At 43.8% G+C, this 144,179-nt stretch overlaps 1 protein-coding gene across 1 annotated transcript; it reads right to left on the bottom strand.

The window, feature by feature from the left end:
• Nucleotides 1–62,645: 62,645 nt before the first annotated feature.
• On the bottom strand, nt 62,646–142,324 carry LOC146197331 (carotenoid-cleaving dioxygenase, mitochondrial-like). Its single transcript, XM_084596465.1, has 12 exons — nt 142,264–142,324; nt 73,980–74,116; nt 72,199–72,323; nt 71,493–71,634; nt 70,558–70,699; nt 69,384–69,592; nt 68,126–68,283; nt 66,860–66,953; nt 66,179–66,290; nt 65,221–65,321; nt 63,540–63,654; nt 62,646–62,893 (listed from the first exon to the last, which is right to left on the bottom strand). Exons 1-12 carry the CDS (start codon nt 142,322–142,324, stop codon nt 62,739–62,741), a joined length of 1,551 nt encoding a protein of 516 aa, XP_084452591.1. The 3' UTR covers nt 62,646–62,738.
• Between the last annotated feature and the right edge of the window lie 1,855 nt (nt 142,325–144,179).

Raw genomic sequence — 144,179 nt, 5'->3', positions numbered from 1 at the left:
TCGAATTCGAGGACGTCCTCCACGAAAAACATTAGTTCATTTATTTACTTTTTGAATACTTGTTTTCCAAGCAGGGTGATTGGGGGATGGGGGACGGGAGCTTTTGGGAGCTTTTTTGTCAGAAGTTTTTCGGGCAGGATTCAAGGTTTACATGGCACTTACTCAGTCTTTGGCATGGTCCTCATTTCACTCATGTTCTGCGTTGCACTAGATGTGCGTAAATTTGAGAAAAAAGAAAGAAAATATTTACGTTTTTCTTGTTAAGAAGTGAGGAAACCGGACTGCTTTCTTCTTGCAGTCAGAAATTGATCAAACACAGCACGTAGGCGCGTCGAAAACATTAGAGAAATCTCGCCTTTTCACACGTTGAAAGAGCGTATCTATAGCCTTGCACGCTTTGAGTGTCACCCTCTCCACATCACCCGGAGGCAGCGGCGGTTTCCCGGCGGAGAGGTGAATAACGCAAGGAAAAGGTTAGGTTTGGCTCACACTATTGTTAAGCGATCACAACAATGCAAAGAGAGGTTAAAAAGAAGAAACGCGCGCGTGAATGCAGTTGAGCCCGGGAATCGTAACAGACTTTGGTAACACTTCCACAAAAACCCAGCCACTGCGAGTACTATACAGTCGCTCCCGAGAACGGAAAAAGCTCTAAAAATGCGAGAAGTGGGACTTTCTAGTCTTTAAGGTCTATAACACAAGCCTTTCAAGATTATTAGCCTAACGATCGAAAAGAAATTCCCATACGCAGGTTATTGGCGCTTGGTTTTTTATTAGCTTCAAATATTGATATTGGGATGACAAAGAACTGCTGTAATGTGGATAACTTTGCAAATAAAGTTACTGCGGCATTTATATAGGCTTTTCTGGTGATAACACGAGCACGAAATTATCGCATGAGACATAAATCCTCGCACTAAGAGAAAGAACTTCATGTGTTTTACGACACATGGAGTTACGACCCGCACTGTCTGCGTTGCTTCATATTGTATTTATATTTTATTGAACATCATTAATGAGGTACTTTTATGGACTCTGAAACAGCGTATAAGAATAAGGTCTTGACATTGTTCATTTCTTACGTTTTTAAAGTTGACACCACGGGGATAATTTGTTCTCGTAGGGGATGCATGACTTAAAGAGCTGCTCTTGAAACTAAAATTTAAGGCTACATTTCCGCGACTTCTATCCGACTCTGTTACACTTATTCATGCTTCCCTTTAGCAAACTGCAGAATTGAGTCATTAACTATAGCGCATCGCTATAGTGGGCTTCATGACTCCGCTTGGTGTAGTCGAAATGTAGAAGGCGGCGTTTCTCTCCGCTAAGTATCCTTGCCTTGGCACTGAGTAGGAAGCGCCGTTAAAAGATAGCACTTGGTCTAATTAGTCGGAGCCAAGTGGCAGCACATTTGCCCGGGGAGAAAGCAGCAGACGAAAGCGAGAAGCCAAAATGCGGACCCCGGGGGCGCGAGTGCACTTATCTTAACGAGATCTGTTTAAAGCGGTGAAACAAACGAGTGCGTTGCGAGCGGCATTTGGGCAGCGTTTTGAGAGGACACTAACCGTGCACAAAGTGAGGGTACAGATCGCATTCCCAAACCAAAGCTTCTTCTACACATCTGCTCTTCTGAGCCAGTATTCCAAGCTGTATGAAAATCCCAGTTAAACCAACGTAAGTTCTGCTAAGCGTGGCTTCACGGTTATACTAGCGTTTCTTGTCTATGCGAGCTTCTCGCCCTTCGTCGGTCTCTGCCTCGAGTTGATCACGCTATATATTTGCAGCTGATTTTCGGCGAGATACATCGGCTGGATGATCAGGCTGAATCCTGCGCCGAAGCGTTGACGCACTCTTAGCGGCACGCTCCTCATCCATGGTGAGGCTGAGAAACAAGGCGCCGGTGATGCAGTTGTTAAGCCCGTCACCTACGGTATCACAGCGAGAGCCTGCGTGTCCACAATCTGGACGATCGTTTGGTGTCCCGGGGTAGTGCAACGGACGAGGACAGCCATAGAGTAAAAGAACCACGTTAATAAGCAAAAAAGAAAAAACGTAAGCGTAATGGCTGCTCTTGCGACGAGTCCTGCGACGACAACAAAACGTTTCGAACGACCCAGCGCTGCCACTCAAAAACATAAAAAAAGAAAATGCCACCTTAATCAAATAATTGCGATTCTAATTAACAAGATGTCGCAACAACACTTCATTGAACAGTGAGTCACTACCTGTGTAAAAGGCTGAGGGCTACTGGATAAATGTGACAATTCCAGTTTAATTACAGGGCATTCTAAACTTCCATCTCTTTTTAAGGCAGAGAGCAGTACGTAAAGATTATTTCTGTTGATAGTTTATGCAGCCAGGAGTGCTTAAACTGACAAAATGATCTTGGAAACTGTGTTTTGTGGGAATGGCAATATTGGAATTTGATTAGTTATAGTGAGCATCAATGTTTAAATTTAGAGCCATTGGCGGTTGAAAATTATTCCATTTTGTACAGCTTTACTAACGCCCCAGGCTGATTGTCTCCCCTTTTTTGCTATATATTGCTGACGAAGGAGGGAGAGAATTGGATCTTTCTTTAGCCTCGCGATGGACGTATGAATAAATAGCTACAAACAAGAATCGCCATGTATGTGTATAAGTGTTCTACAGACAAGGTACAGGACAGTCGGCAGGCAATTTTGTTTAGGTTATGCTGTCTTTTCATTGAAAAACACCTTTGAGCTGATTACCTCTTTTTCTTGGCATTAAAGCTTAAGCGGTGACAAAAAAATGTTTAAGTTAGGAAGGAAAACGAGACGACGACAAGGTCGAAAGCATGTCCACAATACCGGCACGCACAAAGGGTTAGACGCAATAGTGGGGTCCATTCTGATCGCATCTTATGGCCGCAATCCCCATGAATGGCTGATCGACTGGCTGCTTAGAGGTTGGCGTCGTTATCATAAAGGAGAAAAAGAGCGGTTTCCTCGCATGCCCGAGGCGCGACTACACAATAGCCACAGAGCGCAGTTGCTGAGCAGAAATTGTTATTTTTTTCTTGTCTCACTGCCGAATAAAAACAAGAAACGCACTAATTTGCTCAAGAGGAAATGAATGATAGCAAAATGAAGTTGTGGCTGGAAAATGCTTACGAACCTCATACTAGCCCTGAAGATATCTCACACCAAGAGAGAAAACAGAGAACTTTGATGTCTTCAAATGTCAATTGCATCACGCTTCCCACATCAGCAGTTTCACTTACATTGTGAGGAGAAAAGTGACGCAACACCTGGTCACACGCAGCACAACATTAATATACAGCTTAAACTTTGAGCGATGCCAGTGCGGCTCACCCATCAAAATTCGGTGATTCAGATGGCACGAATTAAGGGTAGGACGCAACAGTGTTAGCGGCTATCGTTTGCGACTTCCCTTGGTGATCCTCTTTCGCTTTACTTCTTTCTAAATCACTATATCCTTTCATTTGTTTGTCTAACACCTCGCACATAATTTTTACATGTGGTCGTAAGATGCCACGTTAATTCAAAGACAACCCGACATATACGCATTGTGTAGCTTTAAATAGGCAGTAGGAACGTGTCTCTGTGGCCTACACTCTTAATCGGGTTCCACATAAAGTTAGTAAGCGGGAATTTACAAAAATGTTCCGCTTATATATGTGGGACAGTGTTCCAGATAAAAGTTGACTCGGGATCCAAAGAGCCCCTCGATTCTCTCCTCACTATCTCAAAGTAGTTACCCCAGTTAGCAGCTCCCTCCCAAATCTCCCATCTCGCTTACGTCGTCTCATGGCTCACGCAATCTGACGACCAGAGAGTGCCGGGACATGTCAGCTGCAGGTTCGGGGCCCAAGGCATCTTCGTGATGATTCGCCGACATCAGCGACACCGACCACGATGCGTTGGAGGACGGGACCTTTAAAGCTATCGCGTTAAATACCGTTCGCAGAGACCTTTAATGCGCTGCGGGCTCCTGTGCACTTGTTTAGCTTTGACTGCGTTAAGGTTTGTACTGGACGTATGCCTGTTTGGAATTCGGTCAGGAGAAAAGGAGGTAGTCCGGTCCCGTCACTCGCGTCCCGTTGGAAACGAAGCGGGTGAATCGTTTTCAGATCTCTCCTGCTGCGTATACCCCTCCTCACTGTGTAGGTGGTGGAAGGAAATGTGAGCTACTCGAAGTACCTGCGCTCGCCTTTTTCTACCTATAACTCCGGTTCCTCATATAGCTTCACCATCAGCTTTCTTTCTTTCTTTTTTTTTGTCAGTCCTGGCGAATTTCTACTCAAGAAAAGCAAATGAAGGCTGGAATCTATTAAAATGATTGAGCTGACTCCTGACCCAGAGTAAGTGCGCGACGGTCTGGATCAGAGCCTCCGTTTCGTTTGGTTGCCAAAGTTAGCCTTACGAGGAGAGCAGAGCTCAAAGTATGGGGCATGCTCGAAGGCAGTCTTTTTGCTCTGTTGGAGGGAACGCGTACCGGTCGTCCCCAACGACAGCGAGAGCAGTCTAAGCTTATACAGTTAGCATTTTAATATATGTGCAAAATTATATGTGCTAACTTTTAGGCTCACTAACTGGCGTTCATCACATTAACGTGGGTACTCAAGTGCTGTACCAAGGAAATTCCATTGCTGGTGTTCTTTTCGCTGCGGAATTAAGGTCTTCATGTGCTCACGCCGCTGTCCGTCTTCCAGCTCGAAATTTCGATTACAGCTGTTAAGACCGCGTTCCTTGAATTTGGGGCGCCGCTAGAATTGCCACACACCAGGTTCAATGCGCCATGATGACTAGTAAATAAAGTGACGTCATTCAAAACCCCATCCTATCGGCTAACAAGCGGTCATGACACTACGCTGAACTGAGCGGCCAGACTGTAGTGCATGATGTCATAAATGTCGCCATGAAAGCCCGTTACGCTTATTTTCCAGATTATAAAGTACTAATTGTTCCGAACACAGTAAAGCGATTCATAACTTCAAGAGCTCGCCTTTTTCTATTTTTAGGTGTTGCTTACTGCGCCAAGGCGTGAACTGGGGATGAGTTTCTTGTCGGAGAATCCAAGAAAAGGTGTCGTGCCTAATAGAGATAACATCCATCATGACTGCGTCTGAAAGCAATATATTTATTTATTTATTCATGATTCACAAGTTTCAGAGAAACTTTTGTAAAGGTGAATGAAGTTTATTTAATCATTTGCCACATTACTGGGAGTTAATAAAGAGACGCGATATTATCAATGGCAAAATATTTTTGACATTACTGCACATCTTTAGCGAAATGCCGCTCTCTGCTGACACTCTTGAGCTCATTAAAACAGCTTTCCAGAAAAAGAGCACACACTTCGCGTGTGCTTGAAAAAGCCACACAAAACGCTCTGTGCGATGCACAGATGAAATTGTAATGTACCAAAGTTATCACATTTTCACATCCGTGCAGTCACGTTCATCGCAAGCAACCTTTTTTTTTTTTTTTTACCTCCCTGAAGTAGGAATCTCCAGGTGTTTTCTTACAAAGAGGCTAAGTGTCAAATAAAATGAGGTTAAGTAAAGGCAACACAATGTGAAGAAATTCATCTAACTTAGGTTTGTTGAATTGAGAACATAATCCAGCAAGTTTGTGAGAACATTAGGGGACAAGAAAAGAACTCTAGACACAGCTCTAGCACTGTGCCCTGTAAAGAATCCTTTATACTGATCTCGTCGTCATTAAGTCTGTACTTTTCCTCTATTGCCAGCGGCATTTCTTCATATAATAACAGTAAAGGTTCAGTTCAGTTCAGTCGTTCTGTCGTGTCCGACTCTTCGTGACCCTATTGACCATGTCACGCCACGCTTTCCGGTCTCTCGCTATCTTCCTAACATCACATAACTTCATCTGCAGTGCCTCGAGGATGCCATCTAACCATCGCGTTCGCTGCCTACCCCTTCTCCGGCGACCCTCAACCTTTCCCAACATCAAATCTTTCTCCAGCGACTCCTCTCTTCTCATCAGATGACCAAAGTAGCTGAGCTTTAACTTTAGAATTTGACCCTCCAGTGAGCAGTCAGGGTTTATGGTCGACAAAATTGACTGATTTGATCTTCTGGCAGTCCAAGGAACTCTCAAGAGTCTTCGCCAGCACCACAATTCAAACACGTCAATTCTTCGGCGGTCAGCCTTTTTCACAGTCCAACTCTCGCATCCATACATCACAACTGGAAAGACCATAGCACGAGTTATACGGATCTTGGTTGACAGACTAATGTCTCTGCTCTTTACTAGGCGGTCAAGGCTAACCATTTCTCTCTTTCCCAGAAGCAGGCGTCTCCTAATTTCATGGCTGCAGTCTCCTTCCAAGGTAATCTTGGAGCCCAAGAAGAGAAAATCTGTCACAGCTCCCACTTCTTGTCCATTGATGCTCCAGGACTTGATAGGGCAAGACGCCATGATCTTTGTCTTTTTAATGTTCAGTTTAAGCCCAAACTTCTCACTCTCTTCTTGTACGCGCATCAGAAGTCTCTTGAATTCCGCTTCACTTTCTGCCATTAAAGTGGTATCATCCGCATATCTAAGGTTGTTGATACATTTTCCAGCAATCTTCACTCCAGCTGAAGACTCGTCCAGACCGGCTTTCCTCATGATGAACTCTGCATATAGGTTAAATAGGCAGGGCGACAGTATGCAGCCTTGCCTCACTCCTTTCTCAATCGGAAACCAATCAGTAAGACCATGCCCAGTTCTGACTGTGGCCTCTTGCCCTTCATACAGGTTCCTGAGGAGACAGATGAGGTGAATTGGAACTCCCATCTCTTGGAGAGCTTGCCACAATCTGCTGTGATCTACGCAGTCAAACGCTTTCGCATAATCAATAAAGCAGAAGTAGATGGGTTTCTGGAACTCTCTTGCTTTTTCCATGATCCAGCGAAGGTTGGCAACTTGGTCTCTAGTTCATCTGCCCTTGCGAAACCCAGCTTGCACGTCCGGAAGCTCCCGATCCACATACTGCTGCAGCCTACCTCGGAGGATTTTCAACATCACCTTGCTAGCATGCGAAATAAGCGCGACCGTGCGGTAGTTGGAACAATCTTTGGCACTGCCTTTCTTTGGAATGGGGATGTAAACTGACCTCCTCCAATCCTGTGGCCACTGCAGGGTTGTCCAAATCTTCTGACATAATGTATACAAATGTTAACAGCGTCATGGTAGAGGTTTTGAAGCAACTCAGCTGGAATGCCATCAATTCCGCTAGCTTTGTTCTTAGCAAGGCTGGCTAAGGCCCATTCAACTTCACTCTTCAGGATGATCAGTGACCATAACCGTCTTATGTTGGGTTTGCACATTCGGGTTCTTCTTGTACAGTTCTTCAGTGTATTCCTGCCACCTCTTCTTTATCTCTCCGGCTTCAGTGAGTTCCTTGCCTCGTTTGTCCTTTATCACGCCCAGCTTAGCACAGAAGCTTCCTTTGATATCTTTGATTGTCTTATACAGAGCTCTTGTGTTCCTTAATTGGCTGTTGTCCTCTTGACAACAGCCAATTAAGGAACAACAGGTTGTTTTCTTGACAAAACTCTACTAGCCTCTGCCCAGCTTCATTTGGCTCACCAAGACCGAACTTGCCTGTAATTCCGGATATTTCTTCACTCCCTACCTTAGCATTCCAGTCTCCTATGAGAAAAACGACGTCTGATGATGGGGTGCGGTCTAAAAGGCATGTAGGTCCGCATTAAATCTCTCAACGTCAGCTTCTTCAGCAGTAGTGGTGGGTGCATAGACTTGGATAACTGTTATGTTGAAAGGGTGACCTTGGATCCGAAGTGAAATCATTCGGTCGTTTTGGGGGTTGTACCCTAGCACTGCTTTGCCCATTCTTCTGTTTACTATGAGAGCGACCCCATTCCTTCTCTTGGATTCGTGCCCACAATAAAAGACATAATGGTCGCCGGAGTTAAATTCTCTCATTCCGGTCCACTTGAGCTCGCTGATACCCAAGATATCAATGTTCAATCTGTCCATTTCTCGCTTGACGATATCCAGTTTACCTTGCGTCATAGATCTTACATTCCATGTTGCTTTGTGATACATCTACTTGCAACATCGGACTTTCCGGTCGCTTCCCGACACATCCACAACTGAGCGTCCTTTTGGCTTTAGCCCAGCCGCTTCATTCGTCCTGGAGCTACTAGGAATCGCCTTTTGGTCATCCCCAGTAACATGTGGGACACCTTCCAACCTGGGGGGCTCATCTTCCGGTTTCATATCATTAATGGTATTGTGACTGGCCATAGGGTTTTCTTGGCAGGAAATACTGGAGTGGGTTGCCATTACCTTCTCCAGTGAATCACATTTTGTCAGAACTCTCTGCCGTGACCTGTCTATCTTGGGTGGCCCTACACAGCAGAGCTCATGACTTATCGAGTTTCGCAAGCCCCACCGCCACGACAAGGCAGTGATCCATGAAGGGGGAGAAGAGTTTAGCTCGCCAAACATTATCCCCCAGGCTTACATGGGATCGCCCAGGCCGAGCCCCTTCCCAAGAGCTAAGTCCCACAAAATGGCGGACACCCACGCCGGGAACCGCTCTTGTCCCAGTTTACGTCTGGCATATGTCTCCTCCCATGCATATGTCTCCTCCCAGCGGCTAAATGTTACATCACGTCTTTAAGGTCAGCTAAGTTGTCTTTTTTAAACACTACTCTTCCACAGTTACTAAAGGCTAATCCAAAGCGATTTTGGAATGTCATACGAGGGAACACTAATAACGCTAATAACAACACCTTATCATTGCTCACTAATTCAGGGGACTCAGTGCCGTCTCACCTCTGATCAAAAGTACTTAACGACACATTCATTCAGTCATTTTCATCCCCTGTACCCACCAGTCATATTCCAGTTGTGAATGCTACCAATTATCAGCTCATGGACCCAATAATATTTGAATCAACAGGTATCAAAGCTTTAATAAACAAACTGAAACCCAAATTATCTTGTGGAACTGACGAGATAAATATTAAATTTTTGCAAAACACTGTAGAATACTGTTCAATAATACTGGAGTGCATTTTTTCGCAATCTTATGATCTTGGCATTTTGCCCCATGACTGGAAATCTGCTAAAGTAATCCCCATCCACAAATCAGGTCCAGCACACGATCCCCTCAATTACAGGCCTATTTCCCTAACATCCGTACCTTGTAAAATTATGGAGCACATTATATACACACATTTTGTTAACTTTCTCGAAAATAACTTTTTTTCAAGTGCACAGCATGGATTCCGTAAACTATTCTCTTGTGAAACTCAGCTTGTCTCCTTCACTAATGATTTGCATGCCTATTTAGATTCTGGCTTTTCGACTGACTGTATATTTCTTGATTTCTCTAAAGCTTTTGACAAAGTAAGCCACGCACTACTCCTTCATAAACTCAGCTTTCTAAACATTGACCCTGCTGTAATTAATTGGATCCGCGCTTTCCTCACATCCCGCGTACAATTTGTAAATGCTAATGAAATCAACTAACCTTCTGTCCCAGTCCGGTCCGGCGTTCCGCAAGGGTCGGTTCTGGGACCGCTCTTATTCTTGATTTACATAAATGACTTGCCTTCCTGTGTTTCTTCGAAAATTTGCCTATTTGCTGATGACTGTGTTTTATACCGTAAACTTGCTTATAAATCCGATATCCTTCTAATCCAGAATGACCTTAATAATATTAGCGAATGGTGCAGTAAATGGTGCATGCAATTAAACATTAACAAATGCAAATCAATGAGGGTATCTCGAACTAATGTAACAAGTCCTATGTATATGCTTAATAACGTCCCATTCGAATCTGTAAAGTCATACCGCTACCTTGGTGTAATCGTTACTAGTGATCTAACCTGGAAATTGCATGTCAACTCCATCATCGCTAAAGCCAATCGTACTCTCGGATACATTCGTCGTAATTTCTCCCTTGCACCATCATCATTAAAGCTATTAATGTATACAACATACATTCGTCCACAACTGCAATACGCCTCATCTGTTTGGGACCCCGGTCAAGCAACACTCATACACTCCGTTGAGGCAGTACAAAATCGCTCAGCCCGGTTCATCTTAAGTAACTATCAAAGGACAGCCAGCGTTACTAATATGAAAGCATACTTACATCTCCCGCTGTTATCTACTCGAAGAAAACTATCCCGCCTCTCACTTTTTCACAAAATATACTACCATAACCCCACCTTGCGTTCCTTATGGGTTCAGCCACCATCCTACATTTCGTTTCGCCGTAACCATAGTTAAAAGGTAAACATTCCGCACACAAACACAGTTGCCTATTTTAACTCCTTTCTTCCCCGCACCTGTAATGATTGGAATAACCTCTCTGCATCACTAACAAGTATAACTGAAGAACAAAAATTTAAATCCGCGCTGCAATCTTTCTTTTTTGCCTAGTTTTAAAACTTACTGTATGGTTATTTGCATAACATCATTGTATACTGTTGCTTATTATATTTTTATATTGTTGTTTTTAACACCTATGCCGTTTTCCTAAATTTCCTAAATTGCACATGTACCTTGTTCTTTTTTATTTGCTTTGTTTTTCAGATTTGTACGCTTTTGTTAACCTTCTGTTTTATATATATATCCTGTATGCACCCCTCTCCTCTGTAACGTACAACTGTACCCTGAGGGTATTATAAATAAATAAATAAATAAATAAATAAATAAATAAATAAATAAATAAATAAATAAATAAATAAATAAATAGCCAGGCTCATGTCTGGCGCGGGCCCGTAAATCCAAGCTTCTGGGTGGCTGGAGCGGGACTACAACACGGGTGAGCAGACACCCAAGAGCCCTCCGCGGAAGCGGAGAGGACTCAGCTGTGACCTGATGAAGAGGGACAGGTCAGCCTGGAGGCATTAATTTGTCATCGAGCAAACTAAGGCAGTTTTCCAGATGATGGGTGGGTTGACTTTTGGTTGGTCACTGGGAGGGGCTGCGTCCTCCTGTAACCGAGAGGGGTGCAACCATTGGCGATGAAGCCCTGAGGGATAAGGCTGGGAGCAATGGCGCGCTCCTGTAATCGAGAGAGGCCACGCCGGTGAATGCTCAGACGGCCGACTGGAACCTCGGAGCCTTGTGCACTCTGAGGAAGTCTACCCCACTAAAGTGGGGTAGATTCTCGGGCTTAGGAACTGCTACGCTGGGGCCCACTGAAAATGACAGCCTTTACCGATGATGTACCCTATTGATAAACGGTACTAGGGATAAGGCTGGGGAGCTCCCAACTCCCTGTAATCCAAGGTGGAAGCCGCTCGAGTTGGAGGTGACCACTCCTCGTAGCGGGAAATAAGAGTCTGTTCACCCGCCGGTGTAGTCCAGGGATGGGCTGTGCCGGCTAAGTCTCTATGTATGGACGCCGGGGGGAATCCCCGCTGACTAAAGTCATCAGGGGTAGGGGCAACCCCGTGTAACCCAGCCCGCGAGGAGGCATGGGGGCGCTGTTAGAGACTGTCTTCACTCCGCCTCCGGCTTACGCCAGGGACGTCCTGGGAAACACTGAGGCCTGCGGGCGTCTCAGCAGGCTAAGAGAGTGAAGACGAAGCGAAAGCAGAACTGGTGCATGCACCCTCTGAGAGTCTGTCAGTAGTACCGCTGTGAGACCAGAGGGGTGGAGGATGAAGCCTCCACTCGCGCTTCCGGTACGTAGGCGGTAGGCCCCAAGGAGTTTTGCAACGGGGCCGGCGTCCAATCCAAGACGCTTAACAAAATTTGGTAGAATCGGGCTCTCGCGTGGAGCGCAGCACGAAGAGAGTTACCGAAGTCGGGGGCGCGAAGGCGTCTGGCAGGGGTGCACGTCATGGGAGTGCACCACGGGTGTTGCGATCCCGCCTGCCCGAACACGTGGGTGCGACCCACAACACGACCAACGCGGTGGCAGTAGTTGACAAGTCCGCCACGCGCGCTGGGAAAGCTGCAGGATTCGTTTTCAGCTCGACGATGACCAGACGTAAACAGTAAAGGAGCAAAATGCAAAATAGCATTCTTAACAGTGTTATTATGTGGATGCATATTTATTTTTCAATGTTAAGGGATATTCTGGTGGTTGGAAATAGCAGTCGTAAAGTGTGACGAATCGGCAAGGAATTCGTTTCTAGAAAATGCAAATATCTGCGGTTTGAGGAGTGGGCTTGGGGGTTGGGGCTTGGATTTGCGTAGCACTCAGCCCCTGGTCACTTCTGATGACTCGATGAACTTAGCTTGTGAAGAAAGAACTTGAAGGGCTGGAAACATTCACTCGCGTCCCACTAATGTCGAAAACGTGCTCGCCGAAGAGTTTCCCAGACAAATCGAGGGTGCTGAAATCGTTTCGAAATATTTCCCACTTCAGGAAAAAAAAAATAAAAAATCGCCGCAGTAAAAAAATATTTATGCTGTTTGTGTATTCATGAGTTTCCTTACCGGGGTCTGAAGTTTCCTTTTGTATTTACGTACGCTTCTTCTTTCTTCGTGGAATCCCCTGTCCTACAGGGCTTCCTTTGTCGAGTGGATTAAAGTACACACGAATTCTTTTCTCACTTTTTATGCTGACTGTTCTCTCCTTTTAGGCACGCCGTAAGGTTTTCTTACAGCTTCCTTTGCAGTATGCTGCCTCAAAATGGCCTTAGCAACACGGATTCGACCTTGTCGTCTACGAGAGCCCAGTTATTCGGGCAGAACGTGGAGCCAAAAGGGCTTGCCAAGAACGATGATTTGTATGGATGATTTCGTTTTTAGTTAGAATGCCTTAACTTTATTCGTAATCTGAATTGGTGTAGGAAGCCTGACGCTTCCTACTTTTTCTTTTTCTTGCTGTTTGTGTTTTGCTGTTTGAGCTACTGGTCCTTTCCTTAATGATTGCATTAGCTTTCCCTCCCTTTAGCGCATTTATTAACGTCAGCAAGGCACAACATAAAATTTTGGTGACAAAAACACCATTATCAATACGCATAAGAAAATGTACTTTTTCAATGCTCAACCTCCGATTTGCTTTGTTTCAGCAGTTCACTCATTATCACAGAGTTAACGGCTGCCACGTGAACCTGTCCTACTTGGCAACATTAATACCTTTTTCTTGCGTTTTGCGTCCCAGCGTTCCTTTGAAGCACTCTCGGTACCTTTGAGTTTGAAAGAGCTCATACTACAGCGCATTCTAGTATTTTCGAGTGAGTTGTAGCTGTCTCTGTTTAAGGCATAATCTGAGGAATTATTGCTATTTATCTATGCGTGCTTACGTTGTTTAAAAACTAAGAGTGAAAATAATATATGGTGGGAGTTCAAGCATGCTTGAACGTAGTGGTACGAGGGAAAACACTGTTAAGCATGGTTTTGCGTGGTTAGCAAGGCTGCACATGGTTTGACGCTTTAAATTAGGCTAACGCTAAACTTCGCCTTAAGAGTCGAAGCAATAGCGCCTTTGACTTTATTCTGAATTTTTTATTTGAGTTAATTCTTCTGGCAAAACAGGCGCTTTATCGGTCTCACTTTTCGCTGCAGATACCTGGACTTAATTAGGTGAAAGTCACGCCACTTTTTCATTCGGTGTTTTTTGTTGCATAATTTTGCTTAATTTCGTTTTGGAGAAATGAAGGCGGAGTATGTCTCCCGTTTTTGGGGAACACTTGTAAGTAATTAGATCATGGTCACTAGGATTCAGTGAGACGAAATCTGTCTTTTTTTCTAACATTCGGAGCGCGTGTTCATGGATATCGAGAGTCAGTGCCCGCAATGTGGCCCAGTCGCTGTCTTTATTGTATACGCCTGACTTGCGGCCGGCGCCTGGCAGACTGCCTGACTTGCTCTCTGTGCGCATGTGCTTGTGTAATGTGTGTGCGCTGTCTGTTTGTATGTATTTAAACATATTCTACTTTTTGTATTTGTGTCTCCTCCAGTTGCAAGTGCTCTAAGAAATCAAGCATAACCATAAGCATTCAGTCTTCAGAAAGGCAGTGCTCCTGCCGAGACGTCGACTAAAAGAATAAAAATAAGACCAGGTGCAGCATGAAGCCCTTTCTGATTTGGATATATATATAGATATATATATATATATAGAGAGAGAGAGCGAAGTGTACGCTTCATTTAAAGGAACATATTATAGGACTCGAAAAACTCGACAAACTTCGACAACGTAAAGTTTTCCTGCTCCAGAGCGGCTTCCATAGCAACCGCAGACGGGAACAACGAGAATCGAACTTTATATTTAAATTTAATGCCCTGCAGGCCAGTATAAATGAGAGCCCTGGTATTATTTCTCCACTTCAAAGTTCAGTTACCCTCTGAATTCGTGCCCCAAACTCACCCAAACTGCCAAGTCAAGTTTACTGCCAGTAGACCAAAGGAATGTCAGCCTCCCCCATGATACACACAATGAAGGTCACACAATTCCTGCTTTCGTCACCTGTGGTCATACCTATTACTGTGCTTCCTTCCATGTGCCGTCTTCTTTCCTCTCTTTGTTTTTTCGCACTCCCCACCTGCACTTTCTTTCACTCCCCGCCTGCACCTGCTTTTTACCCCACCCACCACTACAATGCCATTGTACGCCTCTGCGCCATCTGTTTCTTTTTCCACTCTTCGCATATAGAACCTACCCGCATCGCTTGCATTCGCACTCCTGATGAAGGCCAGCTTCTGGTCGAAACGTCGAGTCCAATAAAATGTTTCTTTAAACGAAGCATACACTTCGCTCTATAATTTTTTAAGCGGCCAAGTACGTTAAATGTTCTCGCATCCACATATATATATATATATATATATATATATATATATATATATATATATATATATATATATATATATATATATATATATATATATTTTTCTGTTGTGCTAGCATTTTGGGGCGCCTGGCGTGTGCGAAATATTCTAGCGGTAAGAATCGGCTTTCATCAACAAAAATTATAATAACGCCCTGAAAATGGATCAATGGTGATGATTATTTTCGCAGATGTTTAGATACGAAGTGATTTAACTTCAGAAACGTCCGCTCTGACTACTTCGCCCGGAGCTTTCTTTAAAGACGATCATAATCGAGAAGATCTCCTTTCACTGCCAGTCCCTTTACAATTTTAGTGCAAAAGAATTCTTTCGCGGGATCCAAAGCGTCGCACCGCTCTATATTTTGAGGAAATGTAAAAGACCAAGGAAGGCTCACCTTTAGCAACGGTCGAACGAAAGGTATATAGATATTATATATAATATTACTTTTATATATATAGCTACGCCGCGGACTGTAACTCACCACTTTCTCATAGGAAGCGAGGACGGAACATTGCTTGGGGGTTGTTATAGTGTACTACTGTATGCTATAAAGTAGAGAGCCAAAAAAGGGCTACATTTGATCTAAATGAACCTAGAATCACGTGCTCTCTGAAGTGAACGAGAGCCCACACGCTTCCACGTTCGTTGGATGAAGTGACTGCCACGTTTTTGGCCATTTCCATGCATACTATTTTTACCTTTACGTTCCGGTCGCCCGCCAGCATAAAGACACCAAGACGGTAATCTCTAGTATATGGATGTAGGGAATCAGAAAAAGCGTCATAAAGAAGTTCTTACCTTAACTAGACAGAAAGGTGAGATAAGCCTATTTTTAAAGAGCCTTTTCTCGGTGTCCCTGTGCCCACTGCCTCCCACACGGAAACATTTTGAGCACTGATTTTACTCTCATCTAGGAAAGACCCGGTTGATTAGAGCTGCAATTCTAGAACTGGCTGCGGTGTCATTAAAAGCGGAATGACCCACAACATTTAACAGTATAGCAAACCTCATTTCTATTTTTGTGCAACCACGCCGCTCCAAACACCACCATCTTAATGGATCACTGTGCATCATGTCAAGCCATTTTTTCGGAAGCCGCATCCGACTCGCTGCTTACTGAGTATACCTGGTTCCTTTCCGAATGCTGGCAACCATGCGTAGGAGTCAGAGGTTCTCGGTGTATTACTTTGCAGCTGAAAAGGAACTTGACAGTCGTTACCCCATTCTACCTGGCGGTGTCGTTTTCCCTTAGGACTAAACCATTGAGCTGAATCTCTGGCAGAGCTCTCGCTCCTTTTTTATATATTCTTCGTTTCATAATATTGCCCTAAGAATGTATACAGCACTTGTTTTTGCAACTTTATTTGGCTTTCAAAGCACTCGCCCCTTAGTTTTTCTTGGCACTGCTTCCCAGTAAGCGCCCGTGAGCAAGATTGGCGGCCGGTGCTTGAAGAGCGTCACATTTCTTCAGGCAGTGCCGGTGAGCAACACAACATTTGCAATTTTATCTATTATGAGCATGTGACAGCGTCTGTGCCTGTTGATTATCGTTTACATTTTAGTGCTACCTTTTAATTGTAGACAAGGATATTCTCTTCAATTCATTATTCCTGCTAATATGTCACTTTTACGACGCAGCGCAGAATAAGTAATCCCGAGTTCAATTATTTGTTACATGCAAGCCCCTCATCGAATTCGACAGGGTATATTTGATGTTTAAGCCTTACCTTATAGTTCCGAAAATACAGAAGGGAGCAGAAGATGGGATGAAAATATGCTGCAACGCTATAAATATAGAGAAGAGATCACATATACATAGCGGACTTGGCGCAGGTTTCGACCAGAGCCTGTCATATAGAATTGGGACAAAATTCAGCTTAAATACGAAAATGAAAGCTATAAAAACACTAATTACTCTTGTTACTGACGAAACAGGAGTGGGAAACGAGTGGTGCAGCAATGACACCAAAAGCTGTGAAGTTGTTTTTTTTTTTTTTTTTTGAAATCCCTTTTACAAAGGAATACCAAGTATCATATATGACGTTTACAACTGAAGGCGAGATACCAAGATCTCAGTTGGAACAAAAGTACTACTGCTTCTTCCTTCCTTTCTCCTCCCCCCCCCCCGCCCCGCCCCCTCACATTACTCACCGTCACTATCCATTATTGGACATTTCGTTTTTTGTTTTTGTTTTTCTCGCAAAATGTTATAACAGATACAACTAAGTGTGGCCTCAACCCGACCATCAGAGGAAAAAGTGGATTGATAAGTTTGGTCATGCTCTTTTCAATCATATTGTAACGTAACGTTACACAGAAGGCGCTCTGGCACTCTGGCACCGAAGAACACCAACAGTCAGTCAGGGCAGCACAAAAGCGGAGCACCGTTTCGCTTCGTCGTCTTCTCCGAATCGCCCGTTGAAATCTTCGTCGTCTATGGATGGCATGTGTCATTGCCCCCCTTCCTGGCAGCATCGCCTCGATGCTGCAAATGCTGCTTGATGCGATGAGCTGACAGATATTATGCTAGGTTGGTGTGGGATACCACAACACAAAACGGGGCACCATCAGTCTCAAGAATAGTCAGCGGGGCGATCGTAATAGGGTTTCATCCGGACGACGTGTACAACATCAGTGAACTTGCGTCGTCTGCGGCTTGAGGGATCTTGGGTCGCGGATTCAACTTCGTAAGTAACGTCGCTGAGGCGGCGGAGGACACGATATGGGCCGAAGTACCGGCGCAGCAATTTTTCAGAGAGCCCACGATGACGAACGGGCGTCCAAATCCAGACATAGTCTCCAGGCTCGTAGGCAGCGAAGCGCCGTCCCCTGTTGTAACGGTCAGCGTCTAGTTTCTGTTGTAGGTATATGCGCTGCCTTGCTAGCTGCCGCGCTTCTTCCGCACGCTGGGTAAAACTGGCGATGTCCAGGTCAAGCTCATCTTCGTCGTCGGTGTATACGGGCAGCATTGTATCCAGTGGAGTGGTCACTCGACGGCCGAAGACAAGCTCGAAGGGTGTCAGCCGCGTCGTCTCCTGAAGTGCCGTGTTATATGCGAACGTGGCATATGGGAGGATTTGATCCCAGGTCTTATGCTCTATATCCACGTACATAGACAGCATGTCGGCCAGAGTTCTGTTTAGCCGTTCCACCAAGCCATTAGTTTGCGGGTGGTATGCCGTGGCCCGTCTATGGCTAGTGTGTGTAAGGTTCAGTACAGCCTTAGTCAGGCGGGCCGTAAAAGCTGCCCCGCGATCGGTAATGATAACAGCCGGAGCGCCGTGACGCAATACGATGTCGTGGACAAAAAACTCTGCGACTTCGGTGGCAGTTCCATTTGTGAGCGACGCGGTCTCAGCATATCGGGTCAAGTAGTCTGTCGCGACAACAATCCAACGCTTTCCATTACTTGACTTCGGGAAAGGACCAAGAAGATCCATCCCCACTTGTTGGAAAGGAGTTTTCGGTGGAGCGATCGGCTGAAGAAATCCAGCTGGTTTCACGGGTGGAGTCTTTCGGCGTTGACAATCGCGGCAGGTTTTAACGTAAGACCGTACTGAAGGTAATAATTTCGGCCAATAGTATTTCTCCCGAATTCTTGCAAGCGTACGACTAACTCCCAAGTGGCCGGCGGACGGTTCGTCGTGACAAGCGCTTAAGATGTCGGGCCGCAGGTGCGTAGGCACTACGAGTAGAAATGTCTCTTTTGATCTTTCAAAATTGTGCTTGTAGAGAACTCCACTTCGTAAAGCGTATGACTGCAAGCCACGACGAAAAACAAGCGGTACTCTACCACCGCGTCCTTCCAGATAATCGATGAGCGGCGCCAGCTCCGGGTCCTTGCGTTGAAGGTCAGCCATATGGGATTGGGTAATGACCCCAATAAAGGGAAAATCATCGGCGTTTTCCACTGCAGTGGAGTCCAATGGCGCGCGTGACAGGCAATCCGCATCTTGGTGTTTATGTCCCGACTTATAGACAACAGGGACGTCATACTCTTGAAGACGGAGGCTCCAACGAGCTAAGCGTCCAGACGGGTCTTTAAGGCTTGCCAGCCAGCACAAGGAATGATGGTCGCTGACAATACGGAAGGGTCGTCCATACAAATATGGTCGAAACTTGCTGATGGCCCAGATTACCGCAAGGCACTCCTTCTCCGTTGTCGAATAGTTCGCCTCCGATCGTGAGAGTGTTCGGCTCGCGTAGGCGATAACCCGTTCTACTCCGCCTTGCCACTGAGTGAGTACCGCGCCGAGGCCAACGTTGCTGGCATCAGTATGTACGTCGGTTGCGGCGTCTTCATCGAAATGGGCGAGTATTGGGGGTCTTTGTAGGCGGCTTCTAAGCTCCTGGAAGGCTTGTTCTTGATCGTCTCCCCACAGGAAGGGTATGTCTTCTCTGGTTAGTGCTGTCAGTGGTTCAGCTATCTTAGAAAAATCTTGGACGAAGCGTCGGTAGTATGAACAAAGACCTAGGAATCGTCGAAGTGCCTTTTTGTCGGTGGGGCGTGGAAAATTTGACACTGCGATAGTCTTCTCGGGATCAGGAAGAACGCCCTGTGCACTGACAACATGGCCGAGAAAGCGTAGTTCCTTGAAAGCAAAGTGGCATTTCTCAGGCTTGATCGTTAGTTGCGCGCCTTTGAGTGCTTGAAGCCCGACGCGCAACCGGTCCAAGTGTTGCTCGAAAGTAGGCGAGAAAATAACGACATCATCTAAGTACACCAAGCACGACTGCCACTTCAGACCTGATAAAACTGTGTCCATCATACGTTGGAACGTGGCCGGTGCAGAGCAAAGACCAAACGGAAGCACCTTAAACTCGTATAGGCCGTCGGGGGTCACAAATGCAGTCTTCTCTCGGTCTCTCTGATCCACCTCGATTTGCCAGTATCCGCTTTTGAGGTCTAATGAGGAAAAGTACCTGGCGTCGCGTAGTCGGTCGAGGGCATCATCAATCCTGGGCAGCGGATAGACGTCCTTTTTAGTCACGTTATTTAACTTTCGGTAATCGACACAGAATCTCAAGCTGCCATCTTTCTTTTTGACAAGGACCACTGGCGACGCCCATGGGCTCGTCGAAGGCTGGATCACGTCGTCCGCAAGCATTTCATCCACTTGTGCCTTAATGGCGTCACGTTCCTTAGGAGAAACCCGGTACGGGCGCTGGCATACCGGTAACGTGGTCTCATCGGTGATGATGCGGTGCTTGGCGACTGGAGTACGACCGACCTTAGAGCCTGTGGCGAAGCAGTCTGCGAAATCGCTCAGAAGAGCCGAGAGAAGATTCCTCTGATCGGGCCTCAAGTCGGGGTTAATTTTAACGGTTTGCAGAGCATGACAAGGTGCGGCCTCTTCTTTAGGGTTCGCTCCGGCGGTGCATAAATGAGGCAAGGCAGCAACATCGTGAAGGACGGCAACAGCCGTGTCCTTGCCGAGATGCCGCATCTCCTTAGCAAAATTTGTCAGGAGGACAGTAGCACAGCTGTTCTGGAGTTGTACGAGTCCTCGAGCAACGGCTAATTCCTTCTCGAGTAGTAGCGGAAGGTGCCCATCCGCGATGCCCTCGTAATCGTGGAATAAGTCATGCTTTACAAGAACCAACACACTAGAACGTGCCGGAACCCTCACGTCATCGCCGACTATACGCAAAACGTTCAGACCCGAACCTTCGTTTTCAATGCGCGCCACGGCTCGTTTCGTCGAAAAGGAAACACGCGCTTCTTTCAGGTCAATGACAGCGCCGTTGGTCTGCAGGAAGTCCAGACCAAGGATCAAGTCTTTCGAACATTCAGGAAGCACGATAAATTCTCCGACATACACAAAACCACGGATGCCGACCCGCGCTGTGCACTTGCCTGCAGGTTCGATCAAGTGACCTCCCGCCGTGCGAATTTTCGGGCCGGACCAATGTGTCAAAACTTTCTTCAGTTCTCTGGCGAGACCACGGCTCATTACTGAATAATCGGCACCAGTGTCGAGTAACGCGGTGACATCCACTCCATCAATCGTTACACATAAATCGGAGGTAGTATGCCGGATGCTGTCGCTACCTGACACAAGCGAAATCTCGTCGGGTCGGCCTGACGATGACGGAGGATCTTGACATTTCCCGACATCAGCGACCCTACCTCCGAAGGCCGCTGGTATTAGTTTTCCCGGCTAGGGCTGGGAGAGGAGCGGCGTCGGGAAGAGTGGGGACTTGTCGAACGGTAGCTCGTCGGGGACGTCGATCGACGCTCTTGGTACCCGGACGTGACGGGATACTGTCGCGCTGCAAGGTCACTTGCAACCTCAGTAGGCCGTTCGTCATTCCGATGGTAGAGTTCCTCCGAGGCGAAACCCCTCATGTTGACGCGGCGGTACGGGCACGCCCGGTAAAGGTGACTGGCTTCCCCGCAATGATAGCACAGGGGCCGACGGTCCCGGGGCCGCCATACTTGACTTTTACGGGGTCGCTGGTAGATTGGCGGAGGGGAGTAGTTAGGCTCCATGCGGCTCCATGCGAGTCCCTCCATGCGATGACCCTGCGGCTCCATTGCTGGAGCTGCGGCGTTGATACTATGGTCCGGCGGGGGAGCCCTACGCAAGACGGACGCGTAGGTGGGCCTCGCGTCAAACGTCTGGTGGGGAACGCGTTGCTGGGGAACGTCAGCAACTTGCTGAGCTGCCATACGCACCTCGTCCCGGACGACTTCAGCCAGTGAAGGAAAAGCTGTTGTGTTGCAAGGCATCCGGAGCGCTTGCAGTTCCTCCCGCACGACAGAACGGATGAGATTTCTTAGTGCGTCCATGTCGCTGCCGACATGCACAGGGGGTGCGTCGGACCCAATGACGTTCACGTTACGGTTGTACTGACGGGCTCGGTGTTGCAGCGTTGTCTCCATGGTAGCTGCCTCGCTGAGAAACTCCGCCACAGTGCGCGGTGGACTGCGCACCAGTCCCGCGAAAAGTTCTTGTTTAACGCCGCGCATCAGGTGACGCAGTTTCTTATCTTCAGGCATTTGCGGGTCCGCACGCTTGAAAAGGCGAGTCATGTCCTCAAAGAACATACGCACACTCTCGTTCTGGCGCTGATTGCGCGAGTGTAGCGCAACCTCTGCTCGCTCCCGGCGGTCGGCGCTAGGAAAGGTGGCTTTCAAATCACGACAGAAGGCTGCCCAGGATGGAAAGGAAGCCTCATGGTTTTCAAACCATGTCCGTGCAGACTCTTCAAGAGCGAAGTACACGTTGTGGAGCTTGCGCTCATCAGTCCACCCGTTGTAACGCGCAACTCGCTCGTAGTTCTCAAGCCAGTCCTCGGCGTCCTCGAACACGTCGCCATGGAAAGAGGGGGGTGTTCGCGGCTGATGACACAGGATGTTGGTGGGAAGCCCGCTCTCAGATGTCATTGCAGCAGGTTCTATGGCCGTCTGAGGGTGCGTCGTCCTGGTAGCGGCCGGAAGTGGTCCGAATTCAGGAGGCTCTCCACGTAGGCGGCGGCCGAGGCGTTGATGTACGGGGGTAAGCTCCGTATTGGCAGGTTGATTATGCAGGACTGGATCGTTACCCAGCACCTCCACCAGATTTGTAACGTAACGTTACACAGAAGGCGCTCTGGCACTCTGGCACCGAAGAACACCAACAGTCAGTCAGGGCAGCACAAAAGCGGAGCACCGTTTCGCTTCGTCGTCTTCTCCGAATCGCCCGTTGAAATCTTCGTCGTCTATGGATGGCATGTGTCAATATTACTTGTCATCCTTCTCCTCGGTCTATGTAGATAGCATTCTAACAGACATGGGGACTGCGCCACCTATGAAACTGGCATTGCTTTCTTATAATAATTGCATAAGGCCGCCTACATACAGAAAAAAAATACAGCGCGTAAATGAAAAGGTCGTGACATAGATGACGTATGATACACTTCTCTGGGTGAGAAAAAAAAGGAAAATGTCGAAGAAAGGATGCCTCCAGGTAGGATGTGGTGTTTCACCCAACAGGAAAATTCTCCACGCGTGCAGGAAGCACTAAACTGTATTAGAAACAGTACGACGCGCGGGAGATAAAATTGCGTCAGCAGAGATCATGAAACCAACAAATCCTCCAAGATGAAGGTCTAAAAGCAAGCCACCTTTATGGAGAAGTGGACATGAATACTAAAGCATACAACACCACTTCGAGGTGGGGGGCATACGAATAGGGATTTCAGCCCGAATTTGAAAAAGGACCTTCATGCGATTCCGAACTTGCACTATTTCTTCACGACGTAAATATTAATGTAGACCTTAACATGCCGGTTGACGCCCTCTTCATCGACTTCCAGAAGGCTTTTGACAAAGTCTCTCACAAACGCTTTCTACAGAGACGTTCTCCATTAAACTTCAACCAACTTGTCTTCAATTGGATTCAGGATTTTCTCACTAACCTCCAGCAATTTGTAGAGGACAACCATAAATCTTCTACGCTCTCTAACGTACTCTCCGGTGTACCGCAAGGTACAGTACTTGGCCCTCTCCTTTTCGTAATTTGTATCAATTAATTGCCAAGTAATATTTCATCAAACATTCGCGTATTAGCGGACAATTGTGTCATTTACCCTTCTATTAATAGCACTGCAGATAACGATATTCTTCAGTCTGATCTACAAAGTTTGGAAGAGTGGTGTCGTAGATGACTGATGTTCTTAAACACTAACAAAACTGCGCTTGTTTCTCTCCACAGACGACAAAATTATCCTACCCCAAATTATCTTCTGAATAGTTGGTGTCCCATCGCTCAACTGCATTAAGTATCTTGGGGTGCATATTCGGTCCACGCACATTACGCGCATAATTAACAATGCTAATAGAACTCTCGGCTATCTTCGTCATAATTTACACCTGACTTCACCTGCCGTCAAATTAGTAGCTTATATATCATTTATTCGGCCGAAATTAGAGTATGCATATGCCATCTGAGACCCGGCTCAACTAACCAAGATACTTTGTTGGGCGAGTTGGTACTTATTCATTATTGATATAAACAGCGCGAACACGAAAACAAGGGACAAGAAACAAGAAAGCCACAGTACATGCGCTTGTACTGTGTCTTTCTTGTTTCTTGTCCCTTGTTTTCGTGTTCGCGCTGTTTATATCAATAATCCGGCTCAACTAACCTGACTAAATTCATTGAACATGCTTCACACCGCGCCGTTCGATTCATATACTCAAAAATCTTGTACTCCACCAGTGTTACTTGTCTAAAAAATAATGCATGCCTACCTAACCTCCAGCAACGCCGTATTGTTGCAAGACTATTTGTAGTATAATATGTTTCACAACTTCAATCATAACTGTCCTATCCAGCCCGCTCATCGTTCTCCAGCCCGCGCAAGCCACCACAAGGTCATTTACCCACCTCCTGCTTGCACCTTCCCCCATCTTCACTCCTTCTTTGTCCAAATAGCTACTGACTGGAACAATCTTCCCACAAGTGCCATCCTTCATACAAACCCGGACCATTTCAAGAAAGCCACACATACATTGTTTTATTAACACCAGGTTGTTTGCCTACCCCTCATGTAAAGCGCTCACCCAATGGCACTTGATGTGTCTAAAATAAATAAATAAATATGAAATGCGTGACCAACATGGCAAAAACTAATTAAAGACTGCGGACAGATGACAGAGTTTGCGAGTTTTGGAAACCTGGTGGCAGAGCACAACCTGGCTAGTCCTAAAACTGTAATAACAAAACGTGTTGAGGCTTCGTAATGGATGAGGGCTTAATTAGCCGGTAGTTATAATGCTGATGATATGGACGGAAAATACCATCATATATTCCGCGGGTCATGGAACTGTTCGAGACAAGAATCACCCCATCGACGTTTCACTACTGTCAAGCGATGGAAAGAAACAACGTTTTGGGGTCCAGCTATGGAAAAAAAGCAAAAAGAGATGTTTTCTTGTGTGCCTTGAGTCAGAGCGTAATACGCAGGGAGGCCAACGGGAAGCCTCTCTGGTAAGCCGCTGTAGTGCAATACTCGTGCTCGCTTTTTACTTCGACCGAAACACATCGAGTTTGAAACTTACGGCCGTCCCTAGAGAGTAAAGTTTACGGTCGGTCCTCTTAGATGCTAAGTAAAAAGTACACGCAAACAAACAAACGAACGAAAGAAAACGCGAAAGAAAATAATAAAGGAAAAAAGCAAGAATGGTGGGGTACGATATTGCCGTGGGTATTTCGCCTTAAAAGCGGCCTTGTAAAAGTGTCTTCTCCGGTGAGCTATCCTACATATGCGCAGTATGTGCCGGCCATGAGGAATCTTGTATTTTGGGAAGACTTCTTTGCCTCTTATTTTCTATTTTGGAGCTAAACATGATAATGCGATGCTATTCTTATTAGCTTGCTTCTGTGTTACTATGCTTTATGACCTAATATTGTTGCCCTTTGTTTTTATTTGCGGCGCCTTCACTGCCTTCGGAACATTTATCTACGTGCTTTCTGTGAAAGTTACGACTTAAAGGCGCATATGTCTGGGTAGGGGAGAGGAATAAAAAAAGATGCTTCAGTTGGATTGTCTCGCGTGAATAAAGATATTCGAATTTTAAAACTTTGTTAATAAAGCGCACATATAAGCAGCAATAGTCGCGAACTGTACAGGAGCTAGACCAAAAGCGTAGAAGGTGGCGAGTTGCACCTCGAACCAATCATATTGATTTACTGTCGAAAAATTAGAAGACCCGGCTTGCATTCAATTCTGGCAAAAGCAAAGCCTCGCGTATTAGTGTTGTTATTTTGCCTCTAATTGTTCTCAGCCGCCCGTAAGATTATTACCGCTTGCCTAACAGTCGGTTTTGTCAGTACTGTTCTGAGATGTATAGGCATCACTGCAAGTAACATGCACGTTCCTTGCTGGCCAGATTACTGTGCGGAGAGATGTATCCTCTTATGCGATGGAAATGGGGGCAGCAGCCCCACTTGGTTGACTTGAATACCTTGCAACCGCGAGGAAACCAGTCATATAGGAAAGAGGCTTGGTGACTTCTTTCAATATTCCTTCAAGGCTCTGCTGCGGACTTTACATGGGGAGAGCTGCAGCTGGTGATTCTTGTGAGCTACTGCATAGTTGGCGACGTGGGCATGTTAGCTCACTGATGAATGCCTCAAATCCTCGAGCTTTATTACTATGAATGTATGCCTATGACGGAAAAGCTTCCATCAGTGTAATGACAAGATTGTTTCCATCCTTAGCTATTTACGCTAATTTTCACTTTCTGCCATGAAAAGAAATGATGTGCCTTCTAGGTATTGCCCTAAAACTTCAATACAATGAGTGGCGATTGTAAGAACGAAATAAAAATAAATTCATAAAGTGCCACTTCTGATCTCCTTTGTTGTATTGCTGAAAGAAAAAGCCATTGAAACGAAACCTTTGTAGATAACAATGTTAGCAACAGGAACGTGCACTAATTGTCCAGAATTAAAAGGCAGCACCTTACCATGTGTAACTTTACCATGTGTAATTAATCAATTATTGATTGTAAATAATGTAAAAAAAATGAAAAAATTAGAAAAAGCGAGTTTAAGGGCGTCAAATTGCTCAGAGTGAGATATCAATGCTTCGTACTGCTAGTTAAGAAAATTTAAAATGTGTAATCTCTCACTTAATTACAGTAAATAAATATGCGTTAAAAGTCGTCAAACTGCTCTGATGGAACGTCAATGTTTGCTGATGCCAAATATAAGTCCATAAAAATAAAGAAATTAAAAATACAAAAATAAACAGTCGTCCACGTATGTGACACTCTATTGCAGCATACCTTTAACGGCGGAGCTTTAGTGTCTTCCTATTTCTTTTTCTTTTTTGGGGGGCGTCAGGGTAGAGTGTGGGCCTCGGGCGTCGGCAGAGAACGGGATGCTTATACGCGAAGTGCCATTTGTTGAGCTAGCTGGTACTTGAAGCATATTTCTTCACGAGGGCTAAGTGGCCTACGTTGATATAGACTGAATTCGGGAAGCCAAACACGAACAGTTATGCACAATCTACAAAACGTGGTTTTATTATAGTTGAAAAGAAGCCAGCCGATACTACTTTTACACGAAGGAAACTTCTGTTGGGGACAGTTTAGTTTGAAAAGTTTAGCTTGGCAACCGCATAATTTGATGCATTTGTCACAGGAAAGCGGAAAATAGCATTAAGCCTACGAAATCGTCTAGGCGCGACATATCTGCGAGCTGCACGTGCTCCTGCTTGCTCCCGCTGCTCTCCGCTCGGGGCACATGCTACGCTCGAGTACAGAAGACCACGAAGGTTGGACAGCTGGTCGGTACTTACTCAAGAAAAAAATATCAGCAGGAAGTGAGTGAGAATATGACAAAATTTGTTAGTAGCGAAACTCTCGCGCTGTATAACAGAAAAAACAAAACACAGAACAGAAAGCAGTGAGAGTGTCAGAATATTCAAAGTACGCTGGAGCGGAGAAGAGATGTAAGGAAAGCGGTATTTTAAGCGAGCATGATGCTCCTGGGGCATCGCTCCTGCTAATGATAAAATTAAGGGATTATAAATTGTAGAGCTTCACATGCCTGCTTACCAACGTGGAAGACTTTTTCGTTAGAAGCTGAAAGAAGCGCTCAAACTTCTGGCCGCCTCCTGGCTACCGTTGGTGGCCTTACTGATAAAAATGCTCCATTAAATAACTGAGATCATAAAAGGAGAAATAGGATCAAAGAGATCCTCAAACCGCACGTCATTTTCGTTTGCGCAGAAGCCTCTCCATATGAAGCGTGGCGCACAACCGCATATAGAGAATACAGAGATACACGAGCTTGAAAGTGGCGAACTGTGTACGAAAGCGTCCTAACCAAAACAAATTACGCGATACACTTGCGACACGTAGGCCTAAGTACTCTTGGGAAAAGGCTCGAGAGAACTGTACAGGAGAGACGTGTTGGTGCCGGAACAAAACAGCGTACCAAATAGCGAGCTTGCACCTGCTACACCGGCTACACTTCTTCCATTCATAGTCGCCCTTTAACTCCACCGCATCAGCAATAAGAGGAAAAAATAAAAAGGCAATGGTAACTCAATGTACACGCAAGGTAGGTGCACGTCACAGTTGTTGTCCCGTGACCAGGACAAAGTGACTTCTAACAAATGAGTCCCGACTCTGCGTTAGCATTGTGAAATCAGATCACTTGAGGTACCCCCTTCCGGATAGATGGAACTGCTATAACGCTCGACGAAACCGACCACATACGCAAATAGATCGACGCAGCCGTTCACAGAAGAAAAAAAATGTCCGCGACTCCTGCTAAGAAGTATTGGGCACCACTGTTAGTGGGTGCTTGGCGTGCCGTTTGACAGTGTTCAGTCAGAGTGCCACTGAGAGTACCATGCTAAGGACATTGAAATAAGATGAGGAGCGAAATTACACTTGAAAAAAAAAAAGGTAAATAGGACCAAAATCTCACAGCACTCTCCTGAAGAAGGCTTCTGAGTTTAAACGCACAGTGGGCAGGAGAGAAAGCTCCATACGAGGCCAGGTCAAGGCACAATGGGAGGGCAAGCAATTGTCGCCAAATCCATTTTCTTGGGGTTTACCCCTAATGTTCCCCACCATTCTTTTCCCCCAGCACTCAACAATATAGTCGAACGTTCTGTGCAATTGACAGGGACACCACACTAATTTGGTTTTAGCTTACTTACTCTTAAGAAAGAAAGGAACACAGCACCTTACGCATACCATTTTATTTTTCAGTTGCTTCAGTGACTGCTATGCTTGCCTATGGCGATTGAGTAAAAAACGAGAACTGCTCGTATAAAAGCTTAGAACAGGCGAATCGAACAAAAGCATGAAAATCTGGAACCTCTAAACGTGCCTAAAAGTTTTCGCCGAGGCCCAGATAGGTACCACAGTATAATTAAGTGCGAAGTAAGTTTGCAAATTGTCAGGTATTCTAATTGACTATTCAAATTTGCGGTGACGTACTGTGGGGAGCCAAACCTAGGCCGAAGACCGCGATCAATGTGCCCTAAAAAAAAGGGGGGGGGGGGGGGGGGGATCTACAAAACTTCCGCTATCGATCTAATAGCGCGTGATTTGAAGGCTAACAAGCGCTGCCGTCCTACCACGCCCTGCTGGCGCATTATTGGTGTTCCATACGCTCTGCTACTTTTCTATTGATATTCAGCATTTAAAAATAATCCCATTGCTGCAGACCGTGCATCAACCCCGCTGGGTCACAGCCCTTGTCAAGCATCAGTACTGCAAAAAAGGCGCCATTTGCTTTGTGGTATGGACATTTTGTGTCATACAAAACAAATCTAATACAATTGTGTCATCATTTGGTGCGTAAGAAGCACATAGACAACAAATGAAAGGTAGAATACATTAGACAACGCATACATTGCAAAACAAGTGACAAAATGTTTCCACAAGGCAAGAAGGAATACATAGGTAGACAAATGTAGCATAACAGATTTACAAAGTATGAGAAATGATGCGTAAGAAATAAGACATTACAATGCTCAGAATACACTCACGGCTCCTTCAGAAAGAGTACCTTGTATTTCATTTTAAACATACATTTGAAGCGAATGAACGGCAAATCGTCTTAGGTATTACTTTGCAGTGGACAACACTGATTTGAGCTTAAATGGACACCCTTCCCCACATCGTCAGCGTGCTTTTTGGTATGACATTGCCAACAAAATTCTAGCAGATGGCCATGCCTTCTAATTTCAGCATTTCCTTCTAGTTTTGTGAACACAAATATGCTCTAAGCTGGACATAAATTCGGAAACATCCAGACTCGTTAAAAACTGCCTTGCAATCATTTCACGAAGATAATGTAACTGTTCTAATGTAATTCTTGTTATGTAATATAATTCTAAGTCATAGCCACTTCTCACAGCTTCAATACGAAAAATGTTTCCTTTATTATCTGCGTCCTTATAGTATCGGACTCTTTGGGACGCTAAACCATGTAAACCAACCAAGTTTAGCATGCAATGGTATCACATCGTCATTTTGTTGGAATGTGTAAATATGCACTGATTATGTATTCTGCGGAAACATCAGGGACTTTATTTCGTGCCTATTACCATAACACCTTTTTCAGGCTGATTAACAGTTATATCTCTGTTGAAATACAAGATCTGCAGATTAAGCCTCGTGAAAGCCAAAGTGAAAGCTCAACAAACATACTAACTCGTGTGATGCAAATATTGCTCCAGACCCCTTGCACGTATCCTGTAATTATTTCACCAGGGCGCATAGAGACTGCCGGGTCCCGGCATCAGCTCAAAGGTTTATTACTAGTAGTAGTATTTGTCTTTGGGATGCACCTTTGTCACCAAAACTGTGCAAACTGGCGAAACGTGAGCAAGCTGTAAAGGAATAAAATTACGAACAGGGTCAATATGATTTACCGAACTTCGCACGCGAAATACACATATCAAACTACACGGCGAAGATACCTACCAGTAATTACCAAGCACTGTTTCATTTCCCAACGTTAATCTTTGGTTTATAGAAGCTGCACTGACAACCTACTGCGTGTTTCATTCGATAAAAATATTTCGTACACGGGCGGCAACAACACAATGGCTACCAGCTAGACTTTCACAGTGTGTGTTAGGATCATTGAAAATAAATGCGTAGGAGGAATGCATGTTTTCAGAAATGGAGAGGAGGGAATTACTGACACGCCACTTCGCAGGTATCAAGCTGTTTAGAAAGACCTCAGTGTTTTCTTTTCTATGGCCATGTTTTGGTTGGTTTGTGGGCTTTAACGTCCCAAAGCGACTCAGGCTATGGAAGTGCCCATAGTGGAGGACTCCGCAAATTTCGACAACCTGGAGTTCTTTAGCGTTCCATCGCATAGCACACAGTGGCCTTGCTTTTCGCCTCCATCGAAAAGCGGCCGCCGAGGCCGGGATTCGATCCCGTATCCTTGGGAACAGTGGTCGAGCGCCGTAACCACTGCGCCACCCCGGTGGGGCCTATGGCCATTTTTTAAAGCGCAGTCCCGTGCTTCGCGCGAGAATTGCTGTTTTTTTTTTTTTCGCAGCAGTTTGTGTTACTGTTTCTCAGGCCGTCTTAACAATAATGATCCCGTAAGTACATTCTACGCGAGGAAGCTCGTCTTTAACACATTAGCCCACTCTTTCGGTGTTTAAATTTGAACCGGCAAACACATAGAACCCAAAAGGAATAGTTCATTAGTGAAGGCCATAAAAAAGCTTCCCAACGCGTAAAACTCAACGCGAAACCGCGCAACACTAACCTCTAAGCAAAGCAAGCAAACCGCATCAGGTGGGGGTCCAGCCTTATCGAACTGCGCACTAACCGGCGAATACTCCTTGCGCAATGGCTGAGCCCATATGCCTTCCCTTCACAACCACGCCAGTCAGAGTGCTGAGCTAAACTACTTGAAATGAAACATAGTTTGCAAGAAGGAAACGTTTGAATTTCCACCTTGCCTTTGCTAGAAGCTGCCGGGGTGGCACGAACCGCCTGGCCCATGACGCGAGTACCGGCGCCTGTTCACGAGCTGCGCAATCCAAGAAACGGGCCGGCGCGGTCAGCCTAAACAGCTTGAAATGCAGTGTTGTTCAGCAAAACAACGTTCCTCACCTTGCCGTCCTGACAAACTGCAGTAATTATGCTTCGAGGCCAAAGAGAGCTGTAAAAATACGCAGTTTGTTCTCACGAAGAAACACGCCGCCCGCGTAGACAGCAATCCCTTTCCGCAGTCTGCTTTGGTCTGCGCAGGCGGAAGCAGCGCGTGCGCGACCAGTGTTGCCGGCGCCATCCATTTTGAGGGCCTGTAACTACCGTTATCAGTCATGCGTCCTTTTCTGCGGCCAGGTTTCGCCGAATGTCTTTTTACCAAATCCCTTCTCTATGCTCATGCGGCGATTTGGCGATGCTTCTCTGTGGCGCGCGACGCTTTATGCTTGGTTCGCGCTGCGCTCGGCGGCTGATTCGTTTCTGTGAAGTGTATAATTCTTCATAAAACGACTAAATTAACTCGCTCGAAATTTAATCACGGCAGTGCTCACGTTGATTTAAAGTGATGGCCTTTGTGGCGAAGCAGGAAGCGCCATGCCGTCGAGCAGCGCTGCCGAATCTCCGTAGCAGCACGGCTTCGCACGGGCCACCGATAAAGCGAGCATCACAACATGTAAGTGGATCAGCCGGATACGCTGACGCTCTCTCGCTCTGTGCTGCGCATTTACTGACAGAGCACGCTCCAGACATGCCGTTTTAATCAGTTAGCCCGCCGCTGGCGTGCACCGTTTTTTTTTTTTTTTTTTTTTTGCACCCGCAATGTCGTTATTCAGTTGTTTATTTGTTTCAGTGTTTAAACAAATTTACTCCTCATTCGTTAGCCCGACGCAGAAACATGTACAAGCGTAAATCTCATTAACCCCGCTGAATGAATTACAAAAAAAATGTTGAGACCGGTATTAAAGAAGCAGTGGTCCTAAGAGATGACAGACATTTATTGTACAAATGCTCAAGCATCTATTATAAGTAACGTCAACAAATATGTAGCTTAGGAGTGATGCCAGTTACTGTACCCGCCACTTCCAATCAACCAGTTTCAGGGGACACCAGCTCTAAGTGTGGAGCCGACACTTGCCGGCGATATTCGCAGTGTTATAGCCCGCAAATCCCCTGTGCAATGCGCACTCCGCGTTGAGGGCGTTTTCTCATCAAGCGCGTAAAGCGATTATCGCCGGACGGAGAGAAAGCGGCATCGGTAGGAAGTAATAACGTTGATTACTGTGCGTTTTATTATGCCGCCAAGGCTGCACAATCTGAGAGTTCCCACGGCCGTTAGCTTGCACTGCGGAGGCTGCCCTGTTTGCAGCATGCGCGGATGCATGCTGGAATCCGTAACACAGTGCAGCTTTGTCTGAGTGCGCAACAGTGGGGTGCACGTTTAGGTAGAGGCTTGATAACTACGAAAAGTTTGTACTTATGACATTCTATACCGCTTCTGGAGGCACTATACCTTGACTCATTAAGCTCCAACTGCTTGCGCCCAAATTTCAAAAAGTAGTCTAAAAATCGTTTGTTGTCGTTTAGCCACAGCTCCACTTCTTGTATTTGTTGTTTGACTCATGTTAATATTATCCCTTAGATTTATTCGCGAAAAGGAAACAGTGAACACCCAGCCAAGTGTCACTGGTAATGAAAATAGTGATCCCAATACACCATTTCGTGCCATTTCTGCTATAACATTTGCACTCTTATCTGTCTACAATAATAAACACTCACGTGGAGCTCTGCATTCAGTGAAATACAATAAAAACATGAAGGAAAATCGATGCCTCTAACAGCTATCAGATCAGTCCTGAAAACATTCCGCCTATAGTTATCGATAGTTATATTAAACCAAAACCAGCCGTGCTATCAGATATGGTCAACAGTAGTACTGTTTTCGTTTCACTAACTCGTAATCAGAGTACAAACCAACGTCTTTAGAGGAGAGGAATAAGCTTATATGACCATTCGATAAAAACTAAACGACAATATTTTTGAAAGCTGAGTAGCGCTTTGCATCCTAGCTGCTTACTGTCAGGCTCAATTGGCACGGTTTATTTTGTTTACCTTGATAGCCTTGCTCCGCGCGGTAGGATGAATTTAATGGTAATTACAATCGTGTAAATTTCGCTTCGTATTAGCGACTACTCTCAAGAGATAGCATTGCCGAAGTCATGTTTGCTGATTTCAGTTGTCTTTTATTTGGGAGGAGGTAAATTAGAGCTATTGTTTTTAGAACATTACAATGTCTATAACATAACGCAGATTATTTGCCAATCATCTATGCCATTAACAGGGAGGATCTGAACGTGTTTTGAAAAAATATATCTTGAAGCTTTTTTTTTTTTTGTCATTTGATGAGGCGTCTGCACAACGTTTTGAAGTCACTAGATTAAAAACAGTATGCGTGCGAAAGTTCGCTGACTGCACAGGACAGCAGAGCCTGCGTTCTCCCAACGTTTCTTTGGAAATAAAGAAATCAAATGAGCAAAGCAAATTATGTGTCACCGCCTAATGCGGGGAACTCACGTAGTTGGTTGCACAGCGTGCAAGTGACATGCATTCATTCGAGCCCGGAAAGTATTTCGCACGTCCAGCCCTCTTTTGGGACGGTTCATATGGACTCACACAGGCACATTCATTAAGCGGTGTCATTTAGGCGTGCCCAAGGGCATTTGGAAGCGCAGTTCTTTCCGCGTGGCTGACTGTACTGAAAGTACTGTTAAGCGCTTCTCCGGTGTATTTTCATTATCCAATAGCGTATACAGCTCTTTAGGTCGAAAAGGCGTCACCATCACCTAACCCAGAATATAGAAAAGCGAGTCGCACAAAATAGCCACCTGATCAGGTATCAAAGTTATGGAGCAAGCGTTCATGGTGGTGTCATACCGATTAGCTCCCACTTAAAATTCATATGCTAGCCAATTTAGAAGTTAGCCTGCGATAGCTCGAACCGGTGACAAAAATTCTCGTCGTCAATTATGCAGCGTTTCTTCGGAAAACAGCCGCTATGCTGACCCCACTGTCAACGTATCGCTGGAGTGCAGGGCGGCCTTTTAAAGAACCTGCGCTGATGTTTGCCGTGCCGATAGCAGCGCCGTAACACATAGCCTAGCGAGAGGATGAAGCAGTTTGTGATGCACTCATAGTGTTTTCCCACGCCCTCTTTTTGCGTTAATCGGCACCACAATTCAACGCTGTGGCGAACCCACACGTGGCGTGCGTCCGCTATCTGAGCTGCACTGGGGGAAGCTAGGCAATCATGTTATCGGCCAAATGTGGGCCTCTATGCGGCCAAAATGTGATCTCACACTTCTAGTTACATAAGTGGCCGACGGCTGTAGTTTTCAGTCGCCGAATGAAACACCTGCAGTGAGACCTGTAGATGGAACGCTCCGTGGTCGCTACCCAAGCACCTATCACGAAAGATGTTACGTGCTTAGTACGCACGGGGGGTTTATTTACAGGGATTGGTTAAAGCAGGACCGCAGCGAAGCGTACAAACGTCGTCCTCCGTGCAAACTGTATGACAATGTTTGGAGGCCTATCTTCGTCTCTGGACGGAACACGGTGACATGCCTCAATGTCACTGTCTTCAAGAGGGATGCCAATGATGGTGTTGAGCTTCTTGGTTATATCCGCTCTGGTAAAGTTGGATATATCAAAGTGAAACTGCAGTCCGTTTCCCTTTCATAAACCATACTTTTTTACTTATTAAAGGCATATATGCCTTTAATAATATATTTAATAAAATCTGGTTATAGTGAAGTGTGTCTGGCATTGGTGACGCACTGCCCACGAAGTGACATTGCAGCCTACAGACAACCTAGGATTGCAGCGCAAATGTTTATATTTTTAGAAAAAAATTAGGCAGCGCAGGTTCTCCATACCATAAGACTACTTTGTGCACCCTCTCGTACTTGTGCAATGCTTCGATGCCAGTTACTACGTCCTCTATCAAGCGCCGCGCTTCGTTGTCGTAGTGGTGAATAGGCCCTGCATGTGAAAGTGAAAAGCTTTATAAAATTGTCTGTAAGTGTAATTTTGGGAAAATAAGACGAGGCGTGCTACAAAAAATACACTTGGCATGGAATGGCCTCGACAGCGTCGCAGCAATGACAGTCGCAGCTCGCCTGCGACATTTGTTCATCCCGCAGGTAAAGACAATTCATATTCTCTATATGCATGGCGCACGCGTTATGCCACTCTGCTGGTACTGCCAAGCCCAACGTGTTGCATTCATATGGTCTGTGATTGCTATCAAGTTACTGTGCGATTAATTATTTTGCCAGGCGATATGGAACCGAACCCTAGCCTTATAACTCGCTCCGGCGATAGTCATTCAGCCAACGATATACTTGAAGCGCTTATTAAAGTCCCATATAATTAAGCCTCGCTTTGAACGGAAACAAAATGCATCCGTCTTAAGCTCTCCGGACAAGTCAAAATATTTGGTCACATTAAGAAACAATTGACTGAAATTTAAGTTGAGTGCACTCAAAGCCAGAAGCATCTCGTGCAATTTGCCAAGGCGCAAGATAAAAAGAAAATTATACTCTATTATGATAAGTTAACTCTTGAGAAGAAAACGTACACAGCCGATCTCAGTATTCAGAATTTAGCACCACGTCCTTTACACTCGTTAAAAACAATCACCCTCGCTTTAACTCTTTCAGCACTTCCTTTTTAATATCAGAAGTCTATTGCCTAGGCGTCAACTTCGTAGCTTAATTAACACCGCGAAATCTAACCTCATCCTTCTTGCAAAAACATGGCTAAATCCTTCAATTACCGACTCAGACATTTTGTGCCTATCTGTGCATTGAAATAAATTTCGCTGCGACAGAATTACCAAACGGGGCGGTGGCGTACTAATACCTGTATATAGAAGCTTTCAGGGCATCCAGATTAAAACTTCATCCTCTCTAGAAACATTATTTGTTGTCAGCAAGGGCTCTTATCCCCCCACAGTAATCGGCTTTTGTGATCGGTCGCCAGACATAAACAACTGCTTTGTAATAATGTAGTAATTACTATATGCATCCACCCAAGCGCAGCCATACGGCTACAAAGGAAAGCTATACAGCTTTTGGGTAGATGCATTCAGTAATTACTTCTTTATTACAAATGTACTTTGCTTTGGGGGATTCCCCTAAATATTTGACCAAACAGCTGATTTGTAGCTGAAATCTACGACGTGCTTCTTTCTGTTACAGTTAGCTACCATCAACAACCCATTCTGGTTTTCGGTAACAATTTTCTCTGCATCAACTGCTCAACTCTCGCTTCAACTAATAACACTGTGAGCGATTTTGTTAACACGCGGCTTAACTGTCGATTAACACAAAACGTCCCAGAATCGACATGGTGCGGCAGTTATTCAACTAACACGCTTGATCTTGTATTCGCAAATAATTCAAACCAGCCTTCCCCAGTCACATTTTTCCTGTCTTAGCAATCATTCTGTTATTTATGGTTATTTATATTGCTAGTTAATTCACTGAAAATCACCAAAACAATAATATTGAATTATAAAGACAATCTAAGTTTATAAAGGCAATCTAGGTCTCAAGACTTTCTCTATCTGGATTCTTCAGGACTTTTAAAACCATTTCGCCGAAGCTAAAAAGTTAGTGTTTATGGGCAAAATACATAAATTGATGAGAACACGCATACTCACTGTCTTTGTAACAGAACAAAAGTCATCACCGTGGTTCATTCATGCTCTCAAACATCTTAACAACAAAACGAAAATCCTTCTTCGTTCTGCCAAACGAATTAACATGCAATGCACTTGCGAAATGTGTTACGCTGCAAAAAAAAATAACAAATAAAGAGGTATTATCACTTGCTAATAGAACAAAGCGTCATTTGTAATCTGAAGTTCTTTCTAATATGATAATGACCAATTCAAAAAATTTTGGAACGTGAATAACCCAAAATAGTCATAGCTACAACTATACGACCATCAAAACCGCCCTAGCTAAGACGGGCTAGCAGCTTCAGAACTTAACCGCGCATTTTACTCTGTATTTACAGGAAAAAAAAAAAAACAGTTCAAAGCTTAACGGATTTTGATCATTACAACAACGTGGTTATGTCCGACATCAATTGTAAGTTTCTGACATCAAAAAAAGTTATTGGAACACTAAATCTGACCTTCCCATCTGGTGTTGATGGCATCGAAGCTAAGTTACCTAAACATACAAAAATCCCCGTATGCGTGATTGTATGCCATATTTTCCAGCAGTCATCAGTTGTGGTGCTGGAAGACTAGAAGATGGACAATGTAATTATAGCTCCGAAAACACGTCCTTCATATCTGTCTTCTAGCTATCGTTCAATGTCACTAAACGTTTTTGCTTAAAGATGATAGAACATGTACACTACTCTCCCGTAATAAAAAATTCAATATCTATTTAATTATTCAATCGTAATCAACATGACTGTCGCAAAGACCTCTCATGCGATACTGAGCTATCGTAATTTATAGGTGACATTAGCTCTAACTTAGATTTGATCGTACTTGTAGACGTTCTCTACTTACATTTCGAAAAAGCCTTCGACATAGTTTCACATCAACTGCTTTTGATATTACAGATTAACTACCTTGTATTAGACTGGATATCTAGTTTCCTTACTAATCGAAAACGATTTGTGCATACTAATGATTTTGGTCTCCAATTCTCTCCGGAGTCTGCCAAGGCACAGTACTAGGACCGTTGATCTTTTTAATTTGCAGCAATGATCTGGTTAGCAACATGTCTTCTAACATTCACTAACTCGTAGACGACCGCGTAAATTATCGTCCTATCTACAGCATTTTTCACTCTCGCATATTACAAGTTGAATTAAAACTATTTGTTGTTTGGTGCGACATGTGGCTAATACCTATGGACACTGAACAAAAACGTCATTCCTTCCTTTTCAGCGCCGAAAAACTATGAGAGATATACTTACTTGATTTACGGTTCGAAAATATCCGTCTGTTCAGTCTTACAAGCATTTTGGCGGCATCCCTTTCGAAACGCTAGCTTGATCTTAACGCGTAATGAACATTACTATTGAAGCCAATCGCACTCTTGATTGCTTCCGCAGAAACTTGCGACGTGCTTCAACATCGGTGAAATCATTAATTTATATTACGTTCGTCAGGCGTAAACTATACTACGCAGGCTCAATCTGGGACTCTCATTAAGCTAATCTTTCCAACACCTTTGAAGCTGGTCAGATCGCGCTGCTATGTTTATTTTCTCAGACTACTCTCATAATATCTGTGTCACTGCACTTAAATCACGTTCTAACCTCACTAATCTAGGTAAGAGACGCGGCGTATTCAGCCTGTGTCTTTTTCACAAATTCTATCACGGGCAAAACGTTTCAGCAATCTTACTAGCTCGTCGACAGTCAAGCCGCACCTGTTACCCAAAAGCCGTTTATCCACCTCCATCAACGGACTATAGGCAATCTTCTTTCTTTCTTTGCACAGACCTCTTGGGACTGGTGCAATCTGGCTGCCAACGCTGTGCACCACTCGGAAACACAGCGTATCAAGACTGCCGTTGAATCACTCCTCACTTGAACACAATGCCAATCCCTCATGTAGTACCCAACACCAGGGTCCTTTGAGGGCTAATAACAAATAAATAAATATTCGTAATTCCGGGTATACAGGTATGCCTTGATAAACATTATAGGGGACATTTAATGTTCGCGTTAAAGGAGGGTACGACGCGATAGTGAAGCCGACTACATGCTCTGCTTTAACCAAGCCGCATCAGCTTGTCTGCGCAGCCTATGTGTTGCGTGCCTCATTCGGCGGGTTGCGTCTTATTCCATCTGCCCACGTCAAATGAGCAACCTTAATTTGCAATTCCTCCAAAGTTTATGATATCATGTGGTCTCGTTAAGTCGCACATACCATCGAAGGATCAGCGCCCAGCCATGCCAGCTGTCACCTGTCAGAACCATTCCAACGATTTTTCGCTCAAAATGCCGACGCTGGACTTTCTGAGCGGAGGAAACTTTAACTCTATCGCTTTAATATGACCATTGTTAATATAGGCGTGTCGTATTGTGGAAAATGTTTCCAGAGACCAAATTTTCGGCAGTATATTTCGACCTCTTTAATATGGAAACTAGAGTGGATTAGGTGGGATACGCACAGAAGACACTGCGGCCCATGTATGTACTTCTAGTTAATATGGAGAATGATAAGTAAATCTCTTTTGCTTCAAAAATGCTTCATTATTTGCATTTTAGTGAAAGCTACACCATTGCGCCGTAGCTCTTACTCTCAAATATCTCTAAATATTTTTAAATATTTCATTATATATTGTTACGGTGAAATAAGAAAGGGGGTGTTTATTTACAGTGTGGGGGCAGCCGGACCAGGTGAAGCCTGCTAGCCCCCAGAAACCAACGCTTCTTCCTCTTCCTTTTTCCCTCCTCCGTGATCTGCTTGAGACCAAGTCCGTAACAATATTTTTAAATATTTAAAAAAATACCTTTAAATAGGTAAATACACCTAGCAGTAGTCGTTAAAAGGTCGCAGAATGGTTTCCAAGCGCAGCAGGTGACGGCAGAAAGTTAGGTGGGTGGTTGAGATTAGGAGCAAGTGAGTGCAGCTGTTTCAAGAGTGGGTGAAATGGAATATTATGGCAGATGCCGTCGCCCTGCAATGGCTGTAGCAAGGCAGAAACGCTGGTCATGTTCAATAACCAAACACAATCATATTGCTCTTGGTATAGCATACAGGTAACCCAACCCCCCTCCACACCACCACCACCAATTTTTCATCAGGTTCTGTAGAACATGATTTGCAACCTTTAACACACCAGCAGAAACCAATGGTCATTGTGTGCAGTCTCCTCACCATTACAGCACTGCTGTGGTAGTTCAGTGTACCTTCACTCTGGTTGCTTGTGATGCACAAAAATGAAGATCATGCAAGTGCTGTATAGAAGGGCATGATTTTGTTGTTCTGCTTCTGATACTGCAGTTGTTATCCTGACACAATGCATTCCGCATTTGGCAGCCACGTCGCCAAGCAAGGTGCCCTTATTAATGCTGTCCGCGTGAGTTTGAAAGTAATGAAAGTTTTAGTAAATTTGATTTTGGTTCATCTGCGGTCACGTCAATATAGACTAGAGTTCTTTGCATGAGTGCCGTAGTAATGGCAGCGCAGTCATATATGTTATCATTTATGTTTAATACGTGCTCGTAATGCGGAGTTCCAGCGAAGCCCCGGCGTTTCTTATATCTCATCCATCATGACACCCACTTTACCTCGCCTCATTGTTCTATCATAGAGGGAAACTTAGCTTTCAAGAAAGGACGCTGGCTTCTAAAGTCGCTCATACTCCGTCTTCAGTCATTAGGAACTCGTCGAGTTGCAGCAGCCGACCAGACTACCGAAGATCGTATAAAGGAAAGCAGCGTAAATGCACGCGCCGAAAGTAAGCGCATAAGTTGAGAGCCAACCAGCTTAAGGCTGTCTCTCCCAAATTGTTTTTCTTTACAGAGATAAGGTTGCGCAACGCCTGGGACAGAAACAGCGCACTAAACTGTCTCGACCACAGCGTGGCGCAAAAAAACACAACTTCAGTAAGACAAATATAACGGGACGAAGAAAACCTTTGCCCGACGCGGGTAATACGCACGCTGGTGTAGACTCAGGCGCCTAGTTGAGAACCGCGGAAATGAACGCGCTGTTTTCTTTTGGATTGTCATTCTTGTTTTTATTGTTTTCGTGATGCTGTTTTAATTTCTTCACCCAAAGTAGGTTTACAAAGGAGACGTCCAGATCAAGTAGCACCACCCGCCTAGTGCAGTCACGACGTACGGCTTCTATATAAGAAACGTCGCATATGAAATTTTGGCATGAAGCCTGGCTGTCTTTCCTTCAGCAAAGGCTGTATTATATCTGCAGTGAGAGACAGCGTGGCGCGCGTAGGTGATTCCACTTTGTGAAAAATTGACAAGAAAACTGGTTCACTTAACAGCGTTAGCAAACTAAACCGCCATGTGAGAGTTGGTACTAATGCAGTGAAATAGTCATTCCAAAGAACGGACTATCTGGCACGCGAACCTGGAATCAGGCATTCTATTCCATCGCGTGATCACGCATTTTTTAAAGCAGTGCCACTGCGTGTCGAGTGATGATTTGGTGGCGGCCGCTCTCTAACGATGAGGATTTTCTAGTCACACGGAATGGGGACATCTTCGTGACGTTAAAAATGAAGGTGCAAACAAAATCGTAGTGCTTATGATGTAGGACAAAGGGACGTGCGTGTGTTGGTTGAGCTCACTTTGTCAGCTCATGCATAAATGTAGCAAAGATTTTTCCACCGCTCTCTCTGCACGACGAGTAGTGGGAAAAGAAGGGACAGCAGCCAGGTGCGGATACATCTCGGGTCCCCGGAGGGCTCGAATGTAGGACAATAAAGCCTTTGGTACGGATCCTGTCTTGCAACGGCGCTTCGCACTATAATGCCTATCCCCGAGTTGTTTCCGGATATGGGAATAATAAGTGCCACGGTAATAAACGTCCGCCTTTTATTGGTGTCTAGCTTGTCGAACAGCCAGTACTCAGAGAACAGATTCTTTTTCAAACTGCGATTATCATATTAAGAGCACCAAAGTTCGTCATGAACAAGAAATCGTTATTTTCCTCTGTCTTAAGACAATCGTCAGCGCTGTACTTCCGCAACAGCAGATGCCAAGTCGTCCACAGAATACCTCCGGGTTGAACACCAGGGATGTTGGCGGTTGCAATCAATGATATCTTGAATCTGCTAGATGCGGTTTAAAATTAACACAAAGATGTAGACACACAAGAGGGATGTCGCTGTAGTAATAAACATGTATTTTACCCAGACGATGTACTCTATCGAGTACTCTATTTTCCAAAGGTATAAAGATTATTGTTGTTTTTCGTATAAACACCTTGTTGGTTACATAAACATCAAATACGTTTAGACTGCAGCAAAGGCAAGTCAACAGAAGCAGCCTTATTAACTCAAAAGGAATTCATAATATCTAATGCAGTCGACATTTTTACTGACTACAATGCAGCGTTTGATCACTAAACCACGAATTGTACTAACAAACGAACTTGTAAGTAGTTATGGTATCTGAGGAGTTAGTTTCACTTTACTTAAGCCTTTTCTTTAGAATCCTTAGCAGCGCTTTTCCATCTATGATAAGAACTCACCACACAGGTTAGTGAGCCATGCGGCATGAAGACTTCTTATTAAGGCTCATATATACCTTACTAGCAAAGCCGCCATCGCTAACGATCACCATTTTTACCAGCAAAGAAGAGCGGTCGCGCACATCATTGTATGCCGCCACCGATGACAATGTTGTTATCCTTAAAAAAGGAAGTTCCAAAAGTCAGTATAAAACTTTCACGCTGAGAAATGGCAACCTCTTTGGAGATAAAGCAAAATGGGATAGAAAATAAACTCGTGGCGCGCGCGTTCCCGAAGGCCGCCTTAAACGAAGAGGAAGAAGAAGAGGATAGGAAAGATTAGGAATGCGAAAAGGCTTTAGAAAAAATTAAGGCTGGCATGAACCTTTTTGCAGAATCTAAATAGAAAGGCTCGCTTAAGCAGATGCGCTAAAAACGGAACTCACACACCGCAAGCGGGAAGTGTAAGGGGAGAACGGGAGATAAAATGGCTTAAGCTGCCCATAAGCGAAGTGTCAGCCGTGTTTTCTGTAATGTATCACTGGAATCTCTCGAAGTTGGTGTCGTCGGCACCAGCGAGATGGCCTCGAGGGACGCTCTTAGTAGTGAGGCCTGCCTTGCCTTGGCAAGAGCCTGATGGAAAGGAAGAGATATAAGAGTGCTTTAGTAGGGTGAACCAAGCTTAGAACCGCCTATTAGTATGACAGAAAGCTATCTTGCTGCGTTTATTGGGGAGAGTTACAAATTAGGGGGCTCCCGCATCTTCACAGCTCGAGCCATTTAAGGTGTAATTTTGCTAAAAACTGAGACTCCTAAGCGCAGATACCGCAAATTTATTCGGTTTATACTTTTGCCTGCTCCCATAAAAAAAAAAGCGGAAGTAATTATTGTGCGTAAATAATGTAACTTGAACTCATAGTGTTTCCTTTTTTTTAGTGAGTTATGCCATTACTTGCACATTACTCCCCACGTCTGTAGGAGTTGTCCTAATCGAGAAGAACCCTACAACGTTCGGAGCCTTGCCGCATAATGTTTCGGTGCGCACATGTTGGGGCAAACAAAATGGCTTCGTGCCCCATTTATATCTCGCGAATTCGATTCACGGTAAAGCGGCAACGAAGAATTGGCGGCGAAGCGAATTTACCTTCATCAACAAGCGCTGGCCCTATGGCTCGACCTGAGCCGGCGTTAGGCTACCAAGCTATGTATTTCGCAAGGTGTGCGTTACCGACACTCGCTAAAACGAGAAGTTATTGCGTTAGGCGAATGCGCGCTGGAACCTTGCAATGTCTTACACCACCACTGATAGGGTCCGTCTAATCTACAACGCTCTATAGCTTCTCAGGACGAAGCAGCTATCCCTATTTATTCACTCCCTAGCAAAATGTCATTTACGAAGCAAGGCGGTGCAAGCATAGGTGTATAGTCAATACCGACCTGGGGCCGGAATCCGTTATCATGCAAAATGGTTCATGGTTAGGAGCAGCCTTTTTCAAGTGGAGGTCGTTACGATATCTCATACGGTGGGGACCGTGTGCAAGAAAAGAAACTAGACACAGTGAAGTGCAGGCTATGCAGCGCGTTTATTCGCTCCGTAAAATGATCAGTAGGAAAAGTACCTTACAGTGAACAGTATGTCGTCCAGAGGAGGATGTGACGAAATTTGTTACGACGAACGATACTTATTTCGAGGGCAAAGAATTCTTGTAGTGGGCTTTAAATAATTTGCTTCTGAATTACCTGGTTCTCTGAGAAAACATTCTTGATATATATGTGGAACATATACAGTGCATAATAATAAAATTGACATGGAAGAAATTCAACTTTGGCACGCTGCTTTCTCGAGAGGTTAGATCATGGTTCGCGCTGCTTCTTTACACTACCGTTGGCGCGCCGAAAAGTAACGTGAAAGTCAGATTCATTTAGAACAACAAAGTCACCAAGCTCTATACCAGCAATCAGGCTGTTCGCTGACTTTCTTTACGATTGGCAAGTACTAGGCAGAGAGGCAGGCTCAGTTTCTGATTGCACAGTACTCCGCGTGAAATTTCCAACCCAATAAAACCAACTACTTTCATGTGAAACCTTCAGGACTATATGCTCCGAATTAATCACCGAGGTATTTGATATTTTACTTGCATATAGAGATTTTAAATCCGTGGCTTTCTCTGTCATGAAAGAAAAGAGCCATCCTCTCTGATGAAAAGTATGGCTATTCTGCAACCTGCCTCGCGAGTCAGCTCTCATCAATGCCTCGCAATCTTAAGTGCTTGATGCTACCTTTTGTCAACAAAAAAAGAAGCATCTGTAGCTCCGCATACGCAGTTTCATCCCTCCATGAGAGGAAACGTTTCCCCGCAGCCCTACCCCTGCGGAGAAGATTCCGCTTCGGAAAACCTAGGTTAGAAGCCAGCATTGCTTCTGTTATTTAGAAGGGGCCTGATTACAGATACCTATAGCCCTGATCTGATCTCCTGTCCACAGTTCCTGAAATGTTGAGGCAGGAAATCACCAACTGCTTTGACTTTGCTCTGCGCTGAAGGCTTTCAAAATCCGGCATCTGGTAGCATCGCGACTGTCGGCAACAACCGGTCCTCACATACTTCTAAAACGAAGGAAACACCTTGCCATCATTAAATCTGCACACCTTTTTACATTATTTTATTATTCCTCTTTCCGCCACAGAAAGCTCTTAATGTCCATAAACGATAAACAATGTCAATAGATAAAAAAGAACATTGTACAACATGGCCTGAACAGAATATTTTTCTCTACACAAAAAAACATCACAGCGTACACTAACCTAGCACAAATCAATGAATAAGATTTATAGCTTTTAGCAAGTATTGGACAAGACAATAATCTAGCTATGTTCCCATTTCATTTCACAATTATATTAAACAGTAAAATAAATTTCAATACCACCGTAAAAAAGTAAATAAAATAATTTTGATTAAATATGCAGCAAAGGCAGAAGGAATCATTGTCAGAAGCTGTATTCCCCTTGTGAAGCAGAAACTTTTAACACTCCGAAAAGGTGGCGGCACGTTTGGGTAACCCTAAGCCAACAAAGAAGTAGAAAACAAACTACATTTGTCTTTTGAAAATTAAGACTAATCGTTCTTTGAGTATATTTTCCCCTTCAGGAGCACCGCTACCTTAAATTGCGTTTAGCAGGACTTCCAGCTTTACATCGAATCCATTGATTAATGTCTAACATGTTCCTTCGTTGAACATGTGTCGTGTCCACGCTCCTGTAAAGTAGATTACTCGATCGATGTGTCTCCAAACAAGCAAGCTCGGACAGCCTAATTCAGCTAAGATGAATTAGAGCCCTCATCCAGCCCTGCAGTACTGCAGGGTAAAGTGCAGGTAACACCAGGGTTCTGCATGGCGTCTTTACTCGGCGCCCATAGCTGAAGCAACTGCCGATCCATCTCGTTCCGAGAGAAATACGGGGGGGTGTTCGAATATTTTTACAGAGCTGCTGGCGAAACAATTACTTATATTCCGGAAACTGACCAACGTGCATAACGCTCCTTCTTCGTAACGAAACTGATTGCAAAGTAGGGCCTGTTCAAAGATGAGAGAAAAGAAAAGGGATGTGTTTATTTTGTTTATCTCTAAAGAAGTCTTATATATGCGGCAGTTTGAAAACATTTCTGGCATCGTGTGTACAGTCTTAGTCAAAAGTCCTGAAGCCGAAGGATTTTCATCTCAACCGCAAAAGGAATCCGTCACATCAGCATTAAAGACCTAAAGGCCGAGCATTGCTATGATACGGATTCTTGCTTTGATAATAAATCATCACCTGTTATTTTAAATGCTATTTGGCCTTAAATGATGGCGTGAAGGCTCCATTTCGTGGCTGAGACAAACATCCTTCGGCTTCAGGAATTTTGACCAAGACTGCACATTCATCGAATCTCATCAACCTTTGAGCAACTCAGCTACCACTTCGACCTCTTAATTGGTCAATGCGTTCTCGCGATACGATCTGATCTGCTAGCCTTCCGGCTTAGCTTAGTTGATAAATCGACTGCCGCGAATAGGCGATAGCCCCGTGTTATAATTACCTCTCATTTGAACAAACGTTTCGCGAACTACTCCTGCATCTGTATGGTTGTGCTTAAGTGGAAGCCAATGAGATCAGGTGTTTAAGTGAACACTATTTGTTTGACACTAAAAATGTTGAAGACGGTATACATTGTCAGCTGGGAGAAATTAGTTTCCGTGCATTACGAGGATACCCGCTCTAAACCCTTTTGCGTCCCTGTCATCAAATTTGGCCCACCTGTTTATTCAAATGCGTAATTCCTTATGGTCAAGTGCACGGAGAAAACGGGACAGTAGCAGTAGATAATTTCCCTGTGTTTTCTCGCTCCTTCTTTCCACTACTACAGCTGTCGTTTAGCAGGCGCAACGGATATAAAACAGTCACTGAGTCATTTGAGTATGGAGTCCCTATTTGCCAGCGCTAAGGGTAGAGGGCCCGCCATGAACACAGAGAAGACTTCAACAGACGAGGAAAACTGCGTATCACGAGTGCGCTGATTCTAAGAAGAAGGCGGGAGAGTTCTCTGGAAGCAAAACACCTGCTCGAAGTGATAACTCGGCATTTGTGCGCCTCGTCATCATTTAAAGGAAAACAATGAAAACTGAAATATTGCAAAGACCACGTTGAGAGTTCAGGTAGACCTAAGCTTGAATGACAGTCGAGCGGTGCTGCCTGTCAAAGTGCGCTCCACAGAATGCGGGGACTCATGGCATCGCTGTCGATATTGCTGGTAGTAGGTTTTCCGTTTTAAGATGACAAAATGGGATGTTGGTTTCTCTGTCTTACTGAAATGAATGTTCTAATTACTAGCGTGACAGCCCCGGCTAAGTTATAAGGGACGGCAGCCTCAATATGTTTGGCATAGGTTGCTTATTATAATTCGAGATAACAGAGATAATAAGAGAGGAACGTTTTTAGCATGAAAGCACAGAAATAATCCAAATAAATTGACAAATCTTTTTTCGTTTATGCGCTGCATTTGTCCTGCACGCCTTCTACCGTGTATGCGTTTTAAAAAAAATGTGTGGTAATGCCCTACTGCTCAAATTAACACTCGTACCGATTCCATCACGAAATGACACTTCGAATCTACGGTCGCATCTCGTGTTTTCCTTTTTATCCATTCGTCTGTTCGCCTGCACGGGTTCACGTAGACATCATCATCCGCCGGAGTATACCCAGTGCAGAAAATGAAGCAAACATTTACTTCATCAAGGAGTTCCTATTACAGAGGAGCCCCGCCGCGGTGGTGCAGTGGTTAGGGCGCGCAACTGCTGTGCCTATTGGTGCGGGATCAAATCCGGTCGCGGTGGCTGCTTTTATATGGAGGCGGAAAGCAAGGCGCCCGTGTTCTGTGCGATGTCAGTGCCCGTTAAATAAGCCTAGGTGGACGAAACATTTGAAGCCCTCCACTAAGGATTCTCTCATCTCATAGGCTTAATCGCTGAGCCCATATAAGCCAAGCCAAACCTATCAATGAAACTAGGTTTAGGAAAGTATGCATGCCATGACGTAATACAGACTTGGCCGTAATCACCTTCCATGGCCTTAATATATATCCTTTACATAAGCTAGGAGGAAGCAGTCAGTCCACCTTTCCCTGATGCCTTTTATATAGAAAGAAGCTGTTGAATTTTGGAAACTCAAATGAACGGCAGTAAGAGCTGCGATGTCTGAATATATAAACAAAATGTGCGGATATTGAGATCCCCACGTAACTTGTCTCTTGAGAATATATTGCTCTTCCTTGCTAGTGGTAATAATAGTGTTTTGAACCTAATTGTGGTGTTTTCGACGTAGAACACTTTATTCTGACCCTCGAGGGTGGACTCGAGTGTACTAGAATTAATTAAACCGAGATTATGACTCCATTGTCACTGGAGGTCCTCGAGATATCGCAGTCTAGCTGAAGAACGTGTTACAAAACCTACCATAGGGAAACGCAGCATGTTCCTGCATCACCGATTCTTCTGAAGAACGGATAATGCAGGTAACATTCATGTTTACACGTTACTCCAGTTAAGAACTTCGGTGATTTGTCAATATTCTCAGGTTGTCACGCTTGTAGCCGCTATCTGTTTGGTAGCGGCCGGGAGTAGAACCTTTCCTCAAGTCTACGGAAGGTTTGGTAACTGAAGACAGTTGTTACAAGAGAATCGTGGTCAATTAAAATCTCTGGTTTCCATGAGGTTTAGCCGTGAGCATAATAGTGCTCAAATTATTAGAGCATTTCACTGCAAAACTACGGCTATTCTTTCGTGACTGATCGCGTCGCTCACCTTTCCAAGTGCGAATTTCAGCACGCATGTATTATGAGTTTGCGCATTAGTACTCTAGCGCTGACTTTGTTTAATCTCTGTATAGCGTACGTACGCCCTGACGTACTTCAAACGTGCGAGCGTGGCAAGCAATACTCTCGAAAAGCCTGCGTGCCGTGTCACCTCTCTCTTGCGGGTATTTGCATCTCGGTTGTCGGACACTGAATTAATTTGGACACTCGGTTGTCGGACACAGAGTTACTTGGAGGAATATAGGAGAGGCCTTCGCCCTGCAATGAGTATAGCCAGGATGATGATGATGATTATTATTATGTCGGGCACTGTAAACTCGTTGTTCAGCGAGGCTCTCAAGAATTTTTACGCGCAATTACAAGGTTTAATAAAAACAAAAGGTTATTAGAAAATTTAAAACGGCAGACAAGAACGTGAGCCGTAACACTATGCTTTCCGTTATAATGTATGGTTCGCGCAATCGATTCCGTTTTGATCCTTCGATGCGAGTATATGATTCAACTACTCAGGTGGACATGGAGCGTTTTGCCAAAAGAGCAGTTTGCAAGCGGACATTGTCAACGACAAATTTCAGTTGTTTTTTTTTTTAGGAAAATAATGAAAGAAAAAAAAAGCGACTTGCGGCAGCTCAGTTTAGCGCTAGTCGTCACGGATCTGTCGCTGACAAATATGCTAACATAGGGATTGTGCTTCAAGTGCGACAAGCCCGTGTAGGCTAGCGATCACGCAACGAGTCTCTCTCGTAAAGAGCGTGTTCCAAGGCTAAGGTCTCTGGCCCTTTAAGAGGCGGTCTTAACGCGGCGAAGAACTCAACTGATCATCGCAGACTGCTCCCACGCATTTCTTGATGACATTCTCAGTAGGACGAGCTCAAAATGATCTATGATCAAGCTAACGGCGCTCGGGGATAACTTGCGGGAATATATATAGTTTATCGGCGTCATTTTCATCCCGTCCCGCAGGCAATCGAAATGCATCGATTCTTAGGCACCGATCATTAGAGCACGGAGAAAATACATGAAATGCATGATCCATATACAATATATATAACATATTAAATATATGAATTATATGAAATAATTTGCTACTCTGCTGACACTCACAGAGAAATGCTGCAGGATTTGTTTCCCGTTCGTTCCCCCCCCCCCCCCCTCCTATTTTTTTCTGCTTCATGAGCGCAGCTCAAAAGATTCCTATGTTGTCAGAGAGGGGCATCTGCTACTTGGACCTCTTTAGCTCGCGTCAGGCCTTCGCCACAAATTCCTGCATAGATTTCTGGATTCCTCAATAGTACATGCTGATATGTACATGTGGATGGAAATGGTATGCTTTCGACACGTAGTATAAGCTAGATTTCACAGGTTTCCTGCGCTCGCTGTGAGTGGTTAAAATTGCATTGGAACACTAATGAGCTGCGTTCTTGAAAATTATTGTGAAACATATGTGGAATATCGTTCGTTTGATACTTTCGTGCACACATTGAAATGATCTAAGCTACGGACACAAATTTTCGCTTTTAAATTATTTCCTGCGCTCCCAACGAGTAATATATGGTCCGCTGTAAAACGCCTTGATTCGCGTTCGTAAAAACAAACAAAAACAAAACCTGCAAGCCTGCTGGGAGAGCTTCTACATATATACTGATGGTAATTGCACTGTTATCCAAAATGTAAAACAAAATGCATTCAATGACTCTTCCCAACCGTTTCTTCAAACGTCCTCGGCTTGCAGAAATGTTTTATTCTCTACCGGTAGTTTTCTTCAGCGACGCCTTTTGAAACTGGGTCACCAAGCACCTACGCACACAGCACAATCAGTCAGAAGAAGAGGTCAGGCAGGAGGGGCTGGAGCACGCAAAGCTCTGAGCGCAACTGGGAGAAGATCAATGCGAGAGGTGGGGAGCTAGGGATGCTCCCTTACGGTGCGTCAGGTTCCCCCTGATTTACCTCCGCCTCCCGCATTGATCTTGTCCATTAATTGGCTCCGAGCCAGCGAGACGCTAGCGGCAAAGGCATGTTAGCTGGGGAACACGGAACCCGAGCGCACACCCTCCATTGTCTGACCGGATCCACGATTCCTCTCTCTCTCTCTCTCTCTCTCCAGATAGTGGCCATTTATTTCACTTATCTGTGGGGAATCGTGCTCCTCAATGACAGCAATACGCATTAAGGGTAATTCAATTAAATTAGGATGCCTCTGTACAGGACTATGCGCCTCGAGAAGAATATGCTGACAGGGTTCCCAAAATACCGACCATTATAGTCATCAAATCTCCGAACTGCGCAGATAATTTCCTCCGCATTGATATTAACAACTGTCGGGCTACAGAACCTGTGCCACAAACAGAGACTCTCGCCCCCAACTTTTCTTTAGAAGCCGAGTTGGACTTCTCACCGAAGAATCCCTATCTCACCTGCTCATACAGTTGTGCTTAAAAGGTAGGCGTTCAAAGTTCAAGTAGTGTCATTTAGAAGCGATAGCTATGAAGCAGATACCACGTGAGGGGCGTCTTGATATCTGCTGTATCAGTAGACAAGAGCCACATGGGGAAACAGTTAAGCTTAGAGTTTACAAACAGGACTGAGGAGGCGCGTCCAGCTCTCGATCTTGACAAAAGGCATTGTCGACTGCCTTGCACTCTTTTTCTTACTACGTACACCAACTTGCGTGGTTTCTATGTACACGTGACTAGTGCAGTAAATATGCGGAAAATTAGAAAGGCTCTTTGGGGCGGACTCTCCCGAAAAACTTGCCTTGGATACCGTACCGCCAGCTCTGATAATGCCATAATACAAAAGTATTTTTGCGACTTTTCATTAACTATACCACACGATGCTTGGCGGTAGATACAATGCCTTACCACATACGTTAATTGTTTTTATTATTGTTTTTCTTGTTTTCATGAGAGCCACGCCTTCCTGTCTCTGTCTCCTTTCCCCTAAAAGAGGAGACGCGGATTTCCTTCTCTCCACTTGATAAGCTGCCAGCAGTGGAAGGTGGCAAGAAACCGACCTTAGCTGGTCACACGTGAATGCTGCTGCCCGCTAAGTGGCAAGCACAAGTGTGTGACACTGTCAGCTTTTCATCCACAACGGGTTCTTATGCTACTGCATAATACAGTAGTCGGAGCAAGCGCTGTATACCTTGGTCCTTTCGCTTGATATGTGTCTAAATAACAAAGAGAAACTTTCTCGCAAACTTAAATGCTGAAAAGAAAAGAAAAGCACACGCACGCAACAAATGACTACATGAACACTAAATACACTGAGGGTGCGAAAATGCCAGATTTGGCTTGGTTTTGTTCACATAGTTTAGTGTCCCAAAACAAGGCTGTGTGGTGTCAGAACATGTTAAGGAACCCGAGAAGATAATCATTATTCCGGAGCACTCCACTACGGCAACTCTCGCTGTCTCTCTCTTTCTCACCTTTTAATATCACCTTCTTCCCTTTCCTTACAGCGCACGGGGATGTGCGACAAATACTGCGCGCGTTATGTACAATGTATTAAAAATCAATCAATCGTAGTGGAGGGCTCCAGAAATTTGAGCCACCTGGAGTTCGTTAGCGTACGTACATTTACAGTGTGCAGATCACGGGAACATTGCTTTTCCGTTCCATTCCAAAGCGGCCTCAGCGTCCAGTATTCCATCCACAGCACTTGATCACTATAACCACTGAACCATTGCAGCGAGTGTGAAATTGAAAGGACGAATGAGGTGGCATCGGCCTCTTATAAATAGCCCCACAAAAAAGCATGGGCTCCAGGGTGGATGGCGATATCGCGGTGCTGAGTACAACGTTGTCGATCACCGGCTCAGGAAAAGACTCGGGAAGCGGTTGGGGCCAATCTCTCATCCAGAGCATTGCGCTGAATAGAAGAACAAAAATTGGGAAGACACTTAAGCTTAGCCTTACAAGCAGACGCGATAGCGTGCGTACGTGTCCTTGATTTGCTTGTATAACCCACAACCACAACGCGGGGAGTCAGCACATTTACTAAGGCTGATTGCGGCACAACTACTAATCGTTTTAAAAAATTTATTTATAGAAGACTTTGACACGATAACTCACCACTTTCAGTTTTTAGCTACGATGGACTCCGGAACGATGACTCAGCACCTTTTTCTTCATTTTTATTTATTTTGTAAGATGAATAAGACCTTGTCAAGATGATGAAAAAGGTTCTGAGCACTGTCTGGAGCATCATCGCTATCGCTTCCTGTGTTTGTCCCGCTTGTACACAGACTGGGCCCACCGCTACTTCTCGAGTCCTGGTACCCCGAATAAACCCCCATCCTATATATGGTGGAGTCGCCGGTAAGAAATGTTGGTCCTGTCTCTCCGTAGCCGCCCTCTCCCCAAACTTCCAATGCCAAAAGACGGCCAACACCAAGCCATACAAGCGGGCCCAGCTTTAAACTTCGCTGGCTTGCTTCGCCAGCGGGACAAATCAGCATGATGGTGAAGACTGGCTTACTTTCTACGAATGGGTGAGCCTCTACATTAAGTGGGAGGGCGAGGGGAAGCTCAACAGCGTAATTTTTGTTTGCCTCCCCAACAGTGGTGTCGCAACCATGAAGGCGCCATGCGTACTTTTGGCCTGCCTTCGAAATGACCTTTTCAGAAGTTTCTGGTGGTCGCCCGGCTGTCTGAAAATTGCGGGCCAAACAGCGCTTGCGTGAACGGCCACAGCAGGTAGACAAAAGCTTCAGTAGCTATATATAAGTGAGCCTGTGCGAACTTGTGACCGTCAACATATCAAAGGCTGAAAACATCAAACACATTATGAAGGGTATTGATGATGGCGCCTTCTAGATGTTGTTAGCGCGCGACTTACTTCCATCCTAACCTGACCTAACATAACCTGCGCACCGTCACTGAAATGTTCACGCTCTGCCAAAGCTGCGAGGAGCTGCGCAAGCAGAAGGTGTTGATACGTCAGCACCAAGGACAGGTTTAATCGCTTGTGTGCGTGCTGGCTCTACAAGTTGCAACTCTGAAATGTAAGTCACTGACATATTGTAAGTGAAATGTAAGTCACTGCTACTTCAATACTGCGTGCATTGAAGTGACATTAGGGCTCGGGGACATTTCTTCGCACTTTCCATACTCTTTTTACTGAAAGGTACATATTGCATCACAAATGCAACAAAGAAGTCAGCATTGGAAGATTTACTCGCATCAGGCTTTGACCCGCCGAGTCGGCATGCTATCTGGATTAACCCCGCCCCGGCGGGGATAAGCCAGATAGCATGAGCCCATTGCAATTAGGGACATGTGGCGCATGTTTAAGGGTGAGTGAGAACCCCCTGGCGTACTTTTAGCAATTTGAAAGCCGTCAAAATGCATCAAAGGATCTACTGCCAAGCCATTTGTTGAGCAGCTTGTCGCATGTATTGTATAGAGAGAAAAAAAATGAAAAAACCGTTTTCAAGAAATGTGGGTTTTCCAGAAGACCTCTATATACATACACAAAAATTCACTGTCCTTCTTTTTTCTCCAAATTAGCTCTGCTGAAATTCCTCAACATAGATGTTGGCGAACGTATTCACAACGCAGTTTTCCTTCTGCTGATGCTTGTACAGCTAAAAAGTAAGCAGGCTCTTATGTTGGTTACAAAAGGTTGAGAAGTTTTCAAAGCGCATACGTCACAAAGGTCGTACAAAGTGCAAGTGTAACAAACATATCGTGCGAAAAAAAAAACCTCTGTAATTGATAAGTCGAAGACGCTGCCGGAAGAAGTAGCTCTTAAATGTTTCATGCGACAGTATTCAGTGGCTCATTGCGCCAGAAAAGTTTAATAAGGAGTAATTACTCATTACCATCAAGCCGAGTGTCGACATCCGCGCCGCAAATTATGCTATATATCGTCCATAAAAATCTCCTAAGTGCAAAAATACTTTCTAGGTGCTCTGGAGCTTGAGCCTATGACTAGCGCCTGACCGGGCCAGACACTCAACGAAATGAGCCAACCGAGACGAGAAGCGTATATAAGAGTGGAAGCGAATACATTGACAGCTGGAATTGAAAATAATCTTGAACCTGTGGCCGCTTTTTAACCAAAAATGTTATGCTTGGACGAATGCAAATTTAAAGTTCTTTTTGTTGTTGTCGCAAGGATACTCTAACCTGGAGGATTTCCGTAAGCATTGGAGCATTTCAAAAATTAACGGCCAGGACAGGGCAAATGTTAGTCGGTTGCAGCGGTGAATGCTTCTCTGGCACCGGCCATGGCACAAACATCTCCTTACCATGAAGCCATGGTTTGTCATTGAGCGTTGTGGTGTGGAATCTAAAAAACGTTTTTGTAGCGGACTGGACGTACATGCGCTTAGGACGCTTTAAAACGCTACTGTCAAGAAACGCTTGATAAGAATCCCGATACAAAGGTTTTCCCTTGAACAAAGACTACGTAAGGAGATGGAAGAATTAGACGTTTGAAGATTAATGAGGTTACGTCTAGTAAATGCACAATTTTCTTAAGAACTTGTCTTTCGAGATATGTACTCAGGCAAACATTTGTAATTATGAGCGTGTCAATTATTGATGTCGCAGCTATATGACAAGATGACTTGCAAAAATATTGAAAGTCACGTTACTAGATGACGAAGGTGTCGTGGCTAGATAAAAACAGACAAAGAGAAACAAACAAGGCACCTGGTTGCGCAAAAAAGGTACCTTGTCATTGCAGCCGCATGTGGTTTCGCATCTCTCCAACGTAGCAGACTGCAGTGACCTAAAGTTCTTGTTTTAATTTTCAAGAAGATGCCGCCAGCCCCTGTTATAATTTATAGAGCTACAGTATGCTTTCAGGAAAAGATAATTTGTTAAAATAATAAACATGCTTTAACTCTAAAAAAACTGCGTCAATTCCGCAGCTACGACATCCTCCTACGCTCTTGAAAGAAAAAGGGTATATTTAACATTCTCCAAATTTGGGTGCTTATGTTTAACGTTAAAAGGAACTAGCATTTAACTGTACTGAACTGCACATCATATATGTGTGCGTAACATTATACCTACATCTAGCAATGCTGAAGTAATAGCCAACTAGCTCCGGTCCTGATCATTCTGTGCCATCTAACTAGTTTGACATTCCAGACAGTTCTGATCTGTTATTAGAGCTTCGCTATATTAAAATGGAACTAGCCTGGCGTCTTCTCTGGCGTCCTTTTTCGCTCCTATGCCGCGTTTTAGAGCGAGAAAACAGGCTTACGTGTAATCGTTCGAAAATGCTCCGCATTGAGGGTGCAGTTTTGCTTCCTACGCTGAGCAAATATTCGCAACTTTCCCAAGACAGCGCATATTCGTATTACTATTTCTCTCATTTCTGTGCTTCGTGCCCGCGTGGTTATAGTTAGCGAAAATTGCTGCTGACATATGCACTTTAAGAGTCCTCAGCCAAGACGGAATATTGCATGCACGCTTGACAGGCCCCTACAGTCACCGACGAGAATTTAATACCGACGTCCACTGTTGGCTGCTGGTTGGATGCGAAAGCATTTCGACAGAACTTTCACACTTTTTTTCTCGGGATTTAATTTCTAGGAGCGCAATAGGCGAAATTATGTTTCTTTAAAAAATGTTGCGTCAGTGGAGTACGGTATACAAGAGGTGCCTTTACTGACTGTTGAAGCGTACGGCTTGCACGAAAAAATTTATTTCCGAAATGGTAACTTTGAGTGACTTGTCAACGGCTACTTGATAGTATTTGACGCTGAAATATTTTGCTTGGGAAATCAGTCCAAAGTATTATAGAACTCGTTGAACATATTTTACTTTTTTCAATATATATATGGCAGTTATAAGGTTTTGAATTGTATGAAGTTTGAAATTACAGTTAATTTCAGCGCGCTTATCACACGCAGTCACTTGGAATTTAACTTGAAAACAACAGAAATCGTAAGAGACACTGTTTACGGCACCAAGTCTTAAATCCACTGACCTGGTACTACATCAACACGTCGCAAAGGCTGAAACAACAGAATAGCTCCCAAAAACAAAAGACTCGTCTCTCTGTTTTATTTCGAAAGTGGTTACGGAGAATTCAGCATCCTCTTTTCTGAGACCGACCATTCCTTTATTTTTGTTATTAGAATCAAGCATCGACAAAAAAAAAGAACGAATGTCACTCAGAAATAGAGCTAGCATGACTCCTAAGAAATCACCTATACTAGAACAATTTTTGCCAATTTGACATCCAGGGGAAGCCTGTAGTTTCGTGGTGCAAACAAAAAGCGAAACACCCTTTTGCCAGCATGCCACGAAGTATCTTCACGACACAGAACTTTCTACGAGATCCCTGTTGACGCTCACAACCCAGCTTTCACCGCGTCCTCAATTACCTCGACAAGCTGCGGTTGCAGGTCTGGGCACGCAGGACAAGCGGTACAAACCTAATGCACGAACAGCGTTTCCAGAGTGTTAATTGACCTTAATGGTATACGCGAGGTCTGTCTGGACATTATGCAAATAGCATGCGACCACCGGAACCTCGGTCGCTTCGCGACATCAATTCGCGGCTGTCACGTTCCTGCGTCGCATCGGTCCACTTTCGCGAACGCTGCAGGATTCCGGTATTACTTACACATGCACGCCTCCATCCTAACAGGCATTTGGCATCATGGCTTTTGAGGTACACAGTGCAGTCAGCACACAGGGTTTTGTGAAAGCAATCAGCCACTTGGAATTTATGCTGATCACTTTCTTGCGATAAGCACTGTTAGTGGAGGTTGTCAGCAATTAAGGGGGCAAACTGGGCATCTTTTCAATGAATTCTTCAAAATCAATAACGTCAGCCAATAATGAATGAGTACGTTAGTGTCTGTAACATTGCAATTAATGTGCCTTTGTGATAGGCATTTTTTCTTTGTCAGCCTAACCGTTATTTCACTGACGTGCGGAAGGCAAGGAAACCAAAAAAATTATAAGTACAATTGGACACTTCTTTTTAAAATTAGTTATTTGATGCAATGCATTAAAGGCTAAAGGTAGGTTTAAATCAATACAAATTAAGGAAAATTTTAAACATATCTCTGGTATCACGTAAAGCGCTGTTCCAAACTATTTCGAGTGATCTGGCCAGATTATCGGAACATTGGCGCTGTCCCTAGCTTCACGCTGCAGCAATCAGACAAGGAACTTGAAAGCTTTTTAGGGCTTTATTCTTATTTTCAGGCTTTGTTCAGAGGTTTGTGAAAGTTTCTTGCCACCCAGCTACCTCATTCACGAAGGCGTACTTATGAAAAAAGCCACTGACTGGGACTCCGCTTTCCGCAATAATGTTTCTTCATACGTTTCTGCGCGATTTGTGCTTTTCTGCCCCCATAAAAGTTCTCCGCTTATCAAGTTGGCCCTGCTATAAGAATGCCATAGCTTACGGCAGCCATTCACTCAGCGAGTCGGAACGAAACTACACAGTTAACAAACAAGATTCCCCCGGTGTTGCTTTGGGCGTGTAACGCTCTTATTGCTATACCTCTCAATGCTTCTACGCTTTTCACGGACCATAATTCTCTATGTCTAGCTCGTGATATTCCCTGAGACCTACCGCTGGCTCCCCAGGTGTGCTTTGCGCCGTAAAGCGTCAGTCTATTTTGGTGTTCAAACCGGTCTTCGTCGACAAGGACGCTCTCTCGATCCTGCCGTTCGAGGCGACCGGTTACGAAAATGAAATTTGAGAAACGTTTGATGGCTATCTTGCTTCTATGTTACCGTTTCGGCTTGGTTGGGTTTATAGGTTGTACTGTCCTAAAGCGACTCAGACATGACAGACGCCGTAGTAGAAGGCTCTGAAAATTTCGGTCATCTGAGGTTCTTTAACGGGCACTGACATCGCACAGCACACAGGCACCTTCTATGCTACCGTTTCCTTATCATCCGCGCTTACAGACTGATTAACGGAACGAGAATGTATTGACGTCGCTTTTCGTCGCTTCGCCACATGTGATTCAATTATGATCCGGCGTTTCCTTGGCAGCGCTTTTAATGTACAAGGATTTCACGACTCCCGGTGGAGCGCAGTTTATGCTCATCGGGCCGGAAAGTGTGCATCTTTCTGTTTTTCAACCCTGGCTCGGCAAGCATTACGTCTGCCCAGTTGGAAGTTTCCCAGATCTTCGCTTCACCGAAATCGGGCACGATTTTATTGCACCAGAATTTTATTGCTCAATGCTACGCAGTCACCTCTGTGATTTTCAAACGTTTCAGGCTGTCTACGTCATGTTTGCCAAGCCAGCTGTATCCTGTTGTACCTTCGACGGCACCACTTGAGCACGTGGGCATTGACCTGTTAGATATAGAACGCGATATGTCTGGTTGCTCATTTTACAAAACACGCGTTCTCACGTAATGGGAGTACATTCGTACTGCAACAGAAATTTTGCCGCGCTTTGACCTGTGTGACTGTTTACGAAGACAACTCACGAGACTGAGAAACCGTTTCGTACGTTAATTTCTTTTATTGGCCCCTACCAGCCTGGATACCAGGCTTTAGAGGCAGCCATAGCTTTTACAACAAAATTACAGCAACAAACCAGAGCTGATAAACACTTCCTTCAGGAACAGGGCGGCAAAGAAACTGAAAGACGCAGGGACTAGTGATTCAGGGCCTATTAAAAAGCAGAGCCTAGAAAGATGGCCAGAAAAATTCAACAGCTCCAACAAATTGGTTTATCACAGCTGTGAGAGTGTACTAAGGTGTGAACAAATACGTTTTCGTTCTGTATGACGTCCATATTCAAGGAATGTCAATTACGAACTGTGCACATTGAAAGTAGTTTTTTTGTGTTTGAATATTCAGTGAGGTTTTTAACTGCAAATTGTAACTGCGACCTTGTGCTACATTGTTAAGAATCTTAATGTTACCTAATGCTACCACGTCGTGTTCAGCTTGGTAAAGTTATTTTCCCATCAGCCTTTACGTTCTTATGCCCTTGAGACTAATCGCTATGTAAGTTCATGCGATAAATCTGACTAGATTTAGCAGATGCCAGATACGCATGCTTTGCCAATCTTCTTGCGCATGAGATCAAGATTCACGCATGTTAGTGACATAAACTGCCAATACAGGTATGCATGTTCACCCTACATATCACGCCACCGTCAAGTGCGCATAAGCATATGGTGGTCCCAGGTCACGTGGCACAGTGCAAATCAGAGGAGATGCACGGATCAAAAGCATTCATAGTGTACAAAAAGGACGTTTTCATAAGAGAACTCGATAACAAATACATACGCACATGGCAATCAAGATAATGCCAGGGGCATTCTAATGTGCACCTTATTCGCCTCTCCACATTAGCAGTGCCTTTTAAAGACAAGCTTTCTGAGTCGCATTTAGGAATGTAATAAATGAACGATGACATACAGCGTTTCACACTTATTAGGCAGTTCTTGATAACTATTTTTGGTACCTCTTTCATTCCAGCATCCCCTGAAAAAGCATACAATGCACTGTGTCTGATGTAAATGAAATGAGATTTCCTTCCAAACAGTAATTCAAGTTATGCTAATAAAACCGATTTCCTGTAAACAATGTAGATTAAGAAATGATCCACGTTTCTGTTGGAAAACATGATTTCTTTTTTCTTTATTAATCACACAGGTACGGAATACTAACATTATATTCATTCTGCGACACACAGAGAATGTTGTTCGCAGCGTTTAATTGAGTTAAAAGCAAAACTTGCGGGTGGCATATGAATATAAATAACCAACTTTTTTTTAAGTGCTGGAAGAAAGTACGGCACTCATGCAGGGGTTTTGAAGAATATTTAGTTTTCAGGCATGTCGAACCTAAGGTCTGTGCCATCCTTCTGCTTCAAACTACTCCGAACGTACTCAACTTTCGAAAAATAAAATCTAAGGCAGGGAACTTCCTTCCTTCTTAACTCTTTTGATACAAAAACTGTATGGCTGCAGGTGAGCAATTTTATTCAGCTATAAGCTATTATCAGATACAGAATAAGGGCTGCATTAAGAAGATGTTTAATTGTAATAATTGTATCGTGTTTAATACAATTGTATTTCCCCCCCCCCCCCCCTTTATGTAATACTCTCCTTTGTAGGGCCTTCAGGGGTAACCTGAATAAATAATAAAAATAAAGAAAGAAAGAAGGGACAAGACATGATGCCTGACCCCATTAGGTCAAGGCCAAGGTTTTCAATGAAAATTGCTTTACCTGACCTGGTGTCAATGGTGCAGCTTTATTGAAACTACCAAAGTACCATTTCAACTTGCGCTCAGAGCTATGCTCATTTAATTCAGACAAATCAGCTGCCAATAAGGCATGCATGCGTTTCGACAGCAGCGCAGGCTTCAGCTATGTTACCAATGCCTAATATGTTAAATAATTAAAACGCAAATATGGTTCACAAGCAGGAAATTACAAATGGCGTTTATCTCACCACATTCCATCATAGCTGCGATTGATCAATGAAGTTGCGATTTTTGCATGCTAACTTCCAATTCCGGAAAAAAATGGGTATGCCTCAGGTCATGGTTAATTTTGACAATGTCTCAGACAGTCAGAAAGAAAGAAGAAACGGAGTAGGCACCTAAAACGAGGCAATCTACAACAGCCATTGACTCATCGTTCTATCGATTTTTCCAATGAATTTATTTTCTTTGCAGGCCCCCTTCCCCAGTCCTTTTCCACTAAGGGATCACTGAAAACGTCTACCACTTCTCCTCTCCTTTCATCAACGTTAATCTCATCCCTTGAGATATTTAGACACCCCCACCCCTAATTTCAATTCCGGGGGCAACCCCATGGTTCAAGAACTCCTGTGCCTTGTCGTCATTTTAATCTCCGATCTATAAAACAAGGCTAACAACAGACCAATTTAAGGATATTGCAGACTAAAGGCAGTATTCCATACGAATGTGGCTCATCACATTCAGGCAAAACGAGTTTGTGCGCATTTGCGAAACCAACTTGAAAGGGGGCAACTCGAGAATATGAACTGATAGTGTCACATCAACTTTTTCTCTCATTTTTACCAAAGCGTTTTCCTTGGTCGGTGGCCCCTACTGCATATTCGTCATATTTACTGCAAAGGTTACCCAAGTCATGGTACTAGTGTATGAAGCCTTGCCACAGCGACCTAAGAACAAAGGCGTTTAACGGTAAGTCCTGTCTAAATCTGTCACCAATTGGCTGAAATTATTCAAGAAAGAAACCACGTGACTTTGCCCCTTGTGACACCTGACATTCGCGTCGTCTAGAAAGCAGACAAAGTGCACAGCACTAAATTAATAGAGCCAACTTATCTGCAAGCAACACACGTCCGATTTTCCTAATTTACGCCTGAGGACATCACAATTTCCTCGGCAGTAATATCTGCACATGGGGTTTGACTCATCTCATCATTTATAGAGTGGTAGCAATATAAATATATATTTACTAAACACAATAAGCTCATGTGTCAACTTAGAAAATGTTCATTGAAGTAACTTGAGTTCCAGGGCGACACTTAACAAGAATACTATTAGATATGCTCTCTTGGTCTAATACCAATCACTGTGCGGTTTAAGTAACAGGTTAAAGTAGACAGGAAATCCAGGTTGAGTCACGTGGTTCGCTACGAAAAACCCCCAACGCCGATCTCTAAGAAGGATGTAACTTCACAACTACAACTTTAAAATCTATTCACGTGGATCGCTACGTGGCCATTCTTGCGACAGTTTTAAAACAAGAGCCAAACTATCCGCGTCAAATGTACGGTGTCTTGTAGGCAATACGACACTAGAAAAAATAAATAAAGCACGGTGGACATCAGCCTATGACGCGGCGCACAGCACCGAAATGAAGGACATATACACATGCAATGAGTGGAACAGGGTGCTGCGTATACAAAGGCAGGCTTGTGCGATGCTCCCGGAGAAGATGGGTGGCCCTGGGGCCAGCCTCAGCTTCTGACGAAGCAACCGTGGATCGAGGTACAGGCGCGCACATGAGGGGGCAGTTGTGCCCTCGCAAGTTCAGTCAGCGTCTTGGCGTCCAGCACCAAGAGGAAGTCCGGTTTGCTGTAGTCTGTGTCGTTCACGACTGAGAGAAGGACGCCTGCGTGAGCGAAGTTTGACATACGAGCTAAAGTCAGGTGAAAATGCAAAAATTTAATTAAAGGTCTGAAGCCCGTGGATAATGAGGCAAGCACGAGCATCTAGAGCCTACTATATAGTGTCAGTACAAGGAAAATTATCATCGTGCACAAGTTATGCTTTCCAAGTTTAAATTGCAACCTGAATTAGTATTTGTCAAAACATGTTTACACACTCATTTAACCTTAGTCTCGCAAATCCGATATTTTGATCACCCATTCATTCACTCACTCATTTAGACAGAAGTCACAATATCCGCCTTTTGCTTGACATTTTGTTTTATTTATTAGTTCTTTGAGACATACAAGAGTGTTAGGTTTTGTGGCAAAAGGCAATATTGTTTCGATTCACGAAGGCTACAACACGCAAAGCATTTATACACTCCAAAGAATACAAAAGCCCAAGAAGTAGCACTTTCATTCAAGGAGCAAATGCCAATTTACAGCCTCTCAGCATGCTGTGAACAAACAAGCATTTAGAAACAAATAAAACGAAGGTGTTTGTAGTGATTATTTAAGACAACATAACGGCACATATGAGCATATTACGTAGAAAAGTTTTAAGGCTATTCTGCAGCACAGGATTAACGTAATAATTAAACGTCTTACCGTCATCTTCATCTACACCCTCGGGGTTTGCGATAAAGATGGCCTCGCTGGGGAACTGCGTATCCGACTCCCGCCAGAGCTGCATCTCGCGCCTCTCAATATCCAGCTTGCATATCTGCGCAGACCGCGACAAAATAGAACACTTTATATCGCAGTAGTGTGAAGAACGAGACAAATGCATTCTTGTAAGTATTCTTGAACTTAAACGTAGAGGAGCTCAAGGTCTACATATTAGTGCAATCGTATTCTATATCTTCATATCATTCCTGACTACTTTCTTTAACGACCAGAAGAAAGCGACATTTTTTGTGCATGTAATTGTATAACTTACAGATTTCATGAATCAGTTCAAATGCTTTTTACATGAAAACTAGTTTTCTACGCCAGATGCATAGTTACCTCCTTATTACTCTATCCTGCTTCACTAACAACATTTTCGGGCTTTTAATACTTCGTCTAAGATACTTTATAAAAGGACCCATGGTTTGGATTTCTAGTTTATACTCCAGGCGTTCAATGCTCTTAGGTGTGTTTTTCTAGCAGTATTTTGAACTTCATCACTGCGTTGCTTCGAAAATCCTCCCTGGCAATGGGCTCAGTTTGGAGTTTGGTTTGCTATTGGCATCCTTTTGAAAGTGTTCGCCAGTAATTAAAGAAAAAAGTCTTTCTTATACAGAGCTGGAGGAATCTAAGGAATGTGATTCTGTCGACTAAATATACCTGAAAAACACTCCGATCTCTCTTATGCTTGGCAAGAACCTATGCCTAAGCCTGCTGCTGAGTTGATCTAGTAGGCACATATTTCTCCAGATGAAGCTCCATGCAGGAGGACAAAGGGAGGGAAGCATCGGAAAAGGAGCCCTTGGCTCAACTTTGGGAAGAAGTATTCGAAAACCATCGGTCTATTGTGTATCGAATTTCTTTTCAGCCTGCTGTTTGGGGTGCACTAATAGTTTTATTGTAAACACTATTCCGTTTAAGCCTCGATTATGAACCTGTGCGACTGGAACAGTTTCACTGATACACAATTGGCATATTATGCACCCGTGCCTTCATTGTGTCTCGTATGCCCATTTAGGCCATCATCTCTAGAAGCATTATAGTATCATGTACTCTCAAACCGACAGGAGGCCCTTAAAGTATACTTCCATGAACATAGCACTCAGTTCAGTTAATGAGGTGCCAGCAACGCAAAGTGCCTATTTTGAATTGGAGTGCACACGTTGACCCAAAACAGTTCGTAAAAAGGACCACCCATTCGCACAGGCTTTCACTACGACAGCTATGGTAAGCGAGAAAAATGGGAGCTAAGATATAGTTCGTTAAATTTTTAATAGAATAAAAACTTTAAAGAACGTGTGCCAAACAACAATAAAACGCTTCTTTGTAGAAATGAAAGCAAGCACGCCTGTAATGTCACAGTTTGCTAGAATCACAAGTGAAAGCTGAGGGAAGCATCTGGAATTGAGGAATTGGATGCTATAAGCAGCGTTCGGTGCGATCAACCCAAGCCCTTTTTGTATAACAAGGAACTATTAACTAGTATGAGCTAGTCAGGAACTACAATTTCCTGCGCATTGAAAATATAGCTTCTGATCTGCTACCGTCAGCTTTGACTTCTACTCGCGTGGCGACAGAGTGACAGAGGTGTATAAGTTATAACACACATTAATAGTATTACCGCATTTCGGCATTCGCCGAGTCGCTCGAAGTTTCCGCTGCCATATGTGTACCGGTAGGGCTTCCCCTGGTACTGCGGGTTTATGGTGGGCAGGTCGTAACCTGCACATGAGTTCGATAGCGGTCAATTTAAATCTTTGCCGGCACAAAATGAGCACGCATCCGTCTACTGCGCCACTAATCCGGCAGTGCATGACAAGCGTCAATCTAAAGCGGGCGGAAGCATGCACATCAAGCTGTGGTGAGGAAAGAAACTCTGAGAGTTAATTATTTTTGAGTATAATGATAAGCCTCATCACAGCAATCATAGAAGAGAAGGGAACTCCGCTGACAAGCATCTAACCGCCCATGAAGAAACTGCCCGCATTTGCAATGACACGTTAACCTTCGTCACACGCAGAATTAGATAGTTAAAATGACCCAAATGAGACATGGCAGCTTCGGTTTCCGCTGCAGCATAGAATAGGCAGGAGGCTGCTGAACCTCTGCTGAGCTATGCAGGGGGATGTTTTTGGCAGTCTTCAGGCTGTTTGACGCCTTAGGTTCTCTTTCGAGGGTTTGCCTTGCGAAGGCCATTGGAAGTCTGTAGTGATTACAATGAATGGGTTGACTCGCTTCGTCACCTTCAATGTTCTATTCTCTGTCGTTAGCCCTAATCCACCGCGATCACTTTAAATTGAATAACTTCTAGGACGGCAATTAGAATTTAGGCCAATGACATTTCTTTTTTGCCTCCGAATACTGCAATTTTTCATGCATCTTGAGGCATGCTCTCTCAATGGTGTTTCAGCGCTCTCACATGAAGACCCCTACACCGGTGCACCCTCTTGTGCCCTTCACTGCAAGAGATCTAGCAGCATTTTCTCCTTAGTAGCAAGTTTCAATCGCCATGCTTAGTTTGGCTCGTAGAACGCACGTACTTATTTTGCGTCCGTGTTAAGGATTAAGACGGGCCATACCTTTGCATCCCATTTCTTCGTGTGTCAGCCATATGGTGCTGTTGTCCTGGCGGTAGGCACGTGCCTCGGAGTACTTTAGGCTCACCAGGTTGCCCTCTATCGTGCTGCTTGCCTGTACCCGTGTCGGAAGAAGTAGCAAGAATGTATAAATTGTATAGCATTTTTGTTTTCCCTACTCTGCCCTCATAGCAATCGCCATGTGTGGTTTACTTGCGGGAGGCTATACTGAGAATTGATGCAAGTTTGAAATAGCTTTCCACAGACTGAATGACAGTATTTCACTGCATTTTGTTTAGTTAAATATTAGAGCATGAGCACAAATTTTCCCAAGCACGGGTAGAGCACACGCAGTTCCAATTTTGCTTCATATTTTCAACCAGATGGCCATTTTTAGAAAGCCCACTAACGCATTGCCATGCTACTGCTTCTTTTCTAAATTTCTGTTTTGCTACACGCGCTGAATATTGCAGCAAGTTCTAGTTCCTGCTTCCAAAAGTTCCAGGTCTCTGAATGAGGAGGTTTCCAAAGTCTGATAGCAGCTGCCTCGGTGCACTTAAGTGTTTGCATGGGTTACTCAGGCTAAGGAGAAAAAGCGGCCAACTACTTTCTATTCTTTCTTGGGTCGTCACAGTGGTGCAGCGCCAAGTTAGGACGAAAGACGCAGCATTCCAGGCTACGCACCTTGGATACGGGGATCACAAAGCGCCGGAAGTGACCCTGGCTGTCCGGATCGAAGTCATCGGCTGTTGAGTTTCTGATTTTGTCCAAGTAGTACCTACAGAACAAAAACAATAGCGTAAGGGGCGATGAACCAGTGCAGACGTTGTGCGTTATGATCGAGCTGGAGATATAGATTGAGGCCAGGAACAGTCTGAAAACCAGAGGAAAAATAAGTACATGAGCATACCTGATAAACCATCGAGCTTCCTGGCTATTTTAATTTGAGCTATGAGTACCTTCTTCGAGAGCCGAAAATATAAATATATAACCAACACCTGACGTTCTGCGTCAAAAGAGGGCAGTTGTCATCCATTTTGAATTGAACAGAGCTCTGTACAAGGCATCCTGCAGTAAATGTAACAAAATGTATGTAATGGTGTGCATGAGAGGCTTCAATATTTCTCCGGGTATTACATGCCCAAATTCATGACATTTCTTTCTAATACCTCCTCCTTTAAAAAAGCATTTCCATTCAGTATATAGCGGCCGCTGAGGGAAAACATACTCTTTCACATTTGCAGCAGAGACCAAAAGTAAACAACAAAGTGACCCTGTAGAATGCTGCAATTAAAAAATGTTGCCATATTTGGTGTTATTAAACGGAATGAAGCGTCGCCGACTGTGTGAAGAAAATTAACGCAGCGAAAAACGCTCTACAGATTCCACAGATTCATCTTATAGGTTTGAACAAAAAATTTGTAAAAATAAGAATGCACAAAAGCGTGTAAAGCTTGTTACTGTTTTTCTCAGAGAGGCTTAGAGTCTCCATCACTTTGGAATAATAAGCCACCTTAAACTCACTTGTCGGTAATGACTACCTCGTACTTTTTGGAAGGCTAATATCTACTCAGTTTCAACAAATGCCGTGTATGACAAATAATGACACTTATATTTGATTTCCTTTTTGTTTATAAAATATAGCATTCTAAAGCCATGAAGCAAGGACACCATGTTCGAAGGCTCCAAAAATTTCGACCACTTTTCTTTACCCTGCATTTAAATCGAACAATAAGTGGTTACATTGTGTTTCGTCTTCATCGAAAAGCAGCCGGCGCGGCCTGGAAAAACCTCGCATACTCGGGATCCCCAGTCATGTTTCCTAATCGCTGAACTAACGCGGCGGAGCATGATGCTTATATGGCATAACATGTTGCCTGATACCAATGTTCGAAAACATTTGTGACTACGCGTTTCTTTTGGTTGAGTCATTGCAGCGGTGATATATACCTGTCGAGTATGGAGGCATCTTCGTAAGCGACCATGTCGAAGACAATGTGGCCGTCATCCTCGAATGTGTTCACCACGTGGAAAAAGAACAGGGGGTCCGTGACGAATCGCGTCCGCAAGGCCGCTCCAGAGGCTCTGTCCAGCACCACGAACTTCGTCTGGAACCACATCGGGACCATGCAAGGACATGGAAACAGCCGAGGTCAGAAACACGGGAAAAACGGAAAAAGAAGTAGGCCTAGTAAATGGGCTGTACGCGGTACAGAAAATAAAGGTGTGTATCACTGCTTGGACATGGAAACAGCCGAGGTCAGAAACACGGGAAAAACGGAAAAAGAAGTAGGCCTAGTAAATGGGCTGTACGCGGTACAGAAAATAAAGGTGTGTATCACTGCTTGGACATGGAAACAGCCGAGGTCAGAAACACGGGAAAAACGGAAAAAGAAGTAGGCCTAGTAAATGGGCTGTACGCGGTACAGAAAATAAAGGTGTGTATCACTGCTTGGACATGGAAACAGCCGAGGTCAGAAACACGGGAAAAACGGAGAAAAGAAGTAGGCCTAGTAAATGGGCTGTACGCGGTACGGAAAATAAAGGTGTGTATCACTGCTTGGACATGGAAACAGCCGAGGTCAGAAACACGGGAAAAATGGAGAAAAAAAGTAGGCCTAGTAAATGGGCTGTCGACGGTACAGAAAATAAAGATGTGTATCACTGCTTTTTGTCTGTAAAAACTTAAGTTGTGTTGTGTTGTGTTGGCTTTTTTGGCTCATAAGCAACTAAGGCTCTCATGCGCTTATGTGGTCGTTATTACCAAAATATGACGATTACGTTTTTTGTTTCATTTTAAAGGGGCAGAGCTAGATTGGCGGCAGGGCTGTATAGTTATAACTGGTTCTGGAGGATGAAGTCTTTGGTTTAATTTCTTTTCTCAAACATTTAAGAATCCCAGAACCGTGTAAGGTCATGATTAGGGCCATAATAAGAACCATGATCAAATAAATGGGCTTACATAGCCGTAAAATCATTTCACTAAGGGGATGTACCCCAGGTAACATTGCCACTAATTCCTGCGGCGATTTTCCGGCAGGTCGCTACTTCCAATGCCTACATGAGTAAAATCACTGAGCCTTGTTTTGGTGGAGGCATTATTGCGCTTTTTCTCCATCCCTTCCCGCTGATTGTCATTCAACAGGTCATCCTAGCACTCGTGAGCAGCACCTGTGTAATGGACTGGTGAGTAGAGTACAGTTCGCACCTTCTCCTTTGGCGTCCAGTCGAGACAGTCCTTGAAGGAGTAGCCCTTGATTCGCGAGCCTACTAAACGAACAGCGTTCACCAGCATAGGCTGCTCGACGAACACCACGTAGTTGCGCGTCATGCCGAAGCTGTGGTAGTAGCTGAACGCCGTCTTCCAGCTCGATGGGATGTGGTACACGCCCGACGCTCGCTTCAAGCCTGAGCAACCTGAGCGCACGTGAAAACGGATGAGAACGGATTCGTCGCAGTCTGTATCACTCTCAGCATCTCCGAAGTAGGAGTCGTAATGAAAAATGTCTTTTTTATTTTTTTGCTTTGACGAATAGCTAACAGCCAGGAGAAACGCCAGCCATGAGGTTAAACGGTGTACTTATCTTTGTGGTCACGGCGTGGCAATATATTCGTGAATGAAAGTGTAATGAAAATGATTTTTATATGATCATTCCTCTGAACAACAGAACTCGCTATTAAAGCATGCTTAATGAACCATAACCCATATAGAACCGAATCAAAAGTTCAAAAATACAAAGCAGCGCGAAAAAAAAGAACAAGGACGTAGAAACGAAACCGGACGAGCACAAGCATGCTACAGCCTTTATTCCGTCAAATAAAGACCTTTGCAAACTAAGGTGCTCTCTGTTTCCTATCTACATCTGTGTTTTTCATTTTTTGCGCTCCTGTCTCCCCATGAATATACCCCAACATGTCTGGCTACAAGTGCTCTACAGAGTCAAAAGCTCCATGCCCGTATTCTTTCTGTATTCATCGACAGAAAGGAGTGACGGATGATTGCGCCTCGTCTGCTCGATATGTGTCAACATTTTCGGCGCAATAAGGACTAAGCAGACCAAATCTAGCCAAACCTAGAATACATGACGCCATCAATGCGCGCTTATCTTCCAATCAATTGCTGGTTAGTGGAGAGGCAGCACTACTTGAAACTGTTTTACTGAAAGCATTGTGCACTGTTTAAGCTTCTACCCCCCCCCCCCCCCCCCCCCCACCCTCTTCAGAAGGAACCAACGCGGTGAGGAAAGCCGAGCATAAGAAAAACTAGGACGAACGCCAACAGGCTGTCCTTTCTCCTTAGTTTTTATTTTTGCCGATTAGTTATGTTGTAGCATAAATGATGTTCCAAGTAGAGAATTACTTAAAAAGATGGCCGCTCTCACCTTTTCCGGGCGGTGGTATCTTAATTATGTGGTACTTGAGGCCAGAATTAAAGCTCGCTCCCAGATTGTAGCTGCTGCCGTCCTCAAGGGTGATTGGGTGCGCGCTGGCCAGGTTCACCGACACCAGCTTATTCACGTCGTACTGCGACCGAAAGAAAACAAATTGGCACCAGCTTCTTTCGGTCGCGATGCGATGGACAGCAAGCGGACATAGTGCTAAGCCTTTCCACGCTCTCGCAGTGAACAAACTAGAGCGCTTCCTAACAACTATGGATTTGTAGATCTGAACTGCACGGATTTTTTTTTAGGGGAAACGCAGCCCTCTTCTGAAAACAGCACTTTTGGTATTTCTACTTCTGTTAACTACTTGATTTAAATATCACCTGCTTCCTAAAACAGTTTATGACTAATATATAAACGCGTTATGCATCTACCTATCTTTATATACAAAAGTCCACATCTGATCGATATTCGGCTCGCTGCTCACAGCGTGATTTTATGAATTCTTTTCCTTGTCGAAAACATATAAACATTAAGGCACAACAGGAACGACCTTGAAATTATTCAAATAATATAGTAACGGTCTCATTACGCGACACCTCATAAGAAAGGTTTCGGAAGCGCCAGCATGTCAAAATTGAAACGCTACCTACAACGTATACATGCTTACAACCAGAATCTCGCAGTTTTGGCTTTGGGTCTCACTATTCATTAATTCTTGAGGCAACCTCTGTAGCGGAGATTGAGGACGAAATATTATTTTGTATAGCTAAATACAATGAAATAATTCTTGTTTTTTGTTAGTTAATGAGGCGCTTCAAACTAAAACAGAGATGCGTCTTATAGCTCCAAGTCATTATTTTTATTTACGAGTTGTTTGCTTTATCATCTACTGAAGACTTCTCGCTCATAGAGCAGATAATGCTGGTACTCACTCTCTGGACGGCTTCTAAGGAGTCTTGGTCAACTTTCCACATGAAGCATGCTTCGGACGTGCAAAACAACTCGTCACCCAGCGCGTACACATTGCCGAAGTTGTTGTCCGTCAAGTCACTGGGCACCAGTGCCGCGAAGAACCTGCGAATTTCACACAGACGGGTGTCAATACTACCACTGAGTGTATCTATTCAAGTAATAAAGAGCATTAGTAGCCTTTAACGCTACCTTTCGGTGACCTCAATATAAAACAGAGCTGGTTGCGTCGAAATATATCCTTTGCGTGTTTCGAAGATCCTCCGTTTCAGGGTAATGGAGGCATACATTCATTTTCTCTCGGCAGAACTTCAAAAGTGATGTTAATTAGTTGCAAGGGAACGCCACGAGGGAGGAGAAGAAACAAAGATATTCCATTCGTATGAGCCAATTATATTTTCCTTACATTTCTATAAAAGCAAAGTCTGCTCCCTCGCTAAGACATCCGAACTTTCATTGAGAACCAAATTCCCTCCACCCTCCGTGTACCTTTAAATTTCACCTCTTTACGCTTTTCCGACTATTATGCATATCAACATACAAGTGCTGAAGTGCTCAGGGTCAAAGTATAATCGGTCACACCGATGGCATTTGTGCAAATCCAGATAAGCACTTCGCATTTCACAAGAACATACCGCTGTTTTTAGAAAGGCGTGAGCGCTTCCTCACCTAGAGAATATGTTCTTGCAGGGGTCCGGGTAACACCTTGTGCCGAACTCTGTCACGACGGGACGATTGACAGTACACATTTTCTTGTACGCCTCCGATTGCAGATACCGTGAGCTGTAGCGCACCTGCATGTGGGTCAGATTTTGCCACTAAAAACCAGATGTCTCATTCAAAGGCCCTTCAAATGGGCCAGAAAGCATTCTTGCAGATATTGTGAAAAACTTGTTTCGTTTTCCCCTTCGTTAACAGTTGACGAAGGGGACAACGTAACAAGTATAGCGACCCTAAATCACATGTTCTGGGCTTGCCCAGCGCTAAACGGGATACATGGAAATAAAGAGTCAGGAATCCTCCCTTCACAGCCAGGAAAAACAAGCCCAAAAACAAGTCATCCGTCAAGCCCAGGTCGCCGCCGGAAGCCAACTGATTCCGGCCGACGTCTAGGGGGGATATAGACGTTTAAAGGGTAGCTGCGTCTCACCCGATCATCCATACTCTCTGACGGTTCAAATAAAGCGCTTTTTCTCTCTCCCCTTCGTTAACAAAAGCTGTCTCCCAGTCTCCGTCCAATCCACCACAGAAAGGCCTATAAATAATGCGAGGCTTAAGCTGTTCGCCCTTCGTCGGTCTCTGCCTCGAGCCGATCACGCTCTCTCTTCGCTGCTGCTTTTCGGCGAGCTATATCGGCTGGATGACCAGACTCTACCTGAAGCCTAGCTGGACTGAAGCATTGATGCACTCTGACCGCGACGCACTTCACCCATGGCGATACTGAGCCACCAAGCGCCGGCAAAGCAGTTGTTAAACCTCCCGGCCGAGTCACATGGTAGGTCAACAATCTGGGGGATCACTCGATGAACCCAGATAGTGCTACGGACCAGGAAGACAAAGTGGGCAGTGGCGTGGCTGTAGGTGCGCACGCGCTAGGCTCCCTAAGATATCTCAAGGTCACACGCGCTAGTGAATGACCTTGAAAGTTGCATGCAGTGCAAAGAGCTAGAACCACGCTCTAAAAGGACACAAGAAACGCCATTCCTCTCTGTGCAGTTGAATTTTACACCTAGACCGACGTCATGTCGTGCGTGCTAGAGCATCATGATAGTCAAAAGAGCAAACTAGCAAAGTGACTTAATTTTTATTAGTTTCCATTTAGAGAGGAAGTATTGCATTGAGCAAGTGAGGGATTTCAACAGCAAACGCGCGCCCTGTTTACCTTTCTCTTGATCGGCAGCGCGCGTCTCATCACCGAACGTCAAAAAAAAAAAAAAAAATAAAAAGCACGTTCGAAAGCTCTTTTTTTTTTTTTGTCTTTCCGGTATTTCGCATTTACAATACGGGGCCTATCGTATTGCTCACACATGAAATATAGACGCCGTTTCTTCATCTGACGATGTTAGGGGAGTAACCATTGTTCTGGCTGCTTTATCACGCGTAAGACTCCATTACAGACTTAAGCCGTACATTTCAGCAGATTCAATTAACTTTCAAATGCGCATTTTTGGCGTTCAGTGTAACATTTTTAAAGCCGGGCTCACTTTTACGTTTACGGCCTTCTCTTTTACAACGTTAAATTCCTCGTTGAAATTGATATATTAGTTATTTCTAGTCACATCATCAAGCTCTAACTCGTGCGCGATGTCCACCATGGTTTAAAGACCACCTGCACCAACCACATAGACGTATCTTTCGTGGTTCTTGGAAAGAAGGATTGTAAACAAACAGAAAAACAAAATCACCCGCTAAGAAATGTTCGCGTGCAGCATTACGCGTGCTGCTCGTACCTTTCCCTTGTGTATCTCAAACGCTGACAAGATGGCGGCACCGTCGAACCAATGGCGGACACAGAAGCCTCCGCCCAGCTCCCACCTGCCGGGCCCAAGCCGGAACAGCTTGCCACTCAACCACTCGGGAATCTGGCCTGCACGTGAGTTAAGAGAAAGTAAAAAAAGAAGAGGGAGGGAGGGGGGGGGGGTAGTATGAGAAAACTTTAAAACGAATAAGGGGATCAAAGAGGGGAGAGGAAAAGGGACGTGGAGCACAGTCACTGTCACTCAGGCCGGTGGCTGTTAGGTAACAGTGCCCTGTATGCATTGATGGCAGGGTATTTTCATGGCCACTGAACAAGTATCTTACCCGCCATTAAATGGCGAGGATCGAGGCGGTCCAGTGCACAATGCAACTCATGTACTTCATTCATAAATATAGGACACTCACACAGGAGAGGTTCGACCGTCTCTTCACAGCTACAATGTTCACAGGCTGGGTTGTCGGCCGTTCCGATCTGGAAAGCTTATTTGTTCGTGAAAGCAACATCGAGCCATAAACACCACAGCAACGTTGCTTCTCGACGCGCTATGGGGAAACGCAGTCCAGAACCCAGTGCCCCGGGGCGGCGGTTGCAATTCCCCCGTGTTCCACGTTGAGAGTGTAATCTCCAAGATTAAAGAGCGAAGAGCACACGCTGCGTCAACCCTCGATATGGGGATTTTGACTGGAATTCCGCCGTTGTGTGAAGAACGGACAGCCTCGTCCGCCTGGTGGTTTCTAATAATTGATTCCGCAGTGTCCTGGCAGCCACTGAAAAATAGTATCGTACCCTTTGGATATTGCACCGTGATACAGATGGCAGATCTCCCCAACGAGTTGGTCATGTGACACGCGGCGTAGTCCAGCTTGCAGGCCTTGAAAATCTGCTTTAGAATCTGTGAACACGGTCCAGTCATGTGGATGTTCTTAGGAAATTAATTCAACTGCAGCGCTTAGAGCAGCTAATTCAACACCTGTACAAGTCAGATATGGCGTTTTGATCTTTATCAGAATCGGCTTGGCTGGTATTCTGAAAACCCCGCAGAACTGGTTCTATTAAATGAGTAATCTGTGTAGACGTTTACACGATGTTGATGTCTGAACTGTAGATAATTCAATGTCATTTGTTTAAGAGCAGGTGATAATATTCTGGCTTTCTTCGTAATTCCAGGAATATAAATTTTTATCCGAGATGCACATAGACGGGGAGCTTGATTTTATTGCAAAGGTGAACTATGAAGGAACATAGGTCCGATGAGTTTCTATAATTTTGGCGAATGTAGTGCTTGGCCTAATTACTGGAAGGCTTGCTAGATGACGACTGGTGACCCTTGTTAGGTGCCGAATATGTGTTCTCATTGTGCCAACAACATTATGTGTAGTAAGAGGATGTTCGCGGGTGACAATAACAGTCACTGCTGTTGAGGCACATTTAGGAAGTCTAAGGCATATACGAAGAGCTTAGCTTGCAGATTTTGAAGAAATATGAGGAAGCTGTATGACATGTAGCTCAAAAAACAGTGGCCGGTACACTTGAAGCTTCGAGTGCACTGGTGCACCCCGGGACTTTCCCCCGAGGAAAGAGAGAACTTGGACAATCGCTACAAGTTCGCTTCTCAGTTCTTTAAGATGGGGACTGCACGAAAGACTTCTATCAATGACAACTCCAATGAAGAGAAGGCTTCTCTTATAGGGAATAGATTTGCCATTGATGCATATGGGGTAACGTGACATAGTTTTACGTGTGAAATATTTAGGCCTTTCTGGAGAAGGTACGACGTCAATATCGTTGAAGCCTTTTGAAGCCTCACACAAACTGGATGCCCAAATACGTATATCACCTGCATAGACAGAGATTTTAGAAGATTGTGACAGTAAGTCTACGAGGCCGACAACTGTAAGGTTGAAAAGGGTTGGGCTTGGTAGGCCACCCTGTGGAACTCCGCGTGAACTTAGGTGTGAAGATGTCCGCCTTCAGTCTGGACGAAAAGGGACCTCTCTGAAAGATAGCTGCGTATCCAGCTGAACATGCGGGCTCCGATCTTACCAGCTACCAGGGCGTTCAAAACGCCCTATTGGGCTACGTTCGTAGACGTCATAGATGTCTAGAAACAAAGCGAGTGTCAATCTTCTCATAGCCTTTCGGCGCTGCACAGAAGTTACGAGGTCAACCACACTGTCGATAGAGGAGCAGCCACGGCGAAACACGGACATAAATTTTTGATAAATTTGGTATCGCTCCAGGTACCATTCGACGAAAAATATAGAAAGCCTCTAGCATTGCTAGGACCAGTTTGAAAGTCGACCATATAATAGTATCTTACTTGGCCCTGATCTGAAGCTCGAGCTCGACCCTTACGGATTAGAGATACTGTTGCAAAATATAGGAAAGTATACCATTGCGACAAGCAGTGTGATGATAGGCATTTCGCTGTCAGACTACAGGGCGCTGTCCGAACGTATCGCCACCACTTTACGCCTCATGCTCTTTTACGACTGCAGCAGCAGAGATGCTTGCCACACGTCCCCATTTTTATTTTTCTCTTCCTTGCAACTTCCCTTCGTGTTTCCGTTTCTCTCTGTGTGCACAAGATTGCTGGGCTTACGGGCCCGAGTGTTTACTTCCTAAATCCACATGGCTTCCTCTGTGTTTGCGCTCGTCTCAGCAAACGCGGGAGAGTGCCCGAGAGCACCTTCACTCCTGTTCGTTGTTTTCTTTCTTAAATGAACCTCCAAGAGCCATACCCGTTGCCTGCTTTTATAGCCTTTCTCTTAGCTCGGACTGAGCAGCGTCATTTTCGCTGCCACGCTGCTTTCAGTGGCGGTCTCCGCGAAGCATCTCTGTGGCTTTCTCATTTCGAGAAATGACCATTCTCTATTTTTTCTCTCGTAATCTCGAAGATTCCAGACATAGTTTCGTTTACTCCTTATAGAGTTTTTTTGTTGTTTAATATTTTCCCAGGTCACTTTGTAGGTCATTAATGCACCCCATAGCGAGGTCAACCTCGTCGCCTGCTCTGTTCTTTTTATCTCCACACTTTGGCATCGACGTTGTCCCGTATAATCTAAGATAGTCTCGCTCTCTGGAGCTGGCTTCTGCGGTTCTTGATCGTTCATGGTCAAGGATTGTTCATGGCTGGATGTTGTGTCAGGGGTGTTTCTTTATGTTCCTTTCATTTCAGAGAGTCATGCAGCTTCACGCGAAATGGAGGAAGACTGAAGCAACCCACTTAAATCTGCGGATGTTAGAGCTGTTGCTTTACACGTCATATTTCATATTTATAGCAACTGTAACGCGCATGTAACCTCCCCGCCCACAACCTCTCTGTTCACCCGCTTGGAATTTAGCATGTCGTTAGCAGTTGTGAGGGAAATGCAAAAGGGAGTGAAACACGACAAATAAATAGAGACAAAGTCTGCAATAATGTCCATCCGATACAGACACTGCTCATAAACCTTCACTCTAGTTGTATCGAAGACCCTTGTATGGTGACAGGTGTGACCAGGTCGTAAGCCAGGTGCTACACAATGCGAACCACTGAATGAACGCCCGGCTGAAAATTCGACACATAAAACTGCGCACGCAACGAAAAATGCGCAAAATATTATTGGAGATACTGGCGTTATCAGGACGAGTCGTACACCGCCTAATAAAATCGTGCCGCTTTAGAACGCTGAAAATGCCACAGGAAAATCGTGAGAAGCAAGTTTGCGAATGATGACCGCTGCGATTCCCATGCGCATGAAGTTATGCATGATGAAAAACTATTAAACAGGTGTTTATCTTTTTTTTTATAACGCTTACGCTTTAGCGCAGCCTCGAAGATGCGAACTGTATAGGACACAAGCGCATTTCCCCAAACAATCAGTTGCCATTAAGGATGGACTTAAGTTGCTCCAAAGCACACAACTAGAATGCTCTAGACAAGCGCAACCGACTCTGTTTCATAAGGTTAGCTCATCAAAGAAAGACATATCGTGGTTGGGTTTGTTTTAAAATTTGTATTATAAACGCCCTGACCTTCGAGTCACCCTTCTTGTACCACCCGCGCGATCATCACATCGGCTTTTCAATTTTCTTAGTCTGCAGCCTGTAACTCACTCCAAGAAGGCCTTTAATAGATCATTCTTGCCACTAGCTGTTGATGAATGGAATTATATTTGCGAGTATATCGTCCATGAACATAACTCGAAATTGAGACAGTTAGCATCAGTCATTGTCGTATATTAAAATAAACAGCATTTGGTCTTCAGTTTTGAAGCAGGAGCTTCACTACGCCAGCCAGCTCTAGCCATCAGCGTCAGTGTCAGTAGGTGCCTGAAAGAGCGCCAACTCGGGCCTCTCCTTTCATGTGGAGGGGTGACATAAGAATCAGCCTGCCATGACATTTGAATTCACGCTACCACTATGTTTCGCAGGCACGTTCATAACAGGCATGAAAATGGGTTCTTTATAGAACGCCAGTGAACTTTGGTGCATTCAATGAAACGCTTGTGTTCGATGCAACGCTCGGTCGTCCACAGCCAAAGCTTTTGCTCCGCTTCACGTTTGATTCAGCAGCGTTGAACCCCTCTAATTTCGTTCGCTACTTCACTCCAGCCTCAAACTGAATTTTTCCTTCGTTAGTGCTATTGAACTTCACTGACATACTGCCTTTATATCTGTTTACATACTCTTCTGAGCGTGTTGGTAATGCGTCTTAAATATTGTGTAGCCATATACCGACCTACATGAATTGGTGCTCTGCAATGTTAACATGTCTCTTTTTTTGTTTGTTTTTCACTGTATAAACATTTGTGACCATAAACATTATTTCCTGCTTATCGCCCCCACCCCCTTTATGTGATGCCCTAAACCGGGTTCTTAAGGGTCGCTGAATGATGATGATGATGGTGATGATGATTGGTGTTCATCGTAGGGAAGGAAATACCGCTCCTCTTATTTTCTCTCAATGCATTGATACGCAATGCAGAGAGGATCATTTATAAATATTGCAAATGATACGAAGAACAAGAAAGGCATAGACCTCTTAAACTATCTATGTACGTAATATTTCGCCGACCCTCAGTTCCTCACCTCACATCGCTTCTGTTGTTCCAAGAGCGGCCCTTGTTTTACGAAGCCAATGGCACAGGAAATAGCAGCGCGTGGACTTGGATGCGTGCCAATGTTTTCAAGCTACTGGCACATCGCCGGAGGCTGCAATTTCAGGGTAAGTAGTGCGTCGCCCCGCTCGTTCGTGCCTCCGCTAACGCCACTACGGCGTTTTTGCGTCCCACTCGGGCGTTCTAGGAGGCACGAACGATCTCCGAGCTGCGGCGCAGCACAGCCAGATAACACGGTTGAAAACAGTGGAGGCTGGCGATTGAAGACTACGGATGTAGCGGTACGTGTTTTTTCTCAAATGCCTGTTGCAATGCTTTGCTTCAAAAGAAACTGTCTTTTTTACTGTGTGAAGTGAGATTATTTCTTTTTAAGGTCACGGTTGCTAAGAAAAACTGGCATACCTAAGCGTTTGCTCATGCATCGCTTCGCGTTCTGGCAGCCATGAAAATGACGGGTGAAAATTTTTAACATGGTGCAGTGCGTATGGAAGTGTGACTTTAACGACTAACACGAAGGGATGACAGAACCTATTATTAGATTGACACCCTGTATAGTAGGCTGCAATTTTCAAGGAACGGCATTAACGCTTGAGAGAGCAGCAAAGAAAAAAAATGAAAGAAAGAAACGAAATTTTAACGCTCTGCTCCTTGGCACACTTAACTAGCTGTAACCTGTCCCCGGATGCTTTGTCTATTTCTTTTTTTTTTTTTTTGTAGTGGTGAATGCCTCTCATAGGAATTCGTCCATCCAGTGGCATTGATCGGTTCTTATGACGTCGTCGTTAATTTCACCGAATGATATTGTCGGTGACTGGCAAGTGCCTCCATAAAATAGGATTAGCCGCGACGTCATGGCAATCAGTCGACGCCATTGTTCGGAGGGTAACTTCTAAGGAATATTCCCCACCCCGTTCTTAAATTGTGTTCGAATGTTTAAGAATAAATCCGAGTCCTAATGACTTTACGGACACCCGATCTATCTCAGTGATCTTGAAGAAAGCGTAGAGGATCAGAAGTTGAGGCATACACAAATTTATATGCATTATATTATCTTTAAAAATATCCTTTTTTATCATGTTTGCGGCTTTGCTTTTATCGCAAATTCTCTGTGCATTCTGCAACCAGAAAGAAACAATTAGGGAAGATTAATTCGGTTAGACCTATGAATCCGCGGATATAACATCTTTTAAACGTGCCTACAGAGTTGTTTGGCTTTTATTAAATCTTTATCTGGCCTTCGCTGGTGCTTCTCGGCAAGCAACATACATCGGCTGGATTATCAGGCTCAGCCTGACGCCTGCGCGCACTCGGACCTGCACACATCTAATGAATGGCGAAAGTGGGCAACTAAGCGCCGGTAAAGCATTTGTTAAACGCCCGGCCTAGTCCCGTCATCCGTGGTATCACAGTGGAGAGCCTCCGAGCGAGCGCCGTAGCGTGTCACGTGACGTGCAGTCACTGACCGCACCTCCGCTTCAGCGGCTCAAGGTCAAAAGCACGAGGGAATAACCTTGGGAGTTGCAGTGCAAAAAGGAGAGCTCGCGCCTGATAAGCGCTGGTATTTCATCACTGCAGGGTTGTCTTTACATTTCTCATTAAGTATGAGAATAGGCCAACTTCATAATGTCCGGGCTTCTTTGGAAACCTCCCCCCCCCCTCTTTTTTTTTTAATAAACGGCAGTTCAATGAGGTTTTTTTGCCTATAGTTTCCTCAAGTGGAGCCGATTGAGAGCGGCAGATGTAATAACGGCCTGGCGTGCTATTGACAATGTCGATGAATTGGACGTTTCTTACGGCGCATCATTCGGGTTTTGCGCCTTCCTTGAGCAAACCCTTTAGCCAACAAGCGGAAAAAACAGATTGTGGTCTTGCGATTTTCCAACATGACTTCGCCACGAAAGGTCATTAGCATACAAAGCTTCGTGGGGCAGCTTATGGGAAGAGGGCTGTTCTATCGCTTACAGGCTACCAGCGGAGAGTAGTGCTGGGTGCAGGACTTAAGGCCAACAATGTTAACAGCAACTGTGTGCACAAAAACAGTTTGCATTTAACTACCGGCCCTCGAAACTCAGTGAAAGTACTAGATTAGCTTAGAGGCCTAGCAAGTTATAGGCGTAAGGAAGTAAAAGGAAGCATAACTAAAATCTAGAAACAATATCGGAACACCTAATTAACTTCAAAGAACGCGAAATGAACAGACAGTCACTCCTATAGTCGCGACTCTGGGCGTGTTCGTAGTGACGTTTCGTCCGTTCGCCTTTAGAAGCATTATCAATGCTTAAGTAAGATGACGTACGTTATCAATGTTTCACCCAGGATGCCAGCTTTCGACCGGACGCGCCCAGGTAGTGTTTCTTTCGTACACACATGAAAGAATCACGGCATCGAAAGGCCACTAAGAGAACTGAAAGCTACGAAAGTATCGAACTGTGGCTTCTAAATGGACTGTGGCTTTTCTTTTGAGCAGAATACTTGATGATGAAACCTGTTCTAAGCACTTTTCCTCACAGTCTTTTGATTACTTGCAAATGCTGAGTTTAACTGGAACAAGCAGCCATGGCAGAAGATGGAATAAGAAAGAAAAAACTAATTACAATTCTACAGTGGTGCAGTTTGGTGCCTCTGAGAAAACTGGGTTATTTACACACTCACTGCTTCACTACATGCCTGAGGATGAACGAAAATAGCGAAGCTGGTGATTAGAATCCAATGCGCATGCCCTAATCCCCCTGATTACCCAGAGCGTTGTTCGTCCTGCGTCATTGCAGCTTTACCCGCTGGCAAACGCTAAAACGAAAGTTCAAGATTGACGGGAAAGCAAATGTGGACTCATCGTCATGCTGGTCTTGAGTTCAATAATTAAAACAAGCAAATAGTACATGACAAGTACATTTTCCGGCGAACTATAATGCCATCCCAAGAGGCGGCGCGGCGCGGTAAAGAGCAAATTAAAAAAAAAAAAAAAACATCACAGACTGGTGTCACGCGGTGCGGTCGACTCAAACTCCAGAAAAAGCCTGCCGCGGAAGCAGGCAGGTCCTGACTTTCGAGATGTGAGAAGAGAGCTTTATGCACGAGTGTTGTTTGACGAGACAGCTGGCGGAGCAGAGCTGGATTTCAGGCAGTCTTTTTAGGAGCACTGTAGTCGCCTCACTTTTCTGTAAATGATTTCTTTACTACTTAGTTATCACCGTTGTATAAAGTCAAGTTTTGTATGTTGCTATCTGTGCATCGTCCCTCATGTCTCTGTGTCAAGTACGTCACCCGCCACATCGACAGACACCTCGAACGGTCGGGGTGCATTAGAACAGAAGAAAGCAAGAAAAGAAAGGTAGCGAACCTGATTTTACTACGCCCATTAAAACTTTCTGCTGGTCGGTGCATATTTTCAGCGTTCAGGTTTAAATAAGGCTGTTCCGTTAAAGGGAGGACTTAGATTAAGAGTTTGTAACGCTGTTAATTTATCGGTTGAAAGCATCGCATGAATTTTTACGCGCTTCACAACACTTACCGGGCAAACACCGTCGGGCACCTGCTCGAATTCTCGCTTTTAGCCGAGTCAAAACTAAAAAAAAAGAAACGCAACTGAACAGCTTGGGATGTTTCGCTCCTGGGGCCAGGTCTCCCAGTGCCCAGATCGAAGGTTCATCAGGGGAAGAGAAAGGGGAGAACTGCGCCTCAATAGCTTTCCCTGGCGGTCGATGTTGTCGATGCGTCCTTAACGGAGCCACTGAGCAAAGCCTTCTCCTCTCCAGTGAGAGCACAGCATCGCAGCGCGCCTCGCGCCAAAGATAGCGTCCCCTGCGACAATGGAAAGGGCGTGACGGCGTGAAAAACAAACAGTGAAGAGCAGAATGCGGGTGGTCGATTTATCAGACCGGGTCGTAGATTTCTCCTGTGGAAGAAAAGGGCCGCTCGATCAGAGTCCGTCCGTCAAAATAATACAGTCGTTTATTACAAAGACGCAATAAAAATAAACACATTGGTAAACTGCACACGGGTTATTGTGTCTAATGTGATTTCAGTGACCGTGGTATAAACTTCATGATTCTTCAATGCTCGTGGCAGAATTGTTATTTAGTGAACCACTCCTCGACCCCCAAGTGCCCATGGTGTTTTACAACTCAGCTTACAGTCGTGTGCAATGGAGATTTAGGAGGATGCAAACATAAAACCCACGTGTAAGCAAGCGCCCGCATTTCTACATATGGAGAAACGTACGCTTATATGGAGAACGTAACACATGGGAAAGTTAGCGCAAAAAAAAAAGACAAACACAAGAGAGGAGACAGGACAACGAGTCTTGTGTTTGTCTTTTTTTTTTTGCGCTTACTTTCCCGTACGATCATGAACCAACTAGCCCAGCACCAAGTTCTACAAACGTAACACGTTGGGGAAATAGAAAACTCAGCTTACTACCTGATTAAATTCCTCGCTGCTGTAAAAATATGCACAAAATTTCTCGTTCTTTTGCTCTTGAAGAAAGCTTCAAGGTTCATAAATCTAGTTAACTACACGCACCACATTATTTACGCACGCCTCCATATCTACCGCAAAATCGTACTGCCCATTTAGCTCATGCTTAAAGCCACTTTCAAAACGTAACCATGGTATTCTTGCTCAGTGTACAGGGGCAAGTCCTATCGCTGCAAGATTGTTTTTTTTTTTTTTAGTTTTTGTTGCTGATGTTAAAACTGGATCAGTGTCACAGTTCCGGAGTAGCCTCGACTGTAGCTGCAGTTTCGTAAAATGACGTCGATTAGCTATAGTCTTTGTGGCAACAAAGTTATAAACGGTCTTTCCGGATACACCGTACAATGAATGTGCCTTTCGGCGCCTGTTCCTTTTAAGAAATACTGATTCACAGCGTATAAACCCCACGAAAAGAACATGCGCAGGGGACTCTACAGAATACCCGTAACGGTTATGGAAGACAATGCTTCACATGCTGCATGAACTTGGTTCGCTACCCATTCTCAAGGCAGACAGAGCTATGCATCTTATACATGCTCATTAGCATACAGACGTAACCTAACAATATATATGGAAGATCACCAGCCATCACGTCTAGCTTTAACCAGTCTTTTAAAGCGTGCTTGTGTATTCTAGGTTATCATGTCTGACTGTGAATTCAACGGTCTCTTTTTCTAATCCCATCTATCCTTCACACCAGGTGCCATGCCAAGTTAAGGGCGTTTGAATCATACCAGTTGGGAAACGCCGCTTCAAAAAGTGACGAGTTTCAATTCGCTCTTTTTCAGGTGCCCATGAATTGTTCATCTAAAGGAGTCAACAGAAGCTTTCTACTATTGCCGTCATTGTCTTCTGGAAATCCCTTTTTTTCATCTTCTTTTTCCCCTTAATTACATCTAAGGCTATTATGTCTAAGAATCTTTGCTACTACTACTCTTCAACTTATGTTATTTTCTAGGTGGCTGTGCATTTATAAACAATCTGAAAGTTTGCAACTTAGACACAGTTTGCGTGGGCACCGCCACCATTCGTAAACACCCGCATTTTGAATAATCAAAACCACCGTTTTTTCCTTCATGACCCCTAATGGGATGTTTCGCAATTGATAATATTAAATAGCTCTGGTCGAGTGGTCACGTGACGTTAGACAATCCTCCAGCCAACCTATGGCCCGCATCTCATGTGCCGACTAGAATGTAACCGAGACATCCTCGTGGCTATTGCGAACAACGCCGACAACGCAATCACTTCACATGTCTGCGGAATAGGGTTTTCCACACAATCGCGTTAGACATGTTAGCCGAAACTTCTCAAGTGTGTATATGTAGTGCTATTCCTCAAACCTAAGAAGTTGGGTTGAGTGCATGGTAGGCTTACGCAAAGTGCTAAGTAGGAGAGCTTTGTAATAGCGTTATTGTGGTAGTGTTTAAAGGCAGTCACCGTTGGCTTTGGCAGCAAAAAATAATAGGCATGACATTGGCAGGTGGTAGCTCATATGACACACGACATGGCTGTGCACTGATTGATGGGTGGGCTGTGTCACATCCTAACACAATAGCAGTTGACCTAAGCTGCCAACTCGTGTGCTTTCTATGAGACAGGAGAGTGTTCAATTTTGGTTCACTTTCCATTTGGAAGGCAGATGGGATCATGCTTGTGGAAGAAATGTTTATATTTATGCTCTGTAACTGGCTCGTCAGTTATTCGAATAACTTCTTAACCTGTTCTGAGCTTAATAGCGGTTAATCCTTTAGAAATGCACAAACGTCTGCTGTTCTTATGTATTTTTCCCGTACGCTGAATTGTATCTGTTCTACCACTGCGAAGGACGTGCACTTCCCAGCTAAACCATATATACGGCACAATGTTCTCTGCGTTTAGGAACCACGCCGTAGGATTTATTACGGGCGTATTGTTTTACTAATTATAGTGCTCTGGATGCACTAAATTTTATTTTATTTCTCCAGTGCCCTATAACATAGAGACAAAGCTCTTAAAAGCTCGCAGTGAACGAATCATTTGTTTGTCGGAGACTGGGCTCATACACTGACCTTATGTTTTTTATAAGAATACACATCGTAGTATTTGAGCGCCTCCCGCCATGCTACCCTCTTCAAAGCTAAACAGAAGCAGTAAGTAACATAGCAAGCCTTTACGAGGATTATCAAAGTGCTGATATGAATCTTCAGCCCGTCGCAATATCATGCGTGTCCGCCAAGCTCCCTTTTTTGTTCTACTGAAAAGATAGCTTGGCAAGGAAATGAAACAAAATCGATGTGAAACACACGGCTCAATTGACGGGTGACGCCTTCGCTCGAAAGCCAAAAGTAAAGAGAATCGGAAACAGCGAGATCACCTGCCGAGCCCTCCGTCTGAGCTTTTTGGTTCTTTTATTATATGTCTGCAGTTTTTTTTTTTTTTTATTGCGCGTATACATCAGTGAACACTGTTTACAATATGGGTAATCATGACGGCGTATGTCTTCATAGCGAAGAGTAAAAAAAAAGAATGTGAAGAGCCAGCACTGAACTGGAAAACCAAGACCGGGACAAATAGGCTGGCGCTCCCAACAAGAACTACGATAGTTGCAGATCTCGATTAGAAACCATCGTGCTCGCTGGAAGAACCTACCAAATTATCAACATTACTGAAGCGACAATGAAGACCCAGAGCAAGCAACAAAAAAAGAGAAGTATACTCAAGATGCGTTTCGACGAGGGCACACAAGTACAGCACCGTTTAAACAGAGAATGAAGGCGCTATTGTTGTCATGTTTATCTTAGGCGGCCGTAACTTCCTATCACTAGCAGCTGACAAGCAAGTCTACGTTTAAAGGGACACCGACTGCTATTCTCTGACGTAATCACACAGGGGACCTTTAGTTTGGATAGCAGCCTTTTGTTAAGCCTCTCTCACAATGTTTACCTCTCTTTGAAATTGACAAGTTCAACGTAGCCATGATTTCAGCAAATATCTTTGGCCATCCGGTTCTGCGAAATTGCGATGAAATATTGCTTAGGTGTGTCAGATGTAATCCCCAGTATAGTATTAGTGTGCTTTTGTTTTCTCTGCAGCAAGGAACTACTTGCGCTAACTTGACATTGTTTTCTTTTTCCCCTTTTGAGCACAATAGTTGAATTACGAGGAGTATTCAGCATTTCCGCGTATTTGGTGTCGTTGTGCATAGTTTAAACAGCATGTCCTAACCAGATCCAGGTCAGGATTTCTTCATACTTTTATTCTGCTTATGGAGCTCGAACATAACGCAGTAAAGGCGTTCCTGAACCACCTGGAGAGGCAGCGCCGCGACGCTGTCTTTAGCAGACGGATAGATACACGTGCCACTGGCCAGGCTTCGTAATAATTTACTTAATTGCCAGTTTTAGAACTTTGTTGCAAAGCACTAGGAATGAACAGAATGAGTGCCTAAAATATTATTGGTGTACACACGTGGAGAAATTTAAAGCAATAATATTTAGGTCAGACTTTAAAACTTCCGTCACGCTGCTTTTTTAAGACACACAGGTAGACGTCAGTGCTCGTAGTTAATAGCGCGAAACTGCCGGCGAACACGCTTGCATGATGGCTTTGATCATTAAACTCGTGAAGTCATTGTGTTCAGTACGACAGCACCAGCTATAGAATCAGCAATTTCTAGCTAGCTGTCAAGCTTTCAGCTTCTGCTATTGACATTACTTAGGTCATCTGATGAGAAGAGAGGAGTCGCTGGAGAAAGATTTGATGTTGGGAAAGGTTGAGGGTCACCGGAGAAGGGGTAGGCAGCGAACACGATGGTTAGATGGCATCCTCGAGGGGCTGCAGATGAAGTTATGTGACGTTAGGAAGATAGTGAGAGACCGGAAAGCGTGGCGTGACATGGTCCATAGGGTCACGAAGAGTCGGACACGACTGAACTACTGAACTGAACTGAACTGAACTGATTGACACTGAAATCTTTTTCTTGGTGACAGTCGACCCTTTCTGTATATTTTTATGCAAGGAAGAAAGGTTATTTCCGCAATTTGTTACTAGAACCATCTGAAATCTCAATCTCGTATGGTTTCTTCTTCGTCTTCACAGAGCAAGACAAATAAAAATATAAAACTTCAGCGTGTTTCCGCGTTCTTCTACAAGTATAGGAAATTAAAAGAAATTTCAAATACTGGACGCTCCAAGATCAAACCCTACCGCCTGAACTACCGTTCCCTGCTAGAAACTGATGCTAACACACAGATGATATTTGCCAAGTATGGCTCGCTTAGTGGCCTGATTAGAGCAATGTGATTTGAGTGACGACCTAAACAATGTAGATTCTGTCTACTCCCCTTTATCCCCATCCATGGCCATGAGCCTTCCCATTCAATAAAGGATTTTCAATCAATGAATCAAACACACCATTATTTGAAACCTTTAAATCGAAACACTCGCTCGTACCTCTATCGTAATGAATACGTCTACTGACAATCACGAGACAAACTTTCATACATGTTCAGTTAAACAGGAAACATTTTACTCGAAACTGACTTCTTCAGAAGTTTCCATAAACAAGATCGTTTTTTTTTTTTTTTTACATTGTTTTGCAGCCTTTTACTATTCCGAGATATTTGTTGTTCGTAACACACTTTCGTGGGCCAAAATTGCCTTATAGAAATTTTTGTGAACAAAAAGCCCGTACGGATTCCGAAACATCAAAAAATGTTTTATAGATGGTCAGTGAATGGATACTCATACTACTGTGTACTGCTTGACGAGAATACATTGTGTCGAACTTCGCAGTAAGGTTCCGAAGCGTGTGGCTTAAGGCCATCTCGCACACCCCGTTACATATTTGCAACATTTCCTGCGTCATCCGCTTTACCTTACGCGGGTCTCAGATATATGCTACTTGTCTGCATGTTTCTGATACCACGATGAGACAATTCAACGGCCCACTGAAATGTCTGGAGGCATTGCTGCAGCTGTGCTGGCAAAGAAACACGACCAAACACACGCCGATGCCTTTTCTGGAGGGATTACATTGAGGTTATAAAGCATTCTAATTACAGCTGATGGGAACTATATTTATCGTGAAAATTTTAAGTTTCATAGCGGGACTGTCTGTATACCTGCAATATTCCCAGGGTAGTTCATGGCAGTGTTCACTTTTTTCATCGTTCTCTCCGTCGCCGTTGCTATAGTTGTCAAAGATACTCATTAAACAATTATCCGTACACTGCGCAAACCGTGCGCAATCTCGCTACAGCAGAAATTCTCATTGGAAAGTCCTTAGGCGCAATTCTGGAAAGAAACTTAATACCCGCGCGTGACAATTATTACCCTCACGTGACTTCTTTCTCAGAGATACATGGATGAATGCACCCAATTACGAGACGCATGCGCGAAATAAAATTGACGCCGACACGTCAGCCTGATTCCTTTCTTTGTGGATACAGTGCAGTGCAGTGCGATACATTGCAGTACAGTACAGCATAGTGAAAAGTAAAGTCTTAATATCCCATGTGTGGCTCAATCTACCCCACTGATGAAAGTGCCGCAGTCGAGTGCAGCAATGGAGGACGCACATGGCAATGCACATGTGAAAAAAAATCAACCCGACCCAACGCCGACGTTCGGTTAAAAGTCCAGAAATGGGCACGAGAGACGCCTGAACGAAAAAGAACAGACGAAATGGAATTATAGCATGTACATAAACACGCCACATAAAGATAGACAGAAGAGATGAAGAAGAGAGGCAAAAATGAGAAAGGAGGAAAGGCTTTCGCCCTTAAGCGAAAGCGCGAAGACAAGTGTAATCCTGTATTTTTTTTTTCTTAACTATTACTTCGTGCGAACATTTAAGTTTTAAGAAACCACGGGTATACTACTCGCTCAGAGTGCTTAAACAGGATGGCGCTGTGCCAGTGGGTTTACATCTTTCGACGAGCATCGAAATGCCTTGTGAACAGTGATGGCTGCAATAAGGACAAATCGTCTGTTGCTCTTGCCATTCAGAGAAAACAATGTACGTACCCAAACATGGACAACCTGGGGTTTAAGCTACGCGCTGTTGGAATCTCGCACACAGCTTACAAAGAAGGGATGATAATTCTGGTTATCATTCAGCGTACAGGCTGTATGCCTCCAAGCTCATCATATGAATTTACAACAAGCGAAGAGGACATAAAACAAGCCTCACAGGATATTAGACTAATGCATGGAGACAGTTCTGTCAAGAATCAAAGTAAAACGGTACCGTTTGTTTTGTCGGGCGCCTGCAGGAGCGTGACTGCAGTGCTTTGTTCTGGCGCCACTGCCTGACTTCGTAGGAGATTTCGGTTCAGCCGCATGTATAAATACTGGCTTTAGTATACTGAACAGAAGCTTCTGTTACGATTAAGATCATTTATGATAATGTAACGGATTATGTGCGCCGCGGTTGTGGTATGCGTAGTTACTCGTATTATGCACAGCAGGGTGAAAAGGAGATGAAACGAGACAACACCCATGGGACGAACTAAGCACTTTAGAAAAAGGGAACAGAGAACACAAAACTAGTGCTTTCCGGCTCCTACCTTATGTGTCCGCATCCCTTTGCATTTCCTGACGTTTTGTTCAACCACTATCACAAATGATGAAGAGTGCGAGGGACAAAGCAATATATTACCGAACAGGAAAAACGAATGTGCCTAACTTTTTTTCAAGGCAAAGGCTCATAAAAGAGTGAGGGTGGCGCGATCTAGTAAGGCAGCGTGACCTAATTCTAAGAAACCTGTGCATTTTTACACACACGCTGGATACAAAGGCAACAAAAAAGACGCTCAGGCTTCGTATATACGGAAACAGTGATCGTTACTCAAGCAGAAGTCTTTTTTTAAGGGGGTGGAGGGGACTGGTGATGGAATCATCACATACTCCCAGCACCCTCCTTTTGCGTATGACCCGTGAAATACTAGATGAACAGATATTAGAAAAAACAAAAACAAATATCAGGCGGTTGATAGATTGCCGCAAAGCAGCAATCACAGGCAGGTGAGTCTAACGGAGCGGACTGGCCATCAGTCAGGTATTTCATGTATAGAGGTATGACTCGGAGTGTTTGATGAGAAACGTATGCAGGTCAGAGTACACTGGCACCCGTGCTTCAGAACCGAAGGCTGCACATTTGGGCAGTGCCACATTGTATGACGACTTCCAGGGCCACTGAGTAAGTATGTGCTTATGCATCAGAAACCATTGATCTGGTCAAAGATGCAGTCGAGCTCTAATATTCAGAAAGGCGTCGAAAGACCTCAAAAGAGGCGGTTCATTATAAACGATTCTATAGAAGGTCGTTTGGATGTCACGAAATGTATAGTCAACATGCCGGCGATACATATGTTGACGCGGACATTGTATAGATCCAGTAGTTTATTTTGTGAGTGTAAATAAAAGAAAAGAGGCTCTACTCTTTTCTGACACGTTTAATGAGTATTCGCCGCGCTCCAGCACATAACGGTTCCACTCCGCGCATATTCTAATACTTATTCACGCATAGTTAAGAAGTACGTACTATGCATAGAAGCCAGTTTCTTCTTTGCAGCCTTTTCTAGTTGCTCACTATGAGATGGCGAAGATAAATGGTTTTCAATTCTGCGCGCGTTCAAGTCATGCTAAGCGCAAAGCCCATCCGCTGGACTACAATACATAAGCCAAAGTTGTTGAATGGCTACACAGGGCTTTCAGCGTGAAGCCTTCTTGTCATAAGGAAGTGTATGACAGAGTACTATATGTTCTTTTTGTTTTTTTTTATGCTAACTTCATGTGCTGAATTGTAATGATATGTAAGAACACGGACTTCTTAGCACTGCTACTTACTTTAGTATTTCGCTTTGTGCAATTTCTGAGTGTATTGCCTTTAATGATTAAAAATTAAGCTGTACGTCGAAGACCAGATCCAAGTTATCACAAACAAACATCTTCTAACAGTCTTCGCAAGACGTGAAATTTTAAGTCTGTTGGATGTCCGAGCAGCATTCAAAGGCTTCCAAAGTGGTGCAGCCGTACAGCGTCTCTCAAAGTTCATCGATTCTCTGCGGTAGTGTAGGACAACGCTTCCTTCCTGTGTCCTCGTCTGCAGTCGACCGGTTCTTTGAGACGTGGTCTCCTTTCGCATGAGTTGAGCCTTGGCGTCGCCGGTTCCTGTGTTGTGTTCTCCTCTAGCCGGAGATCCGGTCGCTGGCTTCAACACGATCCCTCCTGGCTTCGCGTCCCCATCTCGATTCCACCCGTGCTCGCTCAAGCGGCCAGCGGACAGCCAGCCACCATCCTTCGCTGTCACTTGCTAGCTAGTGTTTGTTTTTTACTTTTCTGCCTTTTCAGGGACAAAAATTTTCCAGTTGCTATTTGGGCCCCAGTTGGTTGTTTGCGGGATGTTTTGGTTTTGGCGGGTCAGAAAATTGATTAGAAATAAAAGGCCGAGGAGTGTAGTTGACGGAGGCTGCGTCGTTATGCGGTCAAGAATAAGAGTTTTAGGACAGTTTAACGGTTCTCTTAAAGGAATGAATGTTTGTCGTTGGCGCTGCAAAAAGACGCACGTTTTTTTGTTTTTTTTAATAACGTTGTTTATTGACTAAGTGCGTAATAGAATATGTAAAAACACTTTAAAGGGGTAATAAAACAAAGGAAAGTGGCTAGCTGTTCTAATAAAGTTCAAGAGAGAGCGATGATAAGGCCCTTGTGTCCAAGTAATGTACGAAGATGAGTTGTTCGGCGAAAGTCCCATTGCCGTCAGGTACCGAATTCTCGTCGGCTTCAGTGCCGGGAAAACCCACTGCAAGTGGTTAACATCTGCCTCATGATTTTGTGACTTGCAGACAGGACATCCTGGACGTTGAAATAGGTATTGATATTGAGGCCATGTTCGTGTTACAGCAGGTGTGAGGGCAACCCCGACCCGGATCCTACGTAGCGCGACCTCCTCTGGGCGGGTAAGACCGCTGGGGAGGGTTACCGCACACGGTGGAACAAGAGCACTTGTCGGACCTAAAACTGGATTTGGGAGAAGTTTGGTCATTGGACTGACACTTGTAAAGCCCTGGGCGAAAACGTCCTGTCGCTTTCGTCTTCAAGTGAATGGATTCGCACAATGTTTTATATCTGCTTGAGCAAATGACTTGCACCGCGAATTTGCACGAAAGCGCTGCTTCGAATTAGGGCATGCTGAATTAAATACACTCACGCCAACGCGTTTATAGTAGAAGCGTAAACCTGACAAGGCTGAAGCCTTATCTATATTTCCTAATTTCGCAGTGCATGGCTCAAGAATCTGCAGCGTAAGTAGCACACAGACGTAGCAGGAAAGAGTCATGCAGAACGGAGCTGAATGCCGCCTCCAACCTAGGTAGGACTCACCGCGGTGTCCTCTCATTCGTTTCAATATATGAGTCTGTGTTTACGTTGTTTCTTTTTCAATAAAGGGATAAGACATTGCTGAATTAAATTAAAACAAAAGGGCGCTGACTGACACTTGTAAGTGCTAGGAGAAGCAGATATTTCAAACGTGCGCTTTGAGGCACTTCAGAAACAGCACCCAAAAGGCCGCGCTAGTAAAACCCATTACTGTACTCATTGACTCCGTTACACAGACTATTGGCTTATTGCAAATAGGTAGTGCGCAGCACAAGGGGACGTGCCTACAAAATACACAATAAAGATACTCCCCAGTTAACTTCTAATTCCTGTTACTGCATGATAACTTCTAAGCTTTGCCGCGTAAAAACAAATGTAAAGGCTCCTTTTAACGCAAGTATGAGCATTGACGTTGAGTGCAACTGTGCACACACACTTTTCAGCAAAATTTGATTCTCTGGCTCTTTCTGGCTGTGTTATCATTGGTCCTGCAGAAATAGACGCATTTGTGGCCGTCAAAATTAAATTTAGAAACACTCTGGCCATTTTACTGATACTTATGAAGCCCTGGCTAATAAAAGCCGTTTGCTTCCGTTTTTAAGCGAATGAATTAGCGATAGAAATTGCTGTCAACGCATGCGTACTGCGTACATGCGAAGTCGGTCGTTAGAGAGTACGGTATATTACTGATTGGACATTTCTTCTTTCTAAATCTTCCCTTTGGTACCTAACACAGCCTTACTGTTCATTTACTGACAAGCTTCTAATTGCCTTCAGTGTCCAATATGCACGTGAGGCTTTCTTAATCGGAAGTAAATGAAATGAGGTTTCTGAAAGTGCTCTTTAATTTTCAAATCACGTTATTGTCTAAAATAGGTAGTTAGTAGATTAGAAAATACTTAATTGCTAATTTGTTAATTGCAAAATAGCAAGTACCTGTGATACACCAGATAGCTGGCAGCAGTATGCATGTGATTTCCCTGGTCTAACCTGAAGTGTTTATTATTTTAAGCCTAGGTTAAAGTTAGCTTGGGCACCCTGTATAACTTCGAGAGGATAGAAAAATGCCATTGACGTGCTTACCCGGTCTGGAGCGCAAACAATCGTCCACGCTATTCACGCAAATGCCTCGAGTGCATGCTACGAGTGCAAGACCTCGAATTCAGCTTCCTACGCAAAACAAAGTGACCAAGGAACTGTACGTGACGGGGCAATGAAGTCACTCATTATGCATGAGCCCACGGTAAGCTACTGCGCGTGATTCACCTAGTGGTGTTCAGTTGCAGTCAGACCACGTCCAATACATTTCTACTCCTGGACAATTGTCGGCGCTCTAGGGTCCGCTTTTTTAACCTGTTGACCTCTGCAGGAAGATCTCATTAATGAAAATGCTTCGTCTAGTTTGGTGAGCTTTCAAGACTACTAAACGGCTTTGTATATAACTGAGTGCTCCGCGAACCATTTCAATTTGTGGAAAACTAGGATGAGTCAGGTGGAGTTCATTTTGTTGAAGAATCTTGTTTTCTTGACTCTGCATGCCACTAAATACATATGCTGTGCAGATAAAGAGTAATTGCATGAAGCCCGAAGAAAATGTTTTATGTAGCACAGATCGTTCGCATTAAATCCTGGTATTTCTTACTCGCGTTGTACGCTACTATTTTCTTTATTGTCCTTCATATCTTTAAGCTTATTTTCTCTTCTTGATCTGCCAGAAAGTACGAAAAACAAAACGAAAGCTACGAATGCTCCCGCATAATTTTGGGCTGATAGTTGTGCATCTTGCACAACCACCTTGCAGAATGAAGTGATTGATTCTTAACTCAAGGAGTACCACAAATTGCGAAAGGTGGACTTCAACGTACTCGGTCACACCATGACAGCAAAACTAAGGGGAGGCACAAGTTTCGCCTTAAGAGTAAACGCCATACCCAAAATATCATTGCACGACTTTCTAAGATTTTTTTTTTTTTTGCTAACATATTGACCTCATTTTTTGGTGACACCTACAAACATTTGTAAACTGGTTTATAGGAAGGTAAGGGCGCACTATCTGTCACTGTTCCCGGTTGGAACTTGAAGAGCTTATAAAAAGAAGGGACACCACCTCAACTACATGCTTTCAATTTTCTTACATCATTCTGAACACCTCCAACAAAATCCATGGGGAAAGAGTTGTACGGCGACGGGTTTTCAACCTAACATATGCCCTATATATTGTCGCGTAGAAGTAGTGAGCGATAAGTCAAGCAAACAGACACGCGCTACTAGGACACTTAGAGATAACATACACATAAGCTTGACGAATGAGCTATAAGTGGAGGATGAATAAAAAGCACGCTCCAGGAAATAAACGCGCCAGAAAAAGAAACAAAAATGGGATTGCTTGCCCCTGGAGGTCATGGCTACGATATTGATTTCCGAAAGATTGCTACCTGCCTGCTGTCGCGAAGAACGGGACATCATATATCGCCAAGATGGCTCCACTCCCTTCTAGTGCTACTGCCAAGGCGTGCCCTGAAAGTGAAAGCGAAATGTTGTCCGCCTATCTTCAGATGAGACTCGCTCATAATGAGCCTCTGGATAGAGCGACACACTCCCTCTGTCGAAAATACAATAAACTGCGGAATGGCTTCAGGAGTGGCTGTGTGCACCAGGGTTGATTTTAGAGTCGGAGAACAAAACATTGTATAGTTTTTGAGAAGGTTCTCTGCACGCAAAGTTCGAGATTAGGGTGCACGCCGCCCCTTTCATTTTGTTGTTGGTTGTTCTGCTGACGTGACTTGTTACTAGGTCATTTTTGTTTGCTTCATTGCATAATTGAATTCAAAGGCAACCATAAATACTACTTGCTGACTCCCTGCGTTGAACGATTTTTATAGTAATACTATACCTTATGGATAGATGTAAATGCGGAAGAAAGATCGGACAAAGTTCACAAGAGCAGGGTGTTGGGCTTGATAGTACTGATTGCGCCAAGGACATCTTGGTATGATCCAATTGATAATTAATAAACAAGTGAGGAATCTGAAAACTAACCCACGGTTACCATACAGACAAGAACGAAGAAAGCCGGAGACCTTTCTCGTGCAGGGCTCTTCGCGAGGCAGAACGGATGATGTAACAGGTGGTGACGTCGACACTGATAGAACGTGAATAAAGCAGCATTTTTCGAATTACATTGAAATACTGCTTCTCCGGACGTAGTGTTTGATTATTGTACACTTAGACGCTGACAACACAAGGGATCGTGGAGTGAGAGCCGAATAAACGATAACATTTTTCTCTAATGATTGACTGTTGATTTGATTTGTTGTTAGCGGGTAACAAGTTAAAGTCTTTAGCGAAAGCCTTTTCAACAGCTCTAGGCATAGTTATAGAGTTCCTTTTGTCAACGCAAAATAAAATTTTGCTATCCGTCGTTGTTGCTCTTGTTGAAATGTTGTGAGAGCCTTGTCGAGCTGCTTAAATGCAGTTTTTTGCTCATCCCTCCTGTCCTCCTACGCTGCGTATACTCTACGCTGCGTATCTACGCTGCGTATACAAGTAGAACCAAAACGTCTGCGTTTTAGTAAAACCACTGTTTGCTTATGCTGAAAGCGTACGTTAAGGGCATTTCCCTTAGTTTGCGGAAATGGTTACTACGGATTCAAGTCAACCTTTCTTGGCCATAACTTTGCTCTTTTCGGCATATGCAGAGTAGTGTAAGATACTGCTATGAACCTAATAATGGAAATTATCTAAAATTCTAATGCGTGTCAAAAGCTTGTTCGCAAAGTTGGTGCCGCATCCGCACCGAGTAGTTAATACTACCAACGGATGTGCCTTCGACATTAACTATGAAGCGTTTATAGAATGCTGTAAGATACTGCTATAAAATTCTAGATGGCAATGGCCTTCCAGTGCGTAGAAAATATTCCTTATTATTTCTCCCTTACGCTTGCACAGTGTTATTAAGGCTATGACACAAAGCCAAAGACTGCGTTTTGGAAGTAAATAGTTCAGAATCATACTGGTGGCCTCATAGAGGTCCTACTGAAATATTGCTTGGTATGGTGCAATCTTACCTAATATGCAAAAATATGTATTCACAATTGACAGAAAAAATAGTTTGTCCAGTATAGTACGTGATTATGCTATATTTTTGTTGAATCACTGACTGGTACTGAAATAGAGCGAACATTAGTTTGGTGCAAAAACTAACCACGGGTGCAGTTTGAATTTAAGTGCTAAGTAGTTTCTTAACATAAACGCAAACGGGGGAATAGTTCAAAGAAAGGACAAAAATACGTGTTGCTTACAATAATCACTATTACCACGAACAGCATGATTATTACCAGCCTAACGCCTTCGAAGCAGGAGAAGGCCCCAAGCGGAAGCTGGAACATACATGTACTATTCAATCGGAAGGTATATTGGTTAGTAGCCGCTAGTAGTAGTAGCAAGTTGTAGCAGTCGTAGTGCGGTTAGTAGTAGCATGAGATAGGATGAACCAGCGAAACGCACACAGAAAAAAAAAAAACACAGAAGCAGACAGGAAAGAGACTGGCCTTGAAAGAGAGAGAGTTTCTTTCCTGTCTGCTTATGTGTTTTTCCTGTGTGCGTCTTGTGGCTGGTTCATCATTTCCTCAGGCAATGCACTAACTAGCCCAAAAACGTGTTCTACTGAATATATTTGCAAATCTACCTGCGCAGTCCCTTGTCCCAAGCTGGCCTTACAGTGGGCATATGCCGATATTCCGGAGATGCATATGGTGCGCATAACGCTACTGCGTTTTCGCCACGGAATAAGACTGGGAAACCACGTTTTCCCTTACTGATTCTCGTCGTCAACTTAACATCAGCGTTCAACATCCCTCGTAAAGTCATCGCTGAAAATCGCGTAAATCTGTGATATCGCAATTTCGTAATGGTATTTCTGGCGACCTGCGGCAGACTCAGCACTACACGACGTATATTTAGGATCTCAAAGTGCGCGGCAAATTTTAGCGCAACTGGTAACCGTTAACTATCCAAGCGAGGGTAAGCGCAGTATAGTCGTAAGAGCTTGCGTCACCCGAAGCTGCATTTTGAAGGATGGGCGGAAACCCTGCGCAGGGTATATGCCCGATAATCACCGGCAGTGCCCACTCGACAGCCTGCAGACAAGGACTGGGCTGAATACGGTAGCGATGGAAGGGATTTGGAATTACGAAATGCCCGTTAGTGGCTGGAATGTGCCGCATAGCACGCGTGCCAAGAGGGCGAGTGGCCGATGCTCATTTCGGTTATTAATTAATTTATTTATTTACTTATGGCGCTGGAGTTTGCCACACGACATAAAAGGTGATGGTAGAGTCACAGAAATGTGTGGAGTGCAGCCTTGTGCAAGAAGTCACATAAACTGCGTGCATAAATGTTGTTTGTTATCCATAAGTGGAAATGAGAGTCATTACTTGGTGAAAGTCCAGCTTTTTGTAGAATGGTCTTGCGTATATGCGAAGTTCCTGGGCATGTCCATATTAGATGTCGGACAGTGGTGTCGCAAGCGGGTTCTTCACAGTGTGGGTATTTGCCGGGAACTGGAGTAGTAGGACTTTGCCACTGGTGTCGAACGGCGGGTGAAAGAGCCACACCAACTCTCAGCCGTCTCAGAGATACCTCCTCCACACTTGTTAGTTTTGGGGGAAGGGGGTACGCACACGGGGGAATTGGAGTTACATTTACCATGAGTCATTTTTTACGCACACCTAACGTTGCCCCTTTTCCTACCAGTCAGCGGATGTTCAGATTAGAGGACGTCTAGCATATTCTCGTTATAATACGCTATGTAACTTGAAACCTATGCCATTGTTTACAGCGTTACCAGGTTAGCTCTAACGGGTCAGTATGCCAAGATAGATGACGTTAAGCACTTATGCACATGCTCTTGATACCAGCCCGAGCTCTGCGAGGAGAAATGGGTAATCTCAATTTTATCTGTTGAATGAGTAAGCACGTGCCCTCATTCCCCCGTGTACATTCCCACTCCCTCGTAACTTAACGAGATTGGAGGAGGTTTCCCTTAGAAGGATAAGAGCTGGGGCGGCCCTTACCCCGTCGGTAAAATGCCGATGGGAATCGCAAGCTGAAATCGGACCAACAACATGCCCAAAGTGTTCCACACCAGCTGCAGAAGTGGATGTTCGTCACCTGCTATGGACTTGTGCAGGGACAAGGGAATCAAGGACAAAGATTCTGCGCGAAGTGGGTCTAACCACAACAAGGGAAGATGACTTTTCTAAATGGCTCACCGACAACGCTAAGAGCGGGAGCCTGCTCCGGTTCCTCACGGAAAACCATTTACATGAGTTTATATAATATGTCTTATGGCAAGTTTGCGTACAAAAAAAAAAAAAGAAAAAGCACTGCCAGTGAAGCCGGGTATGGAAATTAATGAAAACATGTATATTGTAAGTTGTAGTATGCAAGGCTCCAGGGCCGCCGCGAAAAATGAGTTAGAAGGGACGCCATAGTGTAGAGCGTGGAATAATTTTCGATCTCTGGAGGTTCATTAACGTGCGCTGACATTGCACAAAACAAGGGAATTTCACCGACCGCTACCTGAATCAAATGCGCGATCTGAGCATCAGCGGCCCAAAGCCAAAGCCACTGTTCGAACGCAGAAGGTTAAATATATACAAGAAAACCAATGCAAAGATGTAGCAGAACAATTTTCCTGAAGCGAAAGAGCCCAGGCAAGAGATCACTAGTAGGGAGGAAAAAGTTATGACGGAACAGCTACAGCATAAACTGCGGCATTTCCTTTCGTGGAGGAAAGGCTCTCTGATTAAAGATGATGAATGGACGCTCGGCTGAAGAGTGTGCCCAGGTGAAGCGGAGTGGGTTAAGAGCGAGGTAACATACATAGGTCGAAGCAGAACTCATAAAGCGAAGCAGGTAAGCATGGTCAGTGTCGACAATGACAAACGATGTGTTTCCGCCAACACAGCGGGAACGCCAGGAATGAAAGGCGCTTCGCTGTTCACCGAGGTTCAGGCTGGTCGATTGGGCAAAAGCGGTAACTTGCTGCTTGGAAAGTGCTTAGAGCAGTGGGGCAATGATGAAACATATAGTCGGCGAACTGAAAGTAAAAATAGGAAGCGTTGGGAGTTAATACAGGCTACAGCGAAGATCACAAGTAGGCTGGCACAGAATTGTATAAGAATAGCACGTGGGTGCGTACAGCTGTTCAAAGCAGGTTGAAAGGTCACCGCAGGAATATATATATATAGCTTTGACATGAAGAGGCTTCCCTCTACCGATCGCTCCCTTAAATAAATGGAACGCTGTTGCCGGGTTTATGGTTTTGAAATAAGTTAGCGAACTGAACACTATAGTGTTTTTGACACACTTTTGCTTCCCTGTAACACAGATATTGATAAGCAGCATCCGCGTGTGTCCTGGAGAAAACACGCTGTGTTTCTAACAATTCTTGTTTTAAAAACGCTCCCTACAAATTATAAAATTACAAAACATGCGGTTATATTGGGAAGGAAACTCCAATTAATTTGAGACCGACTATTTTGAGCGTTCGTGCTTCTCTGTCGAAAATCCTTTGGCATTCAAGCTCATGGTAAAATTATTTTACTTTAGCTGCGGGGTTTCCTGTGAACGAATATTTTCTCATCTCAACTTCTGCTTTTTTTTTTTTATTCTAGCAGGCATCCACGCTCCAAAAATTAAATTTTACTGGTAAGCTTTATGTTTGCGTTTTCAGCATTATCATTTTTCAGCTTAAGGCTCGTGTCCATAATAATGACGCAGTTCTCAGTCGTGCTTTTTTATGCCCAACTTCTAACTTTCTTTGTGATGGCTGTATCTTTCCCACACGCTCATAGCGTCGCTTAATACGGCTTTCTCTCGGACAAAAGCGAGCGCGGGTGTCGTGCCATTTTTTTTTTTTTTTTTACCGTTACTGGCGCCCACTGTAGTTTTCTAATCTCAGTGGGCCTCGTATATTTTTACCGCATTATGAACTGAACACTGTTCCTCCATTAGCTAGGTATGGTACCACGCTATCCCCGACTTCTTTGGTGCGGACGCTGTTTGCCGTGCGCATAATGAAGGGGAGTTGAGAATACATAGTCAGATGGCGCTGCTTGCCAATCACGCTTTCTGGTATTTTTTGCAGCGTGAATATGCATAGATTGTGCTCCTAATTTTTTCTTTTCCTTTTTTTTTTTTTTTTTTTTTTGCTGTTCTGTTCAATACAACAATGGCTGTCCTATTACATTTGGTTAGCGCTGTGCCAGCACTTCAAAGATAGGGTTCTTTATATATATATATATATATATATATATATATATATATATATATATATATATATATATATATATATATATATATATATATATATATATATATATATATATATATATATATTCATTCAATCATTAGTGTTTACGCAATGTTAGTACATTTACGCCAGCTTTGTTTTTTCTTCCCAGTGCGACAGAAGGTTTTAGTGACTGGCATTGGCTTTCTTACCAGCTTTAAACCTAGACCACTTAACGATTATCCGACTCCTCGTTTTATGTTCTTTACTTACTTTTTTTTTACGCTTGCTAAGTGAAAAATGAATTAGTGTTACTTAAAAATTATTACTGCGCCATTATTACATGCATCGCTTTTTGAATTATTTAAATCAGCTAATTACGTTTTTATTTCACCCTATAGGTTACAGAAGTTGACTCACTTAGAGTTCACAGCGTGAATTAAATGAAAGTTTTGTCTGTAATTTAGGCAGACTGCATTTTATTCACGAAGCCCGCATAATTTCTACTCACTATTTAAGGACCCCGCCGCGGTGGTGCAGTGGTTAGAGCCGGCTCTATCCTCTCCGGCTCGTGTCCTCTCATTAAAGGAAAATAACAAGTTTTACAAGCAAGCCCGCCAGAATGTCCACCTTCTGCCAACAGCACGCCTATTCAATGCAAGTCTAAGTAGTGTCTTGAATACCTTTGGTAGAGAATACAGCAGCTCAAATGTTCGTATCATATAACGTTATACAGCTGATAAACATGACAGCTGCCCCGTTTACTCCGCCGGGGTGGCGCAGTGGTTACGGCGCTAGACTACTGTTTCCAAGGGCACGGGATCGAATCCCGGCCTCGGCGGCCGCTTTTCAATGCAGGCGAAAAGCAAGGCGCCCGTGTGCTGTGCGATGTCAGTGCACGTTAAAGAACCCCAGGCGGTCGAAATTTCCGGAGTCCTCCACTACGGCGTCTCTCATAGCCTGAGTTGCTTGGGACGTTAAACCCCCCAAACCAGCTGCCCCGTTTGTTCTGTATGATTGGTGCATTATTGAAATATGGCCGATGTTCATTCATCCGCTGGTCTAATTAAAAATTCCTACTACATCCCTCTCTCTCTCTCTCTCTCTTATGAAAATCATATTATATCGTATTACATTACCTTCTTTAAACTTACTAGTTTACATATTTGGTTATTATTGGTCTTCCACGGTTCAAAATCTTTATCGAAGTGACTAGGATGAGAGCAAGCGGCTTCAAATTAAGAATAATGAAGCTTTAGAAGAAAGCTATTGCAACAAACACCCTCGTAAAACGTTGCGTGTTAGTAGCCTAGCGTGTTATTAGCAAATTGTTCACTATCTATCTCTAATAAAGTTTAATGACGAGAATGCTCGTCACTACTTCGATGCGAGATTATGCGTAACTAATTCGATGTGACCGGACTCCGGTTTGTGTAAAAAGGCATGCCATTCTATTTGCTTGGTGTTGCGCCGGTCAAAGAACAACTTTTCAATTTGTTTATTAAATCGTAAAGGCCAGCATCAAACCTATGGAAATCAGTGGGTCTAGTTATGAAGCTGCGGGCTAAGTACCGCTCGCTAGGCTGCAAGAAAAATGTGCATGAAAAAGGTCTAAAAGTATAGATAGAGAACCATTTTAACCAACTGATTAACAGTGAAATAATACGTCAGAAGCGAATGAAATGAAACCTCATGTTGAATAGTTCAAATCAGGACTCTATGTCCAAAATTTAAAATATCGTTCTGACGCCAATGGTTCGACAGAAGTGCGAATGAAAGAGGATAAGAACGCGTACAGCTCGCTCGGTCGATGAGCCGCTACCGTACCTCAGCTTCGGCTCGGTTTATGCCGGAAATATTTGCAACATGAAGGCCTGCAGTTGATGCGGTGCCGCTTTCCTTATGGTGCACCACCACTATGGGCAGGTGGGCACCCAGAACTGTAACAGATGCAGTGCCTTTTTTTTTTCGCGTAAAACAATTGACAGTTGCTGTGTAGAGTCTACCGAAACGTGAGTTAGATTCAGCGACTTCGTTTCCCCTAAAGACTACTAAAACAAAAATTATAAAAAGAATTCCCCGAACAAAAAGGAAGCCTTAAAGGCTCTGCCGCGTCTACTATTAATCTTAAAAAGCGTCCGCTCATTTTTTTCCTCCTCAAGCGATGCACCTTCTGGCGGGTCGTTGCGGCGGATCATGTCTAGAAAGACTGTGTACAGTGCTATCGCGGCACAATATATCCTTAGCTCTTAAACTGCTAGAATTTTAATATTTCCGCGCCGGAAGTTAGACTGCGTGTGTCGTACATCACAGCGCTGGATGAATGAACGTCGCTGGTCGAAACACTCTACCAGGCGCGCTTTGTCCTTGTCGAGACAATATTTTCGCGCAGCTCTGATCAAGTTGCTTTCGGAGAAGCGCTTCTAACTCAGAATTCATATCGGCACTCGGGAAGAAAATATTCTCTCTTTCGTTTTGATCTTCTCCCATCGTTCTCTCACTAAGTGACCGCGAGCGCCCCTCTACTTTCGGAGCCCACTAGTATTCTCTTTGTGTTCTTGCTTTTGTATTGCTTCCTTTTTAGGCCACAAAATCTTTTGACAAACTACTTCATATTTGTGACTCCGAAGTTTTATTTCAGCAAAGCCGTCACGCTCAGATCTACCCAAAAATTAAAAAAAAAAAAAGATTTTTTGGTGTAGCTTACATCTTTTACTTTCAGCGTTCTGTCAGGCTATCTTTATATTATTCAAAAACATGAACAATCGCAATTCTCAGGTCTTGAGAAGGCTTCAGGAACGCCAACACTTTGCGAATAAAATTAGAAGTTCCATTTATTGAAGTTCTAATTCAAGTTCATGTTTTTGAATAATTTAAAAATAGCCTGACAGAACGCTAAAAGTAAAAGATGTAAGCTAAACCAAAAAAAAAATGATTTTTTTTTTAATTTTTGGGTAGATCTGAGCGTGACAGCTTTGCTGAAATAAAACTTCGGAGTCGCAAACATGAAGTAGTCTGAGAATTATGTTTTATTATCTTTCTTTTTTCTCATTTATACGCTCATCCAGTCCAACAGATCGCTGTTATTCCTGTGAGTTGCCTAAGCGGAAGAATAATGATAAAACTGCGAAATTGAATAGTACACTGTAACATATAATGCAACAAAATATAAGATGCGCAAAAAAAAAAAGAACTGCGCAAGCTCGTTTTTATTATACTTTTAAGCAGTCAATGACAGCAACTTTTCACGTTTTTCATAAGAATTCACCGCACCTGTTAACATATCCGCAAATCCTCGGAGGCGTACAGTTTTAGGCTATTCATATACGCACCATACTAGTTCCTATGGGAGACTAACACAAGATGCAAGCACAATTGAAATATTAAAAGCAAGGTTTCTCTGTGAATAGATAGGCCAGACTAACCATGTATATAAGCATTACTGTGACTTAAAATGTTCCGCAGTCGCCTAATAATTTGAAGTGATAACCAAAACGGGCGCAGTTGCGCTGGCAATGAAAACGAAGACGTTCCAATATCTTGTGGATGTGATCGCCAAAAGATTCCGAACGAGACTGAAACCACCATCTTTATTTCCCTTCAAAACTACTGCGAGAAAAAAATGCAGCCATAGGAGAAACTGGCAGCCAGATAAAACCCCAGGAAGTGGTACAGCCCAAAGGAGTAGCAGAAATTCGCCACGCAAGGAGCTGTGAAGTATACAGGCACGCAGTTAAAAGCCTTCTTAGCCCACTCTGTCTTGTGAATGAAAACCCTCACTCCAGCGTCATTACCCTTGCAGCATTACGACTTTCCTTAAAAGCTTTGTTAAATACTGCACCTCCTAACCCTAGAGTGTGCTGGAAAAGACATTACCTCGTCCGCACTGGTATGTTCTTGGTCCACAATTGTGAGTGTCATGAGATGGAACATTGCGTCCCAAAGCCACTGCATTCCACTACCACGAAAAACGTTCCAATAGCAGGAGAGCATGACGGCGATGCAATTAGCTGTCATTAGTTGTGACACACCGGAATGTGCGCTAACACAGCGCAAAACGATGCAACGCTTATGCCAGTCGGAAAAAAACTAGAGAAAATTGTTCGTTGTTACGACAAAATTTCTGTGCGGTTTTTGGCGGGAAACCTGTTGTGAACAATAGAACGTTCTGTAGTAACACCAGAAATTTCTGTATTTACAACAGAAAAGTGCTACACAACTACAGACTACAGAAATTTACTACCGAAAAAAATACAGAACTACAGAAAAATCTGACGTTTATGACAGAACTACAGAATATTTTGTGGTATTTTTGACACGACTCTGTAGATTTTTTAACTGGAATATCACTATCTTACACCGCGCAAAACGATGCAGCAGGGAGGCTTATATCACTATCTTGAAAAAACTACGTGTGATGATTGCGAGAATTGCATAGTCACGAGCGGCGATAAAGGAACCACGGGGTGCTGCTGCTCTAAGTCTTAACGTCCGACACGAAGGCCGAACTTTCTTTTTTTTTATGCAGTCAGTATCAGTGATTGTGACCTAACAGTGCTTTCATAACGCTCTAACGCACACGTGGATTTCTTTTTGACCGCTGACAAAGCGTAACGGTAAATCCAAAGCACGGCGTACTCTCTTTACCTCTAACGGTACCCGCACGTCGCCCCGGCTACCTGAAGCAGACGCTGCACGAAAGAGCAGTCGCGCCTTGCACGTGGTAGTCGGTTAAACCAGGCACGGCCGCTCGATTCGCGGCCGTGGAAGAGGTGTTTTGTGCCCCCTCCTGTATTCTTTGTGTGCAGCCAACTTGCACTCTCAGGGAGACCGAGCACTTGGCGCAAGGGATGGTGCAAGTGTTGTAGTGCCATGAATTCCAGACTGAAGAGTGCGTTTAGGGAGCAACGCCTTTCGTTGCGCAAGCAAGCGCGGGACCTGGAGGAATCGAGATGCGTGCCGAGGCTGAAAGCACGCATACACATTAACGAATAGAGTTACTCAGCGAATCTATAGGCAGCTGCTCTAGGAGTTCGAGTAGCTACTCTGATCGCTGAGGGCCTCAGCTTGAAATTGAACTGAGTCGCCTGAAGTAACTGCGAAAAAGAAAGACGCAAGGAGTAATTAAATGCCTGAACAAATTATCGCGCAACATAGAACCTTGGATCACATGTGCGTGCATTGAATAGCATCGAGGTTGGCTGATTTAACATGCCCAATGTTTTTATTGTGAACTCAGCCTCTAAACTGAATGGATCCTACAGCAAGATTCATCAATAGTGACCACTGGTAAGTGAGCGCAGGTAGGCAGTATAGTAACTTCCCCACATTATGATATTTTCTTGAATGTTAGCTTGAAAACTTTGCCTACCCTCATGCCCATCTCAAGTTTCAAAACTTTAATGATTTCTTGGCTGTTGTTGCATTTTTAACTTATTCCCTGAAGTTAATGTGCGAACATACACATGAGAGGCTTCAGTACTCTTATCCGTTATCTAATACACTCTTACGCGCCAAAACATACCATGGTCACTGGCTTCAGCATTTTATATGGAGGCTCTCTCTTTAACAATGCTTTGTAACGAATTGTATTTTTTGACGCAACAAATTTATTTGCCGCTGCGGCTGAGTGCTTACGCCGTCCTTCTTCTGAAAATGGTTACCCAGGCGCAAATTCTGACCACAGCCGCGTTATTACAACGGATGCAATACGCAAACTCCCGAGTTATTTGTGGTGCCAGCACACATGAAAGGATTCCAGGTGGTCAACATTACTCCGAAGACTTTAAATACAGCTTCCCCTCCATCCTCTTCCTTCTATCGGCGGTTCATTTATCAGTTCTCTCGCTGCTAGGTTGTCGTACCCACTGACAGCGGGATAGTTAAAGCGCTCTTTTTTACCTCATAACTAATTTTCGTTTTCATTCAGTATAAATAAGTGATGGTCAACAATGCGCGTCGTGGAGGCCATTTTTGTCGTGCTGCTGCTGTCACTGTCACTTTGTGCACAATCTTATGGCAAGCGTTAAATTCTTCTCTCTCATGTCTTGATTCCTTGTTGTCCTCTACTGACAAGAGGCTATGAAAGAGGTTTTTTCGCCACTGAACTCAACAAGCCTTCCGTGAACGTTCTTGGTTCTCCTTTTGTGCGGCAGCTTAAATGAGCCCAATGCGTAGAGCTAAAGAAGAACAGATTGATGGGCGGCCCGATGGTTCTGTTTGTAAAAATACATTAGAGGGTATGCTGTTATATTCTTTGCAGCAATGCGCCTGGAACATAAAGGGCGCCCAGGGAGAGGGAAATCGGGTAGACCGCATTCGAGAGTATAAAATACCGCCATCATTGAGACTGTAAATCAGAATAAATAAAATACAACAAAGAAGCGCGAAGCCCGCAAACAAAATATTTTGCGATCCGCCAAATCCAATTTGAACTCTCTACCGTGTATCCAACGCCTATTGATGCATTTGGACAAAATATACCGAAACGTTTTCTGGGGGGTATCTGGCGGCAATTTTGTTAACAGAGCCTTATGCATGCAGGCAGTGCAGTTGCGCGAAGAGGAGAGAAGGGTAGAAAGAAATCATTTCAAAACATACCGAGGTAATATTTCTAAAGCAAAATTACAATGAAATTTAAGACCAGTTAAGAGCTTTTCTTTTTCCGCGGTGCCTTGCCTTGTTGCCCATAGCTTTCCTCTTGCGCAATGCTTTTCTTCGAGCTTTCTGAAGATCCAAATATATTCGCTGCCCTATTCAAGGATGCCCGCAATACGAACAATTAAAAAATCGAAATCTTTCCCGTAACTTCTTCGCGTGAACATTTCTAGCTACGCGGACATGTGGAGAGAGAATAAGATGTAAACTGCAGCTTTTTGCTCTATTTGATTCAATTTCGGGATATGGAAAAGAGGCCATAGCTTTCTTATTTCTTTATCGCCCCTTGTGTTTGAAGACGCGACGACGAATCGTATTTCTGCGAGCTGAGAATAGGTTGACGACGTCGGAGTCATGCCTTAAAAACCGATAACTAGTGGGTCAAAGTAAAACAGGTCTTTCTTAGACGCGATTGCTTGAAGAAGTCCTTATCTCTATTATTGAATTTTGAGGAAAATAAATCTCGAGCTATTTTGCCTCGAAAAATAAATGCAGGTCATAGACAAACTTTGGGCGATGCAGGCGGGCTGCTCTCTACTTGTCAATTCTTTTGGCCCTAAGTGACTTGCATTCTCTGGCTTACACGCTCTGTGGTCCCTACCTGTACGTTTTATCACCGTATCGTTAAAGGCCCCATTCTGCTGAAAATCTTTCGTCAGCGAAAAATCTTGATCGCGATTCTGGCAAGTGGCAGTTGGCAGGGGACATGGCCGGACACTGATTGGTCGGTGGGTGGTGTGACGTCATGAGACCATATGACATACAGGATTCGTAAAGTCGGGTAGCTTCTTTGATATATGAATCGAATCAGGCGGAGCACTTGGATCCCCAGTCAGCCACCCTAGCCCTCAGTCACGTAGACCCGTTCTTGAAGCCTGGATATAGAGCTGCTTTATATCTATGTAAGTGGGGAAGGCGGAAAGCAAGGCGGCAGTGTGGTCCGCGATGTCAGTGCATGTTAAAGAACACCAGATGGTAGAAATTTTTGGAGCCTTCAGTATAGAGACTCTCATAGCCTTATTCGAATTGAGGCGTCAAACTCCAAAAACAAAACTAAAGCAATGTAGGCTGGCAAATTAAAAGGAAATTGCTCTTTGTAGTCAGAAGGTGCTATTAGTCGGAGAAAATGTTTGCATAAATTACAGGAACAGACAGCGCCACAAGCTACCCTAGGAAACTCTTATTAACAACGTTAAATATTCTGTGTGAACACATTTCTTTTATCGCGCATCTGATTAACATCGGATCTATGACTACAGGGTATCACTGAAATTTCTGTCGCTTTCTGTGTTCATTATGTGTTTCGTAGACATATGCGCCAAAATTTAGTTTCAGGTCCACCAGGTTGCAGTGTTAAATCTCGCCACATGTATTCTTTAGAAACAGGAGTATCCCGGCAACATTCCCATAGAATGAGATAGAGGCACACGGGATAAAGGCTTCGCCTGTGAAATATAATTTTGCCGATATCATTTTTGCAAAGTTCTTGAAATATGCGCTTCTGGGCAGCTGCGCATTAATTTAGGCTTGAACGCGCGTTTCCGGTAGAAGAACATTATAGGCCTGCTGAGGCAGTAAAGCGCCGCAACTATCTTCTAAAGCAATTTTGAATTCTTTGTTCCGCAATTTGGAATGTCTGCGCAACTTTTCAGTCTCGTTGAGCGGCCGCACATAGAAACAATGGAACCACAACTTACGGAAGAGCTTTTAGGAGAAGCGAGACATCAGAAAAGCGGGCAACCCGTCAGTAATTAAGCTTTTCGCGGGTCGTAGCGCTACGTGGGCTGAGAGCAATTTAATGTCCCGGAGAGTCCAAAGTTTTCCCTAGCTTCGAATCGGTTGGCCGCTTCCATCATAAGCGCAGGCTCCATGATGCATTTAACGATTTGCGCGTTGCGGCAGCGAGCGTTTTGGTAATGAAAATTTTTGAAGCGTTGAAACGTTCCAACTCAGTTCGCACTTTACATACGTGCCTTCTTTCATTCTAGGTTAAAATTCGGGGAGAGAAGAAACCATCTCCTTTGAAGCCAGTGAGTTGAAATTTTTGCATCATACCAATTGCCATTTGTTATAGTAAAGTTGATAGCCTCTTTCGTTATCATTAGCGTTTGCGGAATACCGCACAACACAGAACGATCAGCGTCCTGTGACTCCACGCATTTCTTTATTGGAAGGCGCCATACCAAGTGGTCTGAGAAGAGCCAGCAACTATTCACTAAAAGAAAACAAATATAGTAATCGCCGCCTAAAACAGTGCTCGGTATACCTATCGCCCTAAGTTGTGGCGAGCGTATTCTGTCAGTTTTGTTTTAGTTTCTGGCTAATCTTGAACACTTTCTTTTGTGAAACTGCGCTGCGCTTTGCTACTCACGGCTCTTCAGACGTGCAGACATGTTACTCAAACAGCAAGCCATGAACACGGCCTCAATAACCACAGCCATGTCAGCGTTGGTTTTAGAATACATGAAAAATAGGTGCCATTTCTTGCTGAAATGGTACATTAGTATATAGGATAAGTGTGTGTGTCTTAGCCAATATTCTTCGATTTCAGTGTTGATATCGCTTCTGTTATCAAGTGTCCTTGTACCTAATTTCCTTACGAGAAAGAAAAACAAATGCTTAGCAATTCCAGAAATGTTGCGTTCATATTTCTGAACGTGTGCCTGAGAAGCTAACGCGTGTTCTTTTCTGGCTACAGAGTATTTTTTCGCAGCTTTTCTACAAATTATCATATTTCCATTTTCCATGCTTTTTGAATGTCATCATCACCAGCCGGACAATACCCACTGCAGGGCGAATGCCTCTCCCATATTCCTTTAATTAACCCGGTCCCGTCCTAGCTGTATCCACTTGACCCCTGCGAACCTTATCCGCCCATCTAACTTTCTTGCGCCCCTTGCTACGCTTTCCTTCCCTTGGAATCCAGTTTGTTACCCTAAGCGACCATCGGTTATCCTCTCTTCGCACTACATGTCCTGCCCATGCCCCTTTCTTCTATAGAGTATTCCACTAGTATGTCAGCAACTTGAGTTATTTTTCTGACCAACTCTGCACGCTTACTATCTCTTAACGTTACCCCTACCATTTTTTTAATTCTTTGCGTTGTCCTCAACCTCGGTAGAACCCTTTTCGTTAGCCTCCACGCTTCGGCCCCATATGTGAGTGTAGTAATTGCTATTTGCCTTTCTCATAATTCTTTTTTTTTTTTACTAACGTACCCGTCGGCACTTCCTCACCGCTTATTGACGCTCAAACCCCTAGGGAGACGGACATGGCGGTGTAATCAATATTTCGCTACGCATTCGCCTACACCACATCCTCTGGTCTGCAGAACACCGTTCACGGTCTGTGACCCCCACATCGGCTTGATTGGCGATTCTGCCGCAGACGCTCACCACCACTGGCTCTCCCTGCACTGTTTCTTAATTGCACTTTGCTATCTGGAAAGTTACGAATTCACCTACTCTATTTTTTCGGTTTCTCAAATATTTCAGTGCTTCGATGTTTTATGCGTATTCTTCGCAATACTTTCTTGTAGTGCTAACCTCAATTTACAACTTGCGTTGAACCATTCTAATTGTTAAAATTTACTGGTTTTTAACTGCAAGCATTACCTGGCAAATAAGAACTGTATTTATGCTTAATACTGCTCACACTACAAAGCCTTTGTGGTGATGGCACATTTATTGACACGAAGCTGCACATAGTAGTAGACGGATCCCGTAGGGAGAGTCGACGTACGGATTAGTTTCGAACATTCGTGGTTTTAGCATTCAACTGCATTGCCTCTTCATTACGCCGCATTTTCCGCATTTTTGATAAAGGCGAATTTTGTCTGGATGGTTCCTTTGTCGCGAGCGCCTAACTTAAAACTAGCCAGTACAGCGCTCGACGATGGAGCCACCTCTAGGGAATAACCTCTTGCACCTCGCTGAGCATATAGTCAGAGGGTTCGAACAAAACTGACCCCATTGCTTAAAATGTTTTACGTTTGTCGCGACTGCCATGAACATCATCGGCATGTATTCACCGTGATAATCTCAAACTCAGGAACTGATTGATAGAAACGCGTTCTTCATGAAATAAAATCCTCTCCTATTCACATTTATCGTCACATTTGTGTGAGGAGAAACTAAGCGTAGATATGTCTTGAAATGAAACCTCCGCTGGTAATCTTCAACACCAGTTGGACCATATCCCCTGCTAGAGGACAGAACGGCGCTAGCGGAACGGAGCAAAACTCTATATTGGGTTCTGTATAGCTTATCGATAGTATTTACAATCCTGTACCAATGCCCAAGAGTTGAGCGAGAAAACACAAACCAAAATAAGCACCGTGATGCAGTGTATCACGCATTTGTTCGAGCCTTAGGTGGTTGGTTTGAAGCACAGTATTATGTTGTTCTTCTCGGTCAACATCTTTGAAGGCGTGAGGTTTAGTGCCTCCATATAAGAAAGAAGTGTCTGGCAGCCCCGGCAAGGACACTGTACAACATTTGAAGTCTCGCGGTGTCGAAAAAGCACTAGCATGCCGTAGCTGGCGGTAATTGGCAGACGACATGGCTGGGCACTGACTATTCGGTGGGTTGTGGGACGTCACAAGACCACGTGTCCTGACAAAGTTTGAAGGAGCTGCCATTTCGAATCGCAGATCTGAGATTTAAGCTGACATCAGGATGCAGAGTTTGACCCTTAAATTCTGAGTCGGGCACGCCAATTCAAAGCCGCACAGGCACGTTCCTACGGCTTGCGAAGAAAGCAAGGCTTTACATCTATGTCAGGTGGTCTTTAACATAACCTTAAGAGTGTATTATAGTGAGTACATGTTTAATAATAAAGACACATTGAATATGCTAGTAATTAGGAGAATAGCAAACTGCGTTATGCGAGCGACGATCCGCAAAGGGAGCTCCAGACGGGAGCGATCAACGATTAAACTTAAACTAAAAGCGGAGTAGAAGTTTCAAAAAAAGAGAAAGAAAAAACGCCTGTCAACTCGCAGAGAATGTGCCAACCTGGTCAAACGTCTGTGTAGATTTGACATTGAATACTTCTCTCCTCCCCACTGATATCCGGAACAATACGTGGCCATCAAAATGTTAACAAAAACAGTAAGACAAATTGTCTTAGTCGTGTTGAAGCCTCCATGAAAACTATAGCCATCCATAATTACTGCGACTGGCAGCACTGATTGAAATTGAGCTGTTTGCTTTTTTATAAAATGAAACAATGCCTTCAGAGGCCAAGATTGTTGTTAAAAAAGTGCCACCATAATTTTTCGTTATTCTATTTTTGTCTGTGAGAAAAGGTCACCCGAATACTAGTACTCAACATCGAGTGGTCTCATATGTATATTAATAGAAGCAGGCGGTTTATTCAGTAATAGAAACAAGAAGGGATTCCAAAAAAGCAGCCGTAAATGTTTCGCTCATGCATACCGCCGATCGTTAGCGTATACGACTGCCTGCTGCCATGGAAAAGTTATATAAATACGCTGTCTTCCTTCAGGGTGGGCCGAGAAATGAATGGAGCCGAGGCGAGAATACCAAGGCCGTCACGGGGCGGTGATAGAGGTCGCAGCTGAGCGGCTCTGCTTGACGTGTTCCGGGGAATTATTCGACACCGCGGCATAAGCAGGAGGGAATACGAGAGACATATTATGCAGTAAACCAACAGAGAGCAAAAAAATAAATAAATAAACAGGCCAGGAAATGAGAAAGCGAGTCCACATAGCACGAAAGTGCTCTTGTTTATGTTGCTTAGTCCTTCGAAGTCCTATGACTGGCTCTAAGGATGTTTTCATTGAAGTCATTTAACAAAGTAATGCCTAAGTTAGCAGTTTTTATCCACCATTCGCATGGCGAATTAATACCGTACTGTGTGGGGACAACATTGATAAGGGGAAGACAAGAGATAAAGGGATTAATGAGGGGGAAGGAAAAGGGATGTGGAGCATAGTCAGAGTGTCACTCAAGCCGGTGGCTGTTAGATAACTAAACAGTTCCCTGTTTGTCTTGAAAGAAGTCGACTGCCATGGTCACGGACCAAGGATCTTATCTGCCGTCAAAGGAAAACCTAAAGACAGGAAAACTAGCTATAAACTAAATGGGTTGAGATAATCGCGGCAACTGTAACGTTATGATGCAGTACTCTAGGTGATATAACCACTTTTTTTTTTTTTCAGTACGTTGAGTGCAGTCTATCACTGGTCTCCGTAGGCTCGCCACGGTTACCGAAACACCTGTCAGCGTTTGCGCCGTTAACCACTCCGCCAAGCTGTTCTTGAAGTCTCCGCGTCAAATCGCCAAACCTGTGGCATAGATCACGACCGGCGGGCAGTTTCAATGCAGATTCCGCAATCCGAGTGCCTATCAAACTACATGTTTTGTCGTACGCTTCATGGCTCCTCCGAATGCATAAACGGATTAGATTTTTTTTTTTTTCGGGGGGGGGGGGGGGGGGGGGGTAAAAAAAAAAAAGGCTGCTTGTGCACGTAAGCAACAAAACCTTAACGTTCGTGCTTTCTGCGCATGTCAGCTCATAGCGCATTTCCTTAGGTATTAAACTATCGCAAAACTGTCCATAGCACAGTAAGGGCGCGAGCAAGGTACGACCGGTCACATTCACGCCTGAGGGGTTTCCGTGTTCCGTGCCTTCTGTCTTGTTCTCAGTCGCTGCTCCTGTATAGTTGCTCACTCAGCTACAGAATTAGATGGAATCAGAGGAACAGCTCGCCACAGTGTGGTGGCGTGCGCACTTCACCGTACACCACTTGAGTGCCTTGGTCCGTTAAAATTTCTTAGAGACGTCTGATCAGTGCTTGCGAAAATTATTTCAAAGTAATTATTTGAATACGGACTGCTAGAAACTGCGCTCTATAGTGTGCATAGGATTATTGCGCCAGCATCTGTTGTAAGTATATGTGTGCGTGCCCACCTCAGCCGAAAAAGAATTTCCTCGCTTTTTTTTTCCCCTTTTCTATGCAAAGTGTAAAGTTTTTCACCAATAAAAGTGCTTCCCTGAAAGCTAAAGGGCGAAAAGAAGTAAATAACAAGAAAGAGTTCGTCATTCTTCGAAGGATGACGACCATTGAAAAAGGCTGAGAAGATAATGTATGCCGTCATCGCTATCTCCGTTTCCGAAATAAGAGCACTCACTGGTTGATCCGAAAGCATCGCAACAAGCAGAAAATCCCCACGACATGGGCCGTTCCTAGCAAGAACCCACTGACACGTCGTGAGTTGCTTGAAGTGCACGTCTAAAAAACAAATGTCAGAACAGCTCCTAAAAAGGCCCTCACTTCACTGAACCGCCGCTGATGTGAAAAGAACAAGCGCTGATTAATTCCTGGCAGATTGCTTCTCTTTATTCTTTTCTGAGGCCTCGTGAATTATCTATGGTTTAAATTTCGTACGTGTGCAGTACTTTTCGGAGTACTCATGAATCTTATAATATATTTTCAGCGATATACTTAGGAAAAATAATTTCATGCCGGCATGGAGTCAAATTTTGGTGAAATCATCGTCAGTTGATAGGACACAAAAAGGCATATTGGAAACAGGCAAAATTTATGCTTGTTAATATAGGTTAAAATGGCCCAAATCGCTGCCTGTTAGGCAGAATCGCTTTTTTATTCTCGTTGCCCTATTTCATTTTCGCTTCTACGCCACTGCTTATTAGGAGAGCTTGATACTGAGTCCTTGTTACGAGAGCGTCGTGCGGATTTCTGCACGGTAGGAGTTTTTATTAAGTGAAATCTGTGCAACGAAGCTACAGCGAAGTTCCTACTTCTTTTAATGGTAGCATAAGGGCAGGAACTGCACGCTACTAGCTGTAGAAAAAGTAGCGAAGTTTTGTGCAAACCAGATAAAGAGAAATATGACCGAAATGAAGAAATGGCCCCCAAACTCATTTTTCTATACTATAGAAAATAATGAAACAAAGTGGCAGATTGAATACATTCTCGTTGACAATAGTCATATTGCGCCCTTCAGCCAAATCAGGGCAGCTTCTGTTTTGGTTTAGTTTATAGGGTTTAACGTTCCAAAATGACTAAGGCTATGAGAGACGCCATAGTGAAGAATTCCGGAAATTTCGACCACCTGGTGTTCTTTAACGTGCACTAACATCGCACAGCACACGGGCGCCTCTGTTTCGTCTCCAAAAAGAAGGCGGACGCCGCGGCAGGGATTCGATTCCGCATCCTTAGGCACTGGAGTCTGGAGTCGAGCGATCTAACCACTGCGCCACGATGACTTTCTTTTTTTTTTTATTGCCTGACTCTTGCAAGACAACACAAACACACATAAGACATTAATAAGCCTGCCAGAGGCTGGCTTCGCCGTTCTAAGATTCCTTAGATCCATCAAAGGTTCTTCCTTTGGCAACCACTCAATATTAAGGAGCTTATGTCGTAATATGTTGGTGGGTATCGCAGTAGACATAGTTCAGACAGAATAACCACGTTAACATTAACTGGATAAGTGCTATATTTGGCGAGTTGCCTTATAAGCTGCCAGAAGAAAAACAACTTGTTCATTGATACATTCGACATTAAGCCACTTTGCGCGCAAATACACCAAGACATATCCGATATATGAACGGGATATACAGTAGAAATATAACAACAGACCATAATAAAACGACTCCCAACCGTTGACATGATGTAGACATAGCCTTTTGAACACAACACCATTAAGGTTTTATTGAGGCATATCCTGCTACTTTCGCCTGCTTGGTTGTTTCCATGTACGGCTACTGTATCTTTCCACAGGTGGGGAAATGAACAGCGCAAACAAAATGCAACAAACTAGAGGTAGAGGACAGCGGAGGAGATGACGAGAATAAGATGGTTCGCTCCAAATATTCAACAAAATGCGCATTTATTTGAATCCCATGTCTGAGGTGGTCGTACCGTTGTGCCGTCGTATAATGTGCGCTCAGGTGACGGGAAAATTGAGGCAGGTTTATTTTTTTTTTTCCGAGGAGGGTGGGGAAAGCGTTGCAAGGGACTGCTGTCATCAGGAGACGCGTGCTGCATAACCCACCGAACTTCGTAGCGCGCGGCCGAAACTGGCAAAGGTTTCCACGACTTCGCAGATTCCGGGCCTTTCACCAGAGTCTCGCATCCATAATGCATGAGATCCCAAGGCGCCTCAGAAAACCTCAGTCATTGGTCAGAGCAGCAGAGTCGTCTCATTCTTCGGTGGAAGTGTGGTCCACTCACCGCTCATGATGACAAGTCGCCACAGCTCAGCATGGGTTGCGATTCCATTGTGGTTTTGATTCTTAACTTTTTGTCGACGCTTTTCACTATTTATTTTTATGAGTTGAAAAAGGAACCTATCTGAAGGGCGTGTAGGGGCCTTTTTTTATTACAAAGCAGTTTTATACACCGACAGGTCTTGTTCTCTTTTCTCGCCATATCCTGTGCCGATGTCCAACAAGCTGCGACAAAGCATGGATTCGAAATGTAATACAAGCCCAAAGGAGATTTTGATATACCAGAATGATAAAATTTCCTGTGGACAACTAATGACTTGCAATACTGAATTGCTCTCATGTCGTTCAATGAAACAATGTTGAAGTTGTTATATAGATGCAAATTCGTCAGTGCACACACGATTCGCGCGAAATAGACTGTTTTACTGTTGTTTGAGCGCACAAAATGACATCTTAGTAATTGTGTTAAGTCAGACGTCTCGAAAGACCAAAGCATTGCATCGCAGTACTGGCAACATTTACGCGCAGCATTAACTAATTAGGCTTATAGCGGAATTTTAGCATGCAAACGCAAGGACGTTTTTTTGTTTTTTCTCTCCTAGAGGCAAGACAGTCAAACATTTTATAAATACCAGACACTTTGACGAAGTGGTGAAGGGTAAGGGATAGGTGGTCCATATGCTCTGCATTAGTGTATCGTGACTTACGCTTCTACACCTCTTCATATAGTTCCGTGGTATTGCATGGCTAATTCACTACGATCCAAGACGTTTTATTTTATTTACAAAGTTAAATTTGATTGCCGTGCATCATTCATGCTCTCCCGTACTGGCGACGTCTCATTTCACTCTCCACTAAACTGCAACTAAACCTAATTAAGCAGATAAATATTTGAACTTACAGAACACCTTTTTTGTTTTTCACAAATGTGTTCCCTTCGGTTCTTTTTTTTATGTAAATGCAGATAAGTTTCCAGACAGCCTCACCACTTAGAGAATTTTCATTCCGCCACATGTTTTGGTTTGGTTTGGTTAGCGCGGTTTAACGTCCCAAAGTGACTCGGGCTGTGAGAGACGCCGTAGTGGAGGACTCCGGAAAGTTAAACCTCCTGGGGTTCTTAACGTGCACTGACATTGCACAGCACATGGGCGCCTTGCTTTTCGCCTCCATAGAAAAGCAGCCGCATGATAAAGGATGCTAAAGACATATGTACAAGTAAGCCTTGGTACCTTCCGCTGAAGAGAGAAAGCGCAGTTCCAAGAGCACCTCACGCGAGACAAGAATGTGCGAATGAATACTTTCTCTAAGCGACGTGCACCCGCTCTTATTCGACCGCTAACTACAAAAGAGCGTCATTTAGTTAGCTCCTAGTGTCATAACGCCCACGTCTCACAGAGAGAAAGGCCATTGCCAAAGAAAAAAAAAAAGAAAGCAAAGCCCAGTGACAGACAGGAGATTTTTTTTTCTTTTTTTTTTTTCTTGTGTGCTCGAAGAATAACATTCGTTGCAGCCAGTGCATGTAGCACTGAAAACAAAAGCAAGAACGAGGTTAAGAGGGAAGTTGGCCGTCGTTCGTTTAAACTACGGGTTTATCTATGTCTAGATGTGTTCACAAAGTTGTTTGCAAATGGTCTTTGAAGCAAAACTGAAAATGTCATTTACTTGCACACATCTCGACGTGACCTGACTTGGCTTTCATAATCTAATTTACTAGGACCGTGTTCTGCGGAACAGTTGTAAAGAACTTATGCAGGTTGAAGTACGGATTACCTCCGGTTACTCCGAGTCCACGTTTACAGGAAGAGGGCTTCGGTGCAGATGTGTAAAACTCGCACAAGTGCGCGCACTTTCCGAGCTGCCACTGCCGAAATCCAGACAAGAACCTGTCATCGTACGTTGCAGAGAAATTGGTTTGGATGATTCTCTCATCGCCCATAGATAAAAAGTGGTAAAGCCACAAAAAGGTTTAGGTGTAAGGGGAGGGTGGATGGGGGTAGAGGCGTAAAGGTAAAATTTTTGCGCTACACTTAGCTTAGCAGCTTTATAACGAACTATGCCTAGGTATCAGCTGTGTCTAGGTCCGGTCTATCATTTGTTCATGCCTTGACTGTACACCTTTTTCTTTGTCTCTAAACCAAGGTCTAATTTCTTCCTGCTGTTGGGCTCTCAGTAGTCATTTTTAAGTTCCAGGCTCTTTGAAAGAGTTGAAGCCAGCAGGCTTAGACAATGCATTAACCACTTCAAAAAGAAATATGTCTGCCATCGATACCTCATAACAGCAAGAAAACTGGTACAGAAAAGGCACAGAGCATAATGGTTTAAAATATAGACGACAGATTGATATTAATAAAGTTTTTATTTTTTTCTGCGAGTACAACCATTTGGAATTTGTCATCAGTTTACGTTTTACAATTCGTATTTCCGCTTATATTGAAGAGACTGGGATCTAGATGCTTTCCGTTGTTATTTCGTCTAGTCCTCAAGTATATAGGTATAAGCAACGCCTAAATGTCGAGTACTGGTTTTACTCAACACAGATATCGGAATTCGCAAATGTGAGAAGGCTAGGCCAGGTCTGCAGAGGTTTTCGCACAGGACACTCTTACTATGAGATACCGTCAGTCGCCACAATAAGGTTCAGCAACAAATTACTATAGGAGAACAGATGTAACTGTGAACCGAGTTATTCCTGGACGAAAGCCTCTGTTAGATATTCTTAAAATATCACACTTTCACGCGTATGGCACAGCAGTTTGAAAGTGCACAATGTTTAAAAATATTTTTCTCAATATTTTTTCTGGGTAAGTGAATGTGCTGTATTCTGAGGGCATCATTATGTGCCTTTCATTTTGAGCTGACGCATTACTATGCTACTGTAGTAGCCGGTACGCTGGTCTGGTCAATCAAGCAACGAATACCATCGAGGATAGTGTGATGAGAGTATCGGGCGATTACAGAGAGAATAGTAATAGTTTTGGGGCTCTAACAGTTTATTGAGCGAACTAATGCCCACTAACAACAGGCTAGCTCGGTGGTGGCAATAGCAGGAATATGCATGCGGTGGATTCGAGGAACAGATTATTTGCCGTTTTCGGCGGCACTACGTTAATGTGTCTGGAAATTATCAAGGGAATGCTGAAAAGGCACCAGTATTAATATCGATCGTCGGTTGCTGAATCTGTTGCAAACAGGTATCACATTTTCATACATATATGCTCGCGTTTTGTGCGGACAATTAAGCCATAGGAACGCTTGATGATTGATTTACCTGCAGAACATCAGCATGGAACAGCAAAGGAAACAAAACATTTACCACCAGTGTCAAGCTCGCAAGCAGTCTAAACCCTCACAAAGTAAAGAAGCAAAAGTCGAAATGTTATACATGAATTTATTAATTACCCTAATAAGAAATGCCTACCTTTGAAAAATGCAATTTAAAGTCCACCCGTCGTTCATAGGTCGACAGCTGAAAGTTATGTGAGCTCAAGGCATATTGATGGTCTGTGCTTTTGAAATTGCCGATATCTCCTTTTTCCAAGCACAGCCCAGAGGGCCAAACTGCAGTGCCTACATTTTATATAGAAATGTAGAAGGATAAATTGTTGAAAACAGGTTTATTCAAAATCAGAATGCACCGGAATTCCTACATTGGATGTCAGGAGGGGATGTTTTTTTTTTTCGTTTGCTTTGACTATAGTCTACAGGTAATGACTCTGTAAAGTATCCTACGATAATATTTTAATAATAAGATATGCTACCAATTCTTGAATTTTTATTTATGGCAATCCACGCCTTAATTGAAGCCGCATTTTAATGTTTTACCACATCCGGCTTTCGATCCCGAAACCTCTGGGGTGGCACGATTTTCCTGTGTACCACGACTACAAACTTAAAGTTGTAGCTTCTCTAAAGAATGACGGATGTAGCTGTATGTAGGGCTATACGTATGGCTATATAAACAATCAAGAGTACCTATAATATGTGTAAAAATGTCTCATTTCTATCAATAAGCGAAAAGTTCTTCTTCCTCCCGAAATTCGACACACGACTTTAAGTACAGGGGGGGGTCAAAAGTTCCCAGGCCGCAGTTTTTGCTTCTGGTCAGCATATTCTGACACGTGAGATCCCATTAAACCTATAAATGATCTCAGAGGTTGGAATAATGCTTCTTCTACCCTCCACATGTATTTTGAGATTTGGGGCCGTCGTAGCTGCGTGACTATACTCTCAGAAGCAGACCCTTTGGCCTGGGAACTTTTTACCCCCCCCCCCCCCCCCCCCCGTACACAAAACAGCAGTAAAGAGCTAACACAAAACAATCCGAATCTCTTCATGGTAGTGTTGATCGCGGATGTCCCTGAAGAGAGGCTGATCCAGAGGCAATGTGCGCTGATGTACCATGTCCGGAGGCAACGAGGGCCTGACATCATGATATTGAAGTTCTGGAATGCACTGGGGGCACCGCAGGCATTTCCGCTCTGTGAGAAAGAATGCGCAGCCTCGCTAAGATGCGGCTCAGATGATTACCTAATTATGTTTAATCCCGATGTTATTTTACCAGACTAGTACCACTGCCGTCATATTCATCAAGTACCGTGAACACTTTTATATATTTGTTTATATTTGTTTATATTTGTTTATATTTGTTTATGGGATGCTTTTTAACCATTTGGAATTATGAATTTGCGGAACATGCGTACAATAGCCGTGGAACCACTAACTCAATAAAGCCCACGTACTGAGCCTTTGCTGGCGGTTAAAAGGGTGCAGATGCCAGAATTTATTCCCCTCCCTTTCCCATATACTGAGTGTGAAATGTTCAATATTTCATAGTGTTTTATTTGTGCTAAAAAATAAATTTTGAGAGTGTTGCACAGTGACAAAACATTTGTTACGATTTTATGCAAACTATATATTTAGTTCAATTCAATGTTAATAGAATATGCTTGGCAGTCATTACTATCAGAGAGACCAAGGCCAGGCAGTTCTAAATAAATACGACACGAATACTAATCCTGGCTCTCATGTAAAGGCTATCTGCAAGGCTTGATGGTATCGCATAATATTTAAATGGAATACGAGTTCAAGCGAACGATCTTTTTTTTTTTTTATATACACGTACCTTTCAGACGAACCGGAAAGGTACGTCTTGTACAAGTGTTTTCCGCTCCGAATTTGGAAGATTTCGTTAACTACTCGGCTACAGTATATGCTGGCATACTTTCACTCCTGGCAAGGAATCGTAGTTAGGGAGGGAAACCAAGCACATGAAGACGGGCAGTCATCTGTAGTTAGCCTCGGCATGTCCACGCTTCGCGTTGGCTGCCTTTCAAGGCTCCGTTTTAGTTAGATGCTTTAACTCAATGTTTTTCTGAGATGCAATTATCACTATACAATGTTGGGGGCATTACGACCTATTTCTTAATGACCATCACATGGGAGGCATGAACCGATGCCCGCAAAAGTAAACGGAGCACGCTAGTTCTTCCTAAAATTCTTCACGTTTTGCGTAATCGAAACTGGAAGTCATGGTATGTGCATGCTGGTAGCAGACACCAGTTGGCATTCACTTGGACAAATAATATTATCTTATCCTCAATACAGAAGGCGTGATTATGATTTGAACGAAGAACAGTTTCCCGTTTACTTATGTCCCTACTAGTACGTACATATTCGCAAAGCTCACAGGGTGGTAATAATAACATACACAGAAAATATCAAAATTTCAATCAGGGATCAAAGCCGCCATCCTAAATAATGTGGCCGAGTCTTCAAGAATGCAATAAATTGTAATAACACTAAACATTGTAAATTTACTAAACCCAATTTCCGGAGCAATATAATCAGCGTTAGTGATGCAGCAATTCATTTATTTCTCCAGGTAAGCAGTGAAACTCGCAGCGGAAAAACGCGACGATTCCCGCCTTAATGCATAAAATGATTACACCGGCAGGGTTATCAACTCTGGACCAATATTAAAGTAATAGGCAGAGACCGACAAGAAGTGAGAAGGAAAATTGCATTGCCTTCCCATTTTATGCAGCCTTCTTTTTGCCAGCACCGATAACTCAGCAGAACTCCTGCTTCGATCAGACATAGCGAAAAACTGTCTACCTGCCAAGGGCACCCTTCCATAAATGCATTATTTAGATGAACAATCTAATTGTGCTTGGTTTTTGTACTATCTCCTGACGCAACAAAATGCTCTGGACTGGCAACTACATGCTGTTTAATCGGTGTCGCACACAAAGTAAACGTAACAATCGCGGACGACTTGGTTTGAATGAAAACAAAAACTAAACTGTTGAGCGTGTTTTGTTCTTCGCCTGTCGCAACGACTTTCACAAACCTTAATGGCACGCCTTGTAAGCTGAAGAATGAAGCTAGACAACGAGCATAATGAGAACGTCCTTTCCCGAGTGCACCTCGTTTGTTTTCAGACAGAGTAAAGTGTTTTGCCGATTTCAAGCTTCCTTTTTTTCGTCTCGTTCGTCTCCTTCGAAATACATCCAAACAAGTAGTAAGCGTGGTTATATCAAGTTACGGCTCCTTGTTGTTTTTAACTCAGAGAGATAAGTACGCTCAAAATTAACCAGAAATAAAACCTTGTATTCATCAATATTTCACATAACTGCTTGCTTGCAACGAATGAGCAAACAGGTTAGGGACAATTATTCTCGTTTCTTTCCCATCTGCAGCTGAAGGAGATCTCCGTGAAATGTTTAGTACTTCCAAGGACTAACTAATTCCAAAGTCTTTGAAGAACGGATAAAATAAGCCTTTAAGAACAGTTTTGTTGAACATCTATGTTGCGACCATAAACATGGCTTAGTAGCACTTTAATAAACAAAACATATAGCAATAATTTCTAACAGAATATGTTAACAGACAATAATTTCAATCATAGTGAACAATGCTTATATTATGGTCATGTAAATTTTACTTAGACGCAGATTGCCGCAAAAAAAAAAAAAAAAAAGAAAAAAAAGCTAGACACGATGCCATTCTGCAGGTCGAATTCGGTACTACTTCTCAATACATAAAGCGAAAGGTCATTAGAAGCATAACATAATTCTTTTTTAAACGGATCAATGCCTTTCTTTTTGAAACGTTTTTGTGCAATAAAGCTCAAATTAACTAGCAAAAGTAATCAGAAAAAGGAAGCTATGCTGCGTCAATGGAGCAGCGGCAGCCCTCATGTATTGACAGCTCACATCAGTGTTTGTAGATATTAATCTATGAAAAGGACAGAAGTGATTATACTTGAAAGTGTCTTTGTAGAATAAAATACTAACGTTTCTTTTAGGCTTCTCATAAGGCTGAGTTTATGTCAATTACAATGGCCAACTGTAGGGTAATCTCATTTTCATGAAAAAGTAACAGATTCGCATCACGATGCTGCCTTCGAAGCCAATCGACTTTTTGTAACCGCTGTCAGCGCTTTCTTGCCTAATGTCTTTTACTTAAGCTTTGAGGCCCCTGGTAAGGATGGCAAGCAGCCTGGTACGCCAACACCCATAGGACTTTCCTTGCAAGCGGGGTTCTTGGCAATAGTACACTTGACAAGGAGAAGCCCACTTTACAACAAAGGCACCCAGCGGTTTAAGGAGACGTCATTTCTCTGCACCGACAACGACTGAAAGAATGACTTTAAGGGTGCCTAAACACTAGCTAATACACTGCATGTTTTATCTAAGACCGTCAGAAAACTTTAAAATATATGTACGTAAAACATAGCTCTCTGCGACATTGCATTGCGAGCGGTACTGTGTATCAGAATGCCGCTAAGCCGAGTTGACTGGCAAGCTGCTTAACTATTGCTACCTTGTTAACCTTTTAAAATATTTCGTTTACGCTCTACTGTACTGGAAGGTTTACAGCTCACCATAAGTAATGTTCGTATCAGTTTTAGGATTTTTGGAGAAGCCACTCTAGTAGCCACTAGAGCCAGACGAATTCTGGAGCAGGCGAAGGCAATCCTGAGCGGTCAGGGACAGTTGTAGCCACGCCTACGAGCACGCGTAAGCAGAATGGCGCGCCTGTAATGTACTGGCTCTCCCGCCGCTCCCATCCGAGTGCGGCAAAAATAGACCAGGATATCGAATAGGCCAGGCTGATGCACAGTCGTAGGCACTCCTTCAACTGTCTGCCGTCCATTCAGTTTAACTGTCGATCGAACGTGGCTCCAAAAAAACTCTTCACGCTGCAGTGGCGAAGAGAATGCGATTATTTGAAATCTAATAACTAATAACTAAATCTAATAATTGGCATGGCGTACGGCCCAACTCTCGGTAAATAACGAACCTGGCTGCAATAGTCACAAAGTTAGCTACATTTATTGCTTGAATACTTTCCTAGATAAAGCACCTTAGCTCCATTCTCATTCACATTGGCGCTGTTATTGTTATTCTAAAAATGCGCCCTTGTAAATAAAAATTCTAATTTTGAGAAAATGCTGATTGTATTACGCGAAAAACCGTTAATATTGAACCAAAGTGGGAAATTCACAACTTTTTATAGTTCTACAGCAGTCGAGAAGCTTAAAAGAATGAGTTAAAGATTAAGAATTCATAAGAGAGTTCCTTCAAATACAGTCAGCATGTCAGACTTTCACTCTAGAAAGACAGCACTTCAAGACCTGGACTGGCGCAACCATACAAGGTATTACACGGGTTGCATGTGAATTGTTCATGGCAAGATGTAATGTTTAGTAAAACTAAGGAATGCATGAGGTTTCAAGAGAAAGGAAAATATTGAATTATTGTGTAGCATTGTGACTTGCTTTCTATACCCAAAATTTATCGTCCTCTTAACAACCTTAATTGTTCTTTCAATTTGAAGTGGGAGCAGGTAGCCCAGTAGGCTTGCTCAACTTTAAATCAAGGTGTGTGTAAAATGCTTTGAAGCTCTAGAACAGAAATGTTCTTACGTTTTTACAGTGTTGCAACTGTGCACTATTAGGAGGTATTTAGAACAACGCTCACTTGCAGTTAAAGACAAAACTAAAGACTTGAGAGGGAATTGTTCGTAAGCTGTTTAGAGTATTCAATTAAAAACAAGAAAAAAAAAACACTTTTAATTTTATATATAAAAGGACGTATAGAAAAAGAAGGTCAAAAGGAAATACAAATTTATAATACAATTACACACGACAGGTAATAGGTGAAGCACTGCAATTTCTGAAAGTAAGATACGAAGTTATTGAAGCACCTGAACATTTTTCAGTACAAAAACCTACCACGAAAAGTTTTAAAATAGAAAAAAGAAAGACACGTCAGGAATATGGCGCTTCTTACTACCGCCAGGTTTCAATTTCCAGCATCCATGACAGTAGGGTCCAATATTCGTTCCTTTGAAAGTGATGCAGGCAGTTCCTGTCAGCTTACTGCTGTCCCTGAAGTTTGGGCTGCGCTGTAAAGAAGCTTGGTAGAAAGGTTTCGTCCATTCCTTCACACAACGCCAGTGGCTTCGGGATACGAGATGCGAGATGGAGTTGGGAACATCCTATGGGAATGTTTGCTCAAAAAAGTCTTCCTAGACGTTCGTTGACAGTGTTGACTGTGTTTGGAGAAAAAATTGTGAACTATCGAGGAGATACGACAGGTCAACACAGAAAAAACTATTGGTAAGGTGGCTTGACGTTTCTGCGGGCATTTATTTACTCCTAAAGAGGAAAGGCTGAACGTATTTAAACATGAGATATAAACGTCACATGCAAAAAAAAAAAAAAAGAAAGATATGGAAAACACCAATTTGCGGTGGCTTCTTCGTATGACAGAAGGAAGCTTTCGGGCTTTCTTGGGAGCATGCACTCCTCTTTAAAATTTGTCATGTTTATATTGGCAAATGTTTTCGTCTACCGTAAGCACCAAAGACTTGTTATCTAGAGGTGTGCGACGGTGTTCTGTATGCTCAACAGAGCGGCATGCAAGCGCTGCTGCCAGGGTATGGGCAGCTGTTGGTTAATTGGTTAAGGCACATCCTCGGAAGCAAACGTTTTCTGTAAAACGCTATGATTCCTTTGAAATTTTGCTCAGATTCCTCCCACTACACCTGTCCAGTTCTCTAGGTAAGTGCAATGATCCCTGTGGGACTCGCAGAAAGCGCAAGTGCTCTAACTTACGTGCTTTATAGAAGAGCTAATGGTTCTCGCTACTGGGGTAGCCGGTATTCTTTACTGTCTTATTGTCCCGGTTCCCTGAAGGCAATAAATTACTAGAGGTGATAGAGACTTTGTTATGCAACAAAGTGACAATTTCTCAACTTCATTCCCCGCTTATATACTATTATTCGAGCACCTTCTGCTTCAACAATGCTTTAAAATGCTCTTGACCTTGAAACTTACAGTAACGTACAGTAAGGTGTAGGTAGGCTATGTTTAAATTTCACTTCTGGCCACTTTGGCCTCATTGCATGAAGACTCCTTCGTATTTGGTGCATAGTTATATGACTGCACCTTATAATGTTTCTTATTTTCTGCATAGTACAAGCTCTCAAAAGAAAATCCTAGCTTTGAAACGTTCTGTTTCTGACAACGCGCAAACATAACAAACGACATGGCTGAGCGTTCACCCTTGTTACCTTTTCTAAAGAAGCTTCTTTTGTTACTTTGAAGCTGAGGATACATTTTTTTTTTGCGGCTTCTTTACTTATGTTAGTAGTAAACATATTATCAACGCGCAAGCCCTAACAATAACTAAATCTTGAAATCAGGTACGCTCAGCTTCCACTTATACTACTTTGCTTCTCTTTCATTTACAACATATGTCCCAGTTTCCAGTGTAAATTGGGCCATGTTCGCCCTCTACGTATTTTTTCTATCACCGAAAACTTGTCCAACGAGAAAAGCCGTTAAGATGTTGAGCAACACGTCGATGTAAAGCAATAAAAGCTCTTGCATCAATATTCGTTTGGAAATGCGTTTTTGGTACTTTTTGAGGATACGCTTTCTAAATTTTATTTTTTATTATTCTCATATACAAGCTCTAAGATTTCAGCTCCAGTGAGCCAAACGGCGCAGACTGTTATAAAGAAATTCAGACAGTTCATCTAAAGTCATTTTTTATTGATTAGGCTTATTCGCTCGAATTATCGCCTGGCTGCTGTTCATATCTTTAATATACCCAGTTATTATCTATCAGCCACAAAATAATATTGCTTAAAAATGTCTAGCTGTTTTTACATGCACACTATCCCTGTCTTGAGCTACAGGCGGAGAAGTTAACACGTAAGCCTGATTCGTAACTTGATCATCAACGCCCTCGCAAAAGTTATCTGCATGCATTTGCAAGTAATTATCCAGAAATGCAAATATGCGAGCATACAAGAAATTTTTCGCAGAGTGAAGATTCCCTGAAATGGTGTAAGAATCTGTGACTGCACATGGAAGAGAAACAATTCACATTTTATTGTGATCCACTTGGATAAAGTGTTTCGATAGCACACCGCTATAATTCCCTTTATTTTGGTTTTAACGATAGTTACGTATATGCCGTATCTAAGCATAAAGTTAACGAACTAGTTTGAGTACTGTGATTCGCAAAATTCTGCCAGCGTTTCTAAAGTATACCTACTTTCTCTAAGGGAAACTGAACCCTAACTCAACTTCAGGGCTTTGTTGCTGATGCTTTTGGGGCTGTGATTGATAACATTTACAGCTAAGCGCATAATTCGCAAACTCTGAATCCTGGCTAGAGTTGACCATGGACTTGGATTCTCGTGCTTTTCAATGTAATAAAAATCATATCGATCAAGCTTTATATTTTCTTTATCGTGTGCTTCTTTTGCGCAGCAAAACTTAAAAAAAAAACGCACTGGAAGTGCCTGCCTTGTTTTCCCTCTCTCTCGCCTTGCGTCATAGTGCTTTTTTAATTCCGAAAACAAAAATAATGTGTACGGAAGAAAGTGGGAACAATGTGAGACCAAAATAAACATACAAACAAAAGACACGCCATCATCCGTGCCGTCACTGTCTACTCAGCATTCTACAATAGTTCGCCCCTACAGATGCCAAAGGCGCAGAGGCACGTCAAAACAATGTCAGCAACACATTTTTTTGCGAGGGTGCCTTCCAAAAGCCTGAAGGGCGAGGACACTCTTGACGATGTTATGCCCTCTTCCCTGCCAGCGCTGAAAAGCCGCCCGACCAGTATCTTCTCTGCCGACTAGAGCAAAGGCGTCTGGAGTGCGGATCTTGCGAAATACTCTTCGCTGCATATGCGACGAATTCCTTCACTGTCAGCCTTTGGCTTTGCCAGCTTCCATCATTCCGCATTCTCGATGTGACCTGGCTTTTATTTTTGGCTCAATATTCAGCTTCGCGTTTCCAATATAAAACATGCTCGACAGGTTTTCACCTCGGTAGCTTTTTATTCCATCGATAAAAGCACTAGCTTATGTTCGTTTTCTTGCTCACTGCGATACTTGTGCGCACCGCGCTTTCACCCTACGAATAATTTTCATCTTGTCAATTTTTTTTTTTTTAGAAAAGCAATAATCTTCATGAACTGCTGTTTCATTTTTTTTTTTCCACAAGTTTGTTTAAAATGGCGCAATATTCTCGCTCGAAGCTCCGTCCTCTGAGAGTGCTGCAAATATCTGCGCGCTCACATTTACAGACATGAACGCCATGCCACAGACAAAATTTGCTTGCCCTTCTGGACCTTCTAGTCTTCCAGGTGCGAATACTCCGGGAATTTTTCAAGCTGCTTGGTTTCGCTGTAAACTCCTTTCAATGTGGGCACGCGCCATTTGAATGGAACAACCGTGAAGGCGCAAGAAAATTGAGCAGGTAAGCACCTCCTCTTTCCATCGTTAGTCCCGCGCTTTCTTACTGACGTAAAGAAAAATATATGCTCTACTGACGGCAGTAAGGCGTAATTCCAGCAAGACCCTAAACAGGATTCTGTGAAAGCCCGACCGCTTGCCTCATGTAATCTGTCAGTTCGTACGAACATTGCCAAGTTGCTGCTAACCTGGCATATTGAGAGGTTCGCGAGTATCTGGCTGTTTCTAAAATTGTTTTTAAACGTCTGATGTTCCCGCTGTTATTTCACTTTTTTCGAACGCTTCTGTTTAGTTTTCCTCAATTGCAGCTATGGGGCTAATTCAGTCACATGTTACCCTCCCGTTACCATACCAGAGTTTAGCACAGTGAATATTTGCGCATTCAGCTTAAACTGATTAATATATTACCTAATATAAATTATTTAAATTGAGCGGCCAAATTTGCCAGATGTTCAATAAATTGGTCTTCTTGCATTAACTCTGAACGTGCGTACATTGGGATTTACTAACCTAAGAAACATAATCAATAAACTGTCACGGACATCATCTTGCTAGCATTTTAATGAGACTAAAGTTTAGGTTCGTGTTATAGGCTGATAGCGGACTAGAAATAGTGTTAAGAAGGTTGCTATCTTCTTACTATTCTTCACAATATCTAGAGTATAATGTTTTTGTGTTATGTTTGTTTATAAGAGAATTAAAAGCAGGTTCGTGCCTAGTAGAGGCTACAACTACATATTTTCACAAATTTCAAAAACAAAAACACATGCACAAAATAAAGCAGCAATGGCTCCACTCGGCAGCGCTGTTTCCAGATTCTCGTTTTCTAAAATGCACTTCACTAAAGTTTGAATTCAGAAGCAAAGGTGGAAGTTTACGCCAACCTGACCATGCCATGTGGTCGCATAATGTCACTCAACCTTACAACAAATCAATAGACGGCCATGACATGCGCGAGCTGCCACTGCCTAGTGCCATGACTCTAATGTTTCGCTAATAATGCCAGCGTCAGATGTTCTGAAGAACAGATATGAGCTTATATTTTCAAGGCGCGTAGGTTGTTTCTTAAGCGAGCGAAAGGACTGTTATCTTTTTTATTCAATGAGGTTTTAAACAATGTTATTCATTTACGAGAATTACGTCTAAGCGCTGCTCATGTGACAGAAGCGCCGCAATGTTGCAAAGCCGAGCTTTTCCAGTCGTTCACTCTCATTAATCGTCAGACTCAAATAATCCTAAATTCCTAAGTACGACAAAGGCGAGCAAGTGTTTTCTTTAGCAAGAAAAACAATGCATCGAATGACAACTCCATTTCACTTAAGGTTTTTATCTAAAATCAATCATTTCTCCTCTTTGTTGGACAGTTCCTCCTCCGCCTCACAGAGTAGCACGCAGAGTAGCACTCTGCCATTTCAGTTCGAACTGTCCTTTCCCCTTAAGCAGACTGAAATAATCCTGAAGTATAAAATACGACAAAGGCGAGCAAGTGTTTTTTGTAGCAAGAGAAACAATTCATTGAATGACAACTCCATTTCACTTAACGTATTTATCTAAAATCAATCATTTCTCCTGTTTGTTGGACAGTTCCTCCTCCGCCTCACAGAGTAGCACGCTGCCATTTCAGTTCGAACTTTCCTTTCTACTTAGGCAGACTGGAATAATCCTGAAGTCCAAAGTACGACAAAGGCGAGCAAGTGTTTTCAATAGCAAGAGAAACAATGCATTGAATGGGAACTCCATTTCACTTAACGTATTTATCTAAAATCAATCATTTCTCCTGTTTGTAGGACAGTTCCTCCTCCGCCTGAGACAGTAGCACGCTGCTATTTCAGTTCGAACTTTCCTTTATGCTTAGGCAGTGACGTTTTCCGTTGTGATTTGCCTCCAAACATCTCGTCAATAAAAAAAAAAAAAGAGGCACTTAAAAAAGACAAACATATCTGCTTAGCGATCAATATTGCTATGCGAAAGCTTGTAACACGCTTATAAAGGACAAGACATATCGAATTACTTGAAAAGAGTATGAAAACGCTGAAATGCGAAGCATAAAAATGTTTTGGTTCTTTATTCCTCTACACAACGGACGACATCGAAACACGCTTTTGTACGTGTCAGCACGAATTTTTACGTTTGAAGGAGCACTGTTTTGTCCGTTTATACCATGTGTAGAACAGAAGAAATATAGGCAAGCCTGTTCGCGAAAGAAAAGCAACAATAAAAAATAACAAAATCGAAAGTCAGCGGAGACGTCTTTTTCTTAGGAGAAGAAGAAAACTTTGCAAACCCGGTGGATTGCGGAACATAATAATATTATTGTATTGCAGTCTTGAATTCGAATAAATGGTTCAAACTATTCGTTGAGATGAAGTAGCTAGCCAGAAGTAAAAACGATTTTGCAGAGCACGAAGATAGAGACAGAAGTGCTGATATCAGATGGACGCAGACGAAACTGGAGGGACGAGGCCTCTTTTATTCATCGCTTCGTTCTTCAATGGTTGCTCATCGACCAGAATAACTAAAATAGTTTATCACTGTTGCTTGCTACAAGCTGTGGGAACAACGCAATGCTGCCATGAGAACAGAAAACTTAAGTTGATTGCCGTGCGAACGAGACGTGAGCCGGCGCTAGGAGAACTGGAGACCGAGGCACGCCTCCCATTCTTGACGATGAATATACGGCGTTTCGATCCGTCGGCACCCGAAAGATGTGCAACGCAGGCGGCCCCCTATTTCGCAACGCCTGGGCAGAGCTTGCGCAAGCATTCTGTGTACGGCGGACCCGCGGAGTGACAAAAGATGAGTACGAACTTAGAAACACCAATCCAGGGAACGCTCGCGCTGACCGCCTTACGGCAAAGACGGTAAAGAATGGAAATTATGGCACAAAGTAAAAAAAAATACATTACATCAAGAAAATCGCTTCTGCTTTCTCTCTTTCTTCTCCGCGCAATGGAACCTGACCAGAAAGTAAAGTAGGTAAGGCAGTAAGGGGACGGTTCTTCACCATAGGTTTCCTTTTCAGATGAATACTGGTAACAGGAGGAAAGCCCCACACAATGCTCCTACAGGTGAGAGTGCTTATCAAATTGTAAAGAAAGGTTTGAAAAAAGATTGATTGATTGATTGATTGATTGATTGATTGATTGATTGATTGATTGATTGATTGATTGATTGATTGATTGATTGATTGATTGATTGATTGATTGATTGATTGATTGATTGATTGATTGATTGATCAACATACATAGGCAGGCTGGCAGCACTAGATGGTGCATTTGGATGACCATGAATTAAGATTACCGTCTGAGCCCCTTGTGCTTGGATTGGAACGCAGAAGTATTTAACCTTGAAGATAGTATCAGCAGTAGCGAACAAGAGAGAGTGCTAAGAATTAGATCTCATTATCAAGACAAATTTTATATATGCAACTGAAAAGACTGCGAACATTACAGAAGCCACAGAATTCAGTGATATGCCATTATTACAGGGTATTCCGCGCAACAAAACACACACAAGAATGAGGACACCAGGGGCTCTTGCGTGTATTGTGTTGCGCTGAATACCCTGTAATAATGTCTGGTAACCAACTAGATCAGCAATTAACTCTCTTAGTGATATGTGTCCGCATATAGACAGGTTTTATTTTTCTTTCTTGCAAAGCTGTGCGTAAATTCGCATTTAGTTTCCCATCATTAAGAGAGGGTGGGCAATTCGAATGTTGCGTATGCGATTGATTTTCTAGTGCGAGAATTCCTAATTATAACATAGGTCCACCTGAGACGCCTAAATGTGAATGAATTCTTCGCACTATTTGCGACTGTACAAATCTTTGATTAGGCTTAAAGTATTCACACATGGTCACCACAATTCTTAACACCAAGGTAAAGAAGTACCGAAATTGATTTTGAAGAACTTTATGAAGTCCTTCCGCAATGTTTTAACGACAGTGATTTTTATATTGGGAAGCGTGAGCATCGTTCCTAAAAATATTTTCCATCTTCCAATATGCAACAGAACGAGACCGTAAGAACATTTATCAGGACGATAATCGAAAGACGGAATGAGCTTTCCGCTGTGAATCTACTTTTGTTGTGTCTCTTTCACGATCTAACTGTGCAGAGAAAGAAATGATGTCGCATAAATTATAACTTTAAGCACGCTGCTGCAAACTAAACAAAAAGAACAAACGTAGCAAATAAATATAAAAACCCTTCCTCTTAATGCTCCAGATTCATGATAATAAGAATGCGAACATCTAGGTGAGTACAGCGCAGGCCCATTTCTTACTACATTTGCATGCTTCAGTAAGAGGTGTGACGCACGGTAATCGAACAAATGAACGAAATGGATAAAAAGGAAGCCCCAGTCAATGCCCCACCCCCTCCCCTTCCCGTCAGTTTGTTCCCCGGAAGCAACTGTCTGCATTTCCTGCATACTTGTCACCCAGGGTGGGACATGCCCCCGGCTGGCAGGTCTCTGCGACAATTGGACATTCGAGCACCTATTCTTTATCAGATCTATGCGTGCGTAGCTTGCAACTCTTATTTTATGGCGGAATTTCTCTTGGCTTTTCAGCGCACAATGCATGGTAGGATGCGACAGAAGTATAAGAACGATACAGACTGCCGGAGCTACTAATTGAGGAAACAGGCACACTGAAACACAAAATGAAGCAACTGCTTCCGCCACCGAACGAGGCATCCCAATAGTCCATGACATGTTTAGAGATCTGCTACCAGCAGTACGTGTACGAACGCGGATACATTTTCCTCTAAGAAAATTCAACATTTTATTACATAGAAAGCCTGACATATCTAGGCGTTTTGGCATTGTCATATCTGCGCTGAAAGAGCAAGCAGTGAAACAAGAAAATACCCCTTCGCAGTTTTGCTTTGGCCAAGGCAAGTTCTTATAGGTAGCGCCACTAAATTTTAGCTAAGGTACTTACATGAATATCAAAGTTAGTTCTCGTAGAGTATCGCCCTCGCACAACGCAAGAAAGCCTCGCGTGCTTCGGTTTGTGTATTTATCGTGACGTGTTTCACATTCATCGAATGACACTTCAAACGGCGCGTTGAGAGTGCGACGAACACGTTAACTTTGATACGCATAGTCCGTGTCCCGAATAGACACGTTGGGTGCAATCTTGATTACTTCCTACGTGCCCAAGAGGGAGAGGAAGCTCGCCACGCCGAGTAGAGTATTCCAACCGACGTCACAACTGGAGGACTGCATTTCTACCATCTGTCTGCTGGCACCTGGAAGTGATGTAGTGATACTAGGTATTGTACACAAGTGCTTTTTAGCGGTGCCGCACTAGATATTCCACTCAGGAATTTAGCCGGTATGTGACCTCCTGAGCCTTCAATCTCGTGCCGCAGCGATGTTTGTGCGCGACACACTCCTGCCTGCGTCAGCGATATAAAAGACGTCACAAGACCACGTATCATGGCCCAACTGTCAGCAGCTGTTAATTCAGGCAGCACTTTTGACCGGATGATAGAACACGCAGGTCAGGCACGCTTTTTCTAGGCCATTGAGGCCTATTCGTACGGCTTGGTTAAAGTGAGGCTTGGTATCTATATGGGGTGGTCTTTCATGTAATCTGTGCATTACGACGGTATCTTAATGAGTGCGTGCAACCCAAAACAGAAGTGAAAGCCGAAGCGGTAGAGCACGTAATTTGTGTTCGACGTAGCGTATTGCCATTCCCCTAAAACTGCAGCAACAGAAGTGCCGGGTACGCTACTCAAAACTAAAGCCTGCTGCTAGGAGGCTATTGTTAGCATTTTTGCTGTCGTCAAAAATATTTTTATTTCTTTTTTGTGGCAGACTGAAATGTAAGCAATGGAGAAACTTTACGTGAAGCAGTTATTTATTTATTTATTTTTATTCATTTCCAATACTGCTGACTGCTGTCTTGACTTGATGCTTTTCTAAATTATACACTCTCGACTTCTTATCATCGCAAGCTGCAAGCATAGAGTTTCTTACTTACTTAGAGAGAAAGCCTGGGGTGTTGCACTTCAGCTACCATGGACGCGCTAAGAATCATGGGTCGGAGCGTTACTTGGTGCGGCACAGTCGCATTTTTTTCAGGAACATAGAATGGCTTTACTATTCCCCTCCTCATGATCACTATCTCGGGGCGCTAACGTAGAGTACAAAGGCCATAGTAGCGAAGGCGCAAAAGCAGACGACACCGACAAGAAGTTTTTGTTTTCTGAAATGACGCTAAAGAACTTACCAAAATTATCGAGTAACTAAATATTTTTTCAAAATTTTTTTTGTTTGTTTTTACAGTGAGTTCATTAGGTGCGAAGTATTGGTTTCTGTGCTGTTCGATACTTCGCTCATTTCGGACAAATTTTCCACATGCATGCTGTTTCGCTCGCTTTTTTTTTTTTTTTTTTTGCAAGTTATGCATGTCACAATATTGAATGTTGTGATGTGTTTTGTTGTAGAAAAATGCTTATTTTTGCATTATTTTTGCCCAAGAGTTGTATTTCTGCACTCGGTAGCTCACCGCCCCATGGCGATTCGGGCACCCGTGCTGGCTCATTCATTCATTCATTCATTCATTCATTCATTCATTCATTCATTCATTCATTCATTCATTCATTCATTCATTCATTCATTCATTCATTCATAAGGATGACCTAAGGCGAGTATGTCGGGACGGCCTTTCCACCATTAGCATGTTTTCTTTATGCTGAACAGAATGCTGGCTGAACTGGTCGTCAGGAACCTTCAAACTCAATATTAGAACGCCAGTTTGGGCGAGTTCGTTATGCATTTTCTTAAGGCGGCAGAGCTTTCCCGCTAGTAAACCCCAGTACAGAAACAATGGAAGGAAGTAGCCATCAGCGCTAACAGGGCATGGGCATCTTTTCCGGCCTATGCTATAAATGAACAGTCTCTAAATCGCCAAAGTGGACGCAATACTTTTTCTATATAGAATGAGAAAAAAAGTATTTTTGCAACTACCACTGGCTGCTTCAAGAATTTCAAGGTTTGTTTCAGAATATCAAACAAGCACACGATGCTTGTTTGGGCCGTCGTTACGAAGCCAATTCCGGTATCAGAGCTCTGTACGCGCTCGGCGCACGCTGCAGAAACGCATTCAGAAGGGGTCCCTAAATTTAGTCCGCCGCGATGGATCGATGACAGAGGACATGTTTGCGGCCCTCCCTGGCTACCCTTGTCGTCGCACGTACATTTCTACCTACGGGCAGCAAAAGTATCTTTTCGAAAGTTCCAACAGCCAGTCAAATACGGATGTTACTGCATCCCCGTCGACTTGTTTGCCTTCCACTTTAAGGGTAGGTCTGTGGTTTCCGCCCACCGCTTGTCCGTTTCGAGTGGCGGCCAACAACGTTTCAGCTGCGACAAAGGCTTCGTAAAAAGCTATAGACGACAATAAAAAACGAAATAACTAAAGCGAAGTGAAGTGAAGGTGAAGCTAGAACCTACAAGTCAGAAGTCGAATCATGTGTTTCCTCTTTTCCACTTTTTTGTTCGATTGGTGCCGAAAAAGCAGTTGATTTCTGTCAATTCTCTAAGAATCGTCTGCGTTCGACCTGCCGTTGTGAGCGGCCTACTTCTGGGGAGACACCTGGAGGACGAAATTAGTTCACCAATATGCAGAAAACAAAAAAGGCAGGTGAAGGGGATTACATGGCTGAATAGAAAAACTCCCATGGCAAGTTTATGTAGTACATTAAAAACTGAGGCCACAAATTGTAAGGTGAGCAAAAGAAGACACAAGGAGGACGACGAAAACTTCCATGCCTTAAACTAGCCGGCGAATGTCCCCTCTCGCTGCCTAAAGTTTCATTACAAAATCAACAACAACAAACCTGTAGAAAGGAAAGAACGTCGACAACTGAGCTGCGTGAATTTTGTAACCACCCTCTTATTCCCTTGAAATTTCTGCAGACTAGTTCGAGATAGCGTGGACATCAACATCTAGTTTTGTCAGAAACAGTTGTGTGCATGTTTAGGAAACACCGGTGCCTATGCGGGCATCGAAATGCGTAAAAATATTTTCTTGTACATAGCCGACTCTTAGAAAAAAAAAAAAAGTAGCGACCCTCAGTTAAGAGCCTGTAAAACGACACGTGGGACTAACAAATTTATTCATGGCCTGGTTGAAAGGCACCAACTTTATTTTCGTACTCTTCTTCGGCATGGAAGAGCTTCGCCCCCAAACCTCTGCCGTTATAGCTTGTTCGAGCGGTATTCCTTGAGCAAGGAGAAAAAGTGCAAACTATTATTCTTGCTCACGTTAAAGTGACCGCCTTTCAGTCCTCCCGAAATTTTGTCCTCATTTTATTTCATATTGTAGGCACTACACAGCCTTCGTCGAAACTACGCGCACCTTATGGTTTGCTTACGGGTCGTATTGTTGAGACCCCGCGCAGAATTTAACAATAATCGGTGCTATAAAAATAAGGCGACAGTTTTGTTTCTTTCTTTTGTTTCGCAGTGTGGGCTACATTTCTCAAGGTTTAAGAAGGCTTTCTTGAAAAGCCAGTGAAAAAAATCAAGGCCCCATAATATTCACCAGTGTGTGTTCTTGTCTTGTGAGCATATGCAGTTTCATAGTGCAATAAATGTCAGTTCTCGCCTCCTGGCTGGCCTGCAACTATGGCCCTAAATACTGACTGAATAAAACCTAAAACGCAGCAATAGAGACAACGGGTTGCATTTGGATCTTCCATTTTGTGTTGCCACTGAAGTTCTCGCATCGCGTGTTGCGTGATACCATGGCGTCGTAATAGTGTGACGTCACGCACCACGTGATGTACATGTACATGTTACGGACGACAAGGAAGAAGAAGCGGGCAGTGGAGCGGGCAGGAGCGCTCGCGCTAGGCCCGCCGCGAACATTCATTAAACGTCATCTACCATCGTCATCGGTCATGTTCTGTCTCCTGTCTTCATCGGCTTGCCGCTTCGTAACATTTGGTTGGAGGTGCGACGTACGACATCCCCATCCTCGCCTTGGAGCGTCGAGGCCATCTTCAAGCCGGGACCATCACCGAGGGCCCAGGGACATCGCCGAGCAGCTTCGCCCCAGCCCTTCAAACCCAGACCTGAACAACTACCACCGCCCAGCCCCCAGCCCGGACCTGAAGACAAGGAGAACAGACCAATCAGAACCGAGATGAAGGACCCGAAAGACCCGAATGACCCGAAGGAACCGATGGACACGAACACGCAACCCCCGCCCAAGCTGCCCGACGTGACCTCGAGCCATCGGTCCCATGGACTCTGGTGACGGATGGTTGACAGCTCCAAGGGAGGCGGATCACCCACGCATCAGACATCGTCCCGGCAAGCCGTTCTATTCTTCCTTCTTCCTCTTCTTCTCAAGCATCCAGACACGCCCATCATCACGCCATAAAATCATTAACATCGCTAAACTCCCTCGTCCACGATCGGGACGATCGCTCGGTGGCCCCGGGTCATGTTACGGACGACAAGGAAGAAGCGGGCAGTGGCGCGGGCAGGAGCGCTCGCGCTAGGCCCGCCGCGAACATTCATTAAACGTCATCTACCATCGTCATCGGTCATGTTCTGTCTCCCGTCTTCATCGGCTTGCCGCTTCGTAATAATATTATAAATAAAACAAACAACATAAATGTAGTAGCAAACGACCGCGATAGTGATTCTAGCATAGGTTAAATCGCACAGGCCAGTTTCCCTGACTGTTGCATTAGGCAACTAACGATACATCGCCGCTTCCTGACAAAGCACGTATTAAGCAGCCCTTTTCACGCGCTGTGAGTCACCGTCTTCATCAACATTGATTAGTGCGCGTCATTCAAGCAAGACCAAGCAAGAACTTGGACGCGCAAGCCGAATTTCAAACGCGCGGGCGTATCCGCTTCGTCAAGCGTGCCGCATTGCAGGCGCTAGAAAGAAAGAGAGAAATAACGTAATTAGTGCCAGTCAGAGAGCAGAGAATTCGGTCGGGAGTGATGTAAAACCAACTCCCTATTACCTGCTAGCCGTCTCCCGGGATCTCTTTGATCGCGGCGCCAGACATGGCCAGGTGCAAACAAATTTTCGGACTGATCTACCTCGTTGCTGTGGGAAAGAGCAGTTTTCCTGCGCTCGAGAGTTACAGAGAGCTTCGGATAGAATAAAAAAAGCAAGTCATACCGCGTGATCTAAAGACGCCACCGGAATTACCGGTGTACTTTCCGCATCAAGTGTGTGCGACGCAATGAGAAATTCTGGTACATGAAAATTATAGAAACGCGGTACATTGCCCGCATAGTGTTTTAGACACTGTACAAAGAAGGGAACTGAGAATTTCATGTTATACGAGTGATATTATAAACAAAAAAATAAAACTATTGTCATCATGTTTAAACAGTTCGTAAAGCCCGAAATTATGACTTTAAAGCATGCATAGCCACCGGTATGTATATTACGATCAACAATAATTAGTTACCTGAATTCTTTTTTTAATTACTGACCATAATTTTCATTTCCCTTACTGCGTGCGTACCTCTATTGCGCATACTAAAATATACCTGCAAGCCAAATTCTAAGCGAATACTTGAGTCATTTTGGCATTCGAAAAAAACAAAAAAAAAAAACAGTGACTGCAGCAGAAAGGAAGAGAATAATGGGCAACAAAGAAGCCCGAAAACCTCCCCCTCGGAAGGCTGAATTCCCCGAAATCCACAATAGCTCAGAGCTGCGGGTTGCAAACAGAGACGTTTTGCGCCCTTCCATTTAGGCCCTCTTCGAGCCATTCCGAGCAGTCGCCGGTGCAGTTCGGAAGGATTTACGGTGGGGTAGTTTTGGGGAGATTTTCTTTTTTCTTGATATCCTCTTAAGCAGTCGTTTCTTCCGCTCGACTCCGCGCAAGGCATCGTGTGCCCCGACACGGGATTTTTTCTTATTCTTACGAGTATGAAATGCGCGAACGCTGCTACACCCTGCAGCCTCCTGGTTCTTACCTCGAGGACTCTGGCTCATGCATTTGAGGTTATACCTTGCTACTGGTTCCGCGTCCTATGCGATTTGTCTTTAATGCAATTCTACATTATTTGAAACGATGTTTTAGATTTACAGTTTTTTTTATTGTTCACCAAACTTGTGCTCAAGAGATTTTTCGAAGCGGCGGTTAACGGACCCTTGATTCTTTCCTGACTTTTGATCATTTCTTTGTTTGTGCTCATAAAGGTAACTTAACAAATTAATAGAGCAGTAATCTTGGCGCATTAAGCTTCTACAGTACTTTTCTCTACAGAAAGTGATAGGTATGGTCCATGCAATATATGAAGTTCTATCAGCAATTGAGTTTGCCGTGGCGAGATATATTTGGTAAAAAGCCGTAGGTGAAATGCAGCTCAGTACATAGAGTATTGATGGCCTTGCGCATAAAATACTTTTTCGTGCATACCACATATAACCAAACAAATGGTTCGGTACAGACTTTTACTCGCATCCTCTTAATTGGAGTGGCGGAAATTTAAAAGAAATGAAAAAATGTATGAATGAGAGGCTCGATCAAAGGGAAGGCATCGGCCTAAATAGGTATACGCCTTCAAGCAGATTCATATGTTAAACGGTGTAGTGTTCGCACGATGCAAGACAGCCGTAAAGCAATACAAAACGTATACCTAGTGTAGAATTTGCAAGGCGTTCCAGACTCTGTTCATCATCATCATATCGCAAAGCCACAGACTCTGTTCAGGGCATCACTATTGCCGGCTTTCACTACTTTAGCATGACATCTAGAACAACAGCATATAGGAATAGGTAAGCGGGCAGCTCTTCTGTCCCAGAGGCTTGAACCGTTGAGTGCCAGCTTATTCGCATTCATGCGCCTTGCGACCGGCTTGTCTTGTTCGCCATGAATTGCAGCAGATGATTCCTTTTTGCAATCATATTTATTCTGAATAAAAAGATCTTGACAGCCTACGCTCTCACATCGAGTGAAACAATTGCGATGTCGCGCCCAAGGTTGGGCGCCAAGTTTGAACGACCGAGCTATCGCCACGGAGTGAAAAATTACGCTACCTGCAAACACATATTAAATCGTTCAATTCATTCCAACTGTGCCGTAGCAAAGCCACAGCTATTTCCGCGGAACCCTCCGAACAATATATGTGGAATAAAATATGTACGGTAGCTTTACCGCGTTGAACACTGCGTCCCGTTAAGTACACAATAGATTTAACATACTACACAGCAGTTTTATTCTTGAGGTATGTCACCCTTCAGCGGTCAAGAGAAAGTTTAAGGAAACGCTTGACGCCAGTGTAAGGCCTTCTTACGCGGGACGCGGGCAAGAGCAAGGCCGATAACACGACAACGTCTTCACTCACCCAAGACGCACGTGGGAATCGGCTCGGTGATTTCCTCGCGGTTCTCGATGAGTCGCTCCATATTTGGACGAATGGCTACGCCGACTCAAAACTGGAAGCACACACCTTATCCCAGTCCGATTGAGGTTGCTGCCCCCAAGGCCGCAGCGTCCTCCCGAAGTGTGTCCCTAGGTCGAGCGTGCCTCCGGGTCGGCCACTCTCGCTGGCGAGTGGTCCCGTTATGCTCTCCCGATCCGTCAGCCGCCACCACGGGAGAGTGCCCCGCCACCGATCTCAGCCGCTCTTTCGGTCGCGGCCGCTTGTTTCGGCGAGGGCGCTGCAACGCCGAATATAGTGGCGCCGCATCGCGGCAAATGACCACAAGCAACAAAAGAAGCGCCTCTTCTTTGGCTCCTTGCGCGGGATTACTACGAACCGGCGCTTTTCGACGCCTGCTGCGTGAAAAAAAAACAAAAACGCGCGAAATTTTCAGGAGCGAAGAGTAGTAGGCAGAGCGCCCTTTTTTTTTTTTTTCACTGCCTTCTCTTCATTTGGCATCTGCGAAACTAGGTTTGAAAAGCGCTGACGACCTTGGCTTTTTTATTTGCCGTGAATGGAGATGACATACGCTTGTTTATAAAACAACACTATTGTGGTTTAATGAGCCGTGTCGAAGGCAATCACAGGGTCCGAGAAACACATTAAAAAATTGCTTTTTGTTTGTTGTGGCATGAAAAAAGGAGGAAATAGCTAAGCAATTTTAGTAAAAAAAGGTGCTCAACGGAAGCGTCACCCGGCTCATTCTGTTCACAATTAGCAAGCAAGCACGTTCTTTTCGTTTGGCTGGCAGCGCGCGGCTAAGCTTCTCGCACGCCTTTCAGAGTTTTGGCATTGTAAAAGTCTCGTTTACAAACGTCTACTAAACGAAACATAGGAATTGTGAGCATGGTATGGGTTTGAAGATCATAACTTCATAGACTTCATAACTTCTCTCACAGACTGCAAGAATTGTGTCGGAAAAACACCCTGACACTAAATGTATCCAAAACTAAATGTATACTCTCGTGCTCCAGGAATCTTGCCTTTAATACCACCTACCATAACTCTCGGCCTGCACACATTTGAACTAGATAAATGCGTGAAAATGTTTGGTGTTTCCGAGCACATGTCCTGAAATGAGCATGTCAATTTTTTGTCGTGAAACTTAAGCAAGATCGTAGGCCTGCTGAACAGGAGCCGTCACAACCAAAGATGAGGAAGCTTTTATACGATGCCCAGCTACGGTACTGCCTATTGCTGTGTGGGAATACAACTAAGTTGAACATAAACAGACTAACTCTGATCCAAAAAAAAGGCTATCCGCATTGTGGAAAATACTTTATTTCTTTACCATACAGGGCCACTTTTCAATAAACATACGAAACTCAATATAGAGAGCATGTACAATTATAGCCTTTTAAGGGTTTACAAGAGTGCCGTAGAAGAAAAATCAGAGATCTGACGAAAAATACGAATACATACATTGATTGCTCCTTTACAAACCGTTGGTTCGTAGTAAACTGGAGTATGCCTCATCCATCTGGGACCCTTATCAAGAGACACTAATCTATGAACTCGAATCTATTCAGAACCGTGCGGCCCGTTTCATTCTCTCTAACTATCATCGTAATTCTAGTGTCACTGCTATGAAATCAAACTTATCACTGCCACTACTGTCTCAACGTAGAAATATATTCCGTCTTTGTCTATTTCATAAGATCTACTATAATAACCCCATCCTTAAGAGAAAATTCATTACGCCTCCTTGCTACATGTCTGCTCGGATCGATCACTGTCATAAGGTTGGTATTCCTTCGTGCCAAACAAATCACTTCTACAACTCATTCATCCCCAGCACATCGGCACAATGGAATCGCCTTCCCCCATCGGTTGTTAAA

This window comes from Amblyomma maculatum, chromosome 3 (genome assembly GCF_055883805.1).
Source record: "Amblyomma maculatum isolate TAMU_Amacu chromosome 3, ASM5588380v1, whole genome shotgun sequence".
In the NCBI taxonomy this organism is placed as follows: Eukaryota; Metazoa; Arthropoda; class Arachnida; order Ixodida; family Ixodidae; genus Amblyomma; species Amblyomma maculatum.
The sequence above is the reverse complement of the archived record's forward strand: the minus strand, read 5'-3'. Positions and strand labels throughout refer to the sequence as shown.

Bases quoted from the DNA above. Each gene is read 5' to 3' on its own strand.
- LOC146197331 (XM_084596465.1), bottom strand. From the start codon at position 142,324: ATGGAGCGACTCATCGAGAACCGCGAGGAAATCACCGAGCCGATTCCC. The intron at 74,117-142,263 runs GTGAGTGAAGAC...ACTCACGTGCAG, and splicing joins GATTCCCACGTGCGTCTTGG to GCCAGATTCCCGAGTGGTTG. The intron at 62,894-63,539 runs GTAAGACGTTTA...TCGCTCACGCAG, and splicing joins GGGTGTAGATGAAGATGACG to GCGTCCTTCTCTCAGTCGTG.